This window comes from Gopherus evgoodei, chromosome 2, assembly GCF_007399415.2.
Source record: "Gopherus evgoodei ecotype Sinaloan lineage chromosome 2, rGopEvg1_v1.p, whole genome shotgun sequence".
NCBI classification, from domain to species: domain Eukaryota; kingdom Metazoa; phylum Chordata; order Testudines; family Testudinidae; genus Gopherus; species Gopherus evgoodei.
In genome coordinates, this window is record NC_044323.1 from 151,848,953 (window position 1) to 151,979,651 (window position 130,699).

At 45.3% G+C, this 130,699-nt stretch overlaps 1 protein-coding gene across 2 annotated transcripts; it reads right to left on the reverse strand.

The window, feature by feature from the left end:
- Window positions 1-3,079: 3,079 nt before the first annotated feature.
- On the reverse strand, window positions 3,080-51,638 carry TGFA (transforming growth factor alpha). 2 transcript variants are annotated; one of them, XM_030551950.1, is made up of 6 exons: window positions 51,476-51,638; window positions 37,431-37,484; window positions 17,242-17,359; window positions 16,058-16,207; window positions 12,548-12,657; window positions 3,080-8,499 (listed from the first exon to the last, which is right to left on the reverse strand). In XM_030551950.1, exons 1-6 carry the CDS (start codon window positions 51,513-51,515, stop codon window positions 8,492-8,494), a joined length of 480 nt encoding a protein of 159 aa, XP_030407810.1. In that variant the 5' UTR covers window positions 51,516-51,638; the 3' UTR covers window positions 3,080-8,491. The 2 variants fall into 2 exon arrangements, with proteins under 2 accessions (XP_030407810.1, XP_030407811.1); XM_030551951.1 differs by lacking the exon at window positions 12,548-12,657.
- Between the last annotated feature and the right edge of the window lie 79,061 nt (window positions 51,639-130,699).

The window sequence follows — 130,699 nt, forward strand, 5'->3', positions numbered from 1 at the left end:
TGTAGAGCACTTAGCTCAATGGGGTGCTGGTCCAGGACTAGGGATCCTGGGTGCTACTGCTAGATAAACAACAACTGAGGCTATAATTTAGCCAGCTGCCTCTTATACAATCATTCTTCATGGCCTTGCAAGCCAAGAAGGCAGCTGGCTGAGCAAGACCTATTTGACACCCATAAAGGCTAAGCACCATCAAAATGGTGTGGGCTGGTTTGTGATGAGTATCTCTTCGAAACAGGCTCTGCTAGCAAACGTGGGAAACAACTCAAAGAGGAGAAAAGCCAGGCCAAGAATGAGGCCTCCAGATTCTCATCTACTTTTGAAGGTTGTTTAAAAAGTGCATCAGCAAGACACCAATATCTGAACTCCATTTTGTATTTAGAGATTCAACAAGGACAGATGTCACCTGCACTGGCAAGGACTGACCTCCAGGGGTTGAGAGGCTAGTTATTATTTATATACAACCATAATCCCAGGATAATTCTGTCTTGGCCTTACTACTGCAACTCTCAGTTAAGACAAGGAGATTAGACAATTACGGAGAAGAGCAAGACCCTCAATCCATTTCACTGAGGGCACCAAACAAAATGAAAAACTCACTCACCCCAATTCTAGATCGAATGGTCATTGAGCTGTGAAAAGCTGTGTCCTTGCTTTCCTAAGCCAGCTAACCCCTCACCCACGTTAATTGTATATACCATTGTTTGCAGTGTTGGTCCCAGCATGTAAGAGAGACAGGGCGGGGGAGGTAATGTCTTTCATTAGACCAACTTCTGATCCAATAAAAGATATTACCTCACCCACCTTGTCTATGTAATTAAATAGCCGCACAGAACCAGGACTGCTTCTTTTCACCAGGAACAAGGATCATTCCTTGTAAATGAAGTTGCTACAGTAGAAGATTGAAAAGCAACCACAGTTGTTTGTTTATTGGTGTATTTCAGTTGAAGAGCATTTAGAGCAGGGTGATAAACCACACCATTTGGATCCAGATCTTGAATTCTCTCTGTGGAAAGGAGAGATGTTTGGATCAGATTCATTTGTGGATCAGGGGAAAGTCTCACACACACAGTTTTGGAGAACACACACCAGAAGTCTCAAACCCTATTTTGTCAGATTTGGGTCCTGTGGATTGTTTTTGACACAAGTCTACGCTATCCTCAGTCAGAACCCAGAAGGGAAAAAAAATGACATCTTTGGAGGAAAACAGTGGGAAGAACCAACCAGGGACTCCAATACGTAGGGGAAGCTACAGAAGCAGCCAACGTCTTTGGACATTCAGAGAACTTGTTAAAAGTTTGACCAGACTTTCACTGCATTGCTTGCTCCAACCCTCTCCCTCCCATTCTTTTCACTTCAGCGCCACTCGACACCTGCCCCTCACCCTCTGCTCTCCTGCCCTTTTCCCCCCCACACCCGCTTCCCTTCAGTGCCCACCCCATCTTCACTTTTCCTGTAGTTGATTGCCTCCCAACCAAACCCACCCTCTCCCCCCAGACAATGTAGAACTAGCATGACATTTGCCATGATGACATTTTGTTCAGCCTGCTCTTGTGGGTTATAGCCCTTCTCCTACCCATGTGCACCCCCAACCCCAGATTTGCTGCTCAGCTTGTATGGAACATGCTCAGTGACACTGCAGGAGCTAGCTGGATGGAAGCAGGGGGCTTGGACTCAAAACGGAGTCAGAGCCCAGGCTTAGCGTACATGTAGACAGACCTTCAGGGGATAAGCTTGGCCTGTACTCGGTGCACCAAATTCTGCACTCAGTTACACAGGTGCAACTATGATGGCGGATTCAGAAGGGACTGAATTAGGCACCTCCAGAGCTAAAAGCATAAACCGCTACACTTCAGGCTAAATAACCAAGGTGCTTTCTACCCAGGGGCTGTAACAAACTCATGTCCGCTGTGGATAGATAGAGCCTGGTATTTGTGACACTCACTCACTAGCAGCAGTGCAGATGGGCAATCAATGTGGCATTACACCCAATTTAAGCCAGTGACTAATCGATTTTCAATTGCCCTCCTACCCTACCATCATTCACAATGATTCTATAATTACATACAGCTACCTCCATCCATGTTTTCTTCTCCATCATATTCCAATAAGAGATATATGAATAAAAATTTGTGTTATCTTCCCAGGGATTGCACCAACCTTTGCAAACTGGCTCGAATAAATCCCAGTGCCAAACCATAACCTAAATCTGGAATTGAAACATGGAGCTTGTTCAGATTGCATCTCAAAAAGAGTGTCGACCTTAAGCAGCGAGGCTTACCTTTGAACATGAACCGGTGTCCAAAAAGGACCACCACGTTGGGCAGCTGCTCAACCAAACTTCAGCTTTGCTGGATTACAATTTATCTTAGTTGAGCTGCTCAACATTTTTCACAGGTAAAAGGTTGGGGTTTTTTTGTTTGTTTTTTAAAAGACCTGTTTTCAATTAATTGTGAAGAGCTTTGAATTGAGTTTTGGTTTTTTTAAAAATGGAAAAATGCTTATGGTTGAATGTAACCCACTGAATGGTTTTACTGACTCAAACTCATGGTATAAAGAGCTATGACCAAGAGTACTTGTAGGATGGTGCCCTTACATTGCAGACTAGTGTCTTGGAGGAAATGGTGCAGTAACATTGGGTCTTTTTAAACTGGAGTGAACAGAGGCACCGAGTATTATACTGTAAGGAACAATCTCGCATTGTGCAGGCACCTGCAGTAGACTAAGAGCTCTCAATCTCAAGGATGCTATCTCAAGAGGAATTCTAGAGCTAACTTTCTGTATGCCTAGATGGGAGCTTGAAGCTATTTTTACTGATGTAACAGTGGTTACAAGCAAGGAAGAGATTGAGAACCATTGGACAGACGAGCTGATAAAGAGCTTTAGAATCTCTTATCTCCATGATTCTCTTGTCTAATAATCCCTCACAGCGTATTTTAATATTTTCACACCACAGCAGAAAATTCATTCATTCTGGGATCAAGGAACATTCAAAGTTTTAAGTAATCCTCAGGTTTCTGGGAGTTCTCTTCAAATCAATAAAAATGCAACAAAAAAAATCTGAAAAAAGTGTACTTTATCACTCTAAGTAACTAGAATTCAGGTATTAAAGAGAAAACAGCCAATCACATAGTACAGAAATCAAAATTAATTTAACCACACAAAATAAATTAAAACATTAAATATTAACTTTTTCAGTGCAACATATACAGATGACAGAGTAACCATGACTAAAAAAAGCTTCAGGTTGGTTATTTATAATAAACTTAGAGACTAAAAAAGGTTAACAATTCAGCTGGAGGTTAGAGTACCAGCTGGAGGAAGTTTCCTAGAATTAAAGCTGATTTTATTATTAATAAAGATACTATCTGTCTCAGATAAGCATGGTCCCTGCAATGAGGTGGTATTTCTGTCCTAGTGCCATAAAATTTCAAGACTAAATAAATATGTGATCATTTTAAAAAATGAATAGCACTCCCAGTAGGTTTTTTGGTAAAAATATCCAAAATTGGGGGGGAAAATATGCAAATTACACATTTTAGGCAATTTGTCAGAACACCAGGGACACTGGGTAAACAGCACACATTATACGTGCAAAAAATGTTCCAAAAAGTGGGGTGATTTTCAAAAGGCACATGTGGAAGTTGGGTGCCCAACTAACTCTCACTGACCTTCTGTGGAAATTAGGCACCTATCCACCCTCTGTGACTTTAAAAATCCCCCTCATCTCCCCCACTGAATCACATTTATTGATCTTGAAATGCCAGCTCCAATGAGATTTTTTTTTTTTTGCTGTAGTTAAATTATATAGACCCTAATTTTGCTGTTAAATCTGGATTAACCCCACGGATTTTAAAATGTCTCCCTCATGAACAGAGTTGCTCTGAATTCGCAGCAGTCTTACAGAGCGCGATCTAGGCCAGGCTGTCTTTTTTTTTGTACTTAAACACTCAGGCTGAAATCTTGGCTACACGGAGGTCGAGGGCAAAACAATGGGGCCAGGATTTCATGTGTTGAGTCACCAGAAGTGCTCATCTTTCCAACATTACATTCAACGAGACCCTTTTGTGACAATTCCAGATTGCCTTAGAACCACAGAGCTGAACCCCTGTGCCAATGAAGTCAACTGCAAAACTTCCCTAGATTTCAGTGACAGCAAAGATTCAGCCTGTAGCTTTTTGTTTTCCTACCGTCAAAAACCCACAATTTATTTGATCTCCTCGCTCTCCCTCTCCTTGCATTGCAACTTTAACAGTAAAGAAAAAGTCGAGGAACAAGCATAATTTTAAATCTCTTATTCTGGAACAGTTTCAGTTAATTTAAAGCTTGCAACATGGCACAGGATAGACTGTCTATATTTATGTGTATGGAAAAGCCATTGTGGGGAAAGAAAAAAGAGGAATTCAGATCTTCATTTTAAATTGTGAACCTAATATCCTTGGTCACACAAACCTTTATTTCTCCCCCGTCCTTCCCAATCCCTCTTCAACTAGGCAATGATTTTTTTTAAAAAGTACATTCCATATTAATGACATGTGATCCCACTTTCTGAGTTAAATATCTAGGTATCTTCTTAAAAGCATCACCATTTTAAAAATCAGATCCTGGAAGGTCAGATAATTGCAAGGAGCAGATATGGAATGGATTATGAGATAGAATATACACATGGCCCTTTCTAATTGCTCTTTAGTGGGGTGTAATGGGGAGGCAGGGATTGGGAAGGGAGGCAAGGATTCAGTGCTGGAAAGTGTCTGAAAACCTAGATTAGATCCTCAGCTGGCATCGCTCCATTTAAGTGAATAGAAATGTTAATTCACACCAGCTGAGGATCTTTCCCCCTGGTTTTTAAAAGGTCAAATTAATGGATGCATGAACATTCCCACTAGTGAGTCAACTCAGGAGGCATGTGCGAGCTTCTTGCCCATCAATACATTTCTAGGTAATATGGAGGGATAGTGCTGCCCGTAGCAGAGACATGCCTAGTGGAGTATCAGATACCTGTGTGTTAGTGCCATCTTAATATGCAAAACATCTGAGCAGGGATGTTAAAGCAGCAGTCAGGCTTAAAACCATACTGCCATTAGGGATCAGTGAAGAGCATCAGAATGTCATCCACAAGGCAAATCTGACCCAGGCTTTTGAATGAATTCCTATGAGAACTTCTTGGGGTGCACCCAACGCTAACGGCAACACATCTTCCTGAGAAGGAACGTCCCTGGAAGGTCTGAGGACAACGTGGGGTGGTCAGAGAGTTATAAGCCCAACCGTTAGTCACAAGAACTATCCTTCTGCTCATGTATGTTGGTACTGGTTGCAGGGTCAGGTCCTAAGAAAGGAACAAATCTTGTGAAATAAAGCATAGCAGCCCCAATGGGCACCTGCATCAAGGCGTGAAGAGAAGCCTAAATAATTTAGGCTACAAGAAATCAATTCTTTAGTCTTATTCCCCATATAAAAAACAAGAGAGAGAGAGAGAGAGAACACTATCCTGCAGGGTGCTGAGGACTGGCCAGAGGCAACATAAGGGACTTGGCCCCTTGTGGAATTGGGCCTTAAATGCACAGCTTTCATAAAGACATTTTAATGCATTTTTTTAAAAAAGCATCAGTGCGCTAAAAACACCATCCCCACTCCTCATGGCTGGAGCATTCTGCATGTTTTAAAGGTGAAAAGGGACACTAAAAATGAGGTTGAACTTTTCTTGGGAGCCCTATGTTAGACATTAAAGCCTGTGTTCTAAGAGGCAGGGCTAAGCTATTTATACAACCTTTGTAATTATGGCCATCGGCAACAACGCTTCAATATTAAGGGCTGAATTTGCCAAAAACAGAAATAGTCAGTGTGCCACTGATATCAGTAGAATTTATGGCCACTTATGCCAGCAGGAAATTTGGCTCCAAGTTTCCCGAAGTGCTCAGAAACCAAGAACAGACCAATAGGGTCCCTCCCTACAAAAGAGATTTAAGGGATCTCAGATGGAGCTGCTGCAGGACAGTTATATTGCACTTCAGTTCAGATATTTCTTCTCTAGTCGTTTTGAGCCAACAGAAGAGAGGGCGCTTTAATGTTTTAGAAGATTAGAGAACTGGGGGTAACTCGGAAGTTACTCCCTGATTCAGGAAAGTGCTTAAGCACCTGCTTAAAAAGTTTAAGCAGATGCTTAAGTGCTTGCTGATCAGGCTGCTCTACAGAATCAGGACATTAGATGTGTTGTTTTTTCCCCTCTTTGACAGACTCCTAGAATCACTGATGGAGTAACATGTACAGCTCAGAAATTGACCAGACTACACCCCACGCTGCCACACCCTCAAGATGCAATGCCTGCAGCTTCACTGTCAAAGGGAATAATCCATATCCACCTCTCAGACATAGATGCTGCTGTTCTAAAAAATTAAATTTTTCAAATCGGCTTTAAAAATAAATCAATTAAACTGAGTGAGGGGAAAAAATCGTGGGCAGAGATTGATGAAAGCCATCTTGGTTGAGGGGGGTCAATCTATCTCCATATGAAATCAAGGGGAGTGGACTCAACAGGTATAGAATCAGGTTCATTATAAGACTGTATCAGACTCCGAGTCAAGGTGCAAGGTCTGGCAAAGGATTTAAAGATGCTGATCTCTCTGTTAAGATTATGGAAAATCATCACTCATGTATCTATTTTGAAAGTTCCTCTGGTGCCAGTCATTAGGTTGCTATATTATAGGAAATCAGAAGTTCATAAGATTGTCTCCTCTTTTAGGTAAGAGTTTGAAAGTGAATCAATAAGGCAGTTGTTTCCCATTTATCTTCTACAGATAAACAAAATGTTGTTCCTACTATGGATCTGGATTAAAGTTGCAAGCATTCCTCCTGTAACATTTTGCTTCTAAACAAAAGGGTGAAATTATGCTCTTCAATTATCAGGACAAACCTAGGGCCAAATTCTCCTGCTTACACCTGTTCGGAAATTTCACCTACATCAGTGGAGGGATAGGCCTCACTTATGCCCACTGAAGTGAATTTGGTTCTAGGACTGTATTTTGCCAGGCAGATCTGATAGGAAACTTCAGATAAACATTCAGAAGAATATTTCACAGGTAGGACTGTCAAGTTTGTTATCCAATTGCATCATGTACAGTGTGTGTTTATCTTCTCAGACTCAAAGACAGTCTAGGGGTGCGTAAACATTTACCTACAAGTTATAATCCATACTCCAGGGAATAGTCCCATTTACTTAAGAGGGCCTGATTCTGATCTCACTCTAGAGTAAATTAGGAGTAACCAATGGAGTTACATCAGTGTAAGCAAGATCAAAATCAGACCTCATTATCTTATTCACTTACATCTATTCCTGTGTGGAAGGGTTTGCAGGATTAGGCCTTAGGTTTCCTTCTGTCACAACATAGCAACTCCTAAAGTCTTCTGAATAGTCCCTAGTGAGCATAAAGAAATGCAAAAAAGCCACATGTCTAAGGGCCTCATCCAAACCCATTACAGACATTGGAAAGACTTTAATAAGCTTCAGATCAGGCTCTAAATGCCTAGATTTCCACCACCCCAATGGCCGCCATTTTGTTATGTTATCTCCATGTCCCATTTTTTCAGCTTTCCAAGAACACCAAAGATATTTAACCCCCAAACACATTTTTCTGCCTCAAAAACTTGGAATATTTTCTGCCATCACGTTTAAAATGCAAAAGATTGCGGGGTTTGAACACATCCCCACACACACTGGCTCGAGCGTTGCTCTTTTTCTCTTGCAACTTGTCTCCTGATGAAGAGAAATTGAATATCATCAGAAAAGGACAGGATAACCCTGGCCAGTCCACCTCGTCCTGTATTCCCCCCCAGATTTCATCTGGCAGGGTGAATGTCCCAATGGCAGCAGCAGCACAGGCAGATAGAATGTTCCTTCGAAAGGACTGGGTTCTCTCTTCTGAAAAGAGAGAACTGCAACCGCTCCTCCCAACGAGTCAAATATGTAACAAATGCATGAACCAAAGACCCAGCCTTCAGGTACATTCCATAAAGTCTCAAAGCAGGACAGATACTGACAGAATGTTCTCATAAGCTATCTCCAACCTGAACTGTACACTTTTTTTCCAATCACTGGTGTCAAACCTACTCCCTAAACACACAAATTGTCACATCTACATAAACATGAAGCTGACCCACGTGCAGTTCTCTTGTGTCCGAGTCTGAAGTCCCGTAAAACAGTCTTTAAGATTCCATGCTTGTGGAGATGTGGTCTACTCATTAGTTCATGGCTTCACATTGGATAGCCCCGTGGAGATGGTGCCCTCGATTTGGCAAGGCTCTGAAAGCTCAGCATATAATACAGGATGCATATGAAGAGTCAAGGTAATGTAGCGTATGCTTGATATTAGTCCCCTCCAGAGCATTTTCTTCCGTGGAAAAATGTTCTTCTCTGGAACGAGGTAGGCCTCCTTTATTATACTCCAGTAGTCCCCATCTGGCCATGGCAATTAATATATTGGTCAGATCCAATTCTCCTTCAGACCACTGCAGAATAAAACACACAAGGGTTAACCTACTTCTTTGGGAGCAAACGAGGGCATAATTTGGCTCTAGTCCAGCATCAGAAGGCAAGTGAGTCATAAGAACAGCCATACTGGATCAGACCAATGGTCCATCTAGCCCAGTATCCTTTCTTCTGACAGTGACTAGTGTCAGGTGCTTCAGAGGAAATTAACAAAAAACAGGGCAATTTTGAGTGATCCAGCCCCTGTCCAGTTTCTGGCAGTCAGAAGTTGAGGGACACTCTGAGCATTAGGTTGCATCCCTGACCATCTTGGCCAATAACCATTGTTGGACCTGTCCTCCATGGTTAAACACATGAGAAATTCCATTACAGCAATAACCCAGAGGGGCTAAATAACTTTTGATTTTGGGTGCCTAACTTATGGCATTTAACAGTCTGATTTTCAGAGAGTGGGTGCTTAGCACTTTCTGAAGATCAGGCTGCTTAATTTGAGCAATCAAAATCAGTCAGCCAGTCAAACTTGACTCTTGCTCATTCATAAAAGTTCACGTTCAAATGACATTGCTATTTCACTGCCTGATCTATGGATAAGGGCTCCCTGTTTCTTGAAGGAAGTCTCTCCTTCACCGGATGAAAAGAACAACATCTCCACTACAATCTGTAGCACCTGATAAAGCCACAAACAGCTCAGGAGACCACTATATAAATCCAGGAGAAATAAAGGCACCTTAGCTGCCATTATAAATAGATCAAATAATCTAAAAGCAAGACTAACAATAAGAGGAGTACACGCTTTCTACATAATTCTCAGTCTTCTTCGTGAGTGCAATGAATAATTCAGGCTGACTAAGATAAATAATTAGAGCAGAGACAAAGAAAAACAGGAAAAGATTCAGAATAACCGCGGCCCCTGCCTAGACGGTATGTCATATGTCACCTTGAAGTTATTGCAATGTGTTGTGCAAAAAAGCCTCCTACACTGACAAAGAATACGTTGTACCGAACTGCCAAAAGCACAGAAGACGTATTTTCAGAGATGTTAAAAAAGGTTGTGTGATTTATTCCAGTGTCATTGGAAATCTTTTGCAATCAATGCCCATTCAGTGCTACAAATCGGACTTGTCTACATGCAGATGCAGTAACCCTAGATAGGCATGCCAAACAGTTTGTAAATCAATTTTTAAAAGGGTGTAAAAAAGAAAAAAAAAATCACTCAGCATTCAAAAGATGCTTTACTATAAATTCAGGTGGTCTGTAAAAAGGGAGACTTGGGAAATTGCATATTTAGGGGGATATTTTCAAAGATTGTTTAGCTACCATTGCACATTTGAAATCTTCCCTCACTTAGGCCATGTCTACATCTAAAATTTTGCAGCGCTGGTTGTTACAGCTGTATTAGTACAGCTGTATAGGGCCAGCGCTGCAGAGTGGCCACACTTACAGCAACCAGCGCTGCAAGTGGTGTTAGATGTGGCCACACTGCAGCGCTGTTGGGCGGCTTCAAGGGGGGTTCCGGGACGAGAGAGCAAACCGGGAAAGGAAACCAGCTTCGCCGCGGTTTGCTCTCTCGGTCCCGGAGCCACCCAGCAAACCGCAGGGAAGGAGACCTGCTTGCTCGGGGTTCCGGGACCGAGAGAGCAAACCGGGAACGCCGCGGTTTGCTCTCTCGGTCCCGGAGCCACCCCGCAAACCGCAGGGAAGGAGACCTGCTTGCTCGGGGTTCCGGGACCGAGAGAGCAAACCGGGAACGCCGCGGTTTGCTCTCGCGTTTCCGGAGCCACCCAGCAAACCGCAGGGAAGGAGACCTGCTTGCTCGGGGTTCCGGGACCGAGAGAGCAAACCGCGGCGAAGCTGGTTTCCTTTCCCGGTTTGCTCTCTCGGTCCCGGAACCCCGAGCAAGCAGGTCTCCTTCCCTGCGGTTTGCTGGGTGGCTCCGGGACCGAGAGAGCAAACCGCGGCGTTCCCGGTTTGCTCTCTCGGTCCCGGAACCCCGAGCAAGCAGGTCTCCTTCCCTGCGGTTTGCTGGCTGGCTCCGGGAACGCGAGAGCAAACCGCGGCGAAGCTGGTCTCCTTTCCCGGTTTGCTCTCTCGGTCCCGGAACCCCGAGCAAGCAGGTCTCCTTCCCTGTGGTTTGCTGGGTGGCTCCGGGACCGAGAGAGCAAACCGGGAAAGGAAACCAGCTTGATTACCAGAGGCTTCCTCCTTCCACGGAGGTCAAGAAAAGCGCTGGTAACTGTCTACATTGGATTACCAGCGCTGGATCACCAGCGCTGGATCCTCTACACCCGAGACAAAACGGGAGTACGGCCAGCGCTGCAAACAGGGAGTTGCAGCGCTGGTGGTGCCCTGCAGATGTGTACACCTTCAAAGTTGCAGCGCTGTAACTCCCTCACCAGCGCTGCAACTTTCTGATGTAGACAAGCCCTTAATAAGATTTACTAAATTTATTAGATTATATTACTTCTCACTCTTTATGTGCTTTACTATTTGCATTTCTCTCAGCATGGGGTCTAAGCCAGTAACGCTTATTCACATGACCAGACCCAGTGGGGCCTGATTCAGTGTTACACCAATGTCATTTTACAATCACCTCCTTTTGATCCTTTGGGGATTAAACATCTTCATCTTTATGGCAACATTAAGATACTGTGAAATAATGTCATTAGGCACTGAACCAGGACTCAGGTAATCTGGGTTCAACTCCCAGCTCTGTCACTAGTTTGATAGGTGACCTTGGGAAGTTGCTTCCCTCGCTCAGTGACTCAGTTTCCCTATGTGTAAAACTGATAAAGATATTGACATCCTTTGCAAAAGAGCTTGGAGAGCTATGGATGAAAACTGCTATATAAGAGCTAGGCATCGTCACCGGGCATCTTGGAGATGTCAGCTAAATTCACTTAAGAAGCAAAGTTGCTCAGCAGTTCTAACTTACCCGGTAAGTCAGTTTCCCCTATTCCCTCCCCCCCAAAAGGTAGGAGTGCAATAAAAAAAGTTAAATGCATGAAAGGTTGATCTCAGATGCATTGCAAAGGGTAACCAGGACCATTCTAATAGAGGATGGTGAAGGATGAAGTGTACCGAAGCTCACATTACCTTATGTGACCTCCAAAAGGACCCCATTGATCCTGCTCCCATAACTGCCTACTGCAGATAGAACCCCCTGGTAAGTGTGTTACAGGTTGTAGGCCCAGTTTGAGTCATTAGACGTGGGTGAGGCCTCATTTCTTGGGAGACAAGATTAGGGAGGTAAATGGAGCAGGAGGCTGGGAACAGAATGTCCATGCTAAAACTAAGCTAGGTTAATGGGTCAATAAAAGGCAATGTCTGTACTAGCTAAAATGAGGGGGAACACCCAGGGAACCATTTACAATGGGCAAAATAAGCCTGGAATGTAAAGAGGAAGTCATACATGACCAGTGCGTGTCTAGAACATGCTGTACAGGGATTGGTACCTCTGCAGTAACCAAGCCAATCCCCAAAACAGTAAATGCAACAGAATGTGTATATGTATATAAAAAAGGAAGAGCTTGTGTGTGTAACTTTGGGTGTGTGGTACGCTCTATGCCCACCCCTTATGCTTAATCTGATCAACTCAGCACAGCTTTGCTGTAGGCCAAATAAAAATATTCGAAAATCTGGAGTCAAACAAACAGAGTTCTTGGGCAGCTGAATGGAAACAAAAGGTCTCAGTGGGAATCCCAACACCAGCCCGCCTCCATGCCTGATCCACCTATGATAGGAGTCTGCTCCAGTGCTAGGCAGCCTTGACTCTCTAGCTCAAAAGCTGTAGCAGCTCATGCTTTTAGCTGTAGAGGTCCCCGGGGTATTGATCAAGATGGCGGCACCTTCCTTTGAAGAATCTGATAATAGCTACTGCCAGGCTTCATGCATCATCCATGGGTATGGAGAGATACAAGTTAAATAATAATAGAAGAGGGATCATATGGACTTCGCCTGCTACTGACGCCCGTTAAATGGAACTCAGCTCCGTAACAGGATCTCCATCTCCACGGCCAACCAATTAAGCTATTGGAAAGAAGCCGTTGGTATGACAATCTTTCCTCCTACCTGTCTCTGAATGGCAACAGGAAGTTCCCCCCTTCAGGAGCCCGCTGGGCTTCTCGTGTCTACAGATGAAGGCTCGGCACCATTCACAATGCTTTCTTACCTGACAGCAGCTGAAATGCAATTAAGGGCAAGGGTGTTAGGACAGAGACAAGGCAAAAAGCTTGTGCACAACAATGAAGAGGTCTCTATTGTTCAGCAATAACCATCTCAAAACATATTGGGCTTAGTTCTGCTCTCAGCTACCCCAAAAAGCTCCACTGACTTCAGTGAAGATGCCAATGCAGACTGACAATAGAACACGGTCCATCACACACAGCATTCACTTCGCTTAGCACCGAAATGCAATTTCCCCACTGAGGGTGGTAAATGACAGGTGTTACTGCAGCACCAACAAACGCTACACGAGAGTCTTGATGCAAGGACAAAGGAATTGCCTAATAATTGCAAAGCAACAGGGGAATTTATATAGGCAAAAATGGGACAAACTCACCCCTGGTGTAGCTCCATTGATGCACAGGAATGAATTTAGATCTGGTTAGTTACCTGAGATCTGGAATTTGAACCAGATACTGGAGACTCAAAACCCTACTCTTAGGAAAAGTGCCATGAGATCTTTCAGGATCTAGTCTAGACAGGAAAAAACCTAGAGAGGAAGGACAGCCTGACAATGAAGGCACCGGTCTGTGACTCAGGAGATCAGGATTCAATTCCTACCTCTGCCAGAGACTCATTGTGTGATCTTAGATAAGCCACCTACTCTCGGTCTTTGGCCCCATCCAGGAAGGCACATAAGCATGTGCTTGATTTTCAGGATATGCTTAAATGCTCTCCTGAACCAGGGCCTTAGTTTCCCCATTTGTGAAATGGGGGTGATGAGAATACTTCTCTCTCACCCTTGATCTATCTAGATTGTAAGATATTGACTAGCACTACACAGCTGTACAGTTCCTACCACAGTGTGATCCTGATCTCATTTGGGGCCTCTAGGTGCAGATAAATAAACCACAAGTGCTCAGAAACTCTGGCTTAGACCTCAGACAACTGGAAGGGATAAAAGCCCTCAAATTTGGAACAAATTGTACACAGCAGCCAATAGCACCAATTGATGTGCTGTTGAAAGATTTATTTACATTTATAAGTATATATCAGCCGTGAGAAAAATGACAATTATGGCAAGACAAACACTGGTTTATTGCAGCTGTACCGACTGGTTTCTTCATTTGATCTCATCGTGAATGAGGAGTTAAGAGCTAACTGAAAGAAGAGTTAGGACATGCAGAGAGACTATGAAGCAATATGTCTCATAACACAAGCCACTTGGGTTGGGAAATCAACCGCAGCAACACTTACCTATTCCTTTAAATTACACAGTGAAGACAGTATTGTTATCTTAACAGTACACATATGTTGCAGCACAAGTATGTTGCCCACCTGCCCTTAGAATTAACATTGACGTACTTTACATCAATAGGGATGAGCTGTTCTGTGCAGCTCCACTTATCCACAAAAATGGGCTGTCAAGAAGTGTGTGTGTGTGTGGGGGGGGGACACAAGGCCCTGCACCCCCAGCTTCCTGCGATTCACCATGACTCTCAGCCAGCCAGTAAAGCAGAAGGTTTATTTAGATGACAGGATCACAGGCCAAGACAGAGCTTGCAGGTACAGACAACAGGACCCCCCAAGTCAGGTCCATATTGGGGGCCAGGGATCCCAGACACTCGCCTGGGATTCCCTCCCCTTCCCCAGCCAGCTCCAGACTGAAACTCTCTATCCCCTCCTCTGCCTTTGTCTCTTTCCCAGGCCAGGAGGTCACCTTCAGTTGGCACCTTTGCACAGGAGGTGTCCAGGCCATCAGTTGCTAGGAGACAGGGCATCAGCCATTCTCTGTGCAGACACCATTACACTGGCCCTCCCGGGCACTGAAACGATCACACCCCCTTATCCCACCACCTAGATACTTAAGAACTGCATCGGGGAAACTGAGGCACCTACACAGTATTCAGAGAGAACATTAAGAACAGTCCCACTTCGTCACATGGGCATTCACACAAGTAATGTTTCTTGTATCACAACAGGAACCCAGAAAGCTTTCTACCCTCTAAGCATGCCATGCAGCAGTCTGCATTTCCCCTGCAACAGTTCCATTCACTAGCACATTAAATGGAATAACGAGCTTCGTCTCATGCACTATTTCACGTGTTAGTTGTGGCGTCAACTTTGGCTGGGGAAAAAAACAAAACCAAAAAAAACAGAGGTCCAATCCTATTCAGGGGCTCAGCACCATGCAGGGTCAGGTATAGAGTCAGCAGCTGCCATGAAAGCAATTTTCCACTGTCTACATGCATAGGGCCAGTTCAGAGAAGAATCTGAGGGAGTCTAGTTCACGTAACTGACAGCTTTTTCCAGTCCTGCAGTATAAAAGTTACACAGTTTGGATGCCCTTATATCCATTTATTGATATAACAGGCCCCCCCCTTTTATACCTGTGAATTTGGCCCATATTTTTGTATGGAGTTAAGAACCTAACACCTAGTTTTTAAATTAGCTTTTCAGTTCCTCCATTTAAAGAGAGAGCCTTAGACGTCAGCAGGTTTTCAGACAGAATTTTTTCCCCGGCACTGCACTCAAGACATCCTACCAGTAAACAACCATTATGAGGTTCACATTATTCCGTGTATGAAATGCCCTGGATCCATTCCTTCCTGGTTCCCAATTGTGGCTCTGAAACAACTAAAGAAGCTACTTGAAAGAATTAAATGTAGGCTTGTAGTGGTGTTATGTGGAACTGGGATGTATTAGCAGGAGTGCTGTAGGCAAAACAAGTGGTAATTCTTCTGCTCTACTCTGCTCTGATTAGGTCTCAACTGGAGTAGTGTGTCCAGTTCTGCACACCACACTTTGAGAAGGTGTGGACAAACTGGAGAAAGTCCAGAGGAGGGCAACAAAATTGATGAAAGGTCTAGAAAACATGACCTATGAGGAAGGATTGAAAAAAAAAAAAATGGGTGTGTTTAGTCTGGAGAAGAGAAGCCTGAGGGGGAACCTGATAACAGTCTTCAGGAATGTAAAAGGTTGTTCTAAAGAAGAAGTGATAAATTTTTCTCCTTAATCACTGAGGACAGGACAAGAAGCCACGGGCCTAAATTGCAACAAGGGAGATCTAGGTCAGACATTAGGAAAATTTTTCCTAAGTAACTATCAGGGTGGATGAGCACAGGAAAAAGTGACCTAGGGGTGTTGTGGAATCTCTGTCACTGGAGGTTTTCAAGAGCAGGTGGACAAGCAGGTATGGTCTAGAGAATACTTAGTCCTGTCTCAGTGCAGGGGACTGGACTAGACGACCTACCGAGGTTTCTTCCAGCCCCGTTTCTATGGGTCTGTAATACATGGCAGAAGGGGACTTCGAGTCTGTGTGGATGCTTATGCACAGCTAAGATGTATCAACAGAATCTCACCGAGACCCAGTAGAAGTAGTATGCTCGGCCACAACAGCACGTAACGCAGACTTACTGTATTAGTACACAAGCCACAATCAGGACGACGGATGCTAGCACTGAAACCACCACCAAGGCAGTGATGGTTTGTTTCTTCTGATTGGCAGCTACCACTGCAAGGAGGTCTGCGTGTTCACATCGCGTCCCGACGAACCCAGAATGGCAGCTGTGAGGAGACGAGAGATGAGAATTAAAGAAGAAAGCACAAAAGCCCATGCGTACCCAAGAAATAATGATCCAGTCATTGGGATTCTCAAAAGGCATTTGGCAGTCAGATCCAATGGGAGTTAGGCACCTCAGTCCCCTAGCCAGAGAGGAAAGAGTGGGACAGTGACAGGCTAGCAATACTTCAAATGCCAATTAAGGGGTTGATCCTGCAGCCCTTACTCCGGTAAAGCTCCCACTGAAGTCAAAATAAGTTGTACCTGATCAAAAACCTGCAAGGTAAAGCCCTGTGCATGTACTAAGCCAGCAGCTTCTTGCAACCCCCCAGGAAAAGTTTTCAGACCTGCAAAAACCATCTATTTAGGCTGGACTTTTAGAATGCTGAGCCCCTGCAAATACCCATTCAAGTCTTGGGACCTGCTGGAGGCACCACTGAAAAAAAATCAGGCTAGTAATTTATGTCTACGCTGCAGTTTAAAAAACTTGTGGCTGACCCTTGTCAGCTGACTCAGGCTGGCAGGGCTTGGGCTGCAGGGGCTATTTAATTGCAGTGTAGACAACTGGGCTCAGGCTCTAGGATCCTGTGAGGTGGGAGGGTCTCAGAGCTCAAGAACGTCTACACTACAATTAAACAGCCCCACAGTCCGAGCCCTGTGAGTCAGTCAGCTGGTGTGGGCTGGCCATGGGTGTCTAACTGCAGTGTAGACAGACCCTTAGGTAACTAAATATGCATTTAGGAGCCTAACTTTAGGCACCCGGGTTTGACTTTTTCCCCTCTTTGTGCCATGAAGGACAAGGGAAGGTGGGTGCTCCATTCTCTCTGAAAACTCCAGCCCGTGTTGTTTCCTTAGAGCTAACGTGCGACTCCAAAGATAATGCAATAAGTTATGTGTGCCAGTTCTCATCCTAAGGGAATACAATGGAGTGCACTGTACAATTACATAGGCCTGCTGTCCTGATGAACAGTGAATCACTTCTCTTCCGTTTCACTTGTGGTCATACAAGCGAAACACTTTGCCACAGGAAGGGACTTACACACATGCTGGCTTCTCCTCTTGCACCAGAAACCTGCAAGTCCCGTGGAAGCAGAACTGACTGTGGGAGTCAGGACAGTCGTTAAAGTGGGATCGGACTGCAGCAGCCACTGGGGGACCTAGATGGGATGAACAAACAAAGATACATTTTTTAACTCCATGTGTAACCCACACACCTTTGGGGTGTGGTGTCCTGTCCCATCTAGTGGCACCGAGTCCACTTAGAGTTGAATAAGTTTGCTCTACAGCCTTAGCTAAGAACCAGTTGGCTTTTAGCTCATGCAGGAGAGGCTCATGAACTAAGCTCCAGAGGCCCCAGGCTCAATCCTGCCCACTGACGACTAGGATCTCTTGATGGGACACATGCATTAGCCAAGTCTGAGACAATTCTCTGCCTACAGGGTTGTGCTCAGCCATGGTTTAGATTTTGCATGATGCAGAGTTTCCTGGGCACAGCACACAAATGTTCATAACCCCCACAGTAAAGCCCTAAAGAGTTTACTAGAAAAGCATTAACCTCTTTAGAGAGTTTTTCCCCCCCTAAAAAAAACACCCTCTAAAATTTAAATAGATAATTGTATCCCTGCCACAGAATTCCACCAGATAGGTTTTCTGAACTATAGTGGTGTTCTTTTCTATTAAGCACTGAAGAGCCATTTTTGTAGAACCCTCTTGGTTTTGCTACACATATTCAAAGCTGCCCAGGAGATTTAGATACCAGATTCCTGTTAGTATTAATGGAAACTGGACACCCAAATCCTTTAGGTGGCTTAAAATAATCCCAGCATCTCTCTAATCAATTTTTCCATATAGGCAGGACCCTTATTACTAGGATGTTTTATTTCTATTATGTAGCATCTAGGGCTCCTAGTAACAGATCAGGATCGCATTGTGCATAGTACTGTACAAACAGACGCATCTGTTGTGATTTGAGCTCTAAGATTAGCGTAGTGCGGCTGAGGGAAGGGTGGGCAGGAGGAAGGGGCCACAGAAACCAGGATGCATGACTGGCAGCACCAGAGTTTGAAATCCTTCATGGAGCCACAAGAGAGATGCAGGATGGAGCAGAGTAAGGTTCCCCCATTCCATCCTGCCAAGGTGCTTCAAGTCTGTCTTGGAGGAACCACCTCTGGGATGAGAGGAGAGTTCAGGTTCCATGACCAGACAGTTCTTGCCTTCTCTGTTGAGGCTGCCAACAGAGGGTGCATTTTAGCAACAGTTTGGTAGTCGTTCTCCCTGATGGATGCTTGCCCACGGAGAACCAGACTAAGTTCCCCCATCTCATTTCACACAGGCTACCATATCACGCGAGTAACATTTGGGCACTGCTAGGCTGATCTGAGTGGGTGACTTGGAGAACAGAGCCCTTTGTTTCTATTTACCAGTCCCTTAAGCCAACAAGACATACTCCTCCATAGATTCCGAGAAACATGGAGGAAGGGAAGAGTTCTGTAGGAGAAGAGCAAATTCCATTTCCCCTTCCAGAGAAGCCTCACTAATACCACTGCAGGATTGAGATTTTTGAATAGGTATTTGCAATCCTGCCATTCAGATCTGTGTAGATGGGACAAAGAAACTGCATCTGTTGACACCAAGTGCGAATTTGGCCCAGAAGCTGTAATGAAAGTGATTGAGACTGCAGGCTGAGAAAAGTTGGGAGAGCCCAAAGGGAAAGGAGATTATCCACTGAACGGAGTCTGGATTTGTTCTTCCAACCCTATGAAATCAGAGGCAAGCAGCAGATATGTTTAAGGAGCCCATAGTGGATCATTTCTGAGATATTCACAAAATAAGCCTTTGTGGCACTAGAAGAATTTACTGAACAGCTTAAAGCTTAAAATTCTTAGCCCAGATGAAGCTGATGAATAATCAAGGACTCGTGCTTAGAGCGCTTGCCAAAGATTCACTGCACTCTTCCCTTTGTCTTCTTGTTACAAAAGCATCGGCGCCACAAGAGCGTGTCACAGAGGTGTTCTAGCTCGACAGAAAACACTCACAAGAAAGGGGATCTGCTTTTAAAGGGACCTCTTCCACCAAGCGTGATGAGCACAGCCAACACAGTGCTGGCAATTCTATATAATGAAATATTGTGAAGTCAATTCTCAGTAGTAAGGCCAAAGCAGAGCAGAGGAAGAGAAGTGGGACAAGAATCCATTGAAGAACATAAAAACTTCCCTGCGCCCCCCATCCCCCCAATTGCTACACTGTTTTCCATTTTGTCCTGTGCTGTTTTAAATTATCGTTCAGAGCCGATATGGAAAACCAATATCCTGCTTCTGCACTAGCCCTCGTAGAAAGCACATCTGATCGCTGTTGTTTCAAACGCCCCCCCTCGGGTTCCTGTTTCCACACATTTGTCGGGCATGGTAATTAAATCCACATCTCTCAAAAAACTCCGGGTCCCAGGGAGATTTTTAAACCAGTTTGAGTGTTAATCAGCGATATTGCAGGTGGGGGTGGGGAGGCTTTGTTCAAATCATGTATTCACATGAGGTGGCAGCAGGCAGCCTGGTTTGGTACTTGAGCAGCAGTTGGCCAGTATTGCTATGTGGGAGACACTGATCAGATTTCCAGCCTAGATTGTCTCATGACATGGGTTACAGGTTCTCCATAGATTTTAAAGCCAGAAGGGGACAATATGATCATCTTGTCTGACTTCCTGTATAACCACCCTCAGAATTCCACCTCTTAACTCCTTCACTGAGCCCTGGGGAGGAGTCAGCCAAGGAGCAGGAGTGACGGCTTCAACCTCCCTTTTAAGGAAGGAGCATCCCCATCACAAAATAAACCCCCAAAACTGAGGAAGGCGCCACTGATAACTCCATTGTTACTAGCAGCCAGTACGGTGATAGCCGATTTTCTCAAAAGGGAGAGATTTCCCCCAACTTTACTGGCATGGAGAAAAACCCTTTAGATGGGAAGCGAACAAAGAGGCCAGCCAGCCTCATATCAGGCTCAAGTAGATGGTAATCAGCTGTCGGACAATTTTCAGAATCTAAATACGTACAGATAAGAGGTTGATCAAACACAAATGGATCTTTTAAAGGTACTACATACAGATTAGAACAGAGATTGTTTAATAGGGGTATGCAAAGTTCATGTAAGGTAACTGATAAAATAGTATTTTCTTTACAAAAAATATGCAACCCCCTAATTGGCAGGCAAAGGAATGAATGGGCTACTATACTGGACTTCTCAGAAGCAGCCCCACACAGTCAGAGGGAAGGAGCATTACTGAGATTGTAAGTTTTCTCGGAGCAGGGACTGTCTTTTTGTTCTGTTTGTACAGTGCCTAGCACAGTGGAATCGTCTAGGATTAAGGCTTCAAGGCACTGCCATAATATACATACAATAATAATTGGCATGGAATGGCAAGAGTGAAGATTACAATGCTTAGTCCTGCCATGAGCACAGGGGACCTGACTAGATGACCTCTTGAGATCCCTTCCAGTCCTATGATTCTATGAATGATCTGGACCATGCTGGAACAGTTCTTTGGATAAATGGAGGACTTTAGAGCCATCAATCAGTCAGCTTTCCCCAACAAGCAATTCACTGAGTAGCAAGCAGCACAAATGGGCTTCTGAATGGAGTCTGGCCTGGCCTCTTTTAGCTAAAAGAACAATGGATGTGATAAACTGCCCCCCCTTCTCATGGCCCAGGCAGTACGGAAGCCTGGCTGTTTCTAATAAGGGTTCAGAGACACACACATACCTGGACTCCGCCATGAACATCTGAATGTGGAACTGAAACTTCAGAAAAGGAACATGAACATTGATAGAGGTGGTCAGAAATTTTCCAGAGGAACGTGTGTGCGTGTGTAAGTGTGCACTTGTTGGAAGCAGAACTTTTTTGTGGAAGTCTTTATTAAATAAAGTGTCTGAAAGAAAAATTGGGGGGAGGAAGCTTTTAAGGTTGAAACAGAATGTTTCAATTTTCCATGTTAATTTTTTTTTAACTATAGTATAAAATGAAAACAGAATGAAAATGTTTGACTTATCTAAGCAAAATGTTTCAAGTGACCTGAACACATTTTTTAAAAATTTCAGTTCATGGGACTATTTCAAAAATTGTTCTTTTAAATCCAGTTCAGAATAAAATAAGATTTTGAAATCAAGGATTTTCCTGCAGAACAAAATAACCAGTTCCTTCCCAACTCTGTTCATCACACACTTTTATTATTGTGTTATTTGTATTAGAATCATAGAAGATGAGGGTTGGAAGAGACCTCAGGAAGTCATCTAGTCCAATCCCCTACTCAAAGCAGGACCAACCCCAACTAAATCACCATAGCACTTCTCTTCCCCTCAAAAGGATGAGAGGTTAAATAGAGTCTCAATCAGCAGAAGGTTGGCTTTGTTGAAATTTTCATTGTGGCCTGGATTCTTCTCAAATGACTAACAGTCTATTACAACAGGGTACTAGGTTTTTAAGATATGCGACCCTAAAAGCAGCACAAGCATCCTCTGCAGTTTGGATGCTTCTCTGAAGTTCATCTAGACTTAGGGTGACCAGATAGCAACTGTGAGAAACTGGGACAGGTGGCGGGGAGGTAATAGCTGCCTATATAAGAAAGTCCCAAAAAACAGGACTGTCCCATTAAAAACCCTTATCTAGTTTAATCAATATGTCATGCTTCTTTTCGGTCAGATGATAAACCACTGAAATGAAACATTTAAAACAAATCTTATCCTCTTCTACGGTGTTCTCCACCTAGACATCTCACGAAACACGGATCAATTAAAAAAGTGAAGAAATATTATCTTCATTTAAAACTGGTGAGGAAGAGGCAAAGGGGGGGGCGCGTATCCTCAGCTGATGTAACATAGCTCCATTGAAGCACCAACATCAAAGGCTTTGAGTTATGCCAGCTGTGGATCTGTCCTAGAGTTTAGAAAATTCTAACCTGTAAGGTGCCTATTTCCTCTAGGTGCCAAGTGAATCAATGGGGACTGTGGGTTCTCAGCCTCTCTAAATCAGGCCTAAAATGTCAAGTTCGGCAACCAAAATTAGTGGCCACTTGTGAAAATTTAGGCCTAAGTCACTTGCTGTAGATCACACTGAAAGTTTGAGGCAGAGCTAGGAATAGATTGTCCCCTCCACTCTGTTCTCTCTGCATTACCCACAAGGCCCTCCCATCTCCCTTGATAGTAGCATCCTGGTTTAGCAAAACTCGGGGGCAGTGCAGACCTGGATGCCATTTTACACTGATCCCCTCAAAGGGGTGGGAGAATTAGCGGGTCCAGTTTAAGCCATCTCCATCAATTCCCTTAATGATGAGCCACATCGCACATGAAGATTAAATGTAATCTCCCTCCTCCAAATAAAACTCCAGGACATCTACTTTTGTGCGTAATGGCAGCAAGAAAGGAGCAGTCCCTGCCGGGACACCTTTTGTCAAATCGGCCTTTAACTTCTTTGTAAGAAAGAATGACTGAGGGCAGCTTCTGTTTATGACCTTGCCTCAAGAAGTGGCACCAACTGGTATTGTTGTACCAGCCCACATCAAAGGGATGGTACTTCGCTTTTGTTCCTCCAAACCAGAGAGCTTTTCCCATCCCAATTACAATCCTTTGGGGACCATCCACAGACCAGCCACTTAATCTTCTATTTTAGCTTCACCGGCTTTACACCACAACAGTCTCCCCATGAGCATTAACTGACCATCTGCTTCAGGATTCCTTTGAACTGTGTTGCAGACTGGTAGTGCCGAGTGGTGGAACAAGACCCTGCTGAAATGCTCTTGTAGTCTACGATCTTTCAGATGGTATTCCAAAGATAGTTGCCACATGCCTTTGTGGGCACTGATGGGGATAAGACTCATGTACTGGTCTTGGGAAAGCAAGACTGATAATGGTCTAATGTGTTGCTCGGATGTGCTTAAAGCCAGCACTGCCACTACAGTTTCAGAGTTTGATTCCAGACACATGAGGCTAGCAAGGAGACTGCTTTCTAGAGTGTCAGGAAATGCTCTCATTTTAACCAGTTCAAACAGCTGTGGATGCAGAAAGACATGCAAGCGTGTGGTGATGCTTTTCTAAATCCCCACCACTAGGGAACATTTTATGCACAAAGCATTCCAGTTAACTGCAAGACAAGATTTTTCAAACTTTTGAAAAGAAAAAAAAAAAATCACTAAATAAACCTTCCCCAAGACAAAATATAAATTGGTATAATATGTACATCATCCCAGCTCCACCCCATCATCTGTCTCTTTCTCCTGCTTCCCTTTGCTTGTCTAGTACCAACCTTTTTATTTATGTACAAAGGCAGTGAAAGACACACACTTCCCCCTCCCCCCAGCTCTCCTGTAAAGGATTTCAGGATGCAGCTTGTAAAATGGACTCTTAAAAGAGAATGTCCTAATCCTGCCATCTATACAGGGAGATCTATATTTCTGTGCAATGTTCCATTACTTTACTGGGAGCCCAGGCAACTGTCTGGATCCACCAGTGCAATTCTCACTGTAGGATGGAAGTGACCATCTGCATTGGTTTTATTGACCAAGTTCCAGATTGGTAGCCATAAAACAAACAGTTGCCAGAAAGTAATCACTCACTCAGATTGCCCTCTTCTGCACAATGCCAAGGAACTACGTTAAACCTTTGCCAATAGTATATTGCCACCGCTTACAAAACATTCAGTATGAACATATGAACATGAAATGAGCTATAGTGGCTGATCCACGTGCATCCATGTGATCACATCGCTGACTGGCGTAAAGCCACCAGTCAGTTAGGTCACCTAATGAAGGGAAATGAACTTGTAGGGCACCCTCCAGATTCTTTCTTGCCACTTCCCTGGGTGGGGTTGGTGACTTTTACAGCCTTCTTCTGAAATGCTCATATGCCTGGCTGTGGTGCAGATTGATCTGAGGTTTGTTGATATCCGGTCCGTGTAGCAAGTCTTCGGTCTCCCCCTTGAAGTGATTGTGGATAGAATCCAACCAAGAGCCATTCCACCGATAACACTCCAGTCTCCACTGAATACATCCATAGCAGTGTAGCCTAGCCTCCCTCAACTGGTCTTCAGGTGAAGCACCCTGCATGAGGCCCCCCGACAACCTCGTTCTATTCCTCTTCATGCAACGTCCAACCATCTGGCCATCTCAGCATCTTCATTTCCGTGGTGGAGAGCATCCTGATTTCTTCTATGGCTTGGCAAGTCTCTCAACCCATCTTAATGTATGGAACAATTACAGTTTCACAGTCTGTGTCATGGAGAACTGGGGTTAGCTCCTACTGTATGCACCACACAGCTTTAGTACGATGCCAGGCATTGCTCAGGAGGGCACTATTGTCAGCAGCCATTAAACCTAAGTATTTAAATTATTTCACTCTAAGGGCTCTACCTGTGATATACTTCATGATGGGTCCTCCTCCCCTTAGTTACCATAGCCTTGGTCTGACCAGCTGCACATTAAGCCCAGCCCACTCAAAACTATGTTACCACTATCCAAAGTTGACTTGATGGGTCTCAATCTTCCATGCATCACTAAATCATCAGCGGACATCTTGTTCCAAGCTGGCTCCCTTCCATATTCTCACTGAGCCCATCCAGGACAACCAGAGACAAAAAGGGGCTCAGTGCAGCCCTGACCTAGGCCAATATTTATGGGGAATTCTCTACTGTCCCCAGTTTGGTTTTGATTGCAGTAATCATTCTGTCATATGTATCCTGGATCAGACTGACATATCTTTCTGGCATGCTTCTCCATCACAAAAAAACTCTACCAAACTAGCTCTCCTGGTACATGATCATATGCCTTCTCCAGGTCCACAAAGACCATCTCCAGTTGCAGTCTTTTCTCTGAGCTCCTCTATGAGGACCGGTAGCAAAAACTGGTATCGGTTGTGCTCCTTCCTGGCATGAATTCATACTGACCTGTCCAAATTTCAACCATCCCATGCAGATGCTTTTCAATAAACTTCTCCCATACTTTCATCACATGCAACAGCTTAATTGGATGATAATTAGCACATGAATATCTCCTGTATGTTTAAAAATAGGCACCACCAAGCTTTTACACCATTCAGCCAGCATTTTCCCTTTAAGAACACTGAACAAACTTAAGATACTTGAAGCAGTATTGAATGTGGTGAAGTCATAGGAAAAGGAAGGCTTCATCTGGCCCAGGTGCTTTCTCCATTTCCTTAAACGCCTCTGCAACCCCTCCTTTTTATACTATTATGACCCAGTTTGGCTTACATATCCTTAATTCTTCCATTGGGTTCTGCTCATTTATCCCTCTTTCAAAACAATTTTGCTGATTGAGTCCCATTCATTTGCAACAGAACCATGTTCATTTATAATGCAAGCAAACTCTTTCAAATGCCTCATCGTTTTCTTGCTTGCCTTGGTGAGTCCATAGATGGTCTTCTTTCCCTCATGTCCTCCTAGCCTGTTATATAGCTCATCACATGCCGTACTTTTAGCTGTCAACACTCTTTGCCTCCATGTATGACATCTTATTGCTGCTGAAGCCAGTGGCCTAACATTTTTCAAAAGTTATCCCCTCCCACCCCCAAATAAATTCTTCAGCTCAACGACTGCACCAAGTCTCCCTTCTTATCCTTCCCAGCACTAAGCCCACTGCTTCTAGGACTTCATGCTATTTCTAGCAAAACTGACTCCAGTTTGAACCAGTTGTCCTCCACATCTTGTGTAGACTTCCTGACTACATACAAGATTCAGTGTTTGTGAAGATTCTCTCATTGCCCTCTGGCACACAGGGGTCCAGCTGCTTCCGAGGGCTCCGCATTCAGAAATTCACCCGTCAGAGTCTGCGGGGTGGAGCTCAGAGCCAAGGCTCCAGCCCACACTTGAACATCAACACTGCTATTTTTAGTCTACTAGCGCAAGCCCGAAACAGTTGACCTGGGCTTGGAGACGCACTGCTGCAGGTCTTTTTGCAGCGTAGACATTACTTCAGTGAATACTTAAAGGTAGCATAGAAATTTGAGTAAACCAGGCCGTGGTCAAACTGGGTTCTAAAGTGGGTCGAGCTGCCAGTGTGATTGGCACCAAAGTGTTTCAGACCATCTCTCCTCTTCCTGCGCTTCCCAGCAAGGTTCCTGGCCCTGCTTGTGCTAGACAGTGAAACTAGGTTGGAATCCATAACCAAGCTGCAATCATGGCGTTAGCCTCCGTGCAATGACCAGAGACATGCCAGAGCCAAAAGTTTCATCCAGATCTAAAACCTCCCCAAAGTTCAGGGTGCAGCACTACATCCCAGGGCTTTGGATTGGCCCAAACATTGAGAAGAACCAGAAGCAAAGCTCAACTGCTGATTCCCAAATTTCTGGGGAGTCTACAATAGGCCTGTTCACTACAAAGTACTCTATGACCTGAAAACACTGCAAAGTGCTCTGAGATAGCCAAAGAGCCTTTTTCTGTGCCTCTTTTCTCAGCATTCAGGAGAGCATCCTGTCTGCTGACAAACTATACTACGCAATCCGACAATTTGTTGCAGCCATGTAGTAATGTTTGCATTGCCCTTGATACTTCAGTGTTTCAAGAATGCCCCAGCAGGGGAAAGAGTAAGAAAGATGTTTTGCCTTGCTGAGCCTGCACCCTTGGCAAAATGAGATCAGCATGCCTACTCCAGGTACCCACAGCTGACGGTGTTTCCAGACCGCCTCTTATGAAAGGGAGGAACAGCAGGAGAAGGAATGTTACTGGAAAATATTCCAGCTCCCAACCAACTTTGCTTTTCACACATCCATTTTCCTCCCACCTGATTCTCCCCCTGTCAACTGACACACAGCATGGCTGATCTCCAGAGTCTGGGGAAGATCCTTACAGCGGTGAGATCTTATTGAGTTTTCTATTTTCAAGTGCATCCCCCTCCCCCCGTCCCCCAAGAACCCTCACATTACCCTCTCTAGCTGGGTCCTAGGGTGACCAGATAGCAAGTGAGAAAAATTGGGACAGGGTGTGTGTGTGTGTGGGGGGGGGTAAATAAGAGCCCATATAAAAAAAGCCCCATATATTGGGACTTTCCCTATAAAATTGGGACATCTGGTCACCCTATTGGGTCCTCTCCCCTCTTTTGCTGGTATATGCCCTTTCTTGGGACCTGATCCAGAGTCCACTGAAGTGCCTGGGACTCCTTCCACTGATTTTGGATCATGACTTCGGTGACCTCATTTGCTCCTGTAGTTTTAAGTAACTCTCAAAGCAGTATAGGAATTGCCACACTGGAATCAGGACGTATAGCCCATCAGTCCAATAGCTGTCTTAGAGCAGCTGGTACCCGATGCTTCAGAGGAAGGCGGATACTGTTCACAATGAACAATTTGTACCAGTGCCCCTCCACATAGGCAATTCCCAAATATACCGTCTAATCCCTCACATCTCCGGCTCCAGTGGCTCCAACTCAACGTACCAAAAATAGGCTTAACATTGCTTTTTTCTCTCCCCCCAGATGAAAACCCTGCTCTACTCCTTGCCAGCTCAAACTAAATAATGAATCCTTGGCATGAGCAGTCTGCTTGCAAGGAGAACAGCCAGGGAAATTCCCCACTTCTAAGCTATCTAATCCCTGCCTCTAACCCCCTTTCCCCTTCCACAACGACTTCTCAGCCAGAGAATGGATTCCTCTCTCTCTCTCTCTCTCGCTCTTTCCGCCTGCCTATCTTCTGTGGGTTGCATGATTAATGCAACCCCTCTTACAACAGGCCACTTCACTGCATGCAGTTTCAAGACCTTTCCATGGCTTCCTCTCTTCTGGGATTTCCACAAGTAAGTTCACCTGCTCAACACCGCAAAGGGGCTGCCCATGACTGATATTGTTCACATAGTGCCAAAGGGACATATGGAGAAATCACGGTCTAAAGATCTAATCAGAACTGAATGTTCACCAGTTTTCCTCCTCTAGGATCTTCAGGCACCTAAAACTGCACACATCCTGGTTTCTCTGGCAGATGGGTCCCATAAGGCTCTGCCACTGACTCTGACCTTGAGCAATCCAAAGCTCTTGCACAGATGGGGAAACTGAGGTACAACAGAGGCTATTACTACTTAACTCATGGGGGTGGAGAGGATGAACCTGTTCTTGCCTGAAAATCATTTTGAGTTCCTCAGATGGAAGAGGCTCTTAATGAGCGTAGTACTGTCATTAAGAGCAAAGGGAGACATGGCAGGGTTTAGAATGGAATGAGTCTCTTAGGCTTTTGTTATCATGCAACAAACTCTGTCACAGAAACTATGAGCAGTCCTTTGGATCTCTTAGGTTCTTGATGAAATAGCAATGACCTCAAACTACCTTTGACCAGCCCCTCAACTCCTGTAAACTCAAGCTCTATTCAGTTCAGCTGGTGGGAACTGAGGCTCAGGGAGATGAAGTGACTTGCCCAGGGTCACAGAAGGAGTTTGTTGCAGAGCCAGAACTGAATCTGGGCCTCCCAAGTCCCAGTCTAGTGCCTTACTCACAAGGCCCCTCTTCTTTTAGATTAGTATCACTATGTAAAAAAAAAAAAGAGTAAAAGGAACAACCTCCTGCCTCACCACAAACCATGGCATGCTTATTGCCATTAATAAAGTGATCTTAAGATAAGAAATTTACCAAGGGTTGTGGTGGAGTCTCCATCACTAGTAATCATTAAATCAAGATGAGATGTTTTCCTACAAGCTCTGCTCTGGCGCAAAGAATTAATATGGGAATGTTCTATGGCCTGGGTTCTGCTGGAGGTCAGATTGAATGACCACAGGGACCCGAGGCCAGAAAGGAATCTGTGCAAAGGGTTTTGGACCAACCCATATCAGAGAAGGGCTTGAGCTGTGAAGTTCAGATCCAAAGTGAAGCTTGGTTCATGCCTCTTTCTAAATTTAAAAACTGTTTTCTTAGCAAGATTCAGATTTTTGCTTTGCTAACGTCTGTCCCATAGCGAGATTTCACTGTGAGGCTACATAAACTTGAGGGCAAGCTCTCCGCTCTGCTCAGAGCACAGGGTTTCCTTTTACACAAACTTTTCATTCAGTCGGACTCCCAGTCCCTTAAGCCTAGAAAGGAGGTTCTATTCCACGGCCAGGAGCGATATTTACAAATTTAACTTCCAAGAGACACAAATGCCTTTCAACGTGGCACTGGATAAATAATCAGGTACGAATGAATTGGCCCCTTACAAGCCCTCTAGAGGTTTTCCCCCCACTTTGAACAGAAGTAAACCATGAAAAAAAAAAAAAAGACGACATCCAGCTTAAGTCTCCATCATTCTGGCCAAAGGACAGGATAAATCCCCTACACATGTGCTCTCCGCACAAGCTGTATTTCTTATGCTTCAGAGGATGCCAGAAAGAGAAAGCATTGACATGTCTGTAGCCCTTTTAAAACCCTACTCCAACCCATTCATAAAACCCACTTGAGGTTCTGTGAAATGGGAAAGTTATCGGGAAGGGAGGGGAAAAAAATCATTTTGTGCTTCAGATTTCACAGCTTATTGTACCAGTTTTATGAATGAAGCAATTGATCTAGCGTAAATCGATTGGTTACAATGCAAATTGGCACTGCCAACTATGAGACAGTGCTGGAGCCGTGGTGCATCTAATGCACAACATCTTACTGCTGGCAATGCACTCCTTGGAGTCAGGTCATTATACAGTCATTTTCTTTTCTCCCCAGAATGGCAGCCAGTGTTATCCTCCTTCGGCTGCAATGCAAGCATGCAGACAGCAGGCTCTAGAGGGAGATTCATTCCCCACTGTGGCTTGCTTGTGTTCTTCGGCAGCCACATTAAGGGGTTAGGGTGACAGTGGATACTAAATTATCTGCTATAATTTTCAAAAGCAACTGGTGGTTTTGGGTGCTCCATTTAAGACCCAGCACTTGCCTGCACTACAAACATCTGTCGGTGTAATGCTCCTGAGCGACAGTTATACTGATCCAACTCCCAGTGTAGACAGTGCTATATTGATAGGAAGGCTTCTTGCATCCACCTCGCTACCGCCTTGTGAGGAGGTGGATTAACTATGCCGAAGGTAGCATCTTCATGCCGCTCGCAGAGGTGGTTTTTTTACGCTGATGGGAGAGTTCTTTCCCTTCGGCATAGAGCATCTTCAGACATGCCACAGCTGTATTGGTACAGCTGCACCTCAGCAGTGCCATATGGCTAGACTTACCCCAAGTGTAGACAAGCTGGCAGTTTTCCAAAAGTGCTCAGCACTCTGAAATTCAGACCCCTTTATGGCACCTCCAGTTGGGCACCCAAATGGATAAATATAGGGCCTTCTTCCTTACTGAGAAAGCTGTATTTTGAGAGAGAGAGAGCGCGCTATACAAGAAGGCAAAACTCCCATTAATTTCAGTAGGGCCAGTTTGTATCTGGTCTATGCACCACCACCCGCCATCTTTGGGGACCAAAGAAATGAAAATTGTAATACCTAGAGCTCTTTCATCAGTAGAGCTCAAAGCACTTTACAAAGTGAGATCAGAATCATTGCACCCATTTTATAGATGGAGAAAGAGAGGCACAGGGTGGTTCAGTGACTTGCCCAAGGTCACCCAGGAGGCCAGTGGCAGAACCAGGAACTCAACCTGGGTCTCCCAAGTCTCAATCCAGTGCTCTGTGCAGTGGGTCACACTGCTTCCAACACCCATCTTCAGAGACCAGACTGAGTTTGCTCCAAAACACTGCCCATTGCAGAACCTACTACAGAAAGTCTGATTTGTGCAGCAGAAGTTAAATTACTTCTCCTGTTCATCCACAGATATTACAAGGTGTTCAATTTCATGCCCCAGGAAAGAGTTAAAGAGCAATGAGTCCCAGACGGTCTATCCAGTTATACGAACAAACATTAAAAATACACACGGAGGCTGCAGAAAGGACACAACCCCTCATGCACTAGGGCACATGCCAAACTGCAACTATTGGGAGTCAAGAGGAAACTTCCCCGGGGAGTAGGTTATTCTAACCCAGTGGTTCCCAAACTTTAACAACCTGTGAACCCCTTTCACTAAAATGTCATCTTGCGAACCACCTCCCCCCCCTCAAAAAAAAAAAAAGTATTTCCAGGGATTTTCTCCTTTACCTGAGTATAAATGATAAAAGCAGTGATCTTGAAGATATAAAATGTGTTTTTATGACATGCTTATTACACACTTTATTATTGATCATTGCAGTTTTTTTTTACTACATTATGAAAACGGCAACACTCTTCCAAGATCTTACTTTCGTAGCTTGTACCACTTTGAATAAGCATGTTATAAGACAAGGCTCCTATGTTTCATCAAGGAGTATCAGATGTGAAACAGCATGAAGGTATTTAAGAAGCCAGCTCAGAGTTCCTCCTACACAAGCATTCAGGTCTTGAGCAGTCCAGACAAACGACGCACGTTACAACAAAGCTTAGCTGTCTATTTAACTTTAAAAAACAGGAAAATATATCCACCTCCTTTTCCATTTCTTATAAGGAGTCTCGAAGTTTAAATCTCCTCAGTGTGACAGAGATGCTTGCTTTGATCTGCTTAGCTCTTGGAAGTCCAGAGGCTCCAGGCTGCTGGCCACGTGCTGCCCAGGGTCCCTAGGGACAGCTCTGTCTGCCATTAGGGAATTTCCCCCCTCCCCGAGAACACATTGTAACATTTTGCGAACCCCCAGGGTTCACAAACCCCAGTTTGGCAACCACTGTTCTAAACTGACTACTACAGTCTTTCCAGAAGACACTGCTACAGAGGAAGGTGCAGACAGGACGCTGAACTAGACTGACCCTGGTCTGATCCGATGTGGTTCTTCCTACCTTCAGTTTGGGATCTCCAACTGCACGCATGGTAACGTATCATCTTCGAGGAGTTTGGATTTCTTCGTCTTGCCTAATGATTGATAAGGGAGATTTTCAAGGTGCCTAACTGACCATCAATGGGAACTGGATGCCTATCGGCCATGCGGGCCTCTGAAAAAACACCACCCACCCCCTAGCACTTCTTCTGTCCTATCATTGGTTCTCCAATGTCAGGAGAAAGGTACAGGCAGGCAAAAAAGTATATTCTGCATAAGCAGAGGTTTTCTAAATGCCTCTCACCCTCAGCCAGCGTTTACTAGCTGCCTTATCTAACATGGTTTTAATCTTGGCTGTATTTTTATCCCCTTCCTTACCTGATTACTCATAAGTCCATTTAGCCTTGCTGTGCATATTTCCTGATCGCATCTACACTCACTCTCGTTCAAAAGCCTGGGAACTCTGTGGAGCCAGATATTGCCCAGCTCTGCTTTTGACTTCCACCGAAAGTAGAATTTGGTTCCTGGGCCTTGCTTGCGTCAAGATCCCTGTTGCTGGTGTAGCTGCACGAGCTTAGACCTCTAGTGTAGACACCAGCGCAACTCATGCAGGTTTCAAACTGGGGTGAACCAGACAGATGGGAAGGCTGCTGCACCACTTCAAATTAGGTCTCTGCTGGGGGGAAAACGGATTGATTTACATGCATTGTGAATTTTTTGGTAATGAAACGAGGATTTCCCACTCACTGAGTATGGTTTACGGATTATACTTGTGTTGGGGGTGCAAGAATTCCTAGTGGCTGAAATGTACATGAAAACACTGGAAGGCTGTTGAAGCCACAGGACTTGATTCCCTCCCTCCCTTATATGGGTGTAAGAAGGAGCAGCTTCACTGAAAATCAGTTGTGTTGCGCAAGTGGAAAACAAAACAGGAGAATTGGGCTCATATTCCAATTCCTAGGCATAAGGGTTCCACTAAATGAATAAAAAACAAACCCTTGCATTTCTCGTGGCTATCCTACCTGATCCTAAATGCAGGAAGCTGTTTTACCAGCCCTCAGTGGTGTGGCAGCATACTGCAACCGCTGTTAGCCAGACACAGCTTCTAGTAGCCTATTACGAGGGATGAGCAAACCTTCGGAGGCTGGGAACCTCAGCTAAGCAGCCTCCCCTCCCCGCAGTTCTGACCCTGAAATCCAGAGCGTGCAAGTCTCAAGCTCAAAATAGGATCGTCAAGTTAGATTTACCTGGGCCTTGTGCCTTAAAGTATTCAAAGTCTGCTGACTGGCTCAAAGGAGATTGCTGCTCAGTCCTTCCAGAGCTGTGGGGCTTGTGCAAGCTCTGCATGTGTTAGTTAAAAAACAAAACAACTAAGTTTAATAAAATACCAGTTTTTAAAGGACTTGTGTTCCCAGACTAGGGACAAACCCAGACCAGAATGTTCATGAGAACAAACGTTCCTGAGGGATTTCCAACCCTTCGACTGCTGAGGGAGGGAGTGTGGCCTAGTGGATGGAGCACTAATCTGGACTTCTAGACCTGGATTCTATTCCCAGCCATGCCACTGACTTGCTGGGTGACCTTGGGCAAGTTATGGCCCACCTGTGCCTCAGTTTCCCCATCTTATGGACACTGACCTCCTTTGCAAAATGCTTTGAGACCTACAGATGAAAAAATACAATGTATTGTTATTAATCTATGAATTGTCACCTTTCAGAACTATGCCACTAATCCGTTAGCCCCCCAAAATGGACTGTTTTTCCATAAAACCCTCTTCTTGCATTCAACTGGCAACATTTGTTTTAAAACCAAACAGTTCCCTGCAGCATTTGCAGCCCAATATTGCAGACCTAGTTTAGTGCAAATGAAAAGGAAGTGGATTAGAAACTGATTGTATGCCAGGTGAAATTGACGCATCTGTTTTGGATGGCCACATTCAGACCTCAACAAGAAGTGAGCAGATTGGATTTTCAAGATTCCTTCAGTTTTAATAAGCTAAGGCTGAGTTAGTAGGGCAGGTAAGGTACAAAATTATTTCCCCTACTGCATGCTCTTGATATTGTAGCAGTGTTGATTGATTCAGGGTGGAATTTTCAAAAGCATCTAAGTGACTTAGGATGACAAGTCTCGTTTTCAAAACTGACTTGGCACAGATGAGCCATTGACATCACTGTCAACTGGGGCTGGGAGGGACGCTGGCTGCCACTGGCTAGAGAGACATATCTTAAGTCACTTGGGATCCAAAGTCCCATGTACAATGCTCTCCATCCTCGCAAGGCAGACCCCATAATAGAGGGCTGAATTTCAAGGCTACAGAATTGACACCTGCATGCCCTGTCTGTCTCCCCTTCTGACCAAAGCTGCCCATGCACGAGAGGGAGTTTTCCCACATTAAATTATTACTCGCATCACAGCAGCATCCAGAAGCCCCGCTGTGTTAGGTGGTGTACAGACACTTCGCCAAAAGGACCAGACAGACAAGGCAGGAGGGCAAACAGAGGCACAGAGACGTGGTGACACCCCAGGAATATCGCCCAGGTCTGCTGGCTCCGTATTGGCCACCCTGTGCTGACTACACCAGGCTGTCGCAAACTTTAAAAGGGCACTCTCAGTTGTTTCGTTTAGATGGTAATTTTTGGAGTTCGCTTCAAATCACAGGCAGGTGAGATCTATGGATGGCTGGTCTCTTTTGGGGCAAGCTACCGGCACTCCATCTGAAAATCTACATGATCCTAACGCTGGGGGGGGGGAAAATCTGCATATTCAGACTGAGATCTCCTGCTGGATCTATTGTGTAGACAATGAATGACTCCTACAGCTATGAGATATCCTCCCGCGCCACTCCTGCACTTCCCAGCTTCGTTAGAGAAGCCTGGAACTTTGACCACCACCAGACAGGAACAAGCGAGCCCAGAAACTACCTCTCACAAGTTAGATCTGGGCTTTGATCTCTGTGCCATTACTGACTCTAAAGGCTTTCACAGCTTCTTATGTCCCCCCTTAGGGAAGTCAGGCTAACCATGAATGGAAAAAAACAGCCCACAGATGGGACTCCCTTGTGTTTAGAAAGAGGTCATCACAAATGGGGAGGGGAGGGGAAATCTTTTACAACAAAAGATCACCTCATCTCGCACCAGTGGTGACCTCTCAGGACTTTGTGTTCTTCCATTGTGGGGCAGTGCAAAGGGTGCTATCGGATAGAATAGAGCCCATTATGAATGGTTATTCAGAGATAAGTGATCCTTGAATCTCTATCCCAAATGACTTATTATTTGCCTCATGGTAGCGCCTAGAGGCTCCAAGAAATGTCCTGTTGTGCTAGGTGCTGTACATGCATAGAACAAGAGAGGGGTGCCTGACCTAAAGTGTTTAAAATGGGAGTTTTGCCCCAACTTCAATGGGTGCAAGATCAAGACGACAGGAGGTTGCCAGAAATGGGGGAAAACACAAGTAATAGTGGACTCAAACATCTAAACAGGAAGCTCTCTCCTTCCTCGCTCATCTGAAATGCAGGGCCCTGCAAAGGGAAAGGAAGAGCCCACGTGTACAACCAAAGAAACGCAAAGGGCCAAAGATTAGAATCAGGCACAAACACCAGAGGTGTAGTTTTGATTTGGTTGGAAAGCCTCCTCATTCTAAAGCCACAGCTCATTCACATCCACGGACCATTCCGCCTGGGTGGAATGAAACAAGCTGTTTATTCAATCAACTGAACCGGCACCAAACGCTTCCTTTCCAAATTCACGAGACGAAACAAAGCTGAGAGATAAGAGCACTTGAGCGATGTAGGACTTGACTCTCCTCTCACGCCAGTATAAAATAGAGGGCAACTCCACTGAAGTCAATATGATAAAAATGAAGCAAGTACAAGGAGAATAATGCATTTAGTATATCCAGGCCATGGCAATTCCAGAGCAGGTAACACATACCTGCCCAAGAGAGATAAGCTTTCTAATTTTAGCACAACTCCAGTGCCTTATGGGAGAAAACCCAGGCAGAGAATGGAATGGAGAAGTTGTTGGGAATTTGAAAAGGTGGTTGTTGAGCAATAGTATCTCACACAGAAGGACTGGTGTCTGGCTAGCCCATGTTCCACCTATTTGCAAGGCAAAGTAGGTGTTGAAAAAATATCACATTCCTGAGAATTCCAATGCATGCGTGCATACAGCTGCGTCCCCAGCTCGCAGAACTTCTCCCACATACTGGTTATCCTGGTCTATTAGGCAGCATTGAACCCACGAGACTGGAACCAACTCTCCACCAGAACTTGGAGGAAATTCAGACCCAGATATGAACTTGACCACCCAGTCCCTTTCAGAGCCAGAATGATCCACTCTAAGGGCTGTGAGGGAATGGCACTAGCAGTTCAAGTGTTTTTCAGTGTGTAAAGCTAACAAATCCAATACAGACACAGGCACTTAATGCTTGAGCTATGTTGGCAGTATGAGGACTGTGACATGCAGTTGAGCAGATCTGATTCCAGCCAGCAGTCATGTCCCCCCACACTAGCCAGCCTACTAAAAGATGCATTCGTGTAAAAGAAGGTAACCCAATCCCATCTTTGCACCACCCCAGACACAGATACCATGGAATAAGGCCACATCCCGAGGGATCATTTACACATTGGGCTACTAGCATCCCATCCACACTGACCAGCAAGGCTCTGCATGGACCCTGTAATTAACACTACAGTAGCTCTCAAAAGGCTCAACTGGGATTGTGCGGGATATTGTACAAATACATCGGAGATGCTCCCAAAGCTCTAGCAACAGCATTGTTTGCTCATGGGTACAAACCAGCACCCACCCTGGAGAAGACAAGCCGACACTCGGTTATGAGCCAGAGCATAGGAAAAGGCTATTCTCCCTGCTGGTTATTTCAAATGGCTAGCAGCAGGCTGGAAGTGAAGACCGTTCTGGGCTGGATAAGCAGCACACAGACTAAAGTTAATTCTCACCTCTATTGCTCTCCCAATGGCTTCACACTCAATAGGATGGAACAAAAGGCAGAGAAAATAAATAACTTCCCTGTCACACAGTTCTCTCAAACCGCCCTACCAAGTCACACATGTGATCTATCCACTTATTAACACAGCCAAGATTAATACATTGAAGATAGGGTGTTAAACGAGAATCAAGTTAGGCCCTGGGGAAGAGGCCAACATTACACTCAGATAACTACTAAACATTTCTGGGATTGGGTTTTTTGCACTTTCAAGCACAGATCTCAACCCCATGGCTGATGCATTTTCCAAACATCTGAGCTGGGGAGAAGGTGCCATCTGAGCAGGAGGACTACTGGAGAGGGCAGGAAATAGCATACAGACATGATGCAAACATTTGTGGGGACCACTGGGTATGATTAGAAAAGCCAGAAGGGGTGGCTGATAGAGGTAATTCAGAGCTCTGGCTGCAGAAGATATAGTTGAAATTACTATGCAAGGTCTAAGGTTAATATATTAGATCAGTGAACTTACCACTCAAGGCAGATGTTGTGTTCTCCAAGGCATGGCACACAGCTAGTAAAATACCTAGGGAAAATTTTCAAAATACAGGTCACATAAACAATACAACAAGCAAAACATTGATTTACACCAGGGGTCAGCAACCTTTCAGAAGTGGTCTGCTGAGTCTTCATTTATTCACTCTAATTTAAGGTTTCACATGCCGGTAATACATTTTAGTGTTTTTTAGAAGGTCTCAGTCTATGTATTATATAACTAAACTAGTGTTGTATTGTAAAATAAACAAGGTTTTCAAAACGTTTAAGAAGCTTCATTTAAAATGAAATAAAAATGTTGATCTTATGCTGTCGGTCTGCTCAGCCCGCTGCTGGTCTGGGGTTCTGTTCACCTAGGCCGGCAGCGGGCTGAGCGAGGCCTGCGGCTGGGACCCCAGCTGGCAAGCATCCGGCAGCTAGAACCCCAGACCAGCAGCAGGCCTTGCGGGGCCAGCGGCCGGGACCCAGAGGGCTGGAGTCAGGGCTGGGATGTGTGGGGGTGCCAGAGTCAGGGCTAGAGTTGTTGGGGGGGTGGGGGGAGATGGAGTCAAGCAGAGGGCTGGGTGTGTATGAGAGAGGTACAGGGCTCAGGGCAGGGGCCTGGGGTGTGTGCGGGGCAGAGGGCAGTGTGTGTGGGGAGGGTCAGGGGAGAGGGCTGAGTGACTGTCCCCTTAAGAACTCCCAACCTCCCTGCTCCTTGTCTCCTGACTACCCCTTCCTGGAACCCCTGCCCCCAACTGCCCCTCAGGACACCACCCCCTATCTAAGTCTCTCAGTTCCTTGTCCCTGGACTAGACCCTACCTCCTACCTATCCCTTGACTGCCCTGACCCTTAGCCACACTTCCATCCCCAGCCAGACCCCTGGGACTCCCATGCCCCATCCAACCACTCCCTGCTCCCTGACAGGACCCCCAGAAATCCCAACCCATCCAACCCCGCCAGCTCCCTGTTCCCTGACCACCCCCTCCAGAGACCCCCATCCTAACTCCCCCCCCCCCCCCAGGACCCTCCTTGCTCCCAGTCCCCTGACTGCCCTGACCCCCATCCATCCCCTGCCCCCTGAGACCCTGGGACTCCCATGCCCCATCCAACCCCCCCCGCTCCCTGACTGCCTCCTCCAGAGACCCCTGCCTCTAATCACCCACCCTGTCTCCTGACTGCACCCACCCCTTATCCAACCCCTCCAGCCCTGGACCCCTTACCATGAGGCTCCACACAGAGCTAGACACGCTGCCCCGCGGGAGAGCACAGCCCTCCCCACCCCCAGAGAGCTGCGTGCGGCGGCAGCAGAGCTCCGGTTGCACGGAAAGTGTCTCTGCCTCACCGCAGAGCCAAACGCTGCCCCGCAGGAGTGCGCAGGGTGGCATGGCTCCAGGGGAAGAGAGAAGGCTGGGGAAGGGCTGGCAGCTTGCTGCACTCGGCCCAGGAGCGCGGACCCCACGGATTGCAGTGCCCGGAGAGTGGGGCCATTTGCCCACCCTGTGCACACGGCTATGCTTCTGCTCCCTGCCCCTGCGGGGGGAGCGGAGGGCAGAGGACAGCGGGCCAGGCAGGATTTTTTAATGGCATGCTGGAGTCCCAGCAGGCTCCAGCGTGCCATTAAAAATTGGCTTGCGTGCCGTCTTTGGCACACGTGCCATAGGTTGCCGACCCCTGATTTAAATAGTCAAAAGAGACACACAGAAGATCTTGTTTCCAGCTGCAGGGGCAGAGTCAAAGATGCAAGAGACCTATAGGTTTCAAAAGGAGTCAACAGGTTTTGGGACATATCGATATATTTTAAGGCCAGAAAGGATTACCTCTAACTATACATAAACTTGGATATCTTGGGTGTATGTATATGTCCTTAGACATAGAACACAATATATACACACACCTGATCTATACATGTATCGGTGGATGGAAGTATTTTCCCCAGCAAATCACACAGCAGTAGGAGCAGCAATAATACTTTGAACATCCATGGAAACTTTCATCCTAGGATCCCAAATCATATTTAAATCTTAAATCTCAGTACCCCTGCATGGTATTGTTATACCCAGGTAGAGATTAGGAAGCTGACACACACAGATTAAATAACTTGCCTAAGGTCTCATAAGCTAGGGTTTGATCCAGCGCCCATTCTGGTCAATGGACAAGTCAGTTGCAGAACTGGGAAAAGGACCCATGAGTCCTGACTCCCAGCTCCAGCCAGCGGCTCAAATCTATCCAGGTACAAAGAAGTGTGTGTAGCATAAGCTCTCTCATCCAAAGATTCCCCATCTAAGCTAAATAGCCCTTTATTTGAAACCTGGTTTATCGCATAAATTCCATACTCCCCAATTCTGTTGCGATAAGTAGAGTTCCAGCTCTTATGTTACCAGTTGTAAACAACTGTTCATAAAAATGAATAAAATGTACACGAGAAAAGCAAAGTGGTGGCAACAATGTAATCACGAGCTGAACAAGAAGCCTATAGAGCCACATGGGTCTGAATGTGAAGGAAGGATTCTAAACAATCCTTGTTTTAAGAGGATTTAAGGTGCGGAGGGGGGGGGGAGCTAAACACACTATATATTTCTGAAGGTCATTCTTTTTCCATGCTGAGAGTTAGGAAGAGGAAATTGATCACCAGAAGCAGAACTAAATCGCAAATCCAGAAAACAAGATTAATTTAGATTCAACTTTCTGGAACTGCAGGCACAGTGGAAATGCAAAGCAGGTTTCATTGCTCTAGTAAGACAGGTCATTGAGCTGTGGAAAAACAAAGGGTGGAGCCAGGTTTTGTACAGGCTGAAGTGCTGGTTAGACCCATTAAGTTTAAAGCCAGAACGGACCACCAGATCATCGAGTCTGACTTCATGTATGTCGCAGGCCAGAGGATAAGAAGGGTACGGCTTGGATGGCTTACATGATTTTGGAGCTTTTGCTGTGAGACTTCAGTCTGAAATGGTGGCTATTTCACCAGATCAGCTTATCTGGCAGAAGGTTAAATAGGGAATCTCACATGATCAAGAGATGGGTCTCCTTGCAAGAGCAACCCAGCCTGGGAGATTTGTGTTTAATTAAACAACAAAATAAGCATTGGAAGTGACTTCTGATCTCTTGGAAATAAGGCCATGACTGCAAACTGGGATCCAGAAATCTGTATGCAAATACCCCTTCCTGAAATTTGGAGGGGTTCAGACTGGAGGTCCTCGTTTGGGTCCTAATTATGCAGAACCATGTGAAACTCAACCATTTCCAGTCTGCAGGATTCTCTAACCTTTTCCCGGTTTCAGTTCATGCAGCATTTAAACCCTCCCGCCCGAATCTTGGGTCAAAACAAACCCCAAACCTAAACCAACACTCCGCTGAAGCCAGCTAGTTCTGCTGGCTTGAGGTCAAACCCACCAAGACTCTCAACAGAAACCATTCAATGCCTCTTGCCCATTCAAAGGGCTCATAACCCCTAGTGAGATTGGTCTGAGAACTAGGTCTGCAATGAAAAAACAAGTCAGATAAGCTGGGAACGTTGCAGACAGGTGCCTGGGTATTAATATTCAGCTGCCAAGTTGAGATTGGAGCTACGTTGCACCCACAAAAGCAGAAGCAGAGACTCAAAGAACAGTTGTATGATAAGGACAACTCACTCCACCACCTAGATGTTACACAGGTTTGTTTAAAGATATGGCCCTTGGAAGGCTGACAGTTCCCCAAAACTCATCTAGATGGAGCACCCAGCTGGACTTCCTGGTGACAGCACACAGTGTTAACAACAAGCATAACCAAACTCAGTTGGGAACCTTTCCAGCACCACCTTTGCATGATTTGCTTCCTAACAGGTTCTGCTTTTAGTCTCAGAGAAGTGCCTATGTTTTGATGTATTGGGGCAAATTCGCCCCAGCGCAGCTTTAATGGAGTTGCGCAAGAGAGAACACTAACTCATAGACCAACACCTCCACAAGTCACCCTCCAGCTAAGCCAAACTGTGATCTGATAGATATGACACCAGCAGGTGCAGACTTAAGAGCAGAACATTTTATACATCCTTCAGCTTCAAGCTGGCATACAGATAGGAGCTCATTGAGAGAGAGAAGTTCTCTCAGCTGGGTTTTAACTCCCACTAAGAAAAACAAACAGGCAAAAATTATTAGCTATATCAGCTGTTAGAATCTGTTAAAAATTGATCATCCCACCTAGTTCAAACAGATGCTTCTCTCTGTGGAGTTTTGTAAGGCAGATGAACACACACACAGAGTTTGATATTAGATAGCCAGTGATCTCTTGAAACACTGTGCCGCTGACTGCTCTTTAATTATAGTTTGCAGCATTGTATGTATCTGCATGTTGGTCCCAGGATATTAGAGAGACCAGATGGGAGAGGGAGAGGGAATCTCTTATTGGTCAACCTTCTGTTGGAGAAAGAGACAAGCTCTCCCACTATGTAGAGCTGGTAACTGAAGAGCAGCTCCAAGTTGCTGAAAAGATTGTCTCTTTCACCAACAGATGATGATCCAATAAAATATATTATCTCACCCAATTCTCTCTCCAGCTCTTTAATTAGGTGGGGTTATAGCCCCCTTTGATTGTAGGAACATAGGGATTGCTAAATCAAATTGGGCTCATAATCCATCCAGACCAGTATCCCATTTCTGAGAGTGGCCAGCACACTTGCTGCAGAAGAAAAAGTGCTAGAAATTCCATAACAGGAAGGTGTGCTCTCATCCTAATCACTAGGAGTAAAAGATTAGTTTCAATCCCAAAGCATGAAGTTTCACATCCCTTCCAAAACTTTTCATTTTGCACTATTCTAATTCTTGACATTCTTGTTATCCATATTATTGCCCAGTCCCTCTTCAGCAAGATTCACGGTCTTGCCCTCCACAACATCCTGTGGCAATGAGTTCCACAGTTTAGCCCATTCAGAAAAATGATATTTCCTTTTACCAGCTTTAATTTTCCTTGTTTCTTGATTCCACTCAATGTTAAGAGGGGGCTACTGGAGGGAGATTCTCTGTGGCTTTGGAATTCTATACCCCTTTGTCTGAAAGAGCTCCAACAGGATTACTTTCGAGGCATGTCACAAAGCACATCTTTTCCCACAGCTGCTGGAAAACTGAGCAGATTTGGAAAAGTGGGGAATTGTTAGGGAAATTTGAGCTTTTAACTTGTCTGGCATAATGGTGGCAGGTTCTACCAAATTGTACTGTACTGCATTATTTGTGATGTACTTTCAAGTTACATTAAGGACACAGAGTTTATGTATGGACGCTCCTCATACAAACACTGAAAATAAGCCCGCAAAGCCAAAGAAATAAGTTAAGCCACAACTGCAAAAGTTATCCCAATCCAGGACAGCACTTAAGCATAGAATCAGGGAAACGTAGGGCTAGAAGAGTCCTCAAGAGGTGAATTAGTTCAACCTCCTGCACCGAGGTAGGACCAACTATACCCAGGCTATCCCTGACAGGTATTTGTCTAACCTGTTCTTAGAAGCCTCCGACGATGGGAATTCTACAACGAACCGATTCCAGTGCTTATCTATCCTTATAGGTAGAACATTTCTCCTAATAGCCAATCTACATCTCTCTTGCTGCAAATTAAGACAATTATTTCTTGCCCTACCCCCAGTGGACATGGAGAACAATTGACCACAGTCCTCTTTATAAGACTTACCACTTCTCCCCAGCCCCAGTCTTCTTTTCCAGACTAAACTGGCTAATTCTTTCAGCTTTTCTTCATAGGTCATGTTTTCTAAACCTCTTATTTTTGCTGCACATGCCCAAGTCACATTGAGTGCTCAAAGTTAAGCGTGTGCTTCATTGGATCAGCCCCTAACACACTGCTTTAGAGCAACGCCTTGCTGAAAATATACCAAGACAGACAGCACAAGTTTAGTACTATTCTAATTCTCAACATTCTTGTTCTCCATACTGACACCAAATCCCTCTTGGTAACCAGAGATGTAAATACACCTCATCCAGGATTTCAAACAACAGACCTGCCAGGGACTCCATTACCTTGGGCCACAGGTTCCTGTTTCTCATTAAAGAATGGACTTTCCCACTTCCTCCCACAAGTTAGGTTTTTATCCTCTCAGTATCCGAAAGCTTACATTCACTAACCACAGACTGCCGAGGTTCAGTCACCCTGTGATTGCTTGAGGTCAGTGATTCACAGTAGCGAGGCCTGACAGCTGAGTAAATATGGTTTTAGGTTACCTAGAGCAAACTATGGCTAACATACCCACACAACACAGCAGCTAGGGTGGTGAATTTAGGTGCATGCACTGTGGTAGCTGTAATGCAGTCTACTGTGGCATCATCACGCTTTCACATGCAGAGTCACCTAGATAGGACATCGGCATTAGATAGAAAGTTGAAAGTACCAAGGCCAGGCTTTTCAAAGTAGCCTAATGAGATGTTCAGTTCAAATGGGATTTTGTTACCCAATACACTTAATGTCCTAGGGAAAGCTGCAGCTTTCCCTAGACAAAGACTGTTTTATAACATGAAACCCTCACCACTGGTTGCTAGCAGGGATCAAACCCAAGAGCTACATCTTCAAAGTTACAAGTCTCTGCAACTTGAGCCAAAGGAATAACTTTACCTGTGTTGCTGGTCCTGAAGGTATAGAACCTCACCGATGACCTGAAATAAGTAGATGCCACAGAGACATGGCCATAAGGGATATACGGAGACCATCGCTCATGTGGTGAGGACCTCAGAACATACGTCCTAAGCGAGATGTGTGCTAGGGGAGGGCACCTTCCCCAAAACTCACTATTTGAGGGGTCTAAGAGGAACCCCAGGTTAAGATTTAGCTGTCATTGGCTGCGCAAAGGAGGTTTCCTATTTGAATCCACTTATCACTTTCCCATTAAGTGAGTGCAAATGAATAGCCCAATCTATCATTTACTGAATGATTTAAAAGGGTCCCTGCACACTCAAATTAAGCTTGAGGCCCAAAGAAGTTCCTCAGGGCTGCCCTACACTAGAAAGTTAGGTCAACCTAGCTACACTGCACACAGGGGTGCAAAAAAAATGCACCCCTGAGAGACATAGTTAAGCTGACTTAAGCCCCACTGTAGACAGTGCTGTTGATGCAAGAATTATTCTGTTGACCTAGCTACCACCTCCTGGAGAGGTGGATTACCTACAGCAATGGGAAAACCCCTTTGATGGTGCAGCAGGAAAGGTCTGTAATACAGCAGGGAAGTAGTAGCACTGCCGCTGTAGTGTTTCATAGAATATCAGGGCTGGAAGGGACCTCAGGAGGTCATCTAGTCCAACACCCGTACATTAGAGTATGTTTCTTATGTAGACGCACGTACTCTCAGAGGCCTAGCTCATTAGAAAGGGTCTTGCCTCCAGAGTAAAGCTCAGCTCCCTCGTGGGCAATGATTATTAAAACAGCAACGCTCACTTGAAAGTATCACCGGGAATTAAATGCAACCACCACTTGGAAATCAGGCACTTCTCTCCCTTCAGCATAAAGGGCAGAGAGCCACTTGCCGGCCTGAGCTACCTTCCCTGTCACAAGAGAGAGCAATCAGCTAAGATTTTCCAAAGAAAACAAGCGGCTTAGAAGTCTACGTCCCATTGACTTTTAATGGGGCTTGGGTGGTTTTGAAAATTGGGCCCCATCATTTAAGACAAGCACGTTGCCTCTTTGGGAAGAAGGAATGAGAGGATACAGGAGACGGCCAGGGCTGGGGGAAAAGAGGTCCCAGCAGGAAAGAGGTGGTGGTTGCTAAGAGAGGAAGGGAGAGGAGGGGGACTGGGGTTGCGAGAAGAAGTTGAGCAGCAGAGGGGAGAAGGAGAACAGGAAGAAACATGGTGGGAGCAGAGCAGGGGTGGGAACAGTTATTTTCTGAGCACAGGTGCAGGAAAGGGCATCACCTTCATAATCTATTGGTCAGCACATTATATGTCCCCTTCTGTGCCTGATCCATGGAGGATATGAGGTGGTTACAGCTGCCAGCAGCAGAATCAGCTGAGAGCTGTAACAGACCCATCTCTTCTGTGGATCAAGCACAGACGGGGGGGGGGGGAGGGTGCGTAACACGGTGAATAGTGGATTATTCCTGCACCGGTGGTTGGTTCCCTTCAGGTCAGCCCACTCACAGCCTTAGCATTACCAAGCACAGGTCCAATCTAGCCAACCTTCTGCCAAGCCAAGCCGGAGGCACTGCTGAGTGACCACGGACAGGACGTTTTGCACCTGGCTTAGTGAGCCGGCTTCCTGGAGTCAGGGCTGCCTTCAGAAGCTTGTGGTCTGCAGAGCTGCTGAATCCCAAGCAGGCTCTGCCATCACTGAGCTGCACACAGGTTCTGTGCCAGCAAACCTATTTCAGGAACCACCACAGTGCGTGGGAATTGATCTTAGTGTAACAGTTCGGAGAGAAGATTCACACATGTTCATTATGTGGCAGCCCAGAGGGAGACTCCAATGACTCCAAACCCTTTTATTTATTAAGAAAGGAAAAAGCCATAAGAGAGACCAGGAAATATTAGCCTTGAGCAACCCTATATAAAATTAAGAACAGTGATGCAGACCACATTAGAACAGTCGCAGGGAAATCATCTTGCAAGCAGTGACTGGCTTGGAAATAGCTCCCCAATGCAGTCTTCCCTATGGAACCCCCAATTCCTAGAACAAACCTTAGATCACACCTTTTTATCAAGACAACTTTCAAATTGTATTCCCTCCACTCCAGTTCTGCTCTGAATTTGCTAGCAAAGCTCTCTGGGAAACTGGCTATTAACCCTGGTGCAGCATGAAGGATTTCTTAAGGACCCTTTGCATTCTTTTTAAGACCGCACAACATTGCCAGACAGTTGCAGCACTCCACCGCAGAGGTGGCTGCATTTCAACGGTGCTGTGTGTGAGGAATTTGTAAAGGGCTTTAGGATCGTTTGGGGCAAAGGGTGCTCTAAAAGTATACTAGATTAGTAATAAATCTATGTATCCAGGCAGCTCAAGTAACGGGACCAAAAAAGACAGATCCTTCTCCAATTCTTACTTCATGTTTCACTGACTCTTGTTAAGGGTCAGTTATTAAAACATTAGCCCATGTATATGAACTTTAGTGGGACAGTGTGAATTTCACTCTTGAGCAGAACATCAGTACAAAGCCCTAGGAGTCCAGCCTAAATCCCACTGGAATCAGCAGGGCCCAGACGCTCAAAAGGTATTTGGGCTCTTAACTTCCATACATTTCAATGGGAGTTAGGAGCCAAAATAACTCTGGGAACTCCAGGCAAAGGAATATTTCAACTGACTTCAATGGAAGTTGGACCAGACCTTGTGTCTCCAGTTCAAGATGAAGATACAGATACAGTCTAGAAACAGTGTCATTCCAACATGTTTACTGTTCTAATGTAAAGGAACATGATATTAACATCCTATCCTTTTAATTACAAGCAGACAACAACCCCTCATTAAATTAAATCTGCCCTGCAATGAATTAAGAGTCTGAGTGGCAGTTCTACTTAGCAATCCATCATCAAAGACCATCCCTGAAAGCAAGGAGTGGCTGAGCAAATAACCCAGAAAGGGACAGAAGCCAAGGGTCTGTTGGGTCTTAAATCTAAGGAACTAGAGATTACTTATTTGAAAGTGCATTGTTCAGTTATTAGTATACACCACAGTAAAAGAAACCAGTTACAGGCATTCATACAGTGGTGTGTTGGTGCCATAACTTTAGTTACTAAGTTTCATTAAATAGCAGTATTGGTGACAGTACAATATGATACATATGAAATGATGGGGTCTAAAGTGGCTGTTACCACTCAAGAAAGATTTCTCTCGCACTGCAATGGCTACATGACATGTACATCAATAAAGAGGTGGACAATAAAATATATTAATACTTTGCATAGTGCCTTAGAATACTACAACTTGTTTATTCGAACAGGAACCCGTTGTTTGGTAGCGCTACCAGAATATAGCAGACAGTACCATTTTGGAGATTGTTAGCTTGTAGAATTTGGACAAGAATTCTGCGAATCAGTCTCTAATTCTACTCGTAGCACCCAAGATCTATTCTGCACACAAAGATGTTTCTCAGTCTCTCCCTCAGAGGCACATAAACTTGCATTACCAGGCTCTCTTTTGGTGTCCAAAGGAGCCAGCAGCACTTTTCACAAGAGCAGGCATGCAGAAGCCTCTATCATAGCCAGACTGTAATGGAAGAATTACATTCTGCCTGCCTGAAGATCCCCAGAGAACTCAAATACTTTGCATATAATACCCTGGTAAACAAACAGTTCAAGTTCCCATTGAAACAGTCCATCTTTCCATAGCTTAGCCAGGGCTCCCTCATGCAAGATGCTGAATACCCTGCATTTCCTATTTCAATTGCAGGAAGCTGAGCAGGACCTCACAAGACAGCTCCAATTGAGCTCAGGCAGAGATGGAATGTTGTTTTGCTATTAGGACTATAGGTAAAATATTAACCCTCCGACTGCTCCTTCGCTGTGGCTGCTGGGATAGTCAGTTAATTGCCAGCACCTCTCTGCAGTTCCATTGTTCTGGGTGGTCTCTAGACCCGTTGCTCTGTCAGATCTGTAAGGGCAATTCTGCTAATCATGCATTGGGGTGCAGGTAAACTTACTTTAAAAGAAAAATCAAAGTTAACTTCCGTTCTATTTTGACTTTTAAGCTCCAGAGAATGCAGCCTCATTTGCAGCAGCTGTAATTATGAATGGTAAATGACTGCTAACACATTTAGGGAGACACCAGCTTTTCAGAGCAGGTGCAGATAAAATTCCTGGCCACCACAAGCAGAGACAATACATGAGCGCGCACTGGGGACTGAAGCACCACACACGGCATGCTTGACAGAATGATTATGGGGTATGTTTTACAGTCTCATTGGGCTGAATCAAGCTCTTCTATTTGAGCCAGAAGAGTTGACGGTCCCTTTTAACAGAAACAGTAGAGTTATTCTGGCTAGGAAATTCAGACCAATCAGATTTACATTGCTAACAGAGTTCAAAGACCACCATCCTCTTTCCTCCTCTTCCACTTTTAAAGGAAGTTATTCATCAGATGGCTTCCCTCGTTACAAAGCGACCACAATCTATCAATTGCACAGATGCCAGGTCTGAACTTCCATCCTTACACAATGTACCTTATAAAGAACACACAAAGCCCAGAGAACTGGCCTTAGAGAGGTGGACTGCTACATAGGGATGGGTTTTCAGAAGGGCTGAGCACCTGCAGCTCCTACTGATGCTAACAGGAGCTGCCAGTGATCAACACCTCTGAATAACTAGTCCCAACCTACACAGCATTTGGCAGCCTGGATCAAACTGCTAGCCCATCAAGGCAATACTTGATTCGTCAGAAGAATCAAATAGCCTCATCATGCACCCAGAGTTTTAACTGAGCTCAGTTTAAGTTTAGTACTCTCCCAAACTGGAATTCAGGCTCAAAAGAGTAGTCCTAATTCTTCTCTCTCAACTCTGTATAAGTTAGGAGTAACTCCATTACCGTTGACTTACAACAGCTCAAGTGAGAGGAAAATCAGGGCCCACTTTCAACACTTGGCTAATTTTTTTTTTTTAAATCAGCCGAGCAAAAGGCACTTTCTGTGCAGATGCAGCTCTCCACAGAGCTGCACTCAAGGCTTGTATGCCTTGGTGAAGATTCCCAGCATACACTCAGTGCATTGATGTGGTTTAAACCGCAAAGATTTTGTATAGATACAACTACCCTGGTATAAAAAAATACAAACAAAAAAAAAAACACACTCCTCCTGTAGACAAAGCCTCAGTTACACAGAAATAAAACCAAAAGGGGCTGGAATGATTCCAGATTTACACCACTGTAAAAAGGGATATCAAAATCTGACAGTGTCCATAGAGACTTCTGATCTGGATTTTCCTCAATGACCTCAATCAAGTTATTCACAATTTACACTGGTGTAAGGAAGAGGATGTAAAAACCCACCCAGCTAAGGAAACTGAGGGAATGTTTGTATATCACCTAGCATAGCAGGGTTCCTGGTTCACGACTAGGGCTCTGAAGTGCTAAGGTAATACAAATACGTAATGCCCCTCTCCTTGGCAGAGCAAGAAAGTTATCTGAACTTCTGACAAGCACAGTTTTTCTAAATAAGAATGAAGTCAACTGCAGCAACTCATTGAAAAATCCACAATTTCCATGACAATACCTTCCCTGAAGCAGCCAGGGAGTCACAGAGCTCACAGCCCACTCAGGGGAAAAGCAGACGGATGCACTCAGCCCACTGCTTGGTTTCCAAGCTTTTGGGATTTCTAGGCATGCATTCTATCCCCAGCCTTCAAAGACCTGCAGCAGAGGAGGGCAGGTGCAAGGCTCTGCAGACATTTGAGGCACCCACTCTGCTCAGGAGGCAGTTGCTGCTCAGGAGACACACCCACTCGATAAGCTTTACCTTGCAAAGTTTTTGAGCCCTAGGGACCAACCTGCCAGTGCATTTCATCAGTGTTTCACCTTCTGTACACAAACCACTGTGAACACTCACCTTCAGTAAGACTGGGCCCAGCCAAAGAACAGATCTAGCTATTAAAATCTGACCCCTTTCCCCCTTTAAGAGTATAATATTGAAACCACCCACGCACAGAGCTCCCACTGACATCGGTTGGGCTCAATTCTGTTCAGAGTTTTTATATCAGTGTAATGCCACTGATTTAAATAGAGTTAATCCAAATTGATGCTAGTCAAACAAAGAGCAGGATCAGGCTTTGATGACTTCTAGGAACTCCTTGTGCAGTGTAAATGCTCATGGGGTTAACCCTTTACAGGACTGGGAACTTAATATTCCACTTTTCACAGGGGCTCTCTTTCAGTGACAAGGGAAACAAACATACATGTTTTCAGTGCAATGGGGAAACTTGCTTCAGTTCATAGAATCTTAGAATATTAGGGCTGGAAGAGACTTCAAGAGGTCATCTAGTCCAATCCCCTGCTCAAAGCATGACCGACACCAACTATGTTTAATATGTAACAAGCTCTCCTCTTGTGGCTGGCACGCACAAACACAGACACACACACACACACACACACACACACACTAACTAAACTTTGTGTCATGGTCTTGCTTTAAGTTGCCCAGCGCTTGTTACACTCCTAGTTAAAGTTTTAAACTAACATTGCTAATCATCTAGGGCAAACCAGACTCACTGGAGAGCAAACATGCCAGGGGAAAGCCACACAGGAAATAAATAGGCAAGCAAAAGATACTTAAAAGGTATTTGCCTCGTTAAATTCTCAGCCAACTGCTTGTTGACGAGCACAAACTCTGGAGGTAGGGGGGAAGAATCACAATGGCTCTCATACACACTGGACTGATATTCCAGCCTCCTTATTCAGCCTTGTCAGAACACAATTGGGAGAAGACCCTCTTAAAAGTCATCAAGGAGAGGGACACATTGCAAACTGGACATAAAGGTTTGGGGCACTGAATGGGCACGGGGAGGGGTAAGGAAACTGTAGCTGGTTGAGAAAAAGTTAGATTTTCTCGATGAGTGATTAGCAAGCACCACATTCCATCTCTCAGCAATTCCGGGGTTTGGAGGGGGAGACCCCCCCCCCACAAATCAGAACACCCCAAAAGCTTGGGTTCTCTCCCCGCGGCCTCCTCCCCACAGCAAGGGTTTAATTTTGTTCTCCTGCTTATATAATTACCCCCAAGTCCCCTTGATTCATTTAATCTCCCCGCCACCCCCACCCCTTCAAGGAGCAGCAGATGTAATAGGCTGGGATCAGAGTTCTCTTTCCATGGGAACCAGAGAAAGAAGCCAAAGCAAGCGTGTGTGTTTATGGCTTTACGCAGGAGCGAAGGCATGGACCGGAGCACGCCACCTGAGAAAGGGAGTTTGGAAAGAAGCGAGCGAACGGGGGTGGGGGAAAGGAGCAGAGGGGAAGGGAAGGAGAGAGGTAAAGTGTAGAATGAAGTAGAGGGAAAGCGGGAGATCAAGTGACCAAGGGAGAAGGGAAAGCACGAAAGAGGGGAAAAGTGAGAGAAGAAAGCCAGGCAGAGACGCCCAGCGCCAAGGGGCTTGACCTACCCAGCGCGACCACTGCAATCTCCCCGGCGGAGCTGACCATTTTGCAGGCGTCCCCCAGCCCTGCTGCGCCCGGAGTGGCGATGCGCCGGTTCCCTCTGCTCCCTGCGGTGGGCAGGGCTCCGTCCCCGGGCGGAAATGGAGGCGGATTCACCTTTCAACCACTTGGACCTGAGCAGAGCCGACCATCACACTCCTGCCCCCTCCGAGAGGGGCGCGGGGGGCGCCCGGGACCCGCGGATACTGGAGACGCTCCGTGGGGTCCCGGGAAGAGGCAGGCGCCGGGTGGAGAGGAGAAGGAGAAGTGGGTGGGTGCGGGGAGAGATTAATGCCGGGGCGTGGGGCGCAGGTTGATGCCCTAGCTAGGGAAGGGAGATCGGCCCCACATCGCTAACAGCTGGAGAAGCGGGAGAGAGCAGCGCGCACAGGGGCTTCGTACGCCTCCGCCTTGGGGAGCCCCAGGGGCGCGGCGCGCTAGGGCGCACGCCGGGTCCCTGCCGGGATAATAGCGAGTGGGGCTCCCTCGCCAAACCACGAGCCCTAAAGTTCAGCAACTGCGGGGCCGGCTGCTGTGCGGGCGCAGCACATGGAGATTTTTATTGGGCAGCCGTGATCGGCTTCCCAGTGGCTGCCCCTCCTGCCACCCACGGCCCCTCTGGCCATTACACCATAGATAAGAGCAGATGGGAGCTGACTCCCACGGCCCCTGTAGGTAGCTGGGATTGGGCCTTCAAGACTCTGGTTTGATCAGCCCGAGCTCTCTCTCTGAAGCCTGAAGTGAACTCTAGGCGGCAGGAGAGGGTCAGAAACGTTCTGCCTCCTCTCATCGGCTCCCTCTCCTGACAGCCGGACCTATCTAAACTGGCTAAGGCACTTATCACCTGACTCTACAAGGGCTTGGCTACCCTTCAGATTGATTGACGGTCAGCCTGAGAGGTTTGGCGTTAAAGTGTCCAGCCTCCGCCAACAAAATGTTGTGTTGCCACCCTCTGGCCCTGGCACATGGACCATTCCCCTTCCTTTGGAGGAGGGTTTCCGGGTTTCATCCGTAGCCAAGCAGGTGTGGATATCTCCTGAGGTTTGAGAATTAAAAGCGTTGGTGAACTGCAGGTCCTAAGGCGGTTGCCAAACCGTCTGATCTCTTCCCATGTGTGCAAATAAAATAGGTGGTGTAACAATTATTTTAAACTGATTTTTACCATTAACATATAAATAGAGACCTAAGCCAAGAGTCAGGGGATCAATGCATCCTTCCTGAAACATCCTTCAAAGAACATAACATCAAGCTTTATATCCCTCTATTAGCAAACTCATCACAGGAATAGCTCTCATGCCTTAATTTTGCCTGGTGCTGGTTGCCAATGGAATTTGTAGAATTATAGTTTCAAAACTGACCCACTTTGGTCCAAGTATTCTTCATCTTGGCACATTTTCCATTTCCACAGCGCCTTTCATCCTGAATGATCTCACAGTGCTTCAGGCAAATATACAGACATGCAGCCACTTCTGGCAACCAGCCACCGCATAACCCATTGCACAGGTGGGGTGGAGGGGAAATTTTGCCTAGAGACAAATGCCGCATCTCTCTTACAGAAAGTACTCTGAAAACTTGAAAGTCCACCTAGGTCAGATGGGATGGCAGCTGACAGAGAGCCCCCTGCACCCCCGAAAAGCACAAAGCCCTGGCTGGGATTATTTAGTTGGTATTGGTCAGCAGGTTGGAGTAGATGACCTCCTGAGGTCCCTTCTAACCCTGATTCTCTATGATTCTAAGGGCTAAGATCAACAAATGAGAGAAAAGAAGTTCTTTGGGTTAGGGTTGTTACTGGATCAGGGCTCAAAATATCTGGGTTCAGTTTTTTTACTTTGCTATAGACTTCTTGTGCAAATCATTTCATTTCACTTGCCCTCAGATCCCCATCTGTAAAACAGAAATCATTTCCTTTGTCTGTTTAGATTGTAAGGTCTTTGGAACAGGGGCTGTTTCTTCCTACCTGTATGTGCAGTCCCTAGCACAATGGGACCCTGATGTTGGCTGGGCTCCTAGGCACTATAGTAATGCTCAGTGGTTTGAGCATTGGCCTGCTAAACCCAGAGTTGTGAGTTCAATCCTCGAGGGGGTCTGGGGCAAAAATGTGTCTCGGGACTGGGCTTGCTTTGAGCAGGGGGTTGGACTAGATGACCTCCCGAGGTCCCTTCCAACCCTGATATTCTATGATCTAATACAAATAAATATGAATGATGCTGAGATGTAAGCTTATGCATCTAAGGTGTTTCAAAGCCAAAGGGTAGATGGTGCTCTTGCGACAAGGAGGTGGCACTGCTCTAATCACAAACCATAGCTTTAGATACTGAAATCGCTGAGTATAAATAGGAAATGCAACATGAGCCTGGCTCAAAAAAGCATGTGTTATTGGGAAGCTATCGCTAGGGTGACCAGATGTCCCTATTTTATAGGGACAGTCCCAATATTTGGGGCTTTTTCTTATATAGGCGCCTACTACTTACCACCCTCTGTCCCAATATTTCACACTTGCTGTCTGGTCCCCTAGCTATTACACTCAGCTTTACTCAGGACTCTTGCAAATCAAATTTCCTTAGAAAAAGAATATGTGCTGAAATTTGTCCTCTGTGGGCTGTGGTTAGTTTGTAGGAGGTGGGGTCAGGAGGAAACCAGGGAGCAGCCCTTCCCTTTGTGTATGTATCACGGATCCAAGACTCCCCGATTGCATAAGCCACAATAACATTCTTTCATTTAGGGCTGGCCGAGTGACTACACCCCTTCCTCTCCGAGGCAGCTCTTACCTTGGCAATCCATGCCTTCGTTACCTTTAATGCAATGGGCTGGCCCTAGCCACGAAAGCCACCTGAGGCTCGGGTTTAGGCCAGAAAGTAGCTGCATTCCTTCTGCGTGGGGCAGGCTGGCCAGACCATGACATTACATAGCTTAGATGGCCAGACAGAACCAGTGTGACCATTGAGGTCTATGCTCCAGCCCTACATCACTCAGGGAGGTGAAAATCTCTCCTGCCAGCATAGAGTGGCTACACAGGAGACCTTACAGCGATGTAGCTACAGCTGTGCCCCTGTGAAGTCTGTACTGCAGACAAAGCCTCGGAGTGTGTTAATTAAAGCGCTACAGCAGTGCAGCTATATTCGAGCAAATGCAGCGTTTTAGGGTATGGCTAAACTGGCACTTCAAAGTGCTGCCACGGCAGCACTTTGAAGTTTCGAGTGTGGTCGCAGCGCCAGCTCTCTCTCAGCGCTGCACGTGCTCCACATCCTCTATGGGTGTAGCTTGCAGCGCTGGGAGCTGTGCTCCCAGCGCTGCAGCACCGTTTACACTGAGGCTTTACAGCACTGTATCTTGCAGTGCTCAGGGGGGTGTTTTTTTCACACCCCCTGAGCGCGAAAGTTGCAGCGCTGTGAAGCGCCAGTGTAGCCATGGCCTTAGTGTAGACATGCTTCTAGGGTGACCTCCTGTGTAAAACGGGCCTTAGGACTGCCCTGTTTGAATGAAGGCCTCGCCTTTAGGAAAGCATCTGATCTAGATTTAAAAAATTGCCAGTGACGGAGAAGACACCAGCCCTCAGTACATTATTTCAGTGTTAATGACCCTCACTGTTAAATATTTGTTTAAACTGGTCCAGCTTCAAATTCCAGCCCCTGGATCTAGTTTTACATTTGTGTCCTAGGTCAATGAGCCATCTATCATCAATTCACTGTTTTTTTTTTTACTGGCTGACAACTGACTGCTGGGTGGAATTTATGACATATAAAGCTCTGAACAGTGCAGACCCAAGTTACCTTTAAAACTTGCCTCCCCACCGTATAGACCAGGAGTGGGCAAACTATGGCCTGGGAGCTGCATCCAGCCCTTCAGACGTTTAAATCTGCCCCTCGAGCTCCTGCCGTGGAGAGGGGTCCAGGGCTTGCCTCACTCCACGTGTGCTGTGGTTCCGTGCGGTTCGCGGAAGCAGTAGCATGTTCCCCCTCCAGCTCCTACATGTAGGGCCAGCCGGGGGATCTGCACACTGCTCCCGCACCAAGCGCTGGCCAATTGGAGCTGCAGGGGCAGTGCCTGTGGATGGGGCAGCGCACAGAGCCTCCTGGCCGTGCCTCTGCATAGGAGCCAGAGGAGGGACATGCCACTGCTTCCGGGAGCTGCTTGAGGTAAGCGCCATCTGGAGCCAGCACCCCTGATCCCCTCCAGCACTACGACCCTCTTCCCCAGCCCTTATCCCCCTCCCACTCTCCGAACCCCTCAGTCCCACCCTCCTGCACCCCAGAGCCTGCACCCCCAGCTGGAGCCCTCCCCCCACCCCCACCGGCACCCTAACCCCTGCCCCAGACTGGAGCCCTGTCCTGCACCCTGAGCTCCTCATTTCTGGCCCTGCCCCAGAACCCCCAATTTCATGAGCATTCATGGCCCGCCAGACAATTTCCATACCCAGCTGTGGCCCTTGGGACAAAAAGTTTGCCCACACCTGGTATAGACTGTGTTTGTCTTGCATATCATATCTAAGTCAGCTGGATTTTGTGAATCAGGGCAAATAGCAAATCCAGCACTGGACAAATTCAGGCCAGGAGATACAAGATTCCAGCAGCAAAGTCCATCTGGAACACCTGCTGGATTATGAGATTGTAGGAGTACAAAGAGGCTGCAATTTTCCCTGGGTCAGGGAGCCCTGCAGGCTGCCTGCATTGCCCCCAAACTGGATTGTGTTGATGGAAAAAAAAGGGCATAACCGGCATACAGAGGGGTTCAGGATGTTTTCCCGAGAGCATCTTTCCCTGGGAACAGTCCAGGAGTAGCACCTCCAGTGATATGATGGTAAAAAAAAGAAATGGATAAACTAACCTAGCCTCCATATTCCCCAAATGAGAAATGGGTAAACCTGCAGTTATCCTTAACTCCAGTACTTCACTGCTCTAACAGCAATGTTGGTACCATGGCTTCCCATCCTCCCCCCCCATAAGGGGGAATTATCTTCTCGAGTGCCCCATGCTGGCCCGTCTCACCTTCCGTGAATCCAACTTCTCATGAGGGGCACAGAGAAACCTCCTTTCCACGCCATTGCCAGCTCCAGGCATTTTCTGACGAATCTTGTGATATTTGGTGTTTTTCATAATGCCTCAGCCGCTAGAATTGTGTGATTACAAGAGAATCTCACCTTTCATGTAAATAAAGAATAAAGAGATTTTCTAGGCCTTAGGGCTAAGCAGAAAAGCCAGGAAATGTGAACCCTAAAGTCTCAGAAACTAGAAGGCAAATAATTCTCCCTCCCCCAATTTGAGATTTTTGGGGCCCTGACTCAGAGTTTTGGAATGTTAGGGGCTTGCCCTATGACTTTCCATTGCAAGAATTTGCTTTGCAACCCCTACACCCTCTTTTTTAAAATTATTATTATTAGTAGTAGTACGTTGCTGTGTTCCACATCTTCCTTTGGTGAAACTCCACAAGTCATCAGGAAACGTGTGACTGCTGGGGGCGACTTTGGAGGTTACCGATGCCAAGGAAGTCCCCTGCTGCGTCATGGTCTGTGTGGCCACATTGATAATTGTGTGGCTGTTACGCCACTGAGATAACTCCCTGGCAGAGCAGTGACATGAAATGTCTCTGTGCTGGATTGCCCAACTGATGCTCAACTTTCTAGCCACTGGCAGACAAGCCCAAAGAACCACCCTGATAACATCATTTAAAACACATACAAACACAGTTATGTTATTTTCCCCTGGATTTCCTTCCCAGCCCTGACCCCCTCACGCATGCCGCTTGCCACACAATTTATTTGTAAATAGAAGCTTCCTCCGTTGCAATCAGCCTCCCTCTCTTGGGCTGATTCATTTGTGGAAGTGCTTGCTGCTGCCTCAGAATCACTGAGCAATACTGAGTGAATCAGGGCAGATTAGCAAAGCTGTTCAGAGGGGTGGGTTGTGGAATATCTTGATAACTAAATGATACTTTGACTGGGGCTTTGATCAGGCAGAAAGTTTTGTAAAACTAGCTGAAGTCTGTGTGTAAATCATCATATTTATTTCTCACACACTGCTTTTCATCCAGAGATATCAAGGTGCTTTACAAAAGATCAGTATCAGACATCCTATTTTATAGAAGGGGAAACTGAGGCATGGGGGATGGGGAGAGCTCATGCCCAAGGTCACCCAGCAGATCATTGGCAGAGTAGGTAACAGAGGGAAGTTCAGGTTCCATGGCCTACACTCGTCTCTCTGCTGGGCCTGCCAATTTTGGAGATGGTGTTCTGACAGTAACACATTCCTGCTCGGGACTGAACTGAAACTACTGACTTATTGCATGTCTGCACAGCCTTCTGGTGGCCTGAGTTTGACTGAGTACCAGTCTGGGGTGCCTTTGACCCAGAGACCAAGACGTTCCAGGCACGGTAGCCCATTACCCGAGTAGTCCTTTTAGTTTTTACATTTATTTTGGATTTTTACAATTTCCTACTATTATGAAACAGTGGACTCTTATTTCCTTGTTTCCCCCAGTTCTTGGCAAGTCTTAATTAAAAGGCTAGAAGCATGCTCAGCTTTCTCCCCAAATACTTATGCCTTTGTTCATGGTTTGTTCCGTGTTTCTTGGTTAGAGCAGCTACTTTTCAACAGGTGAGAGAAAACCTAAGGATAAAGTTTACTTAGCTCAAAGGTTTGTTCCATTTCAGTGCTGACAAACTTGAGACCAAAGCCATCTTGTTGTCTAGTGAGCCCATGATGCTCCCCAGAGAGTTTAAAAAAACAAGGAAAGCAGTTTTACAATGATGAGAGTCATTACTTGCATCATAGTAGTACCTAGAGGCCCCAACTGAGTCTGGGACCCCATTGTGCTAGGTGCTGTAGATACATATAGCAAGAGGAATTCCTTGCTTGGAAATGCATACAATCTTTATAGCCCAAAGGTGGAGGACAGGAAGTAGTATCACCTCCAGTTCACAGATAGGGGAATTGGATACTGAAATGAATGAGGGAGGCTCCTTTGCTCTGGAGAGTTTTAAGGAGACAGTCATCTGGGGACATTTCTCACAAAGTCACTATTGAGTGACAATTATTCTATGTCCAAAGGAAGAGGCCTCTCTGCAGTTTTATGCTAATTACAGTCATAAGAACATAAGAATGACCCTACTGGGTCAGACCAAGGGTCCATCTAGCCCAATATTCTGTCTTCTGACAATGGCCAGTGCCAGGTGCCCCAAAGAGAATGAACAGAACAGGGCAATTATCCAGTGATCCATCCCCCTGTTGTCCAGTCCCAGACTCTGGCAGTTAGAGGCTTAGGGACACCTCCAGCACAGGTCGCATGCCTGACCATCTTGGCTAATAGCCATTGATGGATCTATTCTCCACAAGACTCAACTCCCTGTAATCTGCGCTTAAAATATTCTGAGGTGACAGTAAAAGAAAAAATCCGTCTCTACCCTGTAGCAAAGCAGCACTTAACACGGGGGCTGTGTGTTTTTGCCCAACATAAAAGACTCCAGCCGTGTGTTTATTTTGGATTATAAATGTGAAAATGAGGAAAAGCAAAAACACTGAGTTTTTCATTTTAACTCCCTCCCCCTGTCCAATCTCTTGCACAAAAGCAAATTGAAGCCAGCTAGATTTTTTTTGGCTTGCACATTGAATCAAAAAATCAATCAGTCTAGAGCAACCAATGGAGTCTTAAGAAGTTTCCCTATTTATTTTTTTAATGTATGATTTTAGGTTAAGATAAATATTACACCAAAGGTCAGGGCACTGGCTGTGTTGCTGCATTGTCTATTTATGGGTACATATTTCCATCCCCTAGGCCTATCAGTATAGTGGCCTTTTAACTTCGGAGATAAATGTCTCAAATGATTGTGCAGAGTTTTAAGCCATGTCATCCTCATTAAACCCAGTGAGGTTCATGAAGCTAAAGCACTGAGGGATGCCCTCAAAATGTTCTGACTAGACTAGTCTTTGAATCAGTTTCATGCAGTGTAGCTCTTCCATGAATGAATTGTCTGTCACATTTACTCTCCTCCCTACTGGATCTCAAAGCACTTTAGACCATTCATAGATCTTAAGGTCAGAAGGGACGATCATCTAGCCCAGGGGTTCTCACAACAAATTTTTTTGGTGGTCTCAAAGTGCAGCCACCAGCTCTTGCTGGTGGTCGCACTGACAATTTTTCCTAAAATACTTAATTAACTTTAGGAAAAACAAATAAATATGGACATACACATGTCCAAATCATTGTAATTTATTTATGTAGGGTTTTTTTTTTGAAGACTCAATAATAAAAATAATGTAGTTGTCTCTATTCTTTACTGGACCTAAACAGAATAGAAACACAAATAAGGTGCTTTGCACATTCTTGTGTTTTTGGTTTTGTTGTTTGTTTTTGCTTTTGGGTTTGTTTTTTTTTAAACATGCTAGCTAGTTAGCCTGCTGCCGTGAAAAGTGATACTTGTATGTTAATATCACTTTTCACAGTCTCCCAGCTAGCTACTAAGTCTGCTGTGAAAAGGGATATTAACAAACATACAAATATCACTTTTCACTGCAGATTTACTCAGTCTCGGCAAGACCAGGGACAAATTAAGCCCTGGATGGGGAGGTGAGTAGGAAGGCAGCAGCGCCAGGGCCGATGGAAGGGGGATGAGCCCCAGGGTGAGAACCAGGGGCCAGAGCCCAAAGCTCTGCACCTGGGGTGCAGGAGCCTGTCACTGCACTGTGGGACCCCAAAGCCCCGTGGCCTGAGCCTGAGCCTGCTGCCCTCCACCCCAGGGCTGAAGTCTGACCTCACCACCTCCAGGAACTCAGTAATTGCCTGCTCCTCCAGTGTTTGTCTCTCCAGAGGGGGGCAGGGCTTGCTGGTGGCCCCAGGAGGCGAGGGTCCACCCCCCCATCACCACACAGAGGCTATGGCCACAAAAAAATCTCCTTGTGGCCGCATGTGGCCAAGGTGGCCTCAATTGAGAAAAGCTGGTCTAGTCTAATCTCCTGTGTAAAACAGGCTATAGAATTTCACCTGGTTTCACTTGTGTTTGACTTCAAGCATATCTATCAGAAAGGCATCCAGTCTTGAGCTGAAGACACGAAAAGACAGAGAATCCATTACTTCCCTTGGTAGTTTGGGCTAGTGGTTAATCACTCTTGAGCTCAGAAATTTATGCCTTATTCCTGGTTTGAATTTGTTTGGCTTCTACATTGGATTAAGGAGCCCTGGAACAGCCATTATTTTCTTCCTATGAAGATACTTTGACACTGTGATCACGTCACCTCTCAATCTTCTGTTTGACAAACTAGATACTGACAGCATTGTTTGACAGCATTTCCTGAGCCCTTCAATAATTTTTCTTCTATGCACCCTCTCCAATTTTACAGCATCCTTTTAAAAAACGTGGACACCACAACTGGACGCAATATTCTAGTGTCAGTCTCACTAATGCCATATACAGAGGTAAAATCACCTGAGCCATCTCAGAATCAGTGGTCAACAGATTGGAATCTGTTCCCTCTGGGCATAATTCGCACCTGTGCGGAAGCCTAGCATATGGCCCCTATAAATAAACACCCAAACCCTCCAAGATATTTAAGCACCTAACTCCCATTGATATATCCCTTGGAGGATCTGGGCCAAAGAGCCTTTCATCTGTAGATTCCCCAATTTAAATCAGGTCCTGTCTCAGTATTAACCAAAAGTCATTCATCACCACTTGAAAGCTTTTTGCTGGTCCATGTTAAATGGATTGGTTTCAGTCCAGTATCTAATGAATGAATGTCAGTGGTGAGAGGAACTGGTCAGTGCGTATGCATATCCTGCCCTCTGCTGTGTGGAATCAGAACTGCTTTGCTGTGATTCATAGCTCCTGTATGCTAACGGAGATTTTCCATCTACTGAAAGGGTAGGGGCTTGGGCTTTCAGAGAAGGATTTGAGCTCTGGCTGTTCAGTTGCCACCGAGTGGCCATGGTGAGAAACTAGGAAGCCACTAGGAGATGGTGATTTTGTCACATCCTCACAGAACTCACTTCCATAAGGGTGTTGTGGTAGACTCAAGGTCTGAATGGGCCATGAAGACTGAACTCTCTCCCTTCCAGGTCATGGTGCTGGAGTCCTCCCAGGCAGCACAGGTTAGTGGGACACTCACTACCACAGGGCCTTACACCAAGGCCCCTTTACACTGCTCTGGCACCCACGTTAAGGGCCCCAGCATGGTGTAAAGGGGGCTTTGTGCACATGAAAGTCAGGCCCTGTGGCTAAAAGGAGACCTTCAGTCTCCAGGTCTGTTAATCCAGCGTGAGGGAAAGGAACAGCCGCAGGTCACACTGCTGGGTGAAAGCTGGAGCTTTTTTTATCTGTCCTTGTCCTGCTTGTGTATCTGTCACTCGCACTGTGCCTGCCTCCTTCCCCTGCTCCTGACTAAGGCTGATTACACAGCTCTGAGAAAGCCAAGTCAGCTAACTGCCTAAGTGCTCACTAGCCATGTGATGACCTCCTATACAGTTAATGAAAACCCCATCCTCCAAGGTTCTAAGTATCTTCAACTCTCACTTCCAACAGTGGGAACTGGAGGTGCTTGGCCACTTCCAGGATCGGGCCCTGGGTTCCTGTGTCTCAATATTTCAGTGGAACTGCCTGTCCACTCTCCAAGCTGCATCAGCCCATTCCAAGGAAACATGACCACAGCTGATGCAAGGGAAGGGACAGAACCGTACAGAGCTGAGGAACGTGGGAAAGGAAACACGCCTCCTTTCTCAGGGCAGCTTGTTAACCAAGGGTTAAATGCTCCTTCTGGCCTGGCTCCAGCAGGAATGAGTCACTGACCGGAGCCACCTTGGGAACAGAAAAGGGAGCAGCCAGGAGGATAACTGATGTGACTAAGACACATTGGAATGGTTGGAATTCCTTCTGCCAACTATACCTGGGCACCATTTCCAGCCCATCAGGGAGTCCCAGCCCTCGGCTTGCACAACATGTCTCACTGTGCCCTGAAACTGACTCATCCGTCTTTGGGGTGGGTATGAGGGAAACCCTAGAGATCTGAAAACCCTGGGCATTTCAGGCAACCTCTGGGAGCTTTTAGGGTGCAGCATTTGCTTTCTCAAAGAGTAACAAACCACTGGGAGATTCAGATGGTATTTGCTTTTTTGCAGCAGTCCCCCAAAGCTCACTGACCCTATGAGATTGGGGCCACACCCTGAGTGTAGACAAAGCTTTGGACAACCTCGGACCCACAGACACTACCTGTAGACTCATAGGCACTTGTAACTTACACAAATACTCTGAGTTTGGCCCACAAGTTTTGACAGAGATTAAAAGGTATGTCTACACTACAAAATAAACAAAAAAACTCTGTGGCAGCTAGCAAGGGATTGGACTAGATGGCCTCCTGAGGTCTCTTCCAACCCTGATATTCTACGATTCTATGAGAGCCCGGGTTGACTAACTCTGGCTTGCAGGGCTCATGCTGCAGGACTAAAATTGGTAGTACAGATGTTCTCACCGGTGCTGAAGCCCAAGCTCTGAAATCCAGCAAAGGGGATGGATCTCAGAGCTTGGGCTCCAGTCTGAATGGAAATGTCTACCCTGCTATTTTTAGCCCAGTTGCACAAGACCAAGATAGCTGACCTGGGCTCTCAGACTCATCACCGTGGGGTTTTCTTTGGCAGCATCAGCATACCCTCAGGCCGGTTAAATTGGTGTAATTCACATGCTGTCTGGGCCAGAAGAAGATACAGCAGCGTAGGCTCCTTTAGAATCACTTTGGCCTTCCTTCTGCTGGCACTAACCTAGGGGTTCTCAAACTGGGGCTCAGGACCCCACAAGGGATCGCAAGGTTATTACATGGGGTGGTCACGAGCTGTCAGCCTCCACCCTACTTTGCTTCCAGCATTTATAATGGTGTTAAATATATAAAAAGTGTTTTTAATTTATAAGGGGGGGTTGCACTCAGAGGCTTGCTATGTGAAAGGGGTCACCAGTACAAAAGTTTGAAAGCCACTGCTCTAATCCGTCACTATCTTCCCAGGCAGGGAGCAGATTTTTTCTCCTCTCTCTTCTATGGCAATGATTTGCTTTGGGCCTGATCCTGTGAGGCGCTGAGCATCCGCTGACTTCACTTGGGACTGGAAGGCATTCAGTCCTTCTCCAGATCAGACCCTGTGCTATGCCACTGTATGTACCTTATTCTGCACTTTGCAGTGGATTTCTCTGCTCTGAGAACCGGTCAGTGACTGGTGGCGGGACTGTATTTTATGTAAGCCAGAAGAATAATAAACTGCCCTGGACATTGTCAAGGTAGGTGGGACCTGCCTGTTGGTTGATTTTGAAGCATCTGTTGGCAAAGTCCAAAAAGTGACATGGAGGTGCTAGGCAGGAGACAAGATTCAGGGAGCTTTTTCTGCTGCTCAGCTGCTTTTCATTCAGAGTGCCTTTGAAGGCCTCTCACCCACAGTTTTAAGGGGTGAACGTCACTGCAATGCAGGGGCCCATTACGAGGCCTGTGCACCACTTGAGGCCTCAATATGAAGAAAAAAAATCACCCAGTAAGGGAAGACCCAGGACTCTGGGTGGAAATCTAGAAGCTGAACAGCCTATAACTGGTGTATAGAACAAAAACGTATGCCTGATTCACCACTGGGATCCTCTGGTTAAGCTGCTGTCAGCACATTGAGGCCAAAGTGTGACTGGAGTGATGTAGCAGTGAATCAGGCCCTGCATGCTTTGGTTTCAAAAGCAGATATAGAGTTCTTTATTAGCACTGTAAAGCAAAGAGGATCGGCTGCGTTTTTGTTTGCAATGGAATGGCGCATGTCTTCCTGAGATCAATGAAGAGCTTATTCAAAGCCGGAGCCAACCTAATGATATGTACCAAGTCGACTGTGAGTGCACTTTTCTAGCACAGGGTGTTTTGCAGACACACATCATGGTCTGACCCTCTCAGCGTCGCATGCCTGTGTTTTTAGAAATGGAACAACAGCGAGGGGAGTTGGGAACAACATGCGAGTGCAAACATTTCAGCTGGAGCTGACGGGGAAAGCTGTGTTTTGTTTGCATGCTCACATAACTCAAAAACACTGCGTTGATTTTGCTCGAAGTTTCAAAACAAAATTCACTCTTGGGCTGTGACCAAGCATGGAAAATTTCAGTCTGAAAGGCATTAGTTTGACACAGTTAGGAGCAACTGATAATGGCGCACATGAGAATGGAAACTATATATAAGCTCTGTACACATAAGGGAGCTGCATTTTTGATAGATTAGATAGATAGATAGATAGATATTTGTGGTGGATGGGGATAGATCAATTAGATTAGATGTATATCTGTAGACATAAGTCACATTGCAGTCACCATTGAAACAGCCATTCTGAGCTGGAATGTACAATTGGAAATTGTGCAGCAACGCTATACCGCAGTTTAGGACAGGAAGGGGAGAGGAATATTGACTTCAACTGATGTGACAGGAGAAATTTGGGCAGGGAGAATGGAATAAACTCAGCTACAATTTGGACAGGGTACTGCTGCTAATATTTGGAATTATTTTAATGGCTACAGTTACCTGAACCTTGGGTCTGCATCTGAATGATGGCCCTGTCAGCACTCTTTCGCCCCCCCCAGTACCATCCTGGGGTACTTATCCATGCTGGTTATTTGTTGCTAGACAGACATCAGCTTGTGCCCGAGGGCAGGAGTGGAAGTCAGAAGTTCCACACCTCCAATCCTGACTTTGACAGAGACACCCTCTGTGACTGTAGCTTTTAGTTTCTCCATCTGTAAAGCATCACTCACATCTCATAGTGCTGAAAAACTTAGCCAGGTTAATTTGCAGCAAGGGAAATTTAGGTTAGCTATCAGAAAAAATGTTCTAACTATTAAAATAGTTAAGGGTACCGGTTACCTGGGGAGGCTGTGGAATCCCCATCATTGGGATTTGAAGAACAGGTGAGACAAACACCTGTTAGGGGTGGTCTAGGAATATATCATCCTGCCTTAGCACAGAGAAATGGACCGGATGACCTCTTCAGGTCCTTTCCAGCCCTACATTTCTATAATTAGTAACAATGGGTATGTCTACACTACGGGATTATTCCAATTTTACATAAACCAGTTTTATAAAACAGATTGTATAAAGTCGAGTGCACGTGGCCACACTAAGCACATTAATTCGACGGTGTGCGTCCATGGTCCGAGGCTAGCATGGATTTCTGGAGCGTTGCACTGTGGGTAGCTATCCCATAGCTATCCCATAATTCCTGCAGTCTCCCCCGCCCCTTGGAATTCTGGGTTGAGAGCCCAGTGCCTGATGGGGCAAAAATCATTGTCACGGGTGGTTCTGGGTACAGCCTCACCCCTCCCTTCGTGAAAGCAGCAGACAACCATTTCGCGCCTTTTTTCCTGGGTGAACTGTGCAAACGCCATAGCACAGCAAGCATGGACCCTGCTCAGATCAATACCGCTATAGTGGATGTTGTAAACACCTTGCGCATTCTTGTGCAGTCTATGCTGAACCAGGACCTGCAAAGCCAGGCGAGGAGGAGGGGGCGGCTACGGCAGCACGGCGACGAGAGTGATGAGGACATGGACACACAATTCTCTCAAACCTCGAGCCCCTGCACTTTGGAGATCCTGCTGGTAATGGGGCAGGTTCTAGCCATTGAACGCCGATTTTGGGCCAGGGAAACAAGCACAGACTGGTGGGACCGCATAGTTTTGCAGGTGTGGGACGATTCCCAGTGGCTGCGAAACTTTCGCATGCGTAAGGGCACTTTCATGGAACTTTGTGACTTGCTTTCCCTTGCCCTGAAACGCCATAATACCAAGATGAGAGCAGCCCTCACAGTGGAGAAGCGAGTGGCAATAGCCCTCTGGAAGCTTGCAACACCAGACAGCTACCGGTCAGTCGGGAATCAGTTTGGAGTGGGAAAATCTACTGTGGGGGCTGCTGTGATGCAAGTACCCAAAGCAATCATTAAGCTGCTGCTATGAAAGGTTGTGACTCTGGGAAACGTGCAGGTCATAGTGGATGGCTTTGCTGCAATGGGATTCCCTAACTGTGGGGGGGCGATAGATGGAACCCATATCCCTATCTTGGCACCGGAGCACCAGGGCACCCAGTACATAAACCGCAAGGGGTACTTTTCAATGGTGTTGCAAGCACCGGTGGATCATAAGGGACGTTTCACCAACATCCACGTGGGATGGCCAGGAAGGGTTCATGAAGCTCGCGTCTTCAGAAGCACTGCTCTGTTTAAACGGCTGCAGCAAGGGAATTACTTCCCAGACCAGAAAATAACAGTTGGAGATGTTGAAATGCCTATAGTTATCCTGGGGGACCCAGCCTACCCCTTGATGCCCTGGCTCATGAAGCCATACACAGGCAGCCTGGACAGTGGTCAGAAGCTGTTCAACTACAGGCTGAGCAAGTGCAGGATGGTGGTAGAATGTGCATCTGGCCATTTAAAGGTGCGCTGGAGCACATTACTGACTCGCTCAGACCTCAGCCAAACCAATGTCCCCTTTGTTATTGCTGCTTGCTGTGTGCTCCACAATCTCTGTGAGAGTAAGGAGAAGACTTTTATGGCGGGGTGGGAGGCTGAGGCAAATCACCTGGCCGCTGATTACGGGCAGCCAGACACCAGGGCGATTAGAAGAGCACACCAGGAAGCGGTGCACATCAGAGAAACTTTGAAAACGAGTTTCATCACGGGCCAGGGTACGGTGTGACTGCTGTGTCTGTTTCCCCTTCATGAACGCCCCCTCTTTATTGACTCCTTCCTTGTAAGCAACCCACCCTCCCCCTTCGATTACAGCTTGCTTATGGAAATAAAGTCACTATTGTTTAAAAATCATGTATTCTTTATTAAAAGTCATTCCCTGTAAGCAACCCACTCTCCCCCTTCAATTACAGCTTGCTTAAGGAAATAAAGTCACTATCGTTTAAAAATCATGTATTCATTTTTAAAAAGTAATTATAAAAAGAGGCAGAGAACTGACAAGGTATCCTGGGTATGGTTTGGGAGGAGCATAGGAGGGAAGGAAAAGGCTATTAAATACATTTAAATGTCATGACAGCCTTTTGGTTGGACTGTCCACGGGGGTGGAGTGGGTGGGTGCACAAAGCCTTCCCCCACGCGTTCTTACATGTCTGGGTGAGGAAGATATGGAACATGGTGAGTGGTGAGGGTGGTTACACAGGGGCTGCAGCGGCACTCTGTGACCTCGCTGCTCTTCCTGAAGATCCACCAGACGTCGGAGGATATCAGTTTGATCACGCAGCAGCTCCAGCGTTGCATCCCGCCACCGCTGATCTTCCTGCCTACACCTCTGATCTTCCTGCCACCACCTCTGATCTCGAGCGTCTCTCCTATCCTCACGTTGGTCCCTCCTATCCTCACATTCACTGGCATCTTTCCTGTACTTTGCTACCACATCCTTCCACTCATTCAGATGAGCTCTTACATTGCGGGTCACTTCCATGATTTCCGAGAACATTTCGTCTCACGTCTTCTTTTTCCTCCACCTTATCTAAGAGAGCCTTCAGGATGGAGTAGGGAGGCTTGAAAAATGTGCAGTTGCATGAGGGAGGGAAAAAAGGGAGAGAAGTATTTAAAAAGATACATTTTACAGAACAATGGTTATACTCTTTCACAGTGAACAACACTATTAACCTTACATAGCACATGTGATTTCACTACAAGGTCGCATTTTGCATCTTAATATTGAGTGCCTGTGGCTCTGGTGTTACAGGTCTCACAGACGCAGGTCCGGGCATCAGAATTCAGCTTGCATGCAGCCATGGTAAACCACTGTCTTGCGGCTTCTCCAGCCTTAATATACACAGTGCCCTCTGATGCTTCTTTCCTGTTAACATGCAGCAGCAGAAGCCAACCCCCCCCCCATCCAATTCTCTAGGATGATTGCTTTACCCCTCCCCCCACCGCATGACTGGTATCATGGAAGATCACTGCTAATCACCCCTCTTTCCGCCCCCCACCGCGTGGCTGGTAGCTGGGATGATTCCTGCTAGCCAAACGCAAAAAAGCTTAGCGCTATCCTTCCTCCCCTCCCCCCGCTTGGCTACGTGCAAGGAAGGATTTCTTTTAAGCAACAGCCCAGTAGGAAAATGGCCATCTCTGTCCCCTTAATTAAATTCCTGAATTTCAACCAGGTTACCATGAACGATATCACTCTGCTGAGGATAACAGAGCAAGATAAAGAACAGATGTTTCTTGAATGCCAGCAGTCACCGGGACCATACGCAGCTATGCTTTGTCATGCAAAGATACCCAATTACTTGCTACATGCATGGCGTGGTAAAGTGTCCTACCATGGTGGACGGAACAAGGCTGCCTTGCCCAGAAACCTTCTGCAAAGGCTTTTGGAGTACCTCCAGGAGCGCTTCATGGAGATGTCCCTGGAGGATTTCCGCTCCATCCCCAAACATGTTAACAAACTTTTCCAGTAACTTTACTGGCAGCTAATGCATCCCAAGCCCTCATGGCAAATCAATAATTAAAAAACGCTTGCTTTTAAACCATGTTTTATATTTATAAAGGTACACTCACCAAAGGTACACTCACCAGAGGTCGCTTCCATGGCTTCACTGTCTGGGCTAGTGGCTTGGGAGGGCTGGGAGGGTAATTCTGTCTGAGTCACAAAAAGGTCCTGGCTGTTGGGGCTAACGGAGTGCTGTGTGCTCTCTGCAAGGTCATTCTCCTCTTCCTCCTCCTCCTCCTCATCTTCGCCCTCCGCAGAATCCTCAGCCATGGTTGAGATTACAACCCCCGCCTTGGAATCAACGGACAGGGGTGGGGTAGTGGTGGCGCAGCCCCCTAAAATTGCATGCAGCTCAGAGGAGAAGCGGCATGTTTTCGGCCCTGACCCGGAACTTCCGTTTGCTGCTTTGGTTTTCTGGTAGGCTTGTCTGAGCTCCTTCACTTTCACTCTGCAGTGCACTGAGTCCCTGGTGTGGCCTTTGGCCATCATGGCCTTGGAAATTTTTTCAAATATTTTTTCATTTCGTCTTTTGGAACGGAGTTCTGTTAGCACAGAATCCTCTCCCCATATAGCGATCAGATCCAGTACATCCCGTGCGGTCCATGCTGGAGCTCTTTTTCGATTCTCAGGAGACTGCATTGCTACCTGTGCTGATGAGCTCTGCGTGGTCACCTGTGCTGATCACAGCTCCACGCTGGCCAAACAGGAAATGAAATTCAAAAGTTCGCGGGGCTTTTCCTGTATACCTGGCCAGCGCATCCAAGTTCAGACTGCTGTCCAGAGCGGTCACAGTGGTGCACTGTGGGATACCGTCCGGAGGCCAATACTGTCGATTTGCGGCCACACTAACCCTAATCCGATATGGTAATATTGATTTTAGCGCTACTCCTCTTGTCGGGGAGGAGTACAGAAACCAATGTAAAGAGCCCTTTATATCGATATAAAGGGCCTCGTAGTGTGGACGGCTGCGGCGTTAAATCGGTTTAACGCTGCTAAAATTGGTTTATACGCGTAGTGTAGACCAGGCCTAAGGTTCAAAATGGGCTTTGAAGATGAAAAGTGTGAAATATTATCATCAGATGCAAGTGAAAAGGCAGTTCCACATGTTTTGCTTATTACATCATGAAGGGTAAATCGTCGAATTCGGACTTCCCAGCTGCCATGATTCTGCACCCTCTGGTTACCCAAGACTTCATAGTAAGGAGGGATAGCATTTGGGTGCTTCTGTTTCTAGTCTAAAAGAAAAAGGCCACCGTCATAGTTAAAAGAGAATTCTCCTTAACTGTAGCAGTACTGGGGCTAGGACACACATGTGCACAGCTCTGACATTCCATCCCCCACAGAGTAATGTTAACACATATGCCCAATGCTGTATATCACATCAAATAGCAAGAGTCCATGTCACCAACTTCGCTGCACCTTTTGGCAAAAGTGATTATTTTCTCAAGCTGACAGCTCTGTTGGGCTGAAGGTGCAAATCCAACATTCTCCTTTTCGAAAGTGCCATAGTGAGGGGGCGGACAATGGCAATTGCCCCAGAACTCGCTGTCTGGCTACCTCAGAGGCAGTCGTTTAAAACCACTGCAAAGAAACCAGAGCGCAAAACTTTGCAGAGCATCACAAAAGGAGGCCTGACGTCAATACGCTGGGAGGTGAAAGGCTCCAGGCCAAGAGACGGGAAGCTGTGTTTGAAAAATGACAATTTCTGTCTAGGAAATGTACGGTTCTGAAAGGAGCCCTTCTTCATGGGTTTCCAGGAGCCAGAGACCAGAACAAGAAAAGCCTTTGAATAGCTATGTAAACTATTCAGCAGGCTGCCAGCAAGACTGGAGCTGCTGAAGCCTAGCGGAAAATCTATCTGCACGCTCAATTGCAAAGCTCAAAACACATCCTAAAGCTGTTGGGGAACTCAAGAGGCTACCTCCTGGGATCCTGCATGAGGCAGTACCTCATTTATCTTAAGAAGGGAAAGTTTGGGTCCTAAACAGACTGATACAGTGCTCCCCACTTTTAATTTTTGTAAATATTCTTTGGTGGTTTCACATGCAGCTCATAGGTGCATGCAGTAGCAAGATACACACTCTAGGAACAGTTTATGGATGGAAAGCACTAAGGTCAATGGGCCTTAAGAGTGTGCATGAAGTTCAGCATGTGGCGAAGGGCTTTCCTGAATCAGGGCCTCTCTTAGCATCCTCAGTGCAACAGAGACGAGTGCGATTAGCTCTCTAAAAATTAAGATTGTAAAAGATCATAAACTCTTTGGGTCAGGGACTGGCTTTTCTGGTGTGTGTTTTTTTTACAGCGCCTAGCACAGTAGAGTTCTGGTCCATCACTGGAACTCCTAGGCACATATAATAAATAATCCTGACCAAAAGATAATTAATTCTGAGTAGTGTGTGTGTGTGTGTGCGAGAGAGATGGTACAGCACATGTATGGGCCCTGATCCACCAAATCATGAAAGCATTTAAGCATGAGCATTTTGTATGTGTGTAACTGTTTATTCCTTCCGAAGTACTCCACTTAGGAAGGAACAAACAGTTGCACACATACAAAATGGGAAATGACTGCCTAGGAAGGAGTACTGCGGAAAGGGATCTGGGGTCATAGTGAACCACAAGCTAAATATGAGTCAACAGTGTGATGCTGTTGCAAAAAAAGCAAACATCATTCTGGGATGTATTAGCAGGAGTGTTGTAAGCAAGACATGAGAAGTAATTCTTCTGCTCTACTCCGCTCTGATTAGGCCTCAACTGGAGTATTTTGTGCAGTTCTGGATGCCACAGTTCAGGAAAGATATGGACAAATTGGAGAAAGTCCAGAGAAGAGCAACAAAAGTCATTAAAGGTCTAGAAAACTTGACCTATGAGGGAAGATTGAAAAAAATTTGGCTTGTTTAGTATGGAAAAAAGAAGACTGAGAGGGGACATGATAACAGTTTTCAAGTACATAACTGGTTGTTACAAAGAGGAGGGAGAAGAATTGTTCTTCTTACCCTCTGAGGATAGGACAAGAAGCAATGGGCTTAAACTGCAGCAAGGGAGGTTTAGGTTGGACATTAGGAAAAGCTTCCTAACTATCAAGGTGGTTAAGCACTGGAATAAATTGCCTAGGGAGGTTGTGGAATCTTCATCATTGGAGATTTTTAAGGGCAGGTTGGACAAACATCTATCAGGGATGGTCTAGATAATACTTAGTCCTGACTTGAGTACAGGGGACTGGAATAGACGACCTCTTGAGGTCCCTTCCAGTCCTGTGATTCTATGAATTCTATTAAAGTCAATAGGACTACCCAGATCCTTAAAATTAAGCATAAATTCTTTGCTGGACTGGGGCTATAGAGAGTAATAATGCATAGGGACAACAGTCAGACACTATAATAATGGGGGCCTATGTCCATATCTAGCCAGCCAACCACATGGAAGGAGTAAAGGCCCATCTTTCACAAAGAACTGCTCAAAACTTTTAAGCATGTGCATTAGTACCTTGCTGAATCGGGGCCTGCTGGGACATTCAGGTTCCTGTGCTGAACACGCCTCAGTTTATAATGTCGTCCCTCCACTTTCCCCTGAATAACTTCTTTCATTTCATTTGCCACAGAATCACAGAACAACAGAGATGGGGGGAAAGACCACTAGGATTCGTAGTAATAGCATAGAAAGCAGCAGCTCTTACATCATGGTTTCATCCAAAAGCTTTACAAAGCCTTGTGATTTCCATGTCACAGATGGGGAAACCAGTGATGTGACTTGACGACGGGTAACCAGGCACATGCATACAGCTGGCAGTGGGGTTTGAACCCAGTACCTACAGAGCCAAAAGCAGGAGTCGTCTCCACTGCTTGAGCTAAAGAAAAAAGGCAAGTTAATTAATGGGTGTAGAAAGATGCTCAGGTAGTGCAGCTATTAGAGGGGCACAAAGACCAAGTGTGGGTTTGTACAGGATATACAGCAGGTCGATGGCAGAACCTAGGACTCCTGACAGTCAGTGCAATGCCCTGAGCCTGCTGCCTCCCTACAATATACTTTCTAGGGCATTGACTAATCTAGTTTTAAATAACAAATAAGATGGCACTTCTGCTCCTCCCTTTGGGAGACTGTTCCTCAGGCTAATGGATCTTGGGGTTTACAGCATTCAGGCACTTCAGGACGGTTATCACATCTCCCTTTTACTTACTCATGTTACGTCCAGCCAAACTAGGCATGTTTTGCTTTCTCAGTCCTTCCTCCTCAGTTAACACCTACATTTTGTACAGCAGAGGGTGCATGTGTGGTGTAACTAGGAAAGCAGGGGGGCAGTTAAATGGCTTAGTAGGACCCAGACAACCACTGATTCCTGCAGCTGACAAAAACCAATGGATTGTAGCTCCCAAGCAGAACACCAGTGGCTATTTACTAGCAGCTGGGATTTTCAAAGAATGCGTAAGGCACTTGGGGGGTCCTAATTCTCTTTGACAGTTAATGGCAGCTGGGTGCCTAACTCCCATAGGCTCCTTTGAAAATCCCAATCTCAGTGCCATAGTTGACAGCAAAGATCATTAGGGTTTGGAGCACGTTTGCAGAGGCTGGAAAAGCCAGGCTCTCCTTGAGAAGAAGGGGCAACCAGAAGCATTCATTCAGCTCATGCATGAAACAGAAGGGGTGGGGGAGTGGATTTTCAACTGAATGGAACGAAGGGCATCCAGGCCCAGAGGAAGGGCAATGCAGAGTGTTGACAAGGTTCCCTGGGGAAATGGTGGAATCCTCTTTGCTTGAAACACTGAATATAATAAGGGGATTATACCAGATTTTACAATCCTGCACTGGCCAGGGGATCTATCATATTTATAGCATGCCAATCATTGCGGGCTAAGATATTCCAAGGTGCCTAGGGGCTTTGAATGCTAATTCCCATTAAATCCCCTAGGTGGCTTTGAAATTTCAGCCACAGGTATTTTGAATTGGAGGAGCTAATCATCTAGCAGGTTTTCGCTCTACAGTGTCTATGATTCTCTGCAGTTAAAATGCAGGAGGGGCATATGAGAAGTACTTTGATGCTCCAGAGGTTCTCTTGTTTGTTACTTCTTTAATGTTATTTCTTTCATTAGCTATTGCAGATGTTCCCAGTGGAGAACTGTTTCTCTCCGCCTTCCCAAAATAAAATATGTATTCCCTCACATTAGCATGGCTGCTGTTGCATGGTATCTCAGCAGACCGTCCATTATGGCATTAATCACCAGATGCTGTCACTTCACCAGATGTTCCCTGCAGATAACAACTGAATTCCTGGGTCACATTGCTTCATTAATCCACAAATTAGTAACTGCAATAACAGACCTGATAAGATTCAGGCTAGAGAGTCACAAAGGAGTAGGAGGTTTTGATATATGGAATGGGGCAAGAGGCTGCTCATAAGCATGAGTAGAGGAATGGATAACGGCAGAGCGGCTTTCATTGCTGTGTGCTTTATCCCACTTTGACAGGAACCACACATTGCAATGAAAGGTAGTAGATCCTGTTAAAAACACACATCAAAAGAGCCCCCAGATTAAGCCATTATATTCGCAAGCTTTTTGCATGTATTGTTTACTGATACTGTATTCACTTACTTATGGGAGGCAGGCAGAGATGTCTAATGGTTAGAGAAAAGGAACTCCTACGTTCTATTTTCATCCTTTCCACAGATGTTCTTGGGCAAGGCAATTCTATTCTTTGTACCTCAGTTGCACTAGCTGTGAAGTGGGGATTCTACCTGTTTTGTAAAGAGAAATGGAGGTAGGCGGATGAGAAGTGCTACATATCAATTGGTGGAGGGGCATGAGTTTGAGTTCTCCTGGGTTGGATCAAGAGGGGGTTGGCTGGCAGGGCGTTCTCCATGAAGCACCTGCTGTTGGAAGTAGAAATAGCAGTACCCTCCCTACCATCTAGTAATTGTCCCATGGGCACCACAGCTCTGATCCAGCAGAGCACTTGCTTAAATCCACTCTGAAATCAATGGGACCATGCACATGCTTGAAGTTGTGCATGTGTTTAAATGCTTCCTTGGACTGGAGCTGCTGCACTCCAGCTGAGGAGGTAGAATGAGCAAGCCCAGGATAAGGCAGGGCAGGGCAGAGGAAGCGCTGGAGTGCATCTTCCCCTCCCACCCACACTGCAAGCTCTGGTTCAGAACTTGGCTCCGTTGTGCTTCCCGTTTCGGTGGCTTCCGAACCATAACGAAACAAGCCACCCATGGGGTCACAAAGCCAGTCCCCAGCACCCACTCTGAGTAATGAGACTGTGTGCTGGTAAATTCCACAGGAGCTTAGGAGTGGGAGAGGGAAAGGAGAATCCTACCTCTCTAGGCTATCCATGGGTAAATCCCTGGCCTTCCTTTATGGTATCTTCAACCTTGGCCCAGATCCTCAGCTCCCTCCAACAGGAGTTAGGCACCCAAGTACCTTTGAGGAGCTGGGCCCTTCTCTCTCTTTTGTTTAAAATATGGAGATATACCTATGATAGAACTGGAAGGGACTTTGAAAGGTCATAAGGTCAAGTCCAGTCCCCTGCCTTCACAGCAGAACCAAGTACTGTCCCTGACAGATTTTTTGCCCCAGATCCCTAAATGACTCTCTCAAGGATTGAACTCACAATCTGCAGTTTAGCAGGCCAATGCTCAAACCACTGAGCTATCCCTCCCCATAGGTGTAAATGGGTGGCAGTTCCATGCAGTCACTGATCAAGCACCCCTAGGCCTCATTGCATGGCAGTGAGCTCTGATGGCTTGCAGGGCTCCCCAAATCCTCACAACATCCCTGTAAAGCTGGAGTGAACCCCACACCTCCCAAGGCAACAATGCTGCTCCACTGCCTGGGTAATCCCTGCATGTGGGATCATCCAACCCTGCCACAGGCTTCTTTCCCATTGCCTGGTATGTGCTTCCACTGCATGGAAGAAGGAACATACAGGGAATCAGGCATGAAATGCTAGAGCCAGTGAAGTCAAATATTGGGTTCATTAGCCCCCTTTCAGGAGGACAACATCAGCAGGGGAGTTTATGCAGAACTCCACTTACAACAGCCCAGGTATGGACATTTAGGCCTGGTCTTCACTACAGAGTTAGATCAACATAAGACAGCTTATGCCAACTCAACGCTGTGAGCGTCTACACTGAAATGTAGTTCCCATCGATGTAACTCGCCCACTACACCCCCTGAATAATCACCTCACCTCCGCAAGCTCTTCAGTGGTTGGAGTTAGGTCAACACAGAGTCAATGCAGACACTGCACTGCTTACATCAACTGTTGCTGCCTTTCAGAAGCTGTCCCACAATGCCCCACACTGCCAGTTAAATTGGTGCAAGTGCTCCTGGTGAGGACATGCACCTCGGACCCAAGGAGCATAGTGTGGACATGCAAAAGCAACATAACTACAGTGGTGGCCATATGTAACCTAGGTCAACTTAATTCTGTAGTGCAGACTTGCCCTTAGTGGCTGGCAGTTTCCCAGCACTGGAAATCTGAGCGCTTTCAGTTGTACGATGTGATAATGAACCAAGTCTTCTCTGGGAGCTTAAGGCAAGCAGTAAAGAATTGTGTTAATGCCTGTCTGTCTCCATGTAACAGATGCCTACCAGTGGAACATGAGAACCATGTACCCAGTGTAACATTGCTCAAGGCTGGCACTGATGGGATACTCCAGTGAGTTTGAACCGCACAGATGAACTCGGTGGGGGAAGAGTGCCATCTGCTGGTGGGCAAGGGCGTGTTCTGTTACATGAATTAGGTTTTAAGACCAAAAAGGATCAGTTTATCTACTCTAACCTCCTCCATGACATATGCCAGAGAAGTTCACCCTGCACACACAGGTTTATTCTATCCTCAATGTGGGTGCATGGGACCCAATCCTCAGATGCTATATTATCAGCATTACAGTGACAAATGCAGATTTGGTTTGACAAATATTTTGCAATCTCATGTTAAATTTGCTGAATTGATTCAGTTGGCGGGTTGAGGGGGGGAAGGAAATGCTAAAGCAAGGGAAAAGTTTCATATGGCCATTTTCATCAATTTTTCAGTTTGACATGACTTCATTTTGAATTTTAGTTCAATTTCATTTTAAAAATAGAAAAGTAAAACAAATGCAAAAATGGAATGAAACATTTTATTTCTGGTTGAATGAAAGTTCAGCCTGAAACATTTTTTTTTGAACATAAGAAGGGCCCTACTGGGTCAAACCAAGGGACCATCTAGCCCATTATCCTGCCTTCTGACTGTGGCCAATGGCAGGTGCCCCAGAGGGAATGAACAGAACAGGTCATCATCAAGTGATCCATCCTCTGTTGCCTATTCCCAGCTTCTGGCAAACAGAGGCTAGGGACACCATCCCTGCCCAATAGCCATTGATGGACCTGTCCTCCATGAACTTATCTAGTTCTTTTTGAACCCTGTTATGGTTTTGGCTTTCATAACCTCCTCTGGCAAGGAGTTCCACACATTGAACTGTGTGAAGAAATACTCCCCCACCTTTTTTTTTTTTCAGCATACACACTCACTACAGTGGCAGGAGAATCATAGAATATCAGGGTTGGAAGGGACCTCAGGAGGTTATGTAGTCCAACCCCTTGTTCAAAGCAGGACCAACCCCCAGACAGATTTTTGTCCCAGATCCCTAAATGGCCCCCTCAGGGATTGAACTCACAACATGGGGTTTAGCAGGCTAATTCTCAAACCACTGAGCTATGCCTCCCTCCCACCTACCTAGTAGTCAGGTCACCGGAAAAAATCTTATGTCAACCTAGTGCTGTCTACATCAGGGTTAGGTCAGCTTAACTGTCACTCAAGGAGGTGGATTTTTCACACTCCTGAGCAACATAGTTGGGTCAATCTAACTTTTTAGTGTAGACATTTTGTGCTGATCCCCTCTGCACAGTGATGAATTTCACCATATAGACATTTGCCTATGATTATATGATTAATTACACAATCCTATTAATTAATGGGAACGACACACATTACTAAGACAATATGCTTCCCCTAGTTTTTCATAATGGACTAGTTCAAGTTTCCTGAGGGGGAATGCCTTACCCCAATTTATAATACAAACCAGTAAACCAAGCCACAGCTAGGAAAATAATTTTCATCCAAAAATTTTTGTGGCAAAAAAATTCAGATTCAGCTACACTGAAATGTTTTGCAAATTTGTGTCAGTTTCTCCAAATTGTTTAGGTCGGAAACAAATTGAAATGTTTTGTTTCATCATTTTCAAAACAAAATGTTTCGATTTTTCAATTCAAAAGGACTTTTCATTGCAAGTTTCCCTTTTTTTATTTTAAAAAATCATCAACAATATTTTAACAGAATGTTTCAATTTTGTCTAAATGAAATATTTTGTTTGAGCCAAACTGCATTTTTTTGTGTGGGAAGGGGAATAAGTGATATGAGTATAAAGTCCATTTCTACAGGTATAACTGGGTGCACACTGGCGATTGTATTGGTATAACCATTCAGTAAATAATCAGAGCCCTAACCAAAATAGCTATACAGAATCCATCCCTAGTCCTCAAAGTGCTTTACAAAGGGGGGTCAGTATCATTCCACCCATTTTACTGATGGGGAACTGAGGCACAGGGAGGGGAAGTGACTTGCCCATGGTCACCCAGCAGGCCAGGGCAGAATAGGGAATAGAACTATCTATTAGGTTACACTGCCTTCACTTCACAGCGATGCTGATAGAAAACATTCCGGCTCTAATTAATTGTAGCCTCACAAGTATTTAGGGTCGGATCCCAAGACGGTCCAAACTGGCCTGCACTGACTTACACCAGATGAGGTCTGGCCCTTAAAGTCACTTGGGCTGACTGATGGGAATCTTCTGGCAGGGATTCTGTTGTCAGTGAAAGATGGCTGTATTCATGTATTTGTAGCTTTCTTTCCTCTTCCCTATGCTGCCTGCCCCTTCCACACAGAATATCCATCCTGGATCTTCCATTCAGATCACCAGCTTAATTCACACCCACTTTTAAGGCCCTTTTAAGCTTCCAAAAAGGGCTACAGGGGCCTTAAGTGACAATCGAGCCTCTAGAGTGCAGCAGAGAACTGCTGAAGGGAGCACTGCTATGAAGCACACTGCACATTTACTTGCTTTGGAATGTTGAAACTCATTAGGTCGTGCTGTCTCGTCCCATCGGTAATACCCAACCTTGTCCAACCTGGGTGCCTAAAATGCAGCTTCTAACTCTGTATTTTGGCACCTAAAATTAAGCAGCCTGCTTCTCAAACGTGCTCAGAAACCTTGGGCTACCACTGAGATCAGAGAATTAACTACAATTTGTCAGAAGGAGTGAGTGGGAGGCATTAATGTCCAATGGAGCAGGCCCTTGGCTGGGACTCTGGGACCTCAGTTCTTTTCCTGGCTCTGCCAGTGACCTGGGGTGTCACTTTGGGCAAAGTCACATCCCATCTTTGTTTGCCTTGCCAGGCTGTGTCTATTTAGATTGTAGGCATCCTGGGGTGGGGATAGTCTTTCACTATGTGTTTGTACAGGACCTAGCACAATCGGGCTCTTTGGTGACACTGGAATACAAATAATAACAATAAAGTAAAGTAGTAAAAACACACGTAAGAGACAGATCCTCATACCAGTTGCTCCAGGGTCCTAGATTTTAAAACTCAAGTACAGATTTGCCAACTTTCATGAATTAATTCAGAGACTCAACTTTAAAGTAAAATTAAGCCTGGCTCATGATCTCACGATAGAACTCTCAAATGTCAGGATTTTTTTTCAGCTGGCTGTACAAAAAAAGTAACTTCTAGTTTGCCTGGTTGCAGATGAAACATTGAAAATGTGACCTGAGAGTGCCTTAAAGGCTCAGAAACAAGAAGGGAAATAAAGAGAACCTATATTTAATTTATAAAAAAAATAGCCTCATGAATTTTAAGCCAATCTCATTATTTTGGGATTCTCACTCATGATTTTCCAATGACAAGCATTGGCAAACCTACAAGTACATATGCAGTTGAATGTCTGTCTGGATTCCGATGGAAGATGGGGATCTGGAGAACGCCAATACTTTGGCTGCCCGTGCGTCACTGTGACCGCACCCATATAAGCAAGAGCTCTTCTTAATGAGCTATTTATTGAAGAGGGGTAGCATCTGATTTATAGGTTAACTCCCACAAGCCCCAATAACGAAATGCATCATGCAAGGGATTAAGGGCTAGATTGTGACTTGGGTATATTTACACTACACACGAAGCCTGGGGCTTGCCAACCCATTGTTTCCAAGGCTGTGCTTGAGCGTCCACACTGCATGGGAAACCTGGGTTTACAGTTGCTGGACCTGGGTCTCATTGCTGTGCTAATGCATCCACATTGCACTATATATTCCTGCTGACTCTGTCTGTGGCTTGAGCCACATCAACACTGCAAAATGACAGGGCTTGGACCCAAGTCATAGCAGGACTTAGGCTCTGACCCATTCCTCTAGCAGGGTTCTAGGACCTGGGTCCTGAGTACTTGCTGACTAGAGTCAGACTGATCTGTGTGCGGATGGAAGGGCTCAAACCTGAGTCAGAGCCAGGCGTAGTGTCCAGTATAGACATATCCTTGGGCTCCATGTATGTGCAAAAGAAAGTAACAGCTCTTCTTGGGCCTCTCTCTGCCTGGGCTACCCAGCCCTTAGTTGCGGTGCAGAACCAGGGGCGGCTCCAGGCCCCAGCACGCCAAGCACGTGCTGGGGGCAGCAAGCCACAGGGGGCGCTCTGCCAGCGCCGTGAGGGCAGCAGGCAGGCTGCCTTCTGCGGTTTGCCTGCGGAGGGTCCGCTGGTCCCGCAGCTTCGGAAGACCTTCCGTAGGCATGCCTTTGGGAGGTCCGCCAAAGCTGTGGGACCAGCAGACCCTCTGCAGGTAAACCGCCAGAGGCAGTCTGCCTTCTGTGCTTGGGGTGGCAAAATCTCTAGAGCCACCTCTGTGCAGAACTCCATGCTATATGGTTGCTTAATCCCAACATGGAGCAAGTGGATGAGGAGGGGGCAGGGAGGGACAGGAAATAGACAGAGTCTTGCTTCCACCTCTTGACTTGCTAGGCAGCATAAATGAGCTAGCTTTGGGCTGGATATCATAACTTATTGCTGGAATAGGCCAGCAGCAAGTCACTACAGCTGAGGGACAGGGGGACTCACAATAAGGGGTGGTTGAAACTTCAGAGTGGAGAAATAATTTTGTCAAAAAATGCTGTGTGATGAAAATGAAACATTTTCCCAGAAAGAGCCTGTCTTCGAGGATATTTTCCATGTGTCTGACAAAAAACAGGAGATGCCAAAATGTTCTGTGCATTTTTTCAGTTTTTGGTAAAATAACAAAAGGATTTGGGTTTTCAAAAACAAAAAGCATTTTAATCAAACACTGAACATTTTACCAAAAATGGTTTTCAAAAACCAGACATTTTTCTGTTTCAGTTTTTCCAGTGAAAACCAAACATCTTCCTGGGAAATGTTAATGAAAATTAAAATAAATAAATAAATAAACTAGAATAGAAAATTGTACAAAGTTTCCCACGAAAAACAGTTGGCATTTTCCAGCCAGGTTTAGTCAAGGTGCCTCTGGGCTATCCCTGGGTAAGTGCAGCCTACACAGACCTGTTGCTCAGTAACACGTAGCGGAACGCAGCATGCTTGAGAACATGAATACATTTAAGGCACACTACAATCTATATTGATGCTACAACAGCCCTCCTAGATTTTTTAACCAACCCTAAAAATATCCTTCTGTTCACTCTGCAAGAGAGCCTGCTTTCATATTACAGTCCATCACCCAAATTCAACAGCCTTAAAGAAAAAAAGGAATAATTTCTCTACCTGGTCAAAATCTTCTCCATTCCAGAGGTCAGGCAAATCATAGGGCTGTCCCCCGAGGATGTGTGTCTGTCTATGAAGACAAGACTGCATGGCCTCCTAATGCACAGTGTTACAAGGTTGCTAAAATACTTCAGGACTCTTGGGAATCAATATGATGTCAAGCAATCTCCTAAACAATGCAGTATCCTTTCCCTCTTCAGAGGATTACCTAGCAAATTAAGGCCCTTTACTGATTTTTACCTTGTGTCTCAGGCATAATGAGGTGCTTGTTATGTCCATTTCCTCAGCAAGTAACACTGCTGGAAACCATTTAGTTGACAAAAATTTTCCCTCAAAGTCAACATTGTTAATGAACTTTCTAAAAGTTTAACGGCCTGATTCTCTCTTATGATCAGGGACTTTTACATTGTGTTATCAGTAATTTACTCCCATTTGAGAATCAGGCTCTGAATACACAATCACAGTGACTAAAAAGAAGTTCAGTCAAAGTAACCCACAAGGCCTTTCAAAATGTCCCACAATCCACTGCTTCTAGGAGCCGTGCCGGGAATTGTGGGATACACCCCAAAGGGCAGTGCAAGCTGCTTAGCTCTCTAGTGTAGTAGACATGACCTAGGAGTTTTGCTGGAACTCCCTATAGTAAAGTCAGTGTGAGTTTTGCTGGAGTAAGGCTTTCGAGACAGGAGTCAGTGAGTTCCTATACATTGCTTATGGATGATTGCAATTTTGTCCCATGGCCTCATTGCCATGTACTATGCTGCACTCGTGCCTCCTGCTGGGGCTGTATCCCACAATAGAGACTTTTCTCCTGGAGTTGTGAGCTTACTCAGTGCCCATGGAACACTTTGAGAGCCTCAGATGAAAGGAGTGTAATGTATTATTGAAAAGTATCAATTAGAGCTATGCACACAGATACACTCTTGGGTTAGACTCTTCCTAGAGTTTTTACATTTTATATATTGGGATGGAAGTATAAGAGAGATAGAAGCTGGGATTTTCAAAAGTGCCTAAGGGAATTAGGTACCCAACCACCCATTGGACTTGGGTGTCTAACCCACTTCGACAATCTCAGCCTAAGTCACTTCTCATGGATGTACCAGGAGTCTGGAGCAAAGCAAGAAAATTGAACCCAGATCATGTGGGTACTAATACAACAGAGGAGGGCAACAAAAATTATTAGAGGGCTTATGAGGAGAGGCTGAGGGAACTGGGATTGTTTAGTCTGCAGAAGAGAAGAATGAGGGGGGATTTGATAGCTGCTTTCAACTACCTGAAGAAGGGTTCCAAAGAGGATGGATCTAGACTGTTCGCAGTGGTACCTGATGACAGAACAAGGAGTAATGGTCTCAAGTTGCAGTGGGGGAGGTTTAGGTTGGATATTAGGAAAAACTTTTTCACTAGGAGGGTGGTGAAGCACTGGAATGGGTTACCTACGGAGGTGGTGGAATCTCCTTCCTTAAAGGTTTTAAGGTCAGGCTTGACAAAGCCCTGGCTGGGATGATTTAGTTGGGAATTGGTCCTGCTTTAAGAAGGGGGCTGGACTAGATGACTTCCTGAGGTCCCTTATAACCCTTATACTCTATGAGTCTATGAATGCTGTTACTACAAGGCCATCTGTCCTCCAAGCTATGCCTGTTATAGACCACAGCCAGTGTAGGGAATTATTTTGATATGGGAATAATATTGTGTATATTTTTGCTTTGTTCTGAATTTGTTCTATAACCTTGGAGGGTTGATAAGAATCTATAATCTCACATTAAAATTTATTTTATATAGTCACATTTTCCTATTTGGAATACATCATGCTATACTTCAAGGCAAGTTACTATGCAGATCCTAAGAGAACACCTGATATAAATTAAATTAAAAAACATTATTAAACTTGGAGGAGCACCAATAACTTCAGTGAAGTTACTTCAGGTTTACACTGGGATAAGAATCTGGCTCTTTGTCCTTATTTTGTCATCCATATTCAGTTGAGCAACCAGAACTTTCAGTTCCACTCATAAATCAAAGTTTGCCAAAATCTTTCTTAGCAAGCTTTTAATTTAACATCTGAGGTCTGTTGCAAATGACCAATGAATGATTCAACAGCAACCTATTGATTTTCAACCAAATTGTACTTTTTTTTCTTTTTCTTTAGCCTAGATTTTCACATCTTTTACTCAGGTATGCAGGGAGATAGGTGGGAGATACATGCCATAACTTCAGGTGAATCATAGTAGTCAGAGATGTGAAGCATCAGTGACAAATGGTTTAACTAAACGAAACTAAACTAACAAACTAACAAAATCTAGCTCCTATATACTGCTTTTCATCAGTACATCTCACAGGAGGCCAGTATCACCCCATTTTACAGATGAGGAAACTGAGACACAGAGAATGAGAAATAACTTACCAAAGGTCACCAGCAGATGGGGGAAAGGGTCCCAGGCCAGTGTTTTATCTTCTACACACCACTGCCTCCCCTCCCCTCTTCCCAGGGCAAGATTGTTCCCAGTAATGTTTTCCAATACAGCTTTAAGTAGATCAGATTCAACCCTGGTGTAAGTAGGAAAGCTCTCATTGACTTCAAGTGATGAGTCCGATAATATTAGCAATGGGTCTTCTAACTAGAACTGATTGGAGAATGAGGGGTAAGTGTCTCCTCAGAAAAGGTTGAGTTTTTGGTGAAAAACAAAACAACCTCCCACCCCCAAAAAACCAGAAATATTTTACCCCAACTCAAACTCTTGATGAAAGAGCATGCGTGCATGGTGCATCATGGGAGATGTAGTCTAGCTGAGGTGCCTGACCAGTACATGAGAATGGGCGCATGAAGCAGCTGAACTACAAATCCCATGAGGCATCATGGCAGCATTTCATAATTTAAATATTTAGTTTTTGGCCAGAAACTGAACATTTTTTCGTTGTCAGTATTCGGTTTTTCTATGAAAAGTTAAAATTTCTGCAGAAAAGCAGACACTTTTTGTAAAAGAATTAATAAGTTACAGAAAATTCAAAGTTTCCACTGATAAATAGTTTTAACAGTAAACTTTTGACCAGCCCTACTTCCAACGTTTTCCAAGTGGGTTTCAGATACTACAACAAGGAGTGCAAGATAGATAGCTAAGTAACTAGCTAGATGCCTAAATAAATAGACAGACTGACCACATTTTCAGGCAATGCTTCCTGATATTTAACTAATAATTTTTTCTAATTTAGAGTTTCTCAAACTTCATTGCATCATGACACCTTTCCGACTATAAAAAGGGGGGACCGAAGCCTGAGCCACCCAAGTCCACTGCTCCAAGTGTGTGTGTTGGGGGAGGGAGCGAGGGGGGAAGGGGGCAAAGCTGAAACCCAAAGGCTTCAGGCCCAAGCAGGGAGCCTGTAATCTGAGCCCCCAGAATCCCCACCCAGAGCTGCCCTCAGGCAGTGGGATTTAGGTTTCTGCCTTGAGCGGCAAGGCTTCAGCTTCAGCTCCGGGCCCCAGAAAGTCTAAACCGGCTCTGTCGACCCAATTAAAATGGGGTCATGGCCCAATTTGGGGTCCCAACCTACCCATACTGAAATTATATCCTACTACCCTTAGCAGTCACACTTTGGATTCAGGGCATATTTTTATATATAGTTTATAACAGGGGTCCGCAACCTAAGGCACGCCAGCCGATTTTCAGCAGCAGGTGGCTGCCTGCCGTCGTCCCGGCCCCCGGCCCCATTCAACCCCCCCCCCCCACCGCTCTCCCCTGTGAAGGCAGGAGGCAGAAGCTTGGTGCTGCAGCAGCCAAGCTTCCCCCTCCCCTCTTCTTCCCCCAGCGTGGTGCTTTCCTGCCCCGCCCCCCTCCTTCCCTGCGCCAATCAGCTGCTGGCCCTAGCGAGGGGGCGGGGGAAGCACAGCAGTGTGTACACAGCTCCGTAGAGGAGACTGACCCCCCCACACACACACACTCAGCCTTCTGCCCTGGACCCCCCCACACTCAGCCTTCTGGCGTGCAGCCCCCCCACACCTCAGCCCTCTGCCCTGACCCTTGACCCCCTCCACACACCCAGCCTTCTGCCCTACACCCCCCACACATCCCAGCCCTCTGCCCTGATCCCTGAACCTCTTCCCCCAGCCTTCTGCCCTGAACCCTCCTCCAGGTCTGGGGTCCTGGCTGCAGGCCCTGCTCAGCCCGCTGCTGGCCTAGGTGAACAGAACCCCAGGCTGGCAGTGAGATGAGCAGGCTGGCAGCATGAGATCAGCATTTAATTTAATTTTAAATGACACTTCTTAAACATTTTGAAAACCTTGTTTACTTTACTTACAATAGTTTAGTTATATAATATAGACTTATACAAAGAGACCTTCTAAAAACGTTAAAATGGATTACTGGCACACAAAACCTTAAATCAGAGTGAATAAATGAAGACTCGGCACACCACTTCTGAAAGGTTGCCAACCCCTGGTTTATTAAGTGTTAATAAATGATTAATAGGTGTTTCGGTAAATGGTTAATATGTAGTATCAAGTCCAGCATATCAACATGTTGATAACTATTAACACCTTCTAGTGATATGCTGATAACCATCTGTAACACATGCTACCATAAAAGCAGCAAAGAATCCTGTGGCACCTTATAGACTAACAGACATTTTGGAGCATGAGCTTTCGTGGGTCAATACCCACTTCATCAGATGCATGTAGTGGAAATTTCCAGGGGCAGGTATATATATGCAGGCAAGCTAGAGATAATGAGGTAGTTCAATCAGGGAGGATGAGGCCCTGTTCTAGCAGTTGAGGTGTGAAAACCAAGGGAGGAGAAACTGGTTTTGTAATTGGCAAGCCATTCACAGTCTTTGTTTAATCCTGAGCCGATGATGTCAAATTTGCAGATGAACTGAAGCTCAGCAGTTTCTCTTTGAAGTCTGGTCCTGAAGTTTTTTTGCTGCAGGATGGCCACCTTAAGGTCTGCTATAGTGTGGCCAGGGAGGTTGAAGTGTTCTCCTACAGGTTTTTGTATATTGCCATTCCTAATATCTGATTTGTGTCCGTTTATCCTTTTCCGTAGAGACTGTCCAGTTTGGCCGATGTACATAGCAGAGGGGCATTGCTGGCATATGATGGCATATATTACATTGGTGGACGTGCAGGTGAATGAACCGGTGATGGTGTGTCTGATCTGGTTAGGTCCTGTGATGGTGTCACTGGTGTAGATATGTGGGCAGAGTTGGCATCGAGGTTTGTTGTATGGATTGGTTCCTGAGTTAGAGTTACCATGTTACAGTGTGCAGCTACTGGTGATAATATGCTTCAGGTTGGCAGGTTGTCTGTGGGCAAGGACTGGCCTGCCACCCAAGGCCTGTGAAACTGTGAGATCATTGTCCAGGATGGGTTGTAGATCCCTGATTATGCATTGGAGGAGTTTTAGCTGGGGACTGTATGTGATGGCCAGTGGAGTCCTGTTGGTTTCTTTCTTGGGTTTGTCTTGCAGTAGGAGGCTTCTGGGTACACGTCTGGCTCTGATGATCTGTTTCTTTATTTCCTCATGCGGGTATTGTAGCTTAGAGAATGCTTGATGGAGATTTTGTAGGTGTTGGTCTCTGTCTGAGGTTGTATGCTCTAACCCCTCAGACAGACACCAACACCTACAAAATCTCCACCAAGCATTCTCAAAACTACAATACCCACATGAGGAAATAAGGAAACAGATCAACAGAGCCAGACGTGTACCCAGAAGCCTCCTACTGCAAGACAAACCCAAGAAAGAAACCAACAGGACACCACTGGCCATCACATACAGTCCCCAGCTAAAACCTCTCCAACGCATCATCAGGGATCTACAACCCATCCTGGACAATGATCCCACACTTTCACAGGCTTTGGGTGGCAGGCCAGTCTTCGCCCACAGGCAACCTGCCAACCTGAAACATATTCTTACCAGTAATTGCACACCGCACCATAGGAACTCTAGCTCAGGAACCAATCCATGCAACAAACCTCGATGCCAACTCTGCCCACATATCTACACCAGCGACACCATCACAGGACCTAACCAGATCAGACACACCATCACCGGTTCATTCACCTGCACGTCCACCAATGTAATATATGCCATCATATGCCAGCAATGCCCTTCTGCTATGTACATCGGCCAAACTGGACAGTCTCTACGGAAAAGGATAAACGGACACAAATCAGATATTAGGAATGGCAATATACAAAAACCTGTAGGAGAACACTTCAACCTCCCTGGCCACACTATAGCAGACCTTAAGGTGGCCATCCTGCAACAAAAAAACTTCAGGACCAGACTTCAAAGAGAAACTGCTGAGCTTCAGTTCATCTGCAAATTTGACATCATCGGCTCAGGATTAAACAAAGACTGTGAATGGCTTGCCAATTACAAAACCAGTTTCTCCTCCCTTGGTTTTCACACCTCAACTGCTAGAACAGGGCCTCATCCTCCCTGATTGAACTACCTCATTATCTCTAGCTTGCCTGCATATATATACCTGCCCCTGGAAATTTCCACTACATGCATCTGACGAAGTGGGTATTCACCCACGAAAGCTCATGCTCCAAAACGTCTGTTAGTCTATAAGGTGCCACAGGATTCTTTGCTGCTTTTACAGATCCAGACTAACACGGCTACCCCTCTGATACATACTACCATGTCTGTAGCATGCTTATAACATCTAGTAAGCATTTATTCACCTTTTATAAACCACTCATAAATGTAGCTATACTATAAAGTGTGTTCTTCGTTAAATCCCCTTGTGCCATAAAACAATTCATCTCCTTGGCGTCTTTAGCCTTTAAATACCATGATGGAAAAAGTGTAAAGACAGACAGTTTTTATGTTCCATTTCCTCTGAGAAACTAACTCCAGGAAACATCTTTCCATACTATGACTTGGCATTTCCAGTGAGAAGACAAAAGGTAAACTAAGGCACAGAAAAGTTAAATGAACCACCCATGACCACACAGCAAACTGGTAACAGAACTGGGCATAGAACCCAGGTGTCCAAATTCCCAGTCCCCTACTTTAATAACTAGATTGTATTAGACTGCTGGTATGGACGCAGCATTTCAGAAACATTTGAACTATGGTTATTAACCTGAGTGACATTAATACAAGTCAGCTATAGGTAGGCTAGGGTGACCAGACAGCAAGTGTGAAAAATCGGGATGGGGGTTGGGGTGTAACAGGAGCCTATATAAGAAAAAGACTAAAAAATCGGGACTGTCCCTATTAAAGGTGACATGTGGTCACCTTAAGGTAGGCAGGATTTTATCACAGGTTAGCTAATGTGAATAAAACACACACCATTTTTCCTAGTGAAGACAATGCGTGGGGGTGTCCTGGCAGGACATCTTGGTTGAGATAACAGGGCAGTTTGTGAGAATCCTGAACACTCTCTCTCTCTACCTGTGCTGTGGATAAAGAAAGGTCATCAGTTTCCAGAGCTGGCACCTGCCACAGGTGTTTAAAATAATAAAATAATTAGAAAATTTTTCTAAAGAAATTACTGCCCTTGTAAATGCCAAATTAGAGAACTCTGCTAATGATGTCATTTATACTGGAGCTCCTAATAGCCTGCTTTAGCTAATTTTATTCAGGTTGGAATGGCAGGGTTTATCTTTCTCTGGTAGCTTTTCCTATACTTTGTGTTCAGTGGACATTTTGTTTAATAGAGTCATTTTAAGTGCCAGATTTAACTGAATTTACATTAATTACTCAGACATCAACTGTCCACGCTTGGAGAACAGTGGAACTAATTGCCAGATTGATTAATTATGTGTTTAGAGCTCTGGCCAGTTTTTGAGAGCAGGTTCTCCTCTCGAGGCACGCCTCATGCCTCTTGGGACAGACTGACAATTTCCTGCAATATCCTGAATGAACAATATCCAGAATTGCATTAAATTAAAGCTTATTGAATTAGGGCTAGTACCTTTGGGGGCTCCATTGTATTAAAAATGCAATTGTGTATGTGTTACTGGGGAATTATATGCATCTCTCTAGTAGGAAGGGAATGCTAATATACTTCCTCTGTTGGCAGCTCTTTAAGTCCCCTTCCCCCTTCCAAGGGGAGGCGTGCATCAGTACCAACAGCCAAAGAAAGGGTTTTTGAATAAATGGCCTGGTTTTAAACTGGCTCATGGCTTTCTTCCTGTTCCAGCAAATGGACAGGACCCCTGGTCTGCAGAGGGCCCCTATTGTTGCCTGCTGAGGCCCCATAAAACTGGGTGCTTGTTCAGAGCTGAAATTGTGATGAACCTGAAACCACAAGGAATCCCCTTGGGTGGGGATCTGAAGGACTGCCAGAATCCATGGTAGGGTTGGGATGAACCCTAACCTGGTAGGCTTATTAGCAGGCTTCTAGGTTCTTGTATTGTTTTTAATATGTTTTCTCTGTAATGCTTTTACCTTAAGAATCACACAGGCTTGCATAGGAAGAGCTGTGTGGTAACTTGTAAGTGTTGACAATCACTCTGTTATCAGATTCTGAAGAGAAAACAAGCAGGTACACTTGGGAAGCCTGCCTCTGTTGGGAATAAAACAGTCAAGGCAGGGAACTGTGCACCGGGAGATACCCCAGTGTGAAGGGAGTGAGATATAGATCTCCATCCAAAAAAGGCAACCTCTGGAGAGCTGGCAGCCTGAGAGACAGAGCCCTTGCTTGACCAGTGAGGGGAAACATAGGTGCAGTCACACTATGACACCTGTGGCCTACTAAACCCAGGGTTATGAGTTCAATCCTTGAGTGGGCCATTTAGGGAACAGGGGTTAAAAAAACAACAACTGTCTAGGGATTGGTCCTGCTTTGAGCAGGGGGTTGGACTAGATGATCTCCTGAGGTCCCTTCCAACCCTAATATTCTATGTTTTCTAACACAGCTAGCCAGCTGAGAGTATCTTCCTTGTAATTATGCTGAAGGCTCTGTACTTCAAGAACCCAGAGTGAGACCAGGGACATTAAACCTTAAACCACCATACGACAAGACGGCTCCAACAGACACTGCTTGAATCATCAAAGAGAACCTTCCAAACAGGAGGCCCTCAGGTGACTAATTTTAAGGAGTACCACAATACACTACAATGCTAGACCCTCTCCTCTTGTTTTCACTCATTTCCTCAGGCTGAACACATCCGTGAGGCTAGATCATTTCCTTTCTGCAACGTGATCATTTAGGGCCAGCCCTACAACTCGTGCTTCATTGATCTCCATGGAGCCACACTGATTTGCACCAGCAGAGGATTTGGCCCTTAAAGAGGCACCCTTATTATGAGGCAATGCAGATGTGGAAATTCATGGACTTGGTGAGCTAAATAGTTAGGTTTCGCTTCCGCAGTTTTCAGGGTCTATTCATTGAAGCTTATGCAAGAGACAAGAAGGGGTGTTACATTGCATTCCTCGTGAGACATCTTTGCAATAGCTTGGCACATCATGGTCACAAGTCTCTAACAATCGGGTAGCATCGTTAACTAGCCTTTCCATGATGGCTCAGTTCAGAAAAGGACTTAGGGAGACATTGTTTGACGACATTTGCCAGCACAGGTTGGGATCTAGAGAGCCAGAGAGAAGCATAGAGTCTGCCCAGGGCCAGCAGCTTAATAGAGGTGGATATGAGAGTTTTCCTATCCCATGAGAATTTTCAAGATTTTAATACTTTTTCCCATCCCATACTGGGACAATGTCTCAAAACTTTTCACAAACTGGTGATCCAAAAAAGAAAAAAAAATCAGTTTGGATCAATTCTACATGTTTTGAAATTAACACAACAAATTTCTTTAGACTTTGACCTTTTAAAAAAATTGTCTTAGTTTTGAGTAAAAATTAACACAAATTTTAGAAAGTCAGGACTGTTCCTTACCCCTGCGTGGGAGGTTGGGAGCAAGCTCATAACAGTGAATCCTTATAGACAGGGAGACTGGTGGAAATAGACACTTTACTAGCACATCATGGGGAGCTGTAGCAGACAAATAAAATCTATTAACATGACTGGCTGCACATCCTCCCCTCTTTCCCCCCCCCATGCCAGATGAGGCCTCCTCTTTTGTGGCCCAATCCAGCAAGGTGCCCCTTCTTCTCCTGAAGTCAGTGGGAGCATTCAGCATGCCCCAGAATCCAGGCCTATATTTGCAAGGGAGCGCTTCTACTCAGCACTGGGGAAAGAGGTGAATCAAAAGGCATCCAAGCAAGAGCAGGACTGCAGTGTGGGAAACTGAAAGGAGCTCATGAGCACTGGGGTAATGGAGTTTAAAGACTCATTAAGTGAACAGTAATGGGGTCAAAGCCTTATAGTTGGGATTCCAGTATCAAAACAGCACCATGGAGGCAGGGCCAGCTCCAGCTTTTTTGCTGCCCCAAGTGGCGAAGGGAAAAAAAAAAGAAAAACCCGATTGAAGGACCCACTGCCGAAGTGCCACCGAAGACTAAAGCAGAGCGATTGAGCTGCTGTCGAAGTGCCGCCGAGGAGGAAGCGAGGCACTGAAGGACCCACCGCCAAATTGCCACCGCAGACCCGGACATGCCACCCCAACAATGAACGGACTGCTGCCTCTTCGTATTGGCCGCCCCAGGCACCTGCTTCCTTCGCTGCACAGAGGGGCAGCAGTGATGGCTGTACAGTGAGCAATAAGGTCCTGAAATCTGTCTGATAAAGGTAGTGACCAAGTCAGATGAAAGAAGAACCAACACAAATGAGCTTTGCCCTCCCCGCCACCACACACAGTTCAAGCAGAAGCTGAAACAAGCCCTTTTCTGCCTCTTCTAGCCTTTTTTTTTTTTTTTTTTTTTTTGTGAATTGGATATTTTGTCCACAGAGGACTGGGGCAGGGATGATCTCTGTGCTGGTAAGCAGGGCACTGGCCTGGGAGTTGGGCAGACTTGGTTTTTATTCCCATGTCTGCTACTGTTTTATTGTGTGACCTTTGGCACAAGACACTTCCCCTCCTCCCCATTGGCTGCTTAGACTGTAAGGTCTTCAGGGCCGGAACTCTCTCTTACAATGTGTCTGTACAGCACTGAAGGGCTCTGATCTCAGTTGTGGTCTCTAGGTGCTACTGGAATATAAAGAGATAGAACAATGTGAGACCTCAGTGCCATCTGGAGATATTAGGTCCTCCCATAATATAAAGGTTTAATAATAATACTAGAGCAGAAACTAATCTATTCAGAGGCTTCTGACCAACTATTCCATTGTAATAATTTTGGCTACCTCCAGCCCAAGCTCCATTCAGTTAATACCTGTCTAATTCCTTTTTATCTCCAGTGCTCCTACTGCTGCTGAATTGGCTTCCCAGTTTCATTTCATGACAATTCTCTGAGAAAAGTTCACTAAAGTTCATTCTCTGTGTAAAGCTCATATCATCTAAGTTCATTTTCAGGCCTGACTCTTAAGTGTTCATTAGAGCCTAGGAAAAATCTCAGATCATCTAGCCTTCCAGTTCTCAGTGGTTTTCAAACTGGGGTATGTGAACTCTCATTCGGGGGTATGTGAGAAAAATCCTGTAATGGCAGACAACTCGCTTTATTTAGCAAGACTTGGCCAATCTATATTATGACCCTGTCTTAGATGGGTGTTCACAGTGGATTACATTCACACTACAAAAAGTCTGAAAACCACTGCCTTAAAGTATTTGCTTCTCTCACACGCAGCAATAGCAACGCTGAATGCAAATGATACAAAACCAATAGCAGCAATAATCCTGTTTTCCAGCAGGCTTGGTACTTGTTCCAGATGAGCCATTTCATTGTATGGTGTTGACTGAATTCTGTTAAGGCATCAAGCCACTCCAGGTGTTTGTGTTTCAGAAAAGAGGTATTAGATTCCTACTTATCCCAAGCCTTGTTCTCCTCCTACTTTAGCTGATGCGAATCAAGTTTCTGCACTGGAAAAACCCTGCCAAATTCTGCTCTTGGCTAGGCTGGAATTACTCCAGTGAAGTCAGTGGAATTACTATCTGAGGATCTAGTCCTCTGAATGTCTGGGCATTGAATCGTGGATGGGGATATGTATCACATCATCACTGGTTTCACTTAGCCACTTTCCAAACTGAATTCCTAGCTACATTTTCTGGAGTAGATCTTCAGTTGGTGTACATCAGTACAGCTCCCACTGACTTCAGTGCTGATATACATCCACTGACAGAGGTGAAAGTAAGCCAGTATGGTACGGTACGGTACGGTGTACCGGCAAGAGCCAGTACGCCGTGTCGGACCGCACCTGCTTCCGTAGCGGGGATTTAAAGGGCTCTGGGCTCCCGGCTGCCGGAGCTGCAGTGGGGATTTAAAGGGCTCGGAGCTCCGCAGCGGCCAGAACCCCGGGCCCATTAATTTGCCCCTTGAGCCCCAGCGGCTCCCAGCCACCTCTGCAGCTGGGAGCCCTGGGCTGATTTAAAGGCCCTGGGGCTCACAGCCACAGCCAATGCCACAGGGCCTTTAAATCTTGAAAGGCCCCACCTCTTCCAGTTGAGGCAAAGCTTCTTCCAGCTGAGGCCACGCCCCCTCAGGACTCCGGCAGTACCGGTAAGTCCTGTAAGTTACTTTCACCCCTGCCCACCGAGGACGTGGCCTTATGGCTTTTTACAAGTGATGGATAAACCTCCAAGGGCTCAAAGTTTGTCTTCCGATGAGATAAGGATCCAAAAGTCTGCATGCTTTCCTGAACCTTAACCAAACTCCCTTGAATGTGGAGGGTGAAATCCTGGCCACACTGAAGTCAATGGGAGTTTTGCCATTGCGACTTCAGTAGCATCAAGATTCATTCAGATACCCAAGGTTCAAAATCCTCAGCTGGAGTAAATTGATGGAGCACTGTTGCATTCAATAGAACTATGATGATTTATACCAGCTGAGGATCCAGCTTTTGAGGTGGAGTCTGAAAAATAACGAAACAAGGATTGAGATAGATTTCAAGGGCTTGAATGTCCATGGCCTTGCACAGTCCCCTACAACCACCCATTCTGATCTGACAGTACTTTGCCCAGATATAAATCCAAGTTGGTCATATGCCCCCCGCCACTGAGCTATGAATGCCTCAGTCTTTACAGGATCCCCTTTTGACAGATGGGCTACTGTCAGAGTCTGTTCCCCACTTTGAACTTTAGCGTCCAGAAAGTGGGGACCTGCCTGTTTCCTTCTAAGCTTAATTCCTAGCTTAGATCTTATCACACTGCCACCAACTCAAAATATAGTGTTTGGGTACACTCCCTGTCCCCCAGAACCTTCCCTGGGGGACCCAAGTCTCAAACCCCTTGGGTCTTAAAACAAAGGGAAATAAACCATTCCCCTCTCCTTTCTTCCTCCCAGATTTTCCCCTCCCTGGGTTACACTGGGGAATCACTGTGATACAAACTCCTTGAATCTTAAAAGAGAGAGGAAATTCACCTTCCCCCCTTTCTCTCCTCCTCCCAGACTCTCCCTGAGAGAGAGACAGTGATCCTAACACAGACAGAAATTATCCTTTCCCTCCCCCTTCTCTCCTTTCCCCCCACGAATCCCTGGTGAGTCCAGACCCCATCCCCTGGGGTCCCACACAAGAATAAAAATATATATATCAATCAGGTTCTTAAAAGAAAAGCTTTTAATTAAAGAAAGAAAAAAGTAAAAATTATCTCTGTAAAATCAAGATGGAATATGTTACAGGGTCTTTCAGCTTCACCTAGACCAGAGGGACTCCCCCTCCCAGCCTAAGTATACAAGTTACAGCAAACAGAGTTAAAATCCTTCCAGCAAAATACACATTTGCAATAAAGAAAACAAACAAATGCCTAATCAGCCTGCTATCTAGTACTTACAGTATTGAATAGAAGAGACTTTTTCAGAAAGATTGGAGAGCCTGCATACATGTCTGGTCCCTCTCAGACCCCAGAGAGAACAGAGGACAAAGAAAACAGCACAAAACAAAGACTTCCCTCCACCTAGATTTGAAAGTATCTTGTCTCCCGATTGGTTCTTTGGTCAGGTGTCAGCCAGGTTTACTGAGCTTGTTAACCCTTTACAGGAACAAGAGACATTAATCCTTTACCATCTGTTTATGACAGCTACCAAGGCATGGAGAGGGTAAGTGTCTTGCCTGAAGTCACCCAGGAAGTCAGTGGACAGCTGGGAGCTGAAGCTGGGTCTCTCAAGTCCCAGTCTAAATGGATTAGCCAAGTCACTAGAGAATCCAGCCCCAAGACTCCAGAAGAGGATTCCACCAGAGACCATCTGGAGCCATGTTATAATTAACTCCTTTGTTAAGATTATGCCAATAGACTTTCTTATCACAGTTGGATTTCAAACACGAGACTACAAATACCAGGCTTCCCTGTTTGCGGATTCAGCAATAAATCCATTGGAACCCTCTTCCATAAATGACTGAGGGGCTGAGAAGCCTTGCAACAAACTTTCCAATCATTAACCCTTTCAAGTCTTCTCAATATTTATTCAGTGGTGGTTGTACTTTAATTGGTAGTCTTGGGAGGTTATTTCTGAGATCTGCAGGAAATTCTTGCTTCACACACCAAATGCCTGAACAATTCCCAAGTGGTGTTGATTACCTTGTACTGCTTAGCGCCTTGCAGGGAGCATTCACTACCTGTCAGGACTGCGGTCCTGAATTGCTCATAAATTAGGACTTAATTGTGCAGCAGGATTTTTGGCCACTGACCAGGCAATTTGAGGTCTGTTTTCAGCATGCCCAAGGGAAATCAGACTCCACAGAAAGACTGGAGTGAATTAGCATTTGGTATATGTATAACACATCCCCATTTGCACAATATATACCCATGGCTGTCGAAAAGAAGTGAAACCACAGGCTATACTATAAGAGTATGGAGTAATACCAGCTCCACAGGGCTAGTACGTGTGGGAATGATAGCTTTTGTGAGATGTGAGCCCAGATGCGAGTAGTGCTATAGCTAAGGCTCAGAGGTGGCTGCATTTCAGTGGCAGGTGGAATGACTCCATTACTTGGAGGGCCTGATCCAGAAAATCTTCCACATGCACAATCCTTATTATCTTAAGTGGGAGCCGCAGGATCAGAAGGCTGGTAGAATTCGCTCCCATGCTTAGCAAAGTGGGTAGAGATGCATTGAGACGAAGAGCCTAAATTGAGTGGTTCACTTTTTGTGACTGCGTTCTGAGACAACTCTGCTGGAGAAAAAAACAAATGGACTGAAAGAGAAAGGCGGGTTTCTGGAAATAGAATCTATCCAGAAACCTACTGATCAGTCGATAAACCCATTGATCTATCTGCCCATACAGAACTGTAGTGACAAAATAATCCTCATCCCAATATAGAGATAACATGTGGGCTCAGATCTTCTCTCCTCCCCATGAAGCAGCTGGGGGATTCTTTCTATCTAAGGTATTTATATGGCACCCATCACGATAGTATCTAGGCACCTCACAAAGCTTAATACGTTTATCTGAACACTCCAGTGCTATTATCCCCATTTAACAGGTGGGAAGCTGAACCACAGAGAGGCTAAATGATTTGCTGAAGACAACTGAACCCTGGTCTCACAAGTCCTAAGATGGTGTCTTAACAACTGGGCCATCCTTCATCTCTGATCACTTCCTCCTCTTTGTTGTGGTACTAGGAAAGTGAAGCTGAAAGGTCATAGAAATGTAGAACTGGAAGGGACCTTGAAAGATCATTGAGTCCAGTCCCCTGCCTTCACAGCAGGACCAAGTATCATCCCTTACAGATTATTTTGCCCCAGATCCCTAAATGGCCCCCTCAAGGATTAAACTCACAACCTTGGGTTTAGCAGGCCAGTGCTCAAACCACTGAACTATCCCTCTCACCTCATGGTGAGATCTGAGGTTACTTCCATTGCAAGGGGGTCCAAGAGCCATGTCTACACTACAGGCCTTCTGCCATCATAGCTTCTTAATATAGGTGCTTGGGCAGCCAATGGAAGACGTTCTTCTGCCAACACAGTAATAGCAACGCCACTTCCCTGAGTAATGGTAGCTCAGCCAACAGAAGCACTCTGTCACCTCACTTGCATATAGGCTGGGGGTTCTGCCGGCAGAGCTAGGTAGCCTAGGAGGTATGAATTTTCACAATCGGCCCAACTTCCTAGTGTAGATCAGGCTCTATAGCCTGCGGCATGCTGCTGAGATGCATTGTAAATGAAAAGAAGAGGAATCCGATCACCACCTAGCAGGGTCTCTCTCCCTGCCTTTGTTAGCACATTAATTGTATCGCTAGGGAATTCTTCCGGGTCCTCATCTAAGACTGAGACATGGGAAATGACATGCCAAGTGTTTGACTAATAACAAACATTTAAATAAAATTCACCAGTGTATTAAGTAGCCAAACCTGACCTTTCATAAATAGTGACCCAGTATTTACATCCAGTCCTTTGTTCCAGGCTCTACAGAACCAAACTCTTCTGTGGGATTGAGCCTTAGCAAGGGTTGTTTTTTTATTCCTTTCTGTTTGCATAAAGTTTCAAATGTCATCAACATTACTGCAGTTCTGCTTCAGATTCATTTCAAGGCTTATTTCATCCTGGCTCCTGCTATTCTCCCTGGACAGCTGTAAATCAGCTTGATTGGTTTTATTTTATTGATGTAAATTTATGGGATTTGAAACTTTTTTCCCCAAGTTTTGTTTTTTTTATTAAGGTGATAAATGCCTGTCTTACATAACCCATTCCCTGGAAAGAGGAGACAGGAAATAAACACTCGGCAAGATCTGTAAGGCCCTGTTCCAGCAACTCCCTTAAGTATGTACTTAACTTTCAGCATGAGAGCCATCCCATTGACTTCCTCCCATTAATTGTGGCAGTGAGAAGAGTAAGTTGAAGTTGTGAGTTCCCCACTTGACTTCAGTGGGATTGCTCATGTGCCTAAAGATAAGCATGTGATTGTCAGGTGTTATTTCCAGAGGGCCAAGGTCAAATAAGGAAAGGTAGGGTGGATGATTTAACAAGTGGAGCTAAAAGGAGAATGAAGCCAGACCTTCACTCAAAGCCAGGGCCATCTCCTCAGCTGGTGTAAACCAGCATAGGTCGATTAAAGTCAGTGACTTACACCAATGGAGGATCTGGCACCTGATTCTTAACTGACACCAGAGGGAGTTCTGTGCATAGAATAAACAGCTTGTCTACATGGGTAAGTTACTGTCCAGCAAACTTGGGTGTGAATTTACAGAGCACTTGCTACTCCACAATAGCTCCTTGTATGGACACGTTTACTGGGCACTTAGGTATGTCTACACTGCCATGAGACACTCGCAGCTGCTGACCCGTGCCAGCTGATGCAGGCTTGTGGGGCTCAGGCTGCAGGACTGTTTAATTTCAATGTAGATGTTCTGGCTCAGGCTGCAGCCTGAGTTCCAGGACCCTCCCACCTCACAGGGTTCTAGAATCCTGGCTCCAGGACCTTCCCATCCTCACAGGGTTCTAGAGCTCCAGCTCTGGGACCCTCCCACCTTGCAGGGTTCTAGAGCTCCAGCTCCAGGACTCTCCCACCTCACAGGGTTCTAGAGCCCCAGCTCTGGGACCCTCCCACCTCACAGAGTTCTAGAGCCCCAGCTCTGGGACCCTCCCAACTCGCAGAGTTCTAGAGCCCCAGCTCTGGGACTTTCCCATCTCACAGGGTTCTAGAGCCCCAGCTCCATCTCAAGCCTGGACATCTACACTGCAATTAAACAGCCCCCCGGCTCAAACCCCATGAGCCTAATTCAACTGGGCACGTGCCCACTGTGGGTTTTTAATTGCAGTGTAATCATACGCTAAAGGGGCAAGCCACCCTGTTACACTATCCCACTACATCTAGCTTTAATCAAAACAGTGCAACAGTATTACATGCATCAAGACTGTGCAGTGCAACAAATAACTCCCTGGTCCAAGGTCCTGCAAAGATCCTGCTCGGCAAGACTGAACACCTGCGGCTCTGTGTGCTTCAGAAAGATGAGCTGTCATCGGAGGGGATAATAATAAACTATAAAGCTAAGCAGGGATTGCTCTAGATGTTTTGCCACCCCTAGCAGGGCAGCATGCCGCGGGGGGCACTCTGCCGGTCGCCAGGAGGGTGACAGGCAGCTCCGGTGGACCTCCTGCAGGTGACCAGCAGAGCGCCCCCCGCGGCATGAAGCCCCAAGCACGTGCTTGGTGTGCTGGGGCCTGGAGCCGCCCCTGAAGCTAGGGAGAAAAAGGATTGCTATTTAATTAGGGGTCTGAAATATTCTTCACGGCTGAAAGCCTTCTTAATGAAATGTATGCAATCCCCTTGCACTGTTCTCTTGACTCTTGACAGTTCTCCTTAGTCAGATTTAACTCTGGCTTATGGCAGCAGAGTCACATCCTAGTGTAAGAGAGAGGAAATTCTAGCCACATGCAGTCTTGGGGCTGGTCTACACTGGAAGGATTATGTGTTTCTTTCTCAGGGGTGTGAGAGATGAAGTTATGGAATATGGAGTTGGCTGACGTAACCCCCAGCAGAGAGAGTGCAAGGTCGATGGAAGACCTAGCTACCACCTGTGATGGAGTAGGGAATAGGGAGTATTAACCTGGGAATGTTGCATGGGAGTTTTACTTGTTTACTGTCTGAATTAATACTGATGGTGGTGGGATATGAGGGTGTGACTTCACTTGAGGGATGATACTTGAGCACCTAACCTGAGCCCAGAAATGGGTTGGGCTAGGTGATACCTTCTGCCCTGGGAAACTGGACAAAGGCTGGAGGAGGAGCCAGGGTGTGTGGCTGGGGGAGATTGCTGGAGGGGGTTTCAGTTTGGAGCTGGCTGGAGAAACAGAGGGAGGCCCAGCACCAGGGTCTGGGCTCCCTACCCCCCAGAAGGGTCCTGTTTTCTGTACCTACAAGCTCTGTTTTGGGCTATGTTCCTGTCGTCTAATAAACCTTCTGTTTTACTGGCTGGCTGAGAATCATGGTGAATCGCAGGAACTGGGGGGTGCAGGGCCCTGACTCCTCCACACTCCCTGATACCACCTCTCTGGGGGAGGTGGATTACCTATGCTAATGGGAGAACTCCTCCCATCTGTGTTTGCACCTACACTGTGCCCCAGTAGCATTTTCAGTTTAGACGTGCCCTTAGTAAAAGAGATCTGGCCAGCTATACCCCCAGGAGGTACTCCGTTTCTTCTAAATCCCTAACTCAGCGACAGCTGAGGAGCAGTCCTTGCAAACTATCCTGGCACTGTCTTGCCAAGAAGTCTCAGGGTTGGTTCCTATCCTTGGTGTATTTGCTGCAAGTGCCAGCTGTGGAGAAGATTTCCATAACCTGACCACCTGTACAAGAGGCCCTAGATTATCATCCAGCAAATAATCCTCCCACCCCGGGCTGCTCAACACCCGTCAGACAGTGGTGACTTTCAGACACTATTGAACCCGTAACCTACAAGTGAAAGGATCCATCTAATTCCCGGGTGCCCTCAGCCATATTGTCTTCTAGCAGTATCACATTATGTTTTCATGGGAGTAAAATGGCCACAGCCCAACGTTAATATTGTTTCTTTCTCACAAGCTACCAGGGGAAAGGCCTCAATAACGCTGGAGCCGTTGAACTTTTATTTGCTCGGCAAGTAAGCTACTGATTGGCTTGAGCCTGTGAAAAGTGTTCCATAGAGCGCACATGGACTCTGCGTGATGCATGCTACACCTCTTCATGTGCAACGAGAACCCATAGAAACACCACTAGCCCCAGAGAAATCAGGACAAGCCAACCCCACTATCTCTCAGACAAAGCATAATTAGAGATAAGCAAAACCCTGCTCCCCTGTATTGCTGAACTTTGGGTCTGGATGTGGTCTTTGTGCCTTTCTCTTCAGCAATCATTTCCTTTGAATAGCTGCTTGTTTGTGAGGCTGGTCAGAACACGGAACCAGATCCTATCTAAGGTACTTATGTAGCCCCACATCACCGGCACATCTGAGCCTGTCACAGCCTTTATCCTCAAAACGTTCCTGTGAGGTACGGCAGCGCTATTATCCCCATGCTGCAAATGGGAAACTGAGGCACAGAGGTTAGGAGACTTGCTGAAGGTCCCACAGGGCGTTAGTGGCAGAGGAGGGAACTGAACTGATACCTCCCTCATTCCGGGCTAGTAGGTTAACCGCTGGACCACCCTTCCTCACATTTCCACTGTCAACAGGTGTAAGTTGGCGTTGGCCATTGATTTCAGCTGAAGTCCACTAGCTGGCCAAATCTCTTGCTTTGTCTGCACAACCTGGTAACAGTTACGGGTTCTGACTCTGCTTCTTAATTACATGGGTGTAAATCCAGAGTGATTCAGGGGCTTCGTTGGGGTGACAGAGTATGTCTACAGTACAGCAGCACAGCTACAGCGCCGCAGTGCAGTACGTTGAGGGAAGGGGTTTTCCATGGATGGCGTAATCCAACTCTCTGAAAAGCAGCAGCTAGGGCAAAGGAAGAAATCTCCTGTCAGCTAGCTGTGTTTATAGTGGAGTTTAGGTCAACCTAACTATATCTCATAGGGCACAAAATTTTTCACAGCCGTGAGCAATGTTGCTAGATTAACCTAAATTTTGGGTGTAAACCAGGCCTTACCTGGCTGTGACTCAGATCAGAATCTATTCTGTTTGGCCTGCTTCACCTCTTGTTCACACACATTTTAGATCATGTAGCTTTGTGGGCATCCATGGAGATACTCTTGATTCACACGGGTGTAAGTGAGGAGAGAGTCAGGCCTGTTACTTGAATAATATGGAAGTAATCCCATCTATGCAGCTTTCTCGGTGTGATTACTTTAATATCTCTGGTCGGAAAGTATGCGATGTGGAGGACTCAAGAGGAGATAGTAGTAATAATATTCAATTACATTATATAGCAACTATATACATCCCCAAAGCACTCTTAAAATGAGAAGCAAAACTTTCCAAAATGGATGTGCCAACAAAAAGTCCCCAAAAGTCCCCAGAATCCTCATTTGAATCTAGGTACTTATTACCCTAATATTAAAGTGTTGACTGACATTTGCATATGCAACAGCTGAACCCATACATTGCTAATTGCTTATATAATTAGATGATATGCATAGCCAAATGGCAGTGTAAGACTTTAGTATGCAAAGACAGATCAAAGATACACTATACACTTACAAATACAATGTAAAGAAGGCAGAGCAGCCAGTAGCCCTGTAGGGCATAATCCAAAGCCCACTAGAGTAAGCAGAAAGACACTTGTTGAGTTCAGCAATCTGTGGATCATTGATATGATTTATTATTGTTTGTGTTCCACTAATGCTTAGTGGACCCACTCAGGCTGGGGCTCTATTATGCCAGGTGCACAATGAAGTATGTGTCACAAAGAGCTAGTAGTCTCAAAGACAAGGCAGGCAAGCAGAGAGACGCCGAACAAATAACTAAGTAAGTGTGACGGTGAATAAGCAAAACGAATAAAGCTGTACTGATTTACGCCAGTGGAGCATCTGGTTCTTAGAACTGTAACAAACTCATTCCAAATACAGGGGCCTAATTCTCCTTTCACTCACATCAGTTTTACACTGGTGTAACCCTCCACTGGTTTGAACTGAGTTACTTCTGATTTACACCAGTGCAGACATCAGAAGCAGGCACAATATGCTTTGCTTTAAAGCATGATTGTCATTTTGCGGATAGAACCAAGGGACATCGACATATAAACAACTAATTTGATCAATATATAATTTTTATCTGCTGCTGGAGTTATGCCAGAACAGTAACGTTCTCCACAACTAAGCCTCACCTGCTGATGACTCATTCAGGGAAGACAAAAATCCTTTGTTTGCGACAGAACTGTCTGTTGTGTCACAAATCCAGTAGTCTGGCATCACAGCAGGATAGAATTGGAACAGAAGATTGTTAGAAAGGAAGTTGCTATTAAACACTAAAGAGACAGATCTTCAGCTCCAATGAGAATCTAGCTCAAATACCTTTGATCATTAAAAGCCAAAAATAAGTATCGTGACTGTAAGTGGATTTAAATTTCAAGCCTTATCTATCTGGAAGATTTTCTTGGGCTATGTCTGTACTGCACTTTTGTCATTAAAACTTTTGTCAGTCAGCAGTGTGAAAAAAACCACACGCCTGACCGACAAAACTTTTAGTGACAAAAAAGCACCAGCGTGGATGGTGCTTTGTCAGTGGGAAATGCCATGCCAACAAAATTACCTCCCCTCATTGGGGGTGGTTTTATTTTGCAGGCAGGAGAGCTCTCTTCTGCTGGCAAAGAGCGGCTAGACTGCATACCTTACAGCAGTGCCAACGTAGACATAGCCTTAGAAGAAATATGGAAGAGTCCATTTAAGAGCTGATGGGAACTTTTTCCATCAAAACATTTTTTTAATAGAACATGCTGTTTTTGTCAAAATTGACACATTTTGAAAAATATGTCAATTCTGATGGAATTTTATTTAGAAACAAACTAAATGAAGCACTTTGATTTTTCATTTCCAAACCACTTTCTGAAACAAAATAAATTGTTTTTATATAAAACAGCATTTAAAAAAGTTTTAAAAGGTCCAGATCAGAAGGAAACATTTCAATTTTGTCAAAAGAAAACATTGGCCTGAAACAACTTTTTTTTTAAATTCAGAATTTCATTTCACAGGAAATTTTCAAGTTTTTTTTGGTTTTGTTCAGTTTTCCATGAAATGCAGAATCTCTTTCTTGCCCAGTTCTATTCCATTTTAGCCCACCGTCCAAAGTGAGCTCTAGAGCAGGGGTAGGCAACCTATGACATGCGTGCCGAAGGTGGCACGCGAGCTGATTTTCAGTGGCACTCACATTGCCCGGGTCCTGGCCACCAGTCTGGGGGTTCTGCATTTTAATTTAATTTTAAATGAAACTTCTTACACATTTTAAAAATCTTATTTACTTTACATACAACAATGGTTTAGTAATATATTATAGACTTGTAGAAAGAGACCTTCTAAAAATGTTAAAATGTATCACTGGCACGCGAAACCTTAAATCAGAGTGAATAAATGAAGACTTGGCACACCACTTCTGAAAGGTTGCCGACCCTTGCTGTAGAGTAATCAGTGGTGATTCCTAATGAAATCAACTAGTAATGAAATCATTGACATCAGAAAGGAACCTGGCCTTAAACTCCTTTTTCAGATTTGCAAGCATTTCCCTCCCCTCGGCTCCAGCAGCTTTGATTTAATTTGTCATTTCCATGATACTTTAAAAAATGCCACATAAGGATATCAATTCCCTGTAGCTGCTTAAAATTTAGATTAAATTTTCCACTTACCATCCACGCAAATGAATAGTAAGATAGGCTTGTTTTCCTTTGGGGTTAGAAACAGTAAATGAGTAGCTTGCCCCCTCGTTAATTTTTATTTAAAAAAGGTGGAAACATCATCCAATTTCATTAATATTTCTTAAATGTTAACAAGACCCAAGGACAAATTAAAAAAAGTTTTTGCCTTTTTTTTCGGTTTTATGATTAAGATGACCTGAAAGTTTGTTTGTTTGTTTTAAAGTTAGTTATTTGTTTGTTTATTTACATTTTAAATTCAGGTTTCATCTGCCCGGTTTTTCCTGGAAGACTCTAGGAATGACTGGAGAATTACGAGGTTTATAACCTCGATAACATGGACCCTGATCCAGCAAAGTACTTGAACTGTGTTTAACTTTAATCACAAGAATAGTCCCATTGACTTCAATGGACTAACTACATGCTTAAAGTTGAAGAGATGCTTATGTGTTCTACTGGATCAGTAAGCAAGGGGGTAGAATCTAGTTAACTGAGAGGAGAAAGGATTTTTAATAAAAAATGTTTAAAACTGTTTCTTGTTTGTTTTTAACTCAAATGCCTCACAAGCAGCTGGAAGAAAAGCTGTCTGTATCATCAATTCCATCCCTAGACCATCCAGTCCCCTTTTCTGGGTCATTCAAAGAGACCTCCAGCAAAAAGGAGGAGAAGACTTGCCCTGATATTTCTCAGGTAACCAAAAAAGGCAAGCAAACTTTAAATAAAGCAAAATATTCCTATCCTGTATACAACATGGAGGGACAAAAAAAGGGAGCGAGCTTAAACCATTTGTTTGCCTATTATCTTTCAACGTACAAAGCCACCTTTATAGAGAGGCACAAACTCTTTCCCCTGAGTTGTACTGTGCATGCCTCAGCTTTGGCTGAAGCTCAGGGTCATATGAAAATATATTGTCACCACTGAAAAATAGGATTAAGTGTGGAGTGTTTGAAGACTATCAAAAACAGACAGTCAGCTCTCATACTTGGGCAGTCCCAATGAATGAATCTTTCCCTGACCACCCCCAAGCAGGCTGCAGAAATGCAGTGCAGACCTGGTTCTGAGCTATGGGTTAGAGTTACATCCTATGTCCTTCTGCACCCCTTTATATGTTGACTATGGACCATGTGCAAAGATGGCTCCTATCACCTTTCTCTTGGCTTACTCTCCAACCATGCTGTCATTTTAGAGCCAGTGAAGAGCCCCCCCGCACCATCTACAGTGTATCAGGAGTGCAGAAGCCTCCCTCTGCAGCTGGTTTGCCTGTGCCCACTCTGCACAGCTTTGGCATGGGGCATGCGCCAAGTCTTTTCAGAAGGACGAGCGTCGCACATCAGGTATGTTCTGTAAGATGCCAATGCAAAATAATGAAGATCCTGCTGCTACGTACAAACAAACGCTGTGCATTCTGCACTTGATCCACTAGCAACCACAGCAAAAATGGCTTTCAGCCACTGTTAAGATAAGGTTCTTGCAATTTTTGTTAATGTCAGTGATTGTCACAAAACACAGATAAAAGTGAATGGAAATGAAATCTCTGCTAAAAGGTTTCATTCTAAAATTCTCGATGTAGCTGTTAATAGCAAAACAGGCTGATAATTAACGGATGTAGTTGTTTATCCTTTAAAAAGCTTAGGTCGGTAATGGATGCTCTAGATAGATGGACAAAACTAGGTAGGTAGACAGAAGGCTAGCTCTCTGGCTAGCTAGGCAGATAGAAGTCTAGCTTGCTTTCTAGATATATGGATGGATAGATGTCTAGAGAGATGGAAGTCTAGTTTACTGGACAGATGGATGGAGACATGTCAAGCTTGTTACGCAGATGGATGGATAAATGTCTAAAAGTCTAGATGGATAGCTAGAAGGTCACTACATTGATGCATAGATAGAAAGGTGCCTCGATAAACAGAAAAGAAAGACAAAGACAGTAGCCAGATTATTATATTTGTCTGTTTCCCCAGGTTTAGATTAAATCTGGACCACTTTTATTACCAGTTGAAGGCAGCTCCCAGTGTACCCGGTTCTCTTATCCCACTTTCTCCTAGGGTTTTTATACTGCTGCCCGTATAAAACCAATAGTGAAGACCCAAAATCCCAAGCTGAGATCTCGTTAGGGTTTCCCTCAGAAGGCATAATGAATAAGAATAATTTGTAAGCCAGTAGGAGGGCCTGTGAACTTGATCTCCTTCCATTCAAATAACTCACAAAGATTGTTCAATTTTTTGGCCCCATAGTATTATTCCTAAAATAAAACCAAAAACTGACTTCTGAATCTGCTTGGGAAAGGGCAACCTGCTTGAAATACAAACAGCCATGTTTTACCAAGATTAAAACACAAGAAGTGTCACCACAGCGATTGAGCTGCTGCCTAAGGAGATGTATTGCTGACTATGAGAAAGCGAGAAAGAATGTGTCTCAGTTAGTTAATGGCTTAGCCTTTTCTGTTGTGCTGTATTTGGTTGTTTACTTTTCGTATGGACAGTGGGAGGAAACTGGTCGGAAGCCACTGCCATGAGTGCTTAAATAAAGTAAGAGAGCCCTTTTAGATCAGGTTGATCTAAAAAGACTAGAATCATCATGTTTATTATTGCAATAAATAAGGGCCACAGCTGTTCCACCCTTATACTGAAAGTACCTTTGTTCTAATAGTACCTAGTTCTCCCATCCAAGATCCAGACCTCATTGTCTTCAGCTGTTCATACTTACTACACACACAACGGAGTAAGGTACTACGAGTCATGACCTTGATGGTTACAATTATGCATGCATACATGCTGGGAGGCATCGTGGTCTAATATACAATTCACACAGTCCAATGAGTAGGCCAATGGTCTGGGACTTAGGAGAGATCAAGTCTATTCTTGGCTCTGCCACTGTCCAGCTGCTTGACCTTTGTCAAGTCACTTTCTCTCTCACTTGCCCCCTCTTACTCTTGTTTGTCTCGATTATGTAGACTGTTCGGTGCTTGGAGCAGAGTTTGTGCCTTACTATGTGTTTGCACAGCACCTAACACAATGGAGACCTGATCTCAGATGGAGCATCTAGGTTCTATCAGAATGAAAAAGAAGTAAATAAACAACAGCAGCTTTCTGTGTACTTAGTGCCTTTCAACAGAGCAGGAGTCGGCAGCCTTTCAGAAGTGGTTGCCGAGTCTTCATTTATTCACTCTAATTTAAGGTTTCACGTGCCAGTAATACATTTTAATGTTTTCAGAAAGTCTCCTTCTATAAGTCTGTAATATATAACAAAACTATTGTTGTATGTAAAGTAAATAAGGTTTTTAAAATGTTTAAGAAGCTTCATTTAAAATTAAATTAAAATGCAGAGCCCCCTGGACCGATGGCCAGGATCTGGGCAGTGTGAGTGCCACTGAAAATCACCTTGCGTGCCAGCTTTGGCACGTGTGCTATAGATTGCCTACCCCTGCAACAGAGGATCTCCAGTCATACAAGCAAGCTCTTAACTTTCCCACTAAGGTTGATCTATTATATATAAAATATAAAAATATTAATTAAATATATCCCAAAACAACAGGAGGAAAGCAAACAACAGCACTTTCTAATACATTAAATTTTACCATCCAGTCTAGAGTTGTAACCCAGAATTTATTAGAGTATCTAATCTTCTGAGATTCTCTGGAATCAGCATCCAGCTGTGATGCAGCCAGCCAGAGAACATTAGTCAGGTAAACATTCACTTGCCGCTAGGCAAATCTGAAAAACCTGTGCAGCCCTGAAAACAAACTTCTTATTAGGAAGTTGAAAGAGCTCATTAGCTGATAACAGCAATGCAAATTGGTATCCTTCCTAATAAGTTCTGGTGGAATCCGTTCCAGGGATGAGTCAGAATGGAAACAGCTTTTTAATCAAACACGTAAAATGATTCTGACAACTAATGCACTTGTGGGGAAAATTATCTTCTCAGGCTGTGACAGATTATAGGGCCCAACTTGAATAACTATAAGGCTGGTTGAAAATTTTCTAATGAAACTGTTTTTTGATGGGAAAATTGTGGGGTTTTTCCCCCCGAAAATGAAATTTCACGCAAAAAGCATCTGCTTTCTGTGGAATATTTCAATCTTATGTCGAGAAACTGAAAACCAAAATACTTTGATCAAAACTCGGAGTATTTTGATTCAAATTGGCACCACAGTGCCTCATGGAGGTTGTGGTATTTTTTGCTGAAAAGTTAATTTTCTGCAGGAAAAAAAGAAATTATTTTCTGTCAACACTTGATCCTATTCTCCTATGTCCTGGGGCCATAAAAATCTCACATGCCCTGTAAAAAGAGCCTTTATTGACTTTATTACAGAAACTCAGTGTCATTCCATGGAATTGGCCACACAAGACAAGAAATCCTCTAAAAGACCGGTCCCTTATATTAACCTATCATACAGAGTGAAATTCACTCCTTGCAGAGGGTCCAGCACAAGCTACAAACACCCACTTAAATCACAGGCAAATCTTCAAAGTAGGACTTAATGGTGCCCAGCCCTTGTGTTGGTCTTTTACACAGGACTGAACTTCATCCATAGTCTTCAACAGTATTTACATGTGTAAAACTCCACACACACACACCTCCCTCCCGCCACGGGCAGATCAGCTATGCATTTATTCAGATGTAGGCTGCCTATGAACATTCTTTGATCTGCATGAGGCTGGAGTGCTGAGTTGACAAATGTAGTATCAGTGTAATACCTGCTGTATCTTTTGGTAGGAGCCTTGTATCCTGCCCTGGCAGTTAGATGGGTATAACAAGCAAACAGATCTTTTCAGTTTCTAATTACTAGAGGATCCTTATTAATTTCCATTGCTAGGAGATCTCAGGCTGATATGCCGGGTTCCACATCAAGTCCAGTCCTTTATTGATACCAACAGCAAAGGCTTTTGCTCATGATGGTGATTCTCTTAACTTGCTAATCTTTCAGGGGACAAAGACACCAGACCCAATAATCTGATGCTGAGAGATAATGGTTCCTTTCAGCATACATTCCAGGCTGGTTACTCACATCAGGTTCTATATCAGCCGTGGGCAGAGTCATCAGAGAACATGGGGTAACTTTAACCTCAGCTGTACCCTGCACAAGCACACAGCATGACACGGTACAATGAGAAACAGAGGTGCTGAAATTACGGGCCGAGTCGCAGAGTAGCAGAGTCTCCAGTGAAGTGGAGGCCTGGGAGCTCTCACTGACAAAATAGCTGTGGAAGGGACAGAGGCATAGCACACCCCATCATGTCCGGATAGCTTTGTCTGTACTTGTCCAAATAGAGGAGTTTCTCAGGCAGTCCAGCAGTCTCCCCCACTTAAGATCTGACCTAGCACCCATTAACATCAAAGGCAAATGTTCCCACTGAATTCAATAGTGCAGAATCAAGCCCTTATCACTTCAACACTGGATGGAGAGCTGCCACTTATTATTATTTGCATTACAATCCAAGAGGCCCCAGCTGAGATTGGGACCCTGTGGAGCTAAGAGCTGTACATGCAGGAGATGGTCCCAAAGACTTTACAGACTAAGCACACTCAGGGCTTGTCTACACTTAGGGTACATCTTCACTACCGGCCGTATCAGCGGATAGCAATCGATTTCTCGGGGATTGATACATCACATCTCATCTAGACGCGATATATCGATCTGTGAATGTGCTCCTGTCGGCTCTGGAACTCCACCAATGTGAACGGCGGTAGCGGAGTCGACAGGGGGAGCCGTGGACGTCGATCCCGCACCGTGAGCATGGTAGGTAACTCGATCTAAGATACTTTGACTTCAGCTACGCTATTCACATAGCTGAAGTTGCATATCTTAGATCGATCCCCTCCCCTAGTGTAGACCAGCCCTTACAACGCTGCAGTGGAGAGCTCCTCCTGTCAGCGTAGGTATTCCTCCTCCCTGAGAAGTGGTAACTATGTAGACAGGAAGAGCCCTACCATTGACATTGTGTTGTCTACACAGTGGGATAGGTCGATATAAACTATGTCACTCAGTAATGTAGCTATGCTGACATAAAACAGTAGTGTAGTCCAAGCCTAAGATTGGAAGAAAGGAAAGGAAAGATTGTTACCCCCAATTTATATAGGCTCTGAGACTCAGAGATTGAGGGTTGGATTTTCAAAAGAGTTCAGTAATTGCCTAAGGCATGGTCTACGCAACAAAGTTAGGCTGACGTAAGCTGCCTTGAGTCGACTATTTGTCCATGTTTCTACACTAAAATTTGTCCCCAGTTGATATAAGCCCCTTGTTACCATGATGCAATAATGCTACCTGCCTGAACAGCACTGGGCCATGGTTGACCTTCTGACATTGACACAATGCAAGTGTAGACACTGCGTGACCTGTGTCGACCCTAGCAGTCCTCCAGCAGCTGTCCCACAATGCCTGACAATGACTCCTGTGGTCACAACTGTGAACTCCACTGCATAGAGGTCATGGAGACTGGAAGCCACTCCAATGGGGTACTGCATTTGTGCATCAACACATGCACTCCTGGTGAGTATGTGCAGTGCCCATGCAAGAAGCCAAGTGTGCACATGCACAAGTGATAGACCAACTGTGGCAGTTTTACACCTATGTATCTTGTGTCAAGGAAAGTTGGTCTAACTCTACTCCCACTGATTTCAGCACCAAGTGCTTTGGAAAAATCCCATCCTAGGTGACTTGCCCAAAACTCCCACAGAGAGTCTGATAATGAGAGGAACTGAACCCACAACTCTTAAGTCCCAAGCCCCTGTCTTAGCCACACACCCATCCTTCCTCTTGCTGCTAGATGTTGGGACCTGCAAGCTCCAAGGTAGAGTTTCACCACTTTTTTTTCACCACACTAGGATCATTTATTATTTCTTCCCCAACTTTTTTGTTCATACCATGAAGCATGTTGAGGAATTCTCCTATTTTCCTCTTGCTGTAGCAGCCTGGCCCCAGCCAGGTGTTCCTGCAAAAGCTATAACTTGAAACTTGGTCTCTGCAGCAAAACCAATTCAGCCAGTGAGAGCGTCTCTCTTGTTCTTTGCAGCCACACAGAGTATGAAATATTTAGCTGTGAAGAGGATTAGACGAAGTAATGTTTGGATAGTATTTGGAGCTTCAGTTTCCTAGCCCTACTATATTACCTTTAATTCAGCTCATGGGCTTCAGGGTACAAACTGTGCCACTTCAGGTTATTTTTGATATCCGATACTCTGTGGACCAGATGTATGAAGGTACTTAAGCACCCCAAAATGCCCATCATTGCTTCTGTATATTTCACTAGGCCCTGACATGAGTTAGGTGTCTAACTCCCATAGGCTTTCAAAGGGAAGTTGGGCCCTAAATTGCTTTGGGCTTTTGAAAAATCTCAGTAGGCACCTGTCTGCAGCTAAATACCTTTCTAATTCTGGCCCTACCTTGTCTAGGGGAAAAGTCAGTTTCAGCAATCTCAGTTTGAGTGTAACAACATCACATGACTCCTGGTTTCCCTGCCTACTTTCCTAGTGAGTTTAGAGCCTGATCCAGCCCTTGCAGAAATTCATGAGCGTCTTTATACTGATTTCAGCTGGAACAGGATCAAATCATTTGCTCTTACGAGAAGTGCCACATTGAAACTGGAGAATGGAGAACTTTATCAGCACAGGAGCAGCTGTAGGCAATGGTGGTGCAAAATGAGGATCTAACCCACTGCTAATAAGTGTCCCAAGAAATAGGCAACTGGGGACCTGCTATGCGAAAATGGTGCCATGTTGATTTACACCTAGCTGAGGATCTGGCCTTGAAAGTCTAGGTTCTGATTCTGCTCCCACTTGCACTGGATGGATGTAAATCAGGAGTAACTACAATAACACAAAAAGGATGTAAGTGAGAGGAGAACCCCTATTAATGTATATTTCCCATCCCCTTACATATCAACTATTTATCTGCCCCCTGAGTCTAAGAGAGTCTGAGCTGGTGTAAGTCCAATGGCTGGAATGGGAGAAAATGTAGCAAGAAGAATAAATACCAGGAGGTGGTAAGAAGGTGCGAGGTAAAAGTAGGCCACTTCCTATGGGAGATTTGCCTGAATGAACTAAGTGAGGACCTCAGGATCTGGCCATTACTATGACCTGACCTTGAGTCACTGCTATTCACACTGCCTTGTGTGGGTATTTGTGCAGCCTGAATGGTTATACTTGACTTTATGTCTTGTGAGCATATTTGTTTGTTCTTGTTTTTCTTACTCCTGCAGCGGAGTCAGACCTGTCCTTTCTCTTGATTTACTCATCTTTTGCCCAGATTTCAGCCTCCCTGGGTTTTTTCCATCAGCTTGTGGATGTATTGACCACATAGTTCCGTCCACTGGGCTTTATGACTTGGTTCCACTGCTCCTTGCCCTGGGGAAGTCTGCTATACTTTCATGATGAGCTCACATGTGAGGTGTGGAGATTGAGTAGATACCCTTCTGTGTCTGAGAGCATAAGCCAAAATGCAAAGCCTCTCACTCTATCTGTCTTTTGGCAGCCTCTACAGCTCCTGACAGTGGATGGAGAGCTTTCCTGGATCTACTCACCTGTCACTTTCTTTGACCCTTGAAGTCAGCAAGTTCTGTAATTGGATCCCTCAGCACCTCCCTTGACTAGATAACTGTTGTTGCTTCTTTCTGGCCTGAAACAAAAATCTGCAAAGATCTTCTGCTGCCTATTTCTCGGGATGCTCATTAACCATGAACCAGACCCCCAGCAGGTGTACATCAGCATTGCTCTATTGCAGTTCATGGAATTACACCAATTTACTCTAGCTGAGGATTTGGTTCAATATCTTAATGCCTCATTATTGTATCTCATTATTATGGATATCAAGTTTATCCAGAATTGTTATAATTAACAACAACAAAAATTGTAGAATATTGCAGATCTTAAATCTCATGCTTCAGGACTTTAGCTTGTCTCCAACAAATAGAGACCAGGATAAGATGTAATGTGAGGGTTGTGTATCTGCCTCTGTTGCATTCTTACACTCTCTAAAGCATCTGGTGCGGGCCACTATCTGAGACAGGATAGATGCATCCCTGGTCTGATATATTATGGCAATTTTCCCATCTAGACACTCCAAGAGAACAGGGGTTCTGAACCCCAAAGAATAAGCAACTGAATAAACTGGTTGTATACAGTATTATTGTACTATACAAGTGAATTGAGTAAGGTATAAAAAATGGTGACACGCTAATCATGAAATCATGGTGTGATGAGCATATGGATGGGTGTAAAAAGTTGTGTGTGTGTGCTGGAAATAGGTTCCTAAGATATATTTTGTGGCCAGACTTGATAAACAAGTTTGTCTAAACAAATAATGTTTTGCTTGTGTCTCCGGTGTAAATTTAACAAGGTGCTGCTAGAGACAATGGAAGTTACATTTACGTACGTGTCACCAGGGGGATAAGGAAGGCAACAGGAAATGGCAATCAGCAAGGAGAGAAGAACTTTCTCTGGGGATAGCCTTCAAAAGAACACATTTCAGAGGTTTGTTGAACAGAATGAGGTACACTTGTGCAAATCCAGTGTAAGCAAGAAGAGAATCAGACTCTGCTTTATCTCACACCAGACAACGGATGTGTTTTTTTTGTCTGAAATCTTTTCAGAGCTCATTGCTGTCTGAAAGCCTCTATCTATATTTTAATTAGTGCTGGCTGAACATGTAGCGGTAGCATCTCATGAATGGACTCCTAGCAACCAGGCTTCTTTGTAATCATTGTCCACCCACTCTATTAGTTAATGGAAAGTCTTGTTGTTTTTGAAGATTTCCTTGCAGCAAGATTACTGAGTAATCTCTCTCTAGCACTAGCCCTAACAGACACTGTACACGTAAGCAAGACATCTTTGCCCTGCTCAGTGGCAGGGAAGAAAACTGGGCATGAATGGAAGCTACTTTTCAGTCAGAAAGATTTTTTAGAAAGAACATATACATTTGGGAAGTGGCTGTTAATACAGTGGGTTTAAACTGATTGGAGCCAAATTGATACCTTGTGTTATTCGGCATTGCTACATTGATATCAATGGGCCAGATCTTCAGATGATGTAAGTTAGTGTAACTTCTTTGAAGTCAATGAGCTAAGTGCTCAGTTGATGTAAATCAGCATATCTCTACTGAAGTCAATGGCTTGGTTTACCCTAGCTGAGGGTTTAACCCATACTTCTCTAATGTCTATGATTCTGTTATATATAGGAAGTGCACACTTCTCTGTAAGGCTATATTTTCTACAAAATTTTGCCAGTTTTGTAAAAGGTTCCCACCTTTTAACAGCTTATGAATTCTGTGTAAATCATAGAATCATAGAACTGGAAGGGACCTCAAGAGATCATCTAGTCTAGTCCCCTGTGCTCATGGCAGGACTAAGTATTATCGAGACCATCCCTGACAGGTGTTTATCCAACCTATTCTTAAAAATCCCCAGTGATGGAGATTCCACAGCCTCCCTAAGCAATTTATTCCACTGCTTAACTGCCCTGACGGTTAAGAAGTATTTCCTAATGTCCACCCCAAACCTCCCTTGCTGCAATTTAAGCCCATTACTTCTTGTCCTATCCTCAGAAGTTAAGAAAAACAATTTTTCTTCCTTCTCCTTTTAACAGCCTTTTATGTACTTGAAAACTGTTATCATGTCCCCTCTCAGTCTTCTCTTTTCCAGACGAAACAAGCCCCATTTTTTCCATCTTCCCTCATAGGTCAGCTTTTCTAGACGTTTAATCATTTTTGTTGCTCTTCTCTGGACTTTCTCCAGTTTGTCCACATCTTTCCTGCAGTGTAGCACCCAGAACTGGACGCAATACTCCAGTTGAGGAGCCTAATCAGAGCAGAGTAGAGTGGAAGAATTACTTCTCGTGTCTTGCTTACAACACCCTTGCTAATATATCCCAGAATGATGCTGGCTTTTTGTGTTATTTTGTGTTTATTGTGCTACAAGACTCAGACATTTCTGAGAATCTATTCAATCTTAATACCAGCCAATTATTTGAACAGGAATGCTGTATTTAGGTAGGCCCCATAGCAATATTATTCCAGTAATTATTTCTTTGAGCAGGTGTTGACATTGTGAAGGCTCTTCCTCATACCTCCTTTTCTAACTTGGAGTGAAATTAGCATCTTCCTGGAGGGTAGAAAATTGTTAACATCAGAGAGGGCCAAGCTTGGGTCTCATTCTTCTGTCCCACTTGCTTTACACCATTGTAACTCCACTTGATCAAATTCTCCATGTAAGTCAGCGTAGTTTCAAGGCTCATTGACTTCAGTGAAGCTAAGAAGAGTTTCAGCCCCTTGCTCTTCTCATTTTAAAGACCTGATTTTCCTCTCACTCTGTCTTCACATCATCAGTCCATGTTCCTCCGATTTATACCACTGCGTGTGCGAGAGGAGAAATGGGCTCTAAGGCTTTGCCGTCATAGAAACACTGCTTGATTTTCCTTCCTCACTGACTCCAGTGTAACTCAGGAGTAACTCCACTGAAGTCATCGATGTTACTTAGGGCTTTTCTACACTTAAAACGCTGCAGCAGCGCAACTGTAGTGCTCCAGTGAAGATACTACCTGGCCTGAGAATCTATGGAAACAGAACTAGGAACTAAAGGCACACTAAATGTACCAGAAATCACCCAACATCCACATGGGAGAGTCTGGCAGGCCAAAGTCCTTCCAACGCATTCACATGGTTTGGGACTTCCTTAGACAAAAGGTGCCATCCATTGGCTGAATCAGAAAGAAGATCCAGAGTGCATTCAAAACTCAGCTTTTCATGTCAACCATCTTGCTTTATCTCTTGGCTTCCTGAAACTGTTGAAAATGAGACACATCCACCCTAATTGAATTGGCCTCATTAGCACTGATCCCTCCCCACTCGGTAAGGCAACTCACATCTTTTCACGTGCTGTGTATTTATACCTGCCTACTGTATTTTCCACTCCATGCATCTGATGAAGTGGGTTATAGCCCATGAAAGCTAATGACCAAATAAATGTGTTAGTCTCTAAGGTGCCACAAGGACTCCTTGGATTTTTTTTGCTGATACAGACTAACACAACTATCCCTCTGAAACAGGTAAAATCAGTCATTGTCCCTTTTCCCCCAAGAGATCCAAGCTTTATAATTAGCCTTGGGATTTTGCATTAACCACCTTGACAGGTTGGATCACAGAAACCCCCTTGGGGCTGCCAACTGATGTGCCAAGACTACTTCTGCCCCTGCTTTCCTGCCCTGGCAGCTCAGGACCCCAGCACTCTGTCTTGTTGAGCCAGATACGCCCGTCTGCTCCAACACCGACCCAGGGTCTGAATTACTTGCCCTACAGCTGCAGGTTTAATCTGAAAGCAGCTTACAGAAGTGTTCTCATCTTTAACACTCAGATGCCCAACTCCCAATGGGGTCTAAAACCCAAATAAATCCATTTTACCCTGTATAAAGCTTATACAGGGTAAACTCATAAATTGTTCACCCTCCATAATACTAATAGAGAGATATGCGCAGCTACCCCCCCTCCCCGCCTCACTCCCCGGTATTAATACATACTCTGGGTTAATTAAATACAGAAAGTAGGATTTAAGTGGTTCCAAGTAGTAACAGATAGAACAAAAGTGAATACCAAGCAAAATAAAATAAACATGCAAGTCGATGTCTAATACAGTAAGAAACTGAATACAGATAAGATCTCACCCTCAGAGATGTTTCAATACGTTTCTTTCACAGACTGGACGCCTTCCTAGTCTGGGCACAGTCCTTTCCCCTGGTACAGCTATTGTTCCAGCTCAGATGGTAGCTAGGGGATTCCTCATGATAGTTCCCCTCTTTGTTCTGTTCCACCCATTTATATATCTTTTGCATAAGGTGGGAATCTTTTGTCCCTCTGGGTCCCTCCGCCCAATGGAAAAGCACTAGGTTAAATATGGATTCCAGTTCAGGTGACATGATCGCATGTCACTGTAAGACTTCATTACCCACTTGCCAGCACACACGTCTACAGGGAGTCTTACAGGTAAAACAGAGCCATCTGCAGTCAATTGTCCTGGTTAATGGGAGTCATCAAGATTCCAAACCACCATTAATGGCCCACACTTTGCATAGTTACAATAGGCCCTCTGCGTTATATTTCATATTTCTAGTTTCAGATACAAGAGTAGTACATTTATACAAATAGGATGATCGCACACAGTAGATTATAAGCTTTGTAATGATACCTTACAAGAGACCTTTTGCATGAAGCATATTCCAGTTATATTAGCATATTTTTACAAAATCATATGAGTGGAATGTCACACCACCACCTAATGATTCCAGATTCTTCAGGCAATCTCTCCGCTGAGCCAGGGACACACATATACATTAACATGCATTGGTACAAAGGGCTATGAATATTTCATGGGCTCAGACCATCTGGCTCATCTCAATATAATAGTCTTCGAAGTCTTCATGCTTTCAGTGTAAAATACAATAGTGACAAAATAGGCCTGTGTTCATCATCTCTCTCACAACTACATAATTCCAGCTGTTCTTTAATTTTGGCCATCATGGGGGTGAGCTTTACACAGATGGGTCTTACTGAGAATACCAGGCATGATCTATAATTGCAATTCGAGCGACCAGCTCCTCAGCTGCTGTCCATCAGCACAGCTCTGTGGATCTATGCCTGCTGAGGATCTGGTTCAGTGTGTTCAAAAAACTGTGCCCGGTAACAATGTCTCAGGGCTAAATGCAAATATCTCAGAGCAGTGACTCCCCAGACAGTGATCCATGAACCAGTGATGGTCTTTAGAGTAGTTGCTGGTGCTCTGTGAAGAACTGGTGCCAGCTCACCTACTTCTACAGGTCTCCAGGTGCTTCTTCAAAGAAGAGCCTGGAAGCCTGTAACTGGAAATGAAAAAAAGCAGGTGATGCCAGACTAGCTGTCTCTAGTAGGGCTGATGATGATGAGAAGTAAAGGGAAGAAAAATCGTCTTGTGGTGAAAACACTAGATTGGGACTAATTAGAGATCTGTCTCAGACCCTTGGTCAAGTCATTTAGGCCACCTATTTTTTTCCATGTGCTTTGGATAAGGTCTGACTGTGACTTAGTCGTTGTTCCTAGAGGGAATGGGTGAAACCTGTTTCTCTCTCTGCATCATTATCATGGGTGTACAATAAATATTTGCTAAATATTATTTCATGTCAGCTAGTAATTGGTGATCACTTGTTCAATGATGTATAACTTAATGCATATGCACATGGGGGAATCAGGATGACCAGATGTCCAGATTTTATAGGAACAGTCCCAATTTTTGGGTCTTTTTCTTATATAGGCTCCTCTTACCCCCTGTCCTAATTTTTCCCATTTGCTGTCTGGTCACCCTGGGGGGAATGGCTACCCTGGGAACTTTATCTTGTAGGTTTTTAACATTTGTGGATTTTGGATCTCAGAATGACAGTTCTCTTGAAGCTACAGGTGCTAGTCCTGCAACCTGAACTAGCTGGGAGTTCCCTTACTCTACGGATGCCGGCTTTTAATTTTCCCCAGGGGTACTCAATCTCTTCTCAGCCTCAGGCCCTCCGCACACTCCACCCCTTCCCCGAGCATGCCCCATCCTCGCTCTTTCCACTCCCTTCACGCGCCTCCTGCATGCCACAGAACAGCTGTGCCCTTGAAGGCAGGAAGTGCTAGGAGGAGTTGATTGGCCGGGCTGCCAGCAGGAGGGACTGGAGGGGAGGGAGGGGAGCTTGCTGCTGGTGGGTGCTAAGCACCTGCTAATTTTTTTCCATGGGGGCTCCAGAGTTGGTGCCTATGCTTTACTCTCACCCATAGCCAGTTGAAACCACAGATGAATTGGGCTCCTCCTGGGTGCAGTGGTCCCTCAGCACAAATCTGTTTGCAGGATCAGGGTCACAGTTCATTTCAGTTGAGACTAGGATAATTATTATTGGTGATCTGCTTACTCCCAGCATGGTACTGTCTGCTTTACAGGTAGACAGGAGACGAGACCCACAGCTCAAAGAGCTCATAGTCCAAAGGCTACATCCAAAAGCCCATCATGCTCAGTGGGTATTGTTTCATGGGCTTCAATGGGTTTGGCGTTAAGCCATAAGGGCCCAGTCCTGCAAACACTTCTACCAGCGGCAGAGCTTACTACCATGGCTGTTCCATAAGACAAATAATAATAATATAATACTTGAAGTGCCTAGATCTCAGTGAGATTATGCCCTATACAGACAGCAAAAAACCATCTTCGCCCCAAGGAACTTACAAGTTAGATAGGTAGGACAAACAAAGGGTAAAAAACAGAGATGCCGAGAGGGGAAGTGACATGCCCATGGCCACACAAGTGAATATGTAGTGGCAGAGCTGGGAATAGAAGCCAGGTTGCTAGCATACTAGTCCTGAGCATTATCCACTAGGCCATGCTGCCCTCCTAGGTGCCTGGGAATAAGTGTTTACAGGATCAAGTCCTAAATAATAGTATTTAATTATAGTAGGGTGTCTAATTTAATAACCCCTTTGGGTTTTGGATGTAGGCCAGCAACATAAAGAGTTAGATGAGGTAACAACTTGTTTGGAACGTGGAGGGTAAAGCAAGGCCCCAGTTTGGCAAATGCCACCGATCATGTGCGGTGCCTATCAGGCTTGCAAGCAGGCCCATTGTCTGATTGAAAAGGGACATGCTGATTTAGCTGTTCAGATACCAAAGCAGCCATCACGACAAAGCCACACCCTTTCCAACTAGTTGGGGAAAGTGTTTTGGAAGTATTGAGAGATAGCAGATGGCTCTCAAAAAATACAGGAGGTTTGGCTGAAAACCAGAGCGTGGTTGTTTACCTTTAAGAACAATATGGGCTTTTTTTGACTTCCATGAAAGTGTTTTGAATGTCTGTAAGGAAAGTAACAGAGGTATAAAAACATGCATCTGAATCTCCTCTCATTTACACTAGTTTTATATACTTGTGAAACGCCAGTAAAGTGACTGTCACTAGTGTAAATTACTAAGAAGCCATGGTAATATCTGTGTAATACACACAGTGAGCCTCATTCTTATCTTATACAGATGTAACTCAAGAGAAACTTCTGTGAGGTTAATGCACTGGTGTGAAACTAGTGCAAATGAGGGGAAAATCGGGCTCAGCACAGGTACAGATTGTTGTTCCTAGGGTGACGAGGACAGCAAATGTGAAAAATGGGGATGGAGGGTGGGGAGTAATAGGAGCCTATAGAAGAAAAAGGACCCCAAAATCGGGACTGTCCCCTATAAAATCAGGACATCTGGTCACCTGAGTTGTTCCTCAGCTAGGGAGCAGTACAAAGTGACCTTAAAGCTGTCCTAAAAGAGACATCAGAGGATTTCCCAGGTGATTGGGAATTGGATTTCCCAAGTGAACCCTGGCATGTGGAAAGTTTGTTATAGTCACCTGTATGGTAGCCCCTCTGATGCAGGAGGACGCTGGGGCCTGCTGGGGAAGGGGAGGCAATGCTGGGATAGGAGAGGGTGGAGCTAAAGCACTATGTTCTCCCCAGCCAAAGGAATGATCATTGTCTAGAGGCTCCCTTCTAGCTGGAATAGGTTACAACAGCCCTGTGGCTGCTCTAATTTGTTCCAGAAGCCAGCCCAGCCCTGGCTTCCCCCAGATCAGAGGAGATGTAAAGGTAGCTTTGCCTCCCTCGCACCACCTCAGACACACAAAGCATGAGATCAGCATGTCCTAGGTCTTCCAAATATAAACGCGAAGATGTGAGACTCAAAATCAAATTAAAACCGGATGAGCTTCTTGTGGAAGGGCACCGTAAAATTAATGGGCTTGATATGAGAAGCTTGCGGCAGAAGCAACCAGCTGCCCAAGCCACATTAATAGTTACCTGGCTACAGCTCTGCCTACCAAGAGGAAAACAGGATCTTTGGCAGGGTTCCAGTGTCGGTGTCTGAAAGCAGCCAAATGTCTGCAGAGCCAGTAGTGCAAGCAATGCAGTGTAACTAATAAATACAATCTTGTAGGGGGTGTCAGTGTTCTCATCTACTGCACAGTGAGGAAAAGACATCATGGGGCTGTGTGGAGTGTTGGGAAAGCTGCTAAGGCGGGTGCTTTCTATCCATTCCCTTGCCCGCTGAAATATCTGCACAGCCAGCCAGACTCATGACTAAAGCTAGAAAGGGACGTCAGGGCACGTTTCTTCTTCCAAACAATGTACCCCTAAATAACAGGGCATTAAACAATGCCTCTCTATTCCAGTCACTGCCATCGAGGGAGGGGGTGTCCTTAGACCTGGTTCTCCTCTCACTCATACCAGGATAACTCCATGGGTTTCAATGGAGCCTTTTCTAACTGACACCTGAGCAAGTGAGCAGAGGAGGGGCGGGTCATCAGAATGCTACCACAGGCCCTCAGTTTTGTTGCCATTACAAGAGGGACCCTTGGAAGGGTGTAAAAGGAAAGATTCACTACAATGTCTGGCTGGGAATCTGCACCAAACCCCAGCCTTATCAGCAGGGATTCCCAGCTCCTGCTGCTATTCAGAGCCATGAATCCAGGCTGGTCTGCATCCCTGCCCATTGCAGAGTGAAAAATGCCTCCCAATGGCTGCACTTCAAAACCTGCATGGATTCTGAATGAATGTATTCCCTTCCATGCATTTTAACAATACAGGGGGGGAAATATGGGCTATTTTAATACCTAGCAAGTGTAATTATCAAATATTTTTCTAGAACATAACTATCATGTAGTTAAGTATCAGGGGGTAGCCGTGTTAGTCTGTATCCACAAAAACAATAAGGAGTCCGATGGCACCTTAAAGACTAACAGATTTGTTTGGGCATAAGCTTTCATGAGTAAAAAAACCCACTTCTTCAGATGCAAGGAGTTATGCACTACAGTAGAACCTCAGAGTTATGAACTGACCAGACAACCACACACCTCATTTGGAACTGGAAGCAATCAGGCAGCAGTAAAAACAAAAAAAAATAAAAGATTCAGTACAGTACACTTTTAAACATAAACTACTAAAAATCTAAATGGGAAAGTTTTAAAAAAAAAAGAGTTGACAAGGTAAGGGAACTGTTTCTGTGCTTGTCTCATTTAAATTAAGATGGTTAAAAGTAGCATTTTTCTTCTGCATAGTAAAGTTTCAAAGCTGTTGTGACACTCTGCTCCCCATATTCATCATAGTGATATGATTATAATGTAATTGTGACACAACTATGATGCACCTTGTACAGAATATGCCATGTCAAGGCTGAATTCCCACTCTGTCAATCCAAGTGCAGAAGAGGGGGGGTACAAGGATTCTAAAAATTAATGCTTGCCACTTCAGGCTTGTATTAAACTCCCAAGGTTACAGCTTTCTCTGACCTTGGCTTGGTAAATGCTGCCACCACCCAAATGCAAGAAAACCCCCTTGGACGCAGGAAGGAGCATTTGGTAATGCCTCCCTGTGGGGTACCGTTTCACCCCTCCTCCAGGGAAGAGCTGAGAAAGAAAACGAAGGAAATTAGCGGCATGTGACCAGACCACATGATACTGTACTCCATTTTGATACCTGTATTCTTCCACAAACTGGGCTGGGAATGTGGCTTGAAACAAAGGGGTTCCCACCATATGGAGAGACTATAATAGATGGGGAGTGACATCATCTCTAGGCCTCACTCCCCACACAGGAGAACTCTTAGAAACACCCGAGGAAAAAAACTGGGGGAAGTGCTGGTCCCATGCTAAAGGGATTTATGGCCTGTGTATGAAAACTTGGTGGACTGCTTGTATCAGTCAGTGATACCAGATGACAGAACAAGGAGTAATGGTCTCAAGTTGCAGTGGGGGAGGTTTAGGTTGGATATTAGGGAAAAAAATTCCCTAGGAGGGTGGTGAAGCACTGGAATGTGTTCCCTAGGGAGGTGCTGGAATCTCCTTCCTTAGAGGTTTTTAAGGTCAGGCCTGACAAAGCCCTGGCTGGGATGATTTAGTTGGGGATTGGTCCGGCTTTGAGCAGGGGGTTGGACTAGATGACCTCCTGAGGTCCCTTCCAACCCTGATATTCTGTGATTCTATGATATTGCTAATTCAAATCCTATCTATCTAGTATAGTAGGCTTAGTTGGTGTTTTTATTTATTTGCTAGGTAATCTGCTTTGATCTGTTTGCTATCACTTCAAATCTCTTTTGTAGCTAATAAACTTGTTTTATGTCTATATATAAGCCACTGTGTGTTTTTTTAATACAAGCATATTGTGTATATTTTCTCCACATTGAGGAAGAGGCAAACTGAGTAATAAATTCATACTGGTTGGGGTTTGGACCAGGGCAGGACCTCTGGGGTCCCAGGCTGGGAAGCTGGTGGTAATTTTGGCTGTAGCCCCTCTATTGTTGGTTCATGCAGTGGCTGGCCAGAGAGCCTGCATGTAACTGCAGCTGGGTGTTTTTCCTTCCTTTGTGAATGCCGATGGGTGTGTAGAACTGGGAGGGGTCTGCAGCTTGTCACAGCAGCACAGTGTGTGTGGGAGGCCAGGCTGGTAAGTCAGAGGGCTCAGTGGTACCCAAAGTTGGCTCCAGGCACCAGATGGGGTGGCACACTGTAAGGGGCGGCATTCTGGCCAATCTTGGAGCAGCACATTTTGGCCACCCTGACATAGTTCTTTTCTTTTTTGCTTTGGCAGCCCAGTCCGCAGCTCTGGAGCTCCTGGCCGGCTCCCCATGCTCCACCAGTCCCAACTCAGCCGGAGCACGGACCCTAGCCTGGGGGGCAGGAACTAGCGATCCTTGCCGCTCACCATGCCGCTGGGCTCCCCGGGATGCACCACTCCCCACCACCTGCATCACTCTGAGCCCGACCCAGACGAGCTGCCTTTAAAGGAGTCACTGAGCCAGCACCTCCTGCAGTCCCCGGCGGCTCCACCTGCCTGGCCAGGAGAAGCACCCCAAGGCCGGAGCGGAGAGCCCCTCTCGCCTGGCTGCGAGTGGGCTGCAGCGCCACCCTTCAGCCCCCTGCGAGCCGCCTCGATCGCCCTCCACGCACTCCCCGCGGCTGCCTTTCCCCCCCACCTTTCGGCAGTCCGTTAGGCAGCAGGAGGGTTTTGTTTGTTTGTTTGTTTTTTACTTGGGGTGGCAAAAAAGCTAGAGCCGGCCCTGGCGGTACCCCAGTTCCAGGTTGCACTGTGGGCATACAACCCTCACACTGCATTAAGTCAATGGTCAGTTGTTAACTTTTGAAAGAACAACCATAACATTTTGTTCAGACTTACGAACAACCTTGCAAATCAGAAGGTCTTACGTGGTATTTGCAAACGATAAAATCATGTGCTGTCCATCCCATGGCCTACAAGGTTTTCATGCCATTACTGAAAAGGGTGAAACAATATGGCCTCTTGAGTGCCCCCTCATGACCTTAGGTCACTCTGCAGTACACTGCTTCCTTTTCCCCCTTTTGGACAATTCAAATAAAATGTCACCCAGGCTTTTTGTGGGTGAAAATACCTTTCCTGACTGAAGGACTGGGTTTAATAATACAAAATAAAATCCAAATAAAACTCAAAATTCCAGAACAAAGTCCATCCCAAAGTCCACCCAAAACAATAGTTTCTCTTCTTCCTTTCCTGTTTGGCAGGTCACGCCCAGGCCCTACCTGGTGTAAGTCTCAGGTCTAGCTCCCAAGACACTCTACTACGGTCTGATCACTCCCAGCAGTCTCCGATACCTGAATATTCCATCTTTCCCCTTGCAGTTTCCTGCTGCTCTTTATAGAGAAATTACCTGATCACTCCCAGATCCAGGCCTTCCAGCCTTTGGGGACAAGCCACCCCGTTACAAATACCCACCTCTTACATAGCACTTTTCATCAGTACATCGCAAAGTGCTTTACAAAGGGTGTCAGTATCATTATCCCCATTTAAAAGTAAAACCATTTGGGAGGGACTAAGGAAATGAAGCCTTTCATATTTAGGCCATTGGCACGTTCAGAGCAGAGCAGAAGCATTGGAACAGGGAGGGAACCAGGGGGCCATGGCCCCATCACTTTTAAAAGTGGAAGGGCTATGCCCTCCCACTTTTTACCAGCCATAAAGGTGAGTGATGGGGCGGGAGGGTAGGAGAGACAGAAGTGAGGGCAGGGTCTTAGGGGAAAAGGCGGTGTGGGGGCAGGGCCATGGTTCAGGCACCAGTGGCCTCTCCACTTTTATGAAGGTTCCACCACTCCTGGACCAGATTGGTCATGTCTGAAAGTTATTACCAGACAATGACTGGTTGATGGCCTATAGGAACATAAGAATTGTCATAATGGATCAATCAGCTTGCGGCCTCATTCCAGTTCCTGGTGGTCCTTAATTCTCTTTGTAGCTCTGCTAGCTTCAATGGACTGACTGCTGGTTTGCACCAGTGTAAATATGAGGAGAATCAGACCCAATGTGTCTATACCACAAGTGGTGCTCTGGTGGGCTGAATGATGCCACAGAAAGGATACTTCAACCTCTAAGACCTATCTGCACTAGGAGGGTTTTTTCTGGGGTCATTGTGGAGGTGGGTTTTTGGGGACTTGATGAAACTTGCATTAAGGAGTACAAAACAGCCCTGCTCTGTGGATGAACAGAAGAACATAGTCTCCAGGGCTATAAATCACCAGTATCAAAATTCACTTATGGTTCTAATTGAACAAAGCAATTAAAACCTGATCCTAACCCCACTGATGCTAATGGAAAGAAGTCTTTTGACTTCAATGGGCTTTGGATCAGGCCCTGAGGGCTGTGCATTGCCATTAACTATTTATGTGCAAGTGCTTTGCTGGACCGGAGTCTAAAAGATTTAGAGACACTAAAGAAAACTTGAAAGCATTTCATTAAATTCTAGCATTCCTGTTAAAAAACACAAAACAGCCTTTTTGTCTGCACACTTTTCCTAAATTTGGACTTGATTACTGCCTTGTCACAGATTCTGCTAGCCTGGGAGCTTGGCTGTCTGAGTTTTATTATGTACACTGGGGAAGTTAAATCTCTTATTTGTGGAAGCACGAAAGCCACTATATTCAGAATGTACCCAGTGCTGTTTGCATGGCAGCTGGGATGATTTATTAGAACTACTGCACACAAGGTGTGTGTGTTTTTTATTGCTCCCATATCTTTTTGAATTACACCAAATAGCAAGACCATCTGCTCCTACCAAGGCTTCCATGTCTAAGTACACAGACTCTAAAACCTGAAATCTCCCCCTCATCCTTTTCCAACAATAATTAACGTCAGTCAAAATGCTTTTATGGAAAACAGGTCTCGAACAAAACTGACTTCATTATTTGTTGAGATTGCCATTTTTGGTTGATAAAGTTAACGTTGTCGATGTAATAGACTTTTGTAGATCCAGTACCACATGACGTTCTGATTAAACAGCATAGCACAATACAGTTCCAATAAAACATACGTTCAATGGATTAAGAACTAGCTAACCGTGATCTCAAAAAAGTAGCTATCAATAGGGAATCATCATTGAATGGGGGTATACCTACTCGCGTTTCACAGGGATTAGTATTAGGCATGGTGCTATTCAGCATTTTTATCAATGATCTGGAAGTAAATATAAAATTCCCACTGATAAAATTTGCGGATGACACACAGGGCCATGCCTGCACTAGGAGGTTGGGGGATCATTCCACAGCTGGTGTAGACATCTTCACGCTGGCTCTCATTGAGTTAACATGCTAAAAACAGTAATGGTAGTGCAGGCAGCTGCAAACAGCAGCATGGCTACGAATCCACCTGAAACCCGTGGGTACTTAACACGGCTAGCTCATGCCGCTGCTGCTAGTCCACGCCCATGCTAGTCCTGGCTACACTACTATTTTTAGCTCTATGAGAGCTAGCGTGAATATGTCTACGTGAGCTGGAATCATGCCCCCTGTCTCCATAGTGTAGATGTAACCAAAGACTGACCAAAGTGAATAATGGGCAGGACAGGGCGGTCATACCGAGAGATCTGCATCACTTGGTTTATTTTTTTGTAATGCCGCCAAATGCAAACGTACGTATCTAGGAACAAGGAATGCAGGCCATATCAACAGAATGGGGGACTCTGTCCTGGAAAGCAGAGATTCTGAAAAGGATTTAAGGATCATAGTGGACAAGCAACTCAGCTTGAGTTCCCAGTGTGATGCTGTGTCATAAAGGACTAATGCCATCTTTGGATTCCAAACAGGAGAGTAGCAAGGGACAGAAAGGAAGTGATTTTACCTCTGTATGCAGCATTGGTGAGGCTGATGTTGGAATACACTTGCAGTTCTGCTGTCCGGATTTTTAAAAGGATGTTGTAAAACTGTAGAGGGTGCAGAAAAGAGTCCAAAGAACAATGCGAGGGCTGGAGGAAGTGTCTTAGAGTGAGAGACTTAAAAAGATCAGTCTGTTTTGTTTATTAAAAGGGAGTCTGAGATGTGACTTGATTACAATGCTGATATACCTTTATGGAGAGAAAACACCAGGTACTAAAGGGCTCTCTAATCTAGTGGAAAAAGATAGAACAAGAACCACTGGCTGGAAGATGAAACCAGACAAATTCAAATTAGAAATTAGACACAAACTTTTAACAGTGAGGGTGAGTAGCCACTGGAGAAAACTCCCAATGGAAGCAGTGGATTCTCCATCTCTTGGTGCTTTCAAATAAAGACCAGATTCTTTAGTCAAACACAAGTTACTGGGCTCAGTACAGAGGTAACTGGGTGAAATTCTACATTCTGTGAGATACAGGAGGTCAGATTAAATAATGTAACGGTCCCTTCTGGCCTAAAACTCAAATCTATGAAAGGGCCAGATCGCCAGCTGCTGTGAATCAGCATAGCTCCATTTACTTCTGAATTACAGTTATTTACACCACCTGTCCTGAAAGGTCCTTAGGTCCTACTGGCATCCATGTGAATGGAGGGCTCTCAGCACTGTGCAGGATCTGACTCTACTGCCCATTCAATATGTGCCTCTCCTCTCAATTCTCATCTAAAACATCCCTCTCCTGGTCTTAATTTCCCTTGCTCTCTGTTATTGGCTTCATTATGGCTAAATGCCTTACTTAGTCTCTTAAAAGAATTGTTTTCTTCTAATGATGCTGCGTGCTGCCCTGCTGTTTTGCTTTAAATTTGTAAAATGTTTTGGATTACAGTTTGCCTGAAAGACAGTCAGGCAAGCTGAGTGGTGGATCGTCCTCTGAAGAGTGCACTGGATTTTGGACTCGGGAGATTGGAGCTCTAATCCCATCTCAGGCACTAACCTGCTGGGTGGCCTTGTGTAAGACTTGCCCAGCAAAATGGGGCCCTGATCTCAACTGAGGTTTCGAGATGCTACTGTAACATGTATGCACCAAGCTCCAACAACATGTGACGTCAGCCAGCCTCCCAGGTGCCTCATGATCAGGATTCAGACCAGGACACAGCACAGCGATGGCTCTACTGGCACTGAAAGACAATCTCCACTCGACCATGGACACAGGTAAGACCTACTTACCTCAAAGTGTTATTTACTGTCTCATAACACAAGAGCTAGAGACGACCAAATGAAATAGGCAGGCAGCAAGTTTAAAACAACAAAAGGAAGTATTTTTTTCGCACAAAGCACAGTCAACCTGGGGAACTTCTTGCCAGAGGATGTTGTGAAGGACAAGACTATAACAGGGTTCAAAAAAGAATTAGATAAACTCATGGTGTATGGTTCCATCAATGGCTATTAGCCAGGATGGGCAGGGATAGTGTCCCTAGCCTCTGTTTGCCAGAAGCTGGGAATGGGCCACCAGGGATGGATCACTTGATGATTACCTGTTCTGTTCATTCCTTCTGTGGCACCCAGCATTGGCCACTGTCAGAAGACAGAACACTGGGCTAGATGGACCTTTGTTCTTGCCCAGTATGGCCATTCTTATGTTTTTATACCGCTGAACCTCTCTGGACCACCAGGGGTTACTAACATCCCAACATGCCATAGCAGGAAAGGTGGCCCAGCACTACAGTGGCTCCAATCATTCCTCTCAAACAGAACTCGGAAGTAGTGACAGGTAACTGCTCCTCATCTCTGAAGACTCTAAGCTGTGGGCTCTGCAGGGATCCATACCATCCTCTCTTCTTTTCAGTGTTAACATGACACCATTCAGGAAGAGTGAGGGGCTTAGCTGCTGACAGTATGCCAGTGACACTCTCGAATGATGCAACCACTGCCACTACTAACCCGTCAGAATGCCTGCAGGCAATCAACTCTTGGGTGAAGAGCAGGTGGCTCAAACTGAACCCAGGCAAGACCAATGGGATGCTCGTTGGAAGAAGGAAATGCTTTGAGGTGTTGGCCAAGTCATTACATTCCCCTCTATCAAGGGCTCACAGACCCCATTTGTCCAAGTGCTGCTAAGCCTAGGTTAGATTCCTCAGGAAACTTGGATGACCAGGTAGCATCTGTCTCCAAAACTGCTTCTGTCACCTCCAGATCACTAGGAAACTTCTTCCCTTCCTCCTGGAGAGAGGCCTGGCCACAGGGATCCCTGCCTTTGTCGCTTTCAGGTTGGATTCGTGTAACTCATTATTACTGGAGCTAATTGCAAAGAGGATGGACAGAGTCCATCTGGCACAGAATGGAGCTGCTCACCTTTTCCATGGCTCATGCCACCATGAGCACTTCAGGCCTGGACCCAAGTCCTTCCACTGGCTCCCAGGCAACTTCTCATGCCAGTTAAAGGCCTATTTTTCAAAGCAGTTAATGGATGAACCCTCCAGCTACATCAAAGATGGAAATTCGATCTGTGATTGGCAGAGACAGCTGTGTTCCACTGGCAGCAATGCAGAATGCTGAGAGCAGGAAGAAGTGTGTG

Bases quoted from the DNA above. Each gene is read 5' to 3' on its own strand.
- TGFA (XM_030551950.1), bottom strand. From the start codon at position 51,515: ATGGTCAGCTCCGCCGGGGAGATTGCAGTGGTCGCGCTGG. The intron at 37,485-51,475 runs GTAGGTCAAGCC...AATTTTCCCTAG, and splicing joins GATTGCAGTGGTCGCGCTGG to GTATTTTACTAGCTGTGTGC. The intron at 17,360-37,430 runs GTAAGTTCACTG...CATCCCATCTAG, and splicing joins CACAACATCTGCCTTGAGTG to GTCCCCCAGTGGCTGCTGCA.